Raw genomic sequence first — 121,896 nt, 5'->3', positions numbered from 1 at the left:
GCTTGTTTGGACAGGAAAGCTCCATCTATAGAGCTCTCTCTGTTTCTCTGCACATTGTGACGCTGCCCAAGAGTGTGGAGGTTGCTTTTCTGGCTTTTGTGCTTTCTGCTCCATTGTGTATTTAAAAGAAAATGGTGTAATATACAGTATGTCCCGAATATTTCAAAAACACGCCGACTGCCGTTTTTATGCAGAAGTTCCAGATGCTCATTGTTCAAAGATGAGAAGGTCGCCATGCTGAACATGAGTGAAATTAATTGCAATGTTCCTCTGGACATTTAAATGTTATCATATATATCGGAGGAATGTTTTATTCTGAAATTATGCCAATTGAACTTCAACCATCTGGAATAATAAAGAAAAACTGTTGTCATACAAATTATTACCATTCGGCTTCAAATAAAATGCTTTGTGTAACATGTTTATTCGGAGAATTCGGCACATATTGTTCAAATCTGTTTGTGTTGCTTGGGTTAAATAGGTATTTGTAACTTATAGATAATTTACAAATATTTACATTAATTGTTGGTTTAAAAATTAGTAAGATACAAAAAAAAATGATGGCTTTCATTTTTAAAAATGATCAGATCGAGGTTGATTAGGACACAATGGTTCATTGGGGGAAAACATCTGTTAATCCAGATGTGGCCATCTACTTTAATTCAGCTGTTAGATTCTGTTTGTTCTGTTGAGGATTTCCTCCTGTGTGTTTTTTTTTAATAGTTTTTTTTCTGAAGAAAAAACACCATCAGCTCATTAGCAGCAATAAAGGTTACAGATGTAGAAGCTTTCTGTATGCCGTGCAATCTAAAACGTATATGTTTGACCAAAATTTCAGCTCCCTTCACTTGCAAGGCAACTGTAGCACAGTAAAAGGCAGGGTGCAACTTGGAGGTGTGTGCGCTTCTTCCCAGCTGGGGAGCCTGCTTTTTAAATTTCAGGGATGACATGTGATACAGGTGCGTGTGAACCAAGGATCCGAGGTCTCCAATTCATTTTTGGGCCAAATTTGATGTGAGTGGGCCATAATTGTTTTCTCTTCAACTGGAAGCTGTTTGATTCCATTACTTTAGTCTTTCTGGGACTGTTGGTGTTTACTTAGTATTTTGTGTAGACCTTGTACGGCAAGATAAACGAGTTGGTTATTACTGCTTTTAATTGGAAAAAGCAACCGTTTTCAAGTACACAGTTGAGTTAAATATAAATACTTAACTGGATCACCTGTTCTAAAAAAAAGACTAATTTGATTAAATCGAATCAGGTGATGTTGTTTATTCTCCAGTGTTCTCAAACAAACCTTAGACGTTCACTAATTAAGTGACTTCTTGAAAGTTTTATTCAGGAGAATGATAAATGAGGGCTCAATACAAATTCACGTCACTTTAAAATTTTTGATTTAGGATAAAACTTGGAAGCAGACATCTTTTTCCCTTCTACTTCACAATTATATTCTAAATACTCAGTCACATACAATCCATTAAGAGTATGACCACTTTTTTTCAAATGTTACATAATCAGTACTTGAGAATTGTTGTACACCAGCTGTTTGTAGGTCATAACCTGTCCCATTTCACCCCCCCTCCCCCAAGTGTTGTGTGAAAGGTGTGGTTGGCAGAATTACATAAAAACCTGCCATACATTAGATCCATCTAGTTCTTTATAGCAGGCTGGGAAACCCCTACAAGACACAATGGCCGTCAGATTTTCTGGACCGCGTTTATGGCGTTTGTGCCCGTTGGTTTCTGGTTCTGGTCCTTTGTGTTTTATTTGTTCCCCCCCTTTTTTTGCCCCCATTCTACATCACCCAGATCCCCAAACAGAGAGCAAGGGGGCCCCTTCTCCCATTGGTCCGTTTCCACTTTCCCTCAAAACTCGGGATCGGCGCACAAAGAGCGCGCAGCCAATCGCAGAGAGCTTCTGGGGAAAGCCCGGCCAATGCCCGCCGCCCTGTTATTTACACAGAGACCGACCCGGCCAATCAGGAGTCGTCACAGCGCAAGGATTCTGACCCCTCCAGCCAATGGGATCGGGGAGGCACATAGTTTTGTGGGAGTGCATATAATCAACATATTATCCAAGGTGGCTCAGATATTGATCCGGTATTCCTAGGTAGTTCAAATTCACCTCCCGCTGCCCTTCGGCTTTGACCTCATTTGTCTCCCTCCCCTCGCCCTCCTCCTTCTTCGAGCTTGGTTGGAGAATTATTCACGCGCAGAAATGCCGAAGAGAAAGGTGAGTTCCGGCCGGCGCACTTCACTGTAGTTCTTTTCCCCCTCTCTCTCCCCCTCACCACCACCACCACCGCCTCTCGCTTTGGACGAAAATAGCGGTGCGCGATTAATGTGGCGACGTCGAGGCAGGCAGGTGAGGCGAGGCGAGGCGAGGCGAGGTGATGGCAAAGTTTCAGAAAAACCGTCTTGCCACTACGCTTCTTGTTTTTAGTGTTGTGTATTTTTTACGACGTGTTTTCTTTTTCTATTTTTATTTTATTTTATTTTTATTTTCGCATCATACATATTTCTGTCCTCACGTCAGCGTTTGTATGTTGGTCATTTTATTTTTGCCACTTCCCTGTCCGAGACGGTGCGGACTGGCGAGAATGTCAGACGGATTCGCAAGATGGATGGATGGATGGATGGATAGATGGGCGCGTGAATCTAACTATAAATGCTGAAGACTTTTCATTTCAGAATATTTTTCAGAAGCAAAAGGAAGGAGAAAAAAAACATATCGCACCCCCCTTGGTCTAAATTTAGTTTGGAGAAATGGTAGGCGCCAACCCGAATGAGCAATCCCATATTCAGGAAGAGAGCAGGCAAAAAAAGACAAGGAAGGAAGAATTAGGGAATTGCTGTTGCCTCTTTACTGTCTAAACAGCAGCACGCGTCGAGTGCCATTGGGTTGTGTTAGTGCGTACGTGGAATTTGGCGTTTGCATCACCTGAAATCTGCTATTGTCTGCGCAGAATCTCCTCTGAGGACAGAGAATGGGGTGGAGAGGGAGAGCGATGGGGGGTATTTAGGGGCGGAGGGGTCGCCCACATGCAAATATGCGATTGTCAAACTGCATGTAAAACTGACCTCCCCCCCCCCTACACACACACCCTCCCGTGCTATGTACCTACACCTGCATCCAAAAGGTGTAGACCTGTGCTGTTCAATGCACATCCTAGTGAAATTGTTTTGTTTGTTTGTTTGTTTTTTGTCACACTTAAATGTCTCAGGTCATCAATTTGAATTTCAAAAAGATAAAGATTAGCAACGTCAACAGAATAATCGTCAGAAGTTTACCGACAAGTGACTCAGAAAACCAACATAAAGGTTTTTGGAGCGGCCTAGACAAAGTCTGGACGTTTTTGCATGACCTTAATAGAACGAAAACAAATTCTGCAAAGAGGAGTGGGCCAACACTCTTTCCTGTTTTGTTGGATTGTTGTTTTTTTTGTAATTAATTAAATCATCATTCTAATTTTCTACTTGTTTCTTATATGCTCAGGTTATCTTTGGTTGATATTCAAGTTAGTTTTTTTGATTGGAAATATTTATTGCGACAAAATGCAAAACAGGAGAATATGTAAGGGGGCTAAGAAGTTTCCCTCTATGCGACTAACTATATCCACAAAGCCTCTAACTCGTTTTACTGTGTTTAATAAGCTAAGAATAAAATTCCTTTAAAAAATTTGGTTTTTCTTTCTTTCTAGTCAGTTATGGCGACACAAGAAATTGCAAATGTTTTGTTTCAGTATCAGTTTGCACAACATTGCAAAATGACTGGACGGCTGGAACTCCTGACTAATATTCTGTAAGAAGGAGGAAAACATGGATTCATCTCAACTGATTTTACCAGTGTAATGTTTATAATATACCAGGGGTGCACCAATTTATCAGTCAGCCGATTTATCTGTGCCAATTTCCTTAATTTTGGGAGGTTGGCCGACTTTTACCTGTGAAGCCGAGCTTATTCACCGATGTTATCAACCTCGGCAAAGGTCTGACAATCAACCACTGTGCTTTTCTTTTCTCCCTGGAGAGACGTTTGACTGACAAACCGGCCGACCAGGTCATGTCTGCACATTTACAGTTAACAACAGTCACCCCATTCTTACTAATTCAGCAATTTTCTTGATATTTGAGCAACATTTCAGACAAACAAAATGGTATGGGCTAAAATTGAAATTGTTAAGTTATTCTTTTTAAAAGCTCTGTAATCAGTGATCGACCAGAAAACTGCAATTGGTGCAGCCCTATTATATCTGGTGCATTGCTTTGATTCCTTCATGCATGTTTGAGGAATCCTTGAATCTTCCTTGTTGGGTCTGCTGTATCGTTCTCTTGATAGTATTCCTTTATGTTCATCTCCAACTCTTCCTCCAGACTCTGGAATCTTGATTTAAAAATGAAACACAAATTTTACTTTTATCTAAAGTCCAGTTTTTTTTTTCTTTCAGTTCCAGATGAACTGGTACAAGAAATGTGACAGTTGTAGGCCATGTCTTGCTTGGATGTGTTTGTGCTTGGTGGCACGTGAACCACTGACTTCATCTGCAGTTCATGTCTTATAAATTTATCATAAACTCCTCCATTTTTTAAGCTTCACAATCCTGTCAATGCTGTGGTTATCCCTCAAACTTGTCCCCCCCCCCCTTTTTTTTTTTACGTTTACCTTCCACTGAACTTTTGATGAATATGAAAAGCTGTCACTTCAGCAGTCTTAACTATGATTATGTAAGCTGTCACACGTCTTTTATTTTGTCGTTTGTGATATTCGTCCATTTTAAGTGAATAACTAACCAATTAACATTTGAAAATTTGTGGTTTATCCAGATGTACCTGTATGAACAGGGATACAAAGGTTCTGACTGGAACCTTTGTATTTGTGCGTTTCTGGTACGCTCGTAAATCTGACGCTCAAGCAACAGCAGCAGATGACAGTAGCGCTTTTTGGGTCCACTGTGGGTTTAATTTAACCTTTAAAAGACGATCTGATTGGACGCTGGAGAAGATTATCGTTGTGTTCCACTTGTGCTAAAAGAAGTTAGCATAAGTAGCATCTCAATGCTAACCATGCAACCGCACAGATAAATGTCAGCATCTCAGCAGCTCACATTTCAAGAAGTATTTAAAAAAAAAAAACCCACATTACATTAATGAAACATTTGAAAGCCAATTGTGTATAACATCACTTTAATCCATTCTTATGGTTGAATTACCTAAATAACAGATTAAAAACAATATGGATCATTGTTGTTGAGCACATATGTCAATTTATCCAATAATTCAGCATTGTCATTGTTTATTTGAATCGGAAATAAGCGGAAATTACATATCTGCTTATTTTGCAGATATGTAATTTTAGATTACGATCCATTTAATTGCGATTAATTAATTAAAGACCCTGCAATTAACTCGATTCAAAATTATAATCTAGTCCTGCCATAAATTTGAATATACTCTTGCAAATATTACACTTGTCAGCCGGTCCCATGTGATCTTAAGTGATCTTGGGGGGTGGGAGGGGTGCGCATTCAGCAGCTGAATGTTTCACTTATGCCTTGGGCCGGCACTATTTACAGCCCATTACTCCACGAAGGAACTCTGTTGTCGGCCAGAGGCCTCTTTTATTAAAATGGAAATCACCGGAGAGCTTCCAGCATCATCACGGCGCATATCATTTGCACAACATGAACCTGTAGTGCATCTCTAAGCAGTTTTCAACCCATAAAAAGAAGAGAAATGTGGTAATTAAATCACTCAGGTGGAACTTTACCAAACACCAGGCTCTATTAGATATGCAAAAATTACAGATTGATAAATCCTAATTAGTTTTGCAAACCTTTAGAGTTGAAGTTATTTCCCCCAGGGGTCGACAAAGAAGGCCTGTAATTTATTTTAACTCAACAATAAGCAAAAGATTATAAATCCTACAACTGTTTTCACTGGTTATAATTTCCTAGTAATGTAAGAATTCCTAGGGGCGAAGTAACCCCTAAAAACGGCACATTTTAAATTTATTAAAATACAAAAATCGGAATTAAAAGGATGTTTTAATTTTTGACTTCAGTTTTATAAAATTAAGAATAACATCTCTATTAGGAGTATCCAAGTCCAAAGGAGCATCGCAAAAATAAAGAGCAGTAGACCCTTTCTTTTTATTGTTCATTTGTGGGAAAAAAAAAAAAAAACATTTATGAACCGAATCATCTTAATCATTCAAGGCAATCAATGTAAATCACTTAAATCTTTAGTTTTTAACCCTCTTATTTTCTTTTCTTTCAGTCCCCAGAGGGTGCTGAGGGTAAGGAAGCCTCTAAAGTCACAAAGCAAGAGGTAAATATTTGACATGAAGGTTGTTTTGTTTTTTTGTGCTGTGTTTGTTACGACATGCTGTGGATTTGTATTGACTGTACTGACGGTGTATCTATATGTATGTGAAAACAGGGCAGGTTAATAATTAGGGCATTTGTAGCTGCCCACAGAGTGTATTTGATATGTCTCTCTCTCTTTTTCTTTCTCTCTGTCTCTCTCTCTCTTGCTCTTTTCTCATCCCTTGCTCCTTCAAGCCCACCAGAAGGTCAGAGAGATTGTCGGCGGTAAGTTTCCCCTCTCCCCCTGCCTGTCTTCACCTCTGTAGCTGTCCTATCTCCACTCTCTTCGAAACTCCCCTCGATACAGCACTGCTGTTGTTAAAGTCCCAAATCCAGTTTGCGGTTTTGATCGACGGAGTCGGTGTTTATAAATTTCATGATCGTTCTCCCCCCACCCCCCTCAGGGCCGAGTTCTGGTTTGGTATGCATGTGTTGTTGTTTTTTTCTGTTGTTTCTGTCCGCTGTGGTCCGGGTCTGCTGCATGGCTGGTTTTAATCAGGCCAAATTACTAAAACCAGTTTCATTTAGATGAATAATCAGAGTGCTCGAGGTTACATTAGACATTGATAATCAAATCAAAACGATCTGACAAATGATGATATTCTACATTACGCCAGTGACTCTGGTCATTCAGCTGTACCCTACAAATGACTTCTCTCTCTGTGTTTTGTACTTTGCATGTTTTATCCATCCGTTGAGTCTTTGCATGTTTTTGCATGTTTGCATGATTACTTTAAAGGGGCAGTGTTATGTAAAATTGACTTCTTTTAAGCTTTACATCATGTTACAATGTTATTCTCTCATCAAAAACATGCCTAGAGTGGTGCTTTGATTCTTTCATGCATGTTTGAGAAATCATTTAATTTCCATGGCAACCATTAAGCCGTCTCTAAGGTGGAGACTTAGCTCCACCTTAGAGACGCAGCTCCTCCTTGAAGCTTCAGTTTCCAAGCTACTGAGTTTCTCCCTCCCAGAGTCACTTCCCCACTCAGCTCCTTCAGACTAGCCAGCAGCAATTAGCAAACACCTGGTGTAACTGCACATCTGCTGAGATCATAATAGAAGCTACTTCTCAGTGAAACATTGGTAAAAATGTTGTTAAAAGGTCAATAGAGGAGATTGTGACGACATTTTCAAGGTGGAGTTTCAGAAAGAACAGGAGTTTCTTAAAGCGACAGTGGCCAAATTTCAAGACGTTAAATTGCAAAGTAAATGTAGCATATTTTTTTTTTACAACTGAAGTTAACATAGTTACTTGACTGTGCTATAAAATGTTACTATGTTCCTAGAAAAGAGATAATATTGATCCTTTAAATGAATAATACTTGAATATTTTTGGGATAACTAGATTTTCTCTTTTTCACCAAGAGTTTATAGAAAAGGATCACCACCGCAAAGTCACTTTCAACATGACTTTAAAAACATTGTTTTTGCTTGTCACGGTTGAAAGTTAAAAAGTATACACACAAAAAGAAATATGTATACTCTTCCAAAGCTGCTTTTTGACACAAAACAGGATGGGATGGTAATGATATACCATGATTTTTTTATTATTTTATTTTATTTTTTAAATACAATCATAATCATTAGAATTGTCACAGTTAACAGGTGAACATCTTTGTAATTTTGCCAGGTTGTGTCTGGCATAAGCGACATTTTACAAAGTAAACAAAATATTTCACATAAAAATATGTGTAATAAATGTATTCAGTTTCAACAGTATATAGCAGAGCGTATTCAAGGTGTATGTAGACGTCAGTTTTCAACTGTAGGTTGTTTATGAAGCATTTTTGCATCAACATCAACTCTGTTTGATAAGTTTGGTGTTGTTTTTTTGGCAAATAGAAGCTCACCAGCTAGCTACATTCCTAGTCCAGACTTTTCTGTTACAAGGACATTTTTTTTGTTAACATCAACAACATTTGAATAGGATTTCTTTTATTGAAACATTTATCAGGGTCAAATTTGGACGGTAGTAGATTAATTGATTCACACATTTACTACCTACATATTTTGACTAGTATATATGTATATACCTTTTGAAAAATTATAGAAATGTATACTGCAGAAAATATATTTCCCACGTTAAATTTTATGCTATTATAGAAAACACAATACGAAAACGGCGCCATTCATTGTTTTTTGCCCAATTCCCGACTTGGTGGTATCTTCATTTCAACTCTTAAAAGAGTTAACCTCACAGTGAACCATTGTTGAAGCTCTACAAGGCTCATCTTCTGTCCTGGAAGGATATTCTTAGGAGAAAAAAATCACATGATTTAACTTTTTTTGACTGCAGTGTTACCAAAGCTCATGGCTTCGGGGTGCACTAGTCCACACTCGGTACTGTAGGAAAATCTGCTATAAATTTGCTCCTTTTCCAGTGCGATCGTGTCACTGATCTGTCATTTGAGGTCAAGATGCAGAGGAATGTCATAAATTTGTAACATAGCAAAATCCAAGTATATTAGCTTTTAATCAAGATTCTCGTCAGACATGAGTTTCATTACCATCTGCTATATTAAGGGTACTATAACTATCATAAAATGGTTCAGATTGAAGAGACTGAATCAAATCATTCTTACAAAATGTGAAAATAGTCAATTCTCACTTTTGTTGCTGTTGTTTTTAGAAACCTGCTCCGCCCAAAGCTGAGGTGAAGCCCAAGAAGACCGTTGTCAAGGTGAGGAGCCCACTCAGCCGCGCTTTAAAAAGCCTGAAGTACTTGGTTCCCTCAGCGACCCTGCTGGATGCTCCCTCCACATTTACTGACATCCCTGGTAAAAAATGTGTAGAGGCATTAAAATACATTCTTCTTTTATTGCTGGTGCATAAACTAACTGGAAAATTTGAGAGTAATCCAACTTTTATTTTAGGCATATTGACTCAGTTGGGGAGTGGGAGGGGGGAGGGGGGGGGAGTCGTTTAACAAAATCACAGGCGCTACATTTCCAATAAAAACAAAAATCCCAGTAAAAAACTAACTAGTCCTAGTTTATGTTGTTTTGACTTTATGATGATCAGAGAGTTGAATAACTTTTAATTAGTAATCCATGGTTTTCTATTTCCCTGGGATGTAAGTACGATGAGATACATAGAATCCCACTTCAAAGGTAAGGCAAACAGGTTCTGGTCTTGAAAGTCTGGAAATGGCTACAAATAATAAGCTTCTAATCATGTCCATGTCAATGAAAGGTTTAAAAGTCTCCATATCAAGCATTAAATGCTGTCTCCATGCCAACAAGCTATTTACAAGGCATGCCAGATTTAGTTATTTGGGTCATATGAGACCAAAGTTAAGCTTTCTAACAACAAACACTCCAAGTGCGTTTGGTGTGAAACAAATGGTGGAAAAGTGCCTCTTGTCCGTTGCTAACAATACAAAGTAGGTAAAGAACCTGTGATGCTGCGGGCTTGCTTCTCTGACAAATGAATTTGGAGTCTTCTTAGAGTCTATGATAACTATTTGAGATGCCAGGGGGCCTTTAAAATGAAACCTTGCCGCTTTCGTGAAAATGGAATTAGCCCCTCATTAGCTCCTTAAACCTGGAGATCTTGTCTTTTGTCTCTTGGCAGAAGGATGAAAAAGGAGCAAAGGCCAAGAAGGGTGGCGCTAAGGGGAAGAAGGAAGATGGTCCGGCCCAGAACGGGGAGACCAAGGCCAACGAGGTATGAAGGGAGGAAAATAAAGCAGACTTTATTCCCTAAGGGATAGAAAGAAAAACCAAACACAGATTTTTATGTTGACAATGTATGCAAACATCATCCTTTCAATGAATTACTTAACATGTGTTTTCCTCCGTAACTCACACCACGATCATATTATGTATCTCCTCCTTACACACAAACACAAACATAGATCTATGTGTCTCGTCCATCTGTGAGTGTGTCCTCCATCAGAAGCATGGCTCCCTCCTTGATGTCAGTGAAAGGGCAGAGCGAGACAGTCAGAGTTAAGGGTATGCTGCAGTGATCCTAATTCACCTCTCTGTGTGATTTTGTTTTTTTTGTTTTTTTTTTGTCACTAACCACTTTATCATTTCTATGTAGCTAACGTTTAGCCAGTGTGCCATGGAGTGCTGTGTTTGTTGGTTTGTTTGGAAATGTGACTTCAGCCGGCGGGGGTGGGGTCGGACGGGGAGGACGTGTTGCTTGTTCTGCAGTGAAGTGAGCCAAGGACAGAGTTTTTACTGCTGCTGCACAAAGCTGTGAAGTGAAATGTGATTGGGTCACTGTGTTCTTAGACAGCCGGTCCCTCCAGTAGTCACTCAGAGGAAGCAGACACATTGGATCCCCCTTTTCAAGTTAAGGCTGACTGCCGGAGATATTTTAGTGCTGGTTAGAAAACAATGAGGAGGAGTAAATCACATAGCCGGGAGAAGCTTTAAATATATTACAGATTGTTCAATCGATACACACTTTTCCGGATCAAAATTTATTACTTGCTCAGCAGGAAGGTGGCAAATTTGAGGTTTTAAATTATATATGTTTGATCTGACATTTGCCTTTTGATTAGAAATGTGGCAGGTGGCCAGGCAGCTGACAGCTGGGAAAATTATGGTCACTTCAGCACATTGTATTACCTCTGTAGAAGTATCTGGTTCATACTTACTATAGAAACATTGCATGCTATTGTTTACATATGGAAATTTTGCGTATGCGCACAATGTTGTAAGGCAAAAAGATGATCCTTTTACCTGTCATGCATAGCTGCGCTGCCACAGTAGAACAATTTTGTTAGCAAAATGAAACCTAGAGATGTAGATATTATTAACACAGTATGGTTCGCCACAGCAAATAAAGGAATAACGCAGAAAAAAACGCTGAAGAACAGCTAAAAACCACTCAAATTCTTCTTTTTTCTTGCTCCGTGCGTCGGCCACCCGGAGACCCGTCGCCAAAGCAACCGACTGACAACAGCTCCGTCAGTGTATCAGAATTCAGCACCAAAAAACACACAACAAAAACAACTTTCCCACACAAAGGACAGAACAGGACATCATGTTGCAAACAAATTTCCATTTTCTTCAACAAATACTAATTCCACGCGATTTCAAGGAAGTATCCTGTTATTAGCAATGCGCCTTATGTCTCGATTCCACTGAAAACTACTGCACAGGTCGATTTGCTCATTTGTCTGTTTCCATTGTAAAAGCAAATCATACAACCAAACCCGTATTGCACCTTTCAAGGGCCGCCTTTAATTGTACGTCCTTAAGGCAATGGTATGGTACAGTGAAGAGTGATACTACTGGTATCACACAACACAGTCCAATATTTAGGGAACACAAAACATCCCTACTTGTGATAAGCACAAGACATATTCACTTACCACGTTTGTCGAGGACAGAAACCAAATATGTCATCTTTTGGTTTGTATGTAATGCATCAGCCTGTATCTATTTAGGACAGGAAAACAACTATGTCCCGCTATAGACTAACCTACTTTTCATTATATTTGATTTGAGCACTTGTGACCTCAATGTCAAATTTATTTATAAGGCACTTTTAAAGCTGTTTGAGACTTCACTAAAGTTACTCCTTTGATTTATGATTCTTTTAATAAATGAAGGAATAACCAGCTAACTCATATTCTCATTGATTAAAACGAATGCGCAAACTTTATTAAAACTCTACAGTCTGCAAGATTTCTCTCTTTTTTCCTCCAAATGAAAGAAAAAAAAAGTGTTGCAAACACTTCGATTTTAGTTTCGTCAGACCACAGATAAGTCTACAAAATTAAGCTTTCTGTCCATGCGTTTGCAATCTATAACCCAGCTTTCTGTGTTGCTCTTTGGACTAACGGCTTTGTCCTCGCTGAATTGCCTTTCTGGCCATGTTGGTACAAGACACGCTACACTGTGGATCATCACATTCTCTTACCAGTTTCACCAAACTGTCACACATTTCACACCAGTGTGTGTTGCGTTCGTCCCTGCGACACAGGACCTGAACGGTGGCATGGCGGGACGTTCCCACCTCGTTTACGCTACAGAATTATTGTTTGAACTTTGAACGCATCCCCAGGCATTCATATGGAAGGATGGTCCAGATTTTCCATGATGCTGCACAATGAAGCAGTGTGTTTGTGTCCTGTAACAAAAAAAACAACAAAAAAACAAAAAAAAAACATCTACAGGCGTTCCTCTATTTAACTCAGATGTTGTAAATTAACGTAATCGGAGAGCTTCCAACAGCAGTGACATCATCATCATGTAGTGTAGCCATATTATTCCCAAAAGGAACTAATTATTCTGGTTTAAAGTCTTAACAGTGAGAAAAGGAGTAGTTTTGTCTTTTTATGCGCTGTATGTAAACATTTAGCTTCAACTGTAAGTCCTGTAGCAGTTACAGAGGTTAGTCTTGGTTGTAGAGGGTTTTTTTTTTGTTTTTTGATGAATTCAGAAACACCCCACATGTTACCCAGGGGGCGTCTTGTGCAGCTCAGTGTTTCCATGACACTTTAGATGAGGTATTGCCAGCAGAATGCAGTAACTATGCTGCATGCAGGCAGAAAAATCTCCAATTACCATCTATGTTTCAACCCAATTGAGTTCTAAAATTTAATTTTAAGCATTTTTTTAAAATCTTGTACAAAAAACCCCAGCAAGTTAGGTGTGTTTACATGTACTGGTTTGGAGCGAATCAATCAGGCGACGCAAAGCATATCTTCATTAAATGTTGACGTACTCATGGCTGTAGTAAATAAAATTAAAATTAAAATTCAAGAGTACTTTATTGATCCCACAGAGAAATTAAATGTTGTTGTAACTCATATTAATTCAAATTCTTCAAAGAGTTATCATAAATATAGGGGTTGCAAACCAGCCCTGATCACACATTTCAGAAAAATGGAGAGTTCTCCTCTCCGAGCCGGAGGTTTGGACTTCCACCACCACCAGTGGATCCACCACTCCCATCCCAGTGCTGGATGATTGGAATTTGAAATTTTTAATTTTTCAGAGTTTTGCGCCTCTTGTAAGACACAGAGCCACCAGTGGATGGGAAAGTTTGCTACGTCAAATGTGTTCCCATTCTATTGTGTGTTGCGCATTAATTATCATCCAGCGAGCTCCATCATGACAAGCATCGCTCTGACACATTATCTGATTTAAACCTCAACATTATGTGGTACCAATAAACCTCCCACACATACATTTGAGTCTGAGCAAACCAGAATAAGCCAATAAAAACATCCTGGTTTAGGTTTAGCGTTTGGATAGCTTCCTCTGAAATCCACCTCAACTGTATCGTCTAAAACTCGCTGCCTTCTTCCCGGCAGGTCTCTGAAGCAGCAGAAGAGGCGACCGACGAGAAGGCATAAGGATTCCAACTCGTCCACTGACTCGTCCGCTCCAACTCCATGGCAGCAAAGCATCTTTTTTTACCGATGATTTTTTGTACCATGCCATCTTTTTTTTCTCTCTCTCTCTTTGATTAGCGATAGCGATGGACAACCAGCAGAACCCTCATCCTCCCGCTCCCTCTCGCATCCCGTGTTGCTTTAGAATACAGCGTCCATCTTAGATGTTCAAAGGCACATTGAAGTGGTTTTATCAGACAGCTGCAGATGTTATTTGTGATGTCTGGGGAAAAAAAACACACCAGGGGATTTGGGGGCATAAATGTGACTGTTATGATCTCTAAACCAGCTTGGCCTTTTATTTGTAGTTATTCCTCTGCGAAGAAGGTCACCATTATCGCCCTGTCATGAGGAGATGCCCTGATCCCTACCCCTCTCCCTCGCCGTCCCCCAGCCTCTTTGGGGTAAGGTGAAAGGTTAAAAATGCAGAGCAGTGGGAGATCAGACAACATGAGGAACATCTGCAGCTTTAAAAAAAAGGAAAAAAAAAATTCTAGTTTTTAGAATCCATGACGCTGTTTCACATAGCTCCTTTTGTATGTGTGTGTTGGAGTGGAAGTGTTTGTGGGTATTTTTTCTTTCTTTCTTTCTTTTTTTTGAACACCTTGTCCTGAAGCAGAGAGTGACATAGCAATAAACGAGTGGTGCTCCTGTTCTGGGCGGCTCTGTCGGCGTCGGACCCTCTGGGCTTTGGCGGAGTTTCATCCTGTTAGGAGAGAATATTTTGAAATAAAAGAAAAAGTCCATCACACATACTTGCCTCTCCCCCCCCCCCGTCTTTCTTTCTTTTAGTGTAAATAGAACAAATGTGGGGTTTTCTGGGTCAAAGTTCAACGTGGTTATATTTGGGGTTTTACGTAACGAAATGAAACGAAGCATGATTGTGATGTTGAAAAGATTCTTTGGTTTCTAAAGTTTTTATAACCCCAAAAAATCTGAGGAAACATGGCATGCACAAGGTCAATATACATTCACAGTTTATTTAGGTGTGGACTTTGACTGGTCCGTCCTAACCAAGTACATTGGTGTGTTAGGCTAAACTATGGACATCCTGGTGGCATCTGTCCATAGACAGATTTTTCTTTGTAATCGGGGTAAAATTATTACCGACATCAGTGGAAAATGTAAAGTCGAATACAAATTATTCGTGTTTTTATAACTAAGCCTTTTATATCCGACACTTTCACTGAAATGTCGACTTTGCTGCACCTAAGTCGGCTTTCACTGAATTTACTAAACTTGGCTAAACATGGCAAGTAGTTTAGAATACTACTTTAATAATTGAGCCCCCCAAAAATTGAAAACTTTGAATCCAGCAAACGCTCAGAATCCCTTTCAAGTTTCAGATCTGTAATGAATAACATCCGTTTTATGCAAAAAAGTTGAAATACTTTTATTTGCTTAATGTTTTTCTTTTTTTTAGCTTCTCCATTTAAGCCGAAGAAACCCTCCCACAGCATGATGCTACCACCACCATGTTTTGCTATTGTGATGTATATGGCAGGCCTAGGCGTCAGTAACCAATCTACGCATAACATTTACACAGAGAACGACACTAAGTGTATAGAAAAAACACTCTTCTTTTATCAGTCTGTTGCAAATTGCATTTTTTTCTATAAAATTTGAAAGAAATGTATTAACTCTGAAACAAAATATATATTTTTTGTTCTATAATTTAAAGATACAAACACATCTCATATTGTAGGTATTACAAAGTCAAGCTATCTTGTTTTGAAGAGTCATGTTGCTTTTGTGACTCTAAAATAAGTTTTGTTGGGCAGAAATGGCTCTTAGGGTTGCAGACCAGTGGTTTAGGGAAATGTGCTGCAGTTTTCCAATGTGGCTTTTTTACATTTTACCCCCCAAAAAAGTTCCATTTTTTTGGTGTCACCTTAAACAGAACACCTTCTGTTACAAGTCTCCCTTAGTAAACTGCAGCTTCTTATTTTTGGCTTTATTTTGACAAACGGTTAGCATTCCGGAGCGCCGCTTTAATGCGTCCAGGTTTAGAAGTACTTTTTAAAGCGCTGCATGTGTGTGTGTGTCCATCTTTACACCTTTGCGTGTGTGTGTGTGTGTGTGTGTGTGTGTGTGTGGGAGGTCGCCACGGGCACGTGGCAGTGTTAAATACAACTGCTGTGTCAGGAAGTGAAAGGTCAGCATTTGTTGGAGTGGTGGGACCAGTGAAACCGTACGGCCTATTCATTTGACCCGTCTTTCTAAACCATAAACCAGGAGGGTCCAAACGTTTCCTCGCATGGGTCAAAATCGTCAAGTCAAAAGGAGTTGAGAGCCAAAAAAAACATTTTCTGTTACCAACTAGCCATCCAACACCTTAGTTAAATAAAGTAGTAAGAGTTGTTGCTAGAAATGGACGTCCACAACTTGAAAGATGTGCCTAATTGAAAGTAATTTTAGACATTTTCTGTGTATCAGTTTGAAAAAGTGCAATTTAGTCAATTCTGGTCAGTAAAAATCAGGACTCTTTTTCTTTGAATATGCATGCCGTATTCAGCCGAGTTTGTTAAATTAGTTAAAATTAGATTTTCGGTGCAGCAAAGTTTGCTTTTGGGTAGAAGTCACCGGTCCTCGCAAGAAAGTGGCTACTCAAAGACGAGTACTTTGTGTTGAAGCCGATGTTTTCTACTGTAAGAAGATTTCACTTTGTCTGTGATCATTTTGTTCCAATTAAAAATAACAAGTCTCCATCTACATCAAACACCTGTAGTGATCGACCAAATTCAAGGTTTTCCATTGTAGCATCTACATGAAGACAGAATACAAACATTTTTATTTGTGTTGTGTTTATGAATCCTCATCACAAAGGGACGAACTGATGGAATTTAAACCCCCTGCAGCATTTTGTACACTCTAGTAAGCTGTAGTAAAAACTGTGGAAACTACAGAATTGCTAAAACAATGAACATTAGAAACAAATACAGCAGTTTTAGTGTCTTAACAAGGTCTTTCGATATACGGTAACAACAGCGCATTCAGTTTCTATTTGCTCCTAAGATGTCTGCCTGTTTGTAAAATAAATAATACCCTCGGATTCCTCTGTGACATGCTGGGTGGATCAGGGTGAGGTTGCCTCCTTGTGGCCGTGTCACTCCATAGGTCAGCAACTTAACTGGTATTCTTTTCTTTCTTACTTTTTTTCTTATTTTAGCTCGCTCTTGTTAAATAAAATGTATCTAGATTTGAAAAATCTCAATGAGACAACTTTTTAGTTCTACTAATCTGTGTAAAACTGCTTTGCTGTGTGGTTACATGTTTACAAATTGTATTTGATTCCTCTTTAGATGAGAGAAAATTAAGTAATTGACCTGAATGGAATGTTCTGTATTTATGGAGAGAAAAGAAACAATAATTTTGATTTTAAAATGCACATCATTTGCAGCCCAATGCTCCCCCCTCCAAATAAAAGAAAAAAACAAACCAAAAAGAACCCCCAAAAAACCCAGCAAGACATAATACAGACAAAATTGCGAGCACATCTGTTAATGTTGTAAAAAATAAAAAATCTAATGAAGTAATAATTTATTGCAAAAACATAATTTCATGCTTTATTTCAAATATAACTTTGTTTGAATAAGAGTTTTGGAAAACTGTCCTGCTAATAGAGATATTAAGAAGACATTTTCAGTTAGGTGGTAAAGATTACTAATTAGAAATGACAAATTAAGTTAGAAATGGATTAAAAATGCTTCAGCGGCATGTATGTGAAAGGGATTCATAAGGCTTCAAGAAAAAGTACCATTTGTGACTTTGTACAATGCAATTATTTATTAACAGAGTTTTTTTTTCCTCTATTGATTAAATGTATTTGAATTAATGGCAGATTATTCCCCCCCCCCTTCTATTTTTCAAAGTTGATAAAATGCTACGGCAGTAAAATAGTTATTTATTTCAACAACACGTTTCTTCTGATTTGAAGTCATATGATAGAGTTCTACCTTGATAGAGAATCTGTGAAGAGAAATAAAGATTAGGGTGATGGAAAGTCGGCATTCCAACCTCAGAGACTTGGAGCTCCTCACCAAAGTTCAATTATCAAAATCCATGTGGAAAAATGCAGAAACCTTTCAGTTCTGCTGGAAAGAGTATGAAAGGTATTTTTATTTTTTAAAAGATGGATTTTCTTTATTAGTAGCATTTAAAGGACACTGCTTGTTTCATTTTATTTTGAGCGATGCCCGTCTCGTTTGCTATGACGAGCAAATATTTTGGTTAAAAGAAAATATCTTTAAATCTGCCGGGGGTAATTTTGGGTTTATCTGTGCTGGTGAGAACTGACATCAGGAGTTTTGGATAACAATCATTTGTTCTGTTCTTGGTTTACTTTCAATCGTAATGCGATGTTTTTGTTTTTGCCATATTTTAGCCCACTTCATGATGTCAAACAAGGTGTGTTTTGTGTGTGTGTGTGTGTGTGTGTGTGTGTGCGTGTGTGTGTGTGTGTAATTTCTTGATTCTTCAAATGCTACTCTAATCAGGTTTGGGTGAAATAAAAAAAAAAGTAAAAAAAAATGTGGTTTAAAAACAAGAGTTAATTATATTTTCAACTGTTGGTTTGGATTGCTTTACCCCTCCGTAAAAGAGAAAATTATTTCAAATCTGCATTTTGCATTTATTTAGGTAATCTTGGTTTGTTTTTAAAATTAGCTGAATGAGCTAAAACATGTAGGTGTAAAAACAGAACAAAACAAACCTGTAAGGGTTTTCTGTTTTCCAAATCATGTTTGAATAAAGCCTTGCGTTAGTAAATATAAAATTGTTATGTTGGGAGCTATTATCAAGGGGTTGAACACTGAAGACTAAAAAGCTATTCATTGCAGGAAATCTAGTCTGTTGAATAAAAATTGCTTTTTTTTTTAAACTTTTCTACAATATGAAAAAAAACAACTATTTAAATGGTCGCAACAAACGGGCAAAAGGAGCAACAAATATTTTCTGGTTTGCTTACTTTCTTATCTTAAAAACATAAAAAGATTATTTGTTTTTGTTGTGTTTTCACATTGGGAGAACATTAACTCCTGGCTGGTTTTGCTCTAAGTAAACACATGAATATAACTACAATTATTATTTTTTAATCAAAATATTATACATTTTATGGATGCAGTTAAGTTTAAGTGTTGTTCGTAATAAGACAAAGTTAAGGAAGATTTACCTTGTAGCGTGTGCACTAAGCGTTAGTCTTTGTGTGCGTACATGACGCGGAGGTCGCCTGAGAAGAATTACTCATCCTCTCCACTAATGTGGCCTTTATGAAAGAACGACAAGACGAAAGTCATGACAAGTTGTGTTGGTCGTTTGCCACAAGCCGTGTGAGGGACGCAGCAAAAAGGGTGGAAGAAAATGCTCCAGATAGACAAGGCCGAAAATGAAACAGACACTCAACACTTCACATAACCCTAGAAACGCACCACTGTCACTTTGACACACGGTGATGGAAGCATGCTGCTCTGGGGATGATTTTCTTCAACTACAGGGATTGAGGAGAAGATAAATGAAGCTAAATACAGGGCGAAAGTGGAATAGTGGAATGGTTTCAAAGCATACTCGTGTGTGAGACTGGCCCAGTCAAAGTCCGTTCAAAGCTAAGTCTTTTTCGTTCTGTCAAAAAGCACTTTCAAATGTGTGATACGACTAAAATCAACCCTTTTAACTTTTGTGAGACATGCTTTTACTTCCACGTTGTGTGCTGATCTTTTTGGTTATTACATTCCCAAGTTTGCAAAATCACACACAAAACATTAGTATGGACACTGAAAAAAAATTAGTTGCTTGTTTTAGCATTATTCCTAAATAAAACTTTGGGGTAAATGATGCAAAAAGTAGCTTAAACTAACTGTTGTTTCTTTTTCTTATCTGTAAGTCATCCTGCGGCGTGTTTTCTTGTGAATCTTCCTTGATGGTCAGCCTTCAGTCTCTATTGTTATTAAATTGCTGTAACTCACGGGGTTTCATTCATTAAGCTGCATTCCCCTTTTCCATCCCTTCCCCCCATTTTACTGCCTAGCAATATTTGGAAGAGAAATGGACGACTTCCCCACCAAACGGCACAGAGTGGGTGTGTTACAACGTCGTGTTATACAAGACGGCAACAACGAGCGAAGTAAAAACACACGCATATTCACACGTTTGCAGAGCTAAAACAATGTACACAGTTAGATACAACGGTTGTAAATCCTTCACGGACACGGGAGCCGTGATATTCAACAAATTCTGTTAAACAATGTCGTATAAATTATGCAACGCTCCCTGCGTCCTCTGTTAAATTACAACTGTGTAATACGTTTTTTGTCGTAAAATGTGGTAAATACAGGCTAATTTCGTCGTAACAACTAAGCTACAGCAATGTGTCCTCTGCTTTAGCAGGCTGCCATTTCTAGCTCCACTCTACAGAGACCGAGTGAGACGCACTTGTTTGTGTGGTTCCGCCATTTTCGTTGAGGGGGAGGGGGGATTAATACAAATAAACAAAACAATGCAAACCAACGGAAAATAAAATTTAGCAGAAGCATCTGTTAACATAATGATATTTTAGCCACTCGTCGCCAACATCTGAAGAACGTTATCCTGCGCAGCGAGTCGTACGGCGCGCACTAGCTGACGCTCGGCGGATGAATATTAACGCAGACGGGACTATGTTCGAGCGAGGCTGAATGGAGGCAGCCTCTTCCTGGTGGATAAACAGTGACAGCTACAGGGCAGCCACCTAGACCCAGCACACAAGCTCTGGCGCTGCCCTGGCAAACAACACCCAAAATGGCTTCAGACAGTACACACATCGCGCAGTTGACTTCTGGTGAGTAAAGTGAGATCGAAGAGTGTGTCACGGCTGTTTTAATAGCCCCCCAAATTTTCCTCGGTACCCTCTTCTAACGCAGCTCCCGTCCTCTTCTCCCCTCCAACCGTACCAGAACTGTACTTCCTAATAGCCCGGTTTCTAGAGGCTGGACCGTGCCAGAAAGCCGCCGAGGTTGGTGTTTTTGCATTTTAGGTTAATTTAGAACATGTCCAAAATTGTCATGAGGTGTAATTTTGCGTTTTTATCCTATTTTCAGACCCTGATAAGGGAGGTGGAGGAGAAGGAGGTAAGCAGTCAGCACTACGAGAGAGATGCTTCTCTCTGCACTGTACTGTGTGATGTTGCCTTTTCTCTCTGAATTATCATTTAGCGTTTTAAAACATCACTCCACACATTTATGAACTGGGTGATCACACTCTACATTATTTCTCTGTTTTAGCTGCTACCCAGAAGGCTGGACTGGACAGGGCAGGAGCACCCCGGGACGTACAAAAATTTGGTAAGGCTGCTCTATAACCGAGGGAAAAAGTTTTTAGAGAGCAAAATAAAAATTGAATTTCCCGCAATTTTTAAATCAGGTGGCAAAGAAAGAACCCTAAAGCACTCTCGGGGCGAGCTGGCTCCTGGTTGGGGGGTTGTTTTGCAGCACCGACCGGGTCGAATGCCGACCCCATGTGCAGCCCGGTGTGCGGGTTCGGTGTCACGCAGGTCCAAAAGGTTTAAATAGTTGTTGGAAAATAGTGTGCGAAATGTTGATACGTCACGAGGGCTGTGTGGTGTGGGAGCGCCAGGATCAGGAGGAGGGACTCCCTGCGCCACAAGCCTGGGAGAGATGGAGGCGCTCTTGTCCTACAAAGAACCAACATTTGTGTGCATGGGGCAAGAGTTGGAAAAGATGACTTTTTTTTTGTAAGAGAGAGGAGATATAAACAGCAGAATTTAGTAAAGCTGCTCTGTTGAAGCTCCCTGCTCGGCGTGGAGGCATTCTGGGAGAAGGAGTTGTTTATAGGGGAACTTGGATGCAAGTTGGAGCTCAAGAAAGGAAGCTGATCAGCTCATGTGAAGATGAGAGGTAACTTTTTTGCTGATATGTTCTATTAGACCTATTAATTTAAAGGCTAATTGTCATGTAAACAAACGGTTATAAGCGCTTATTTACGCACGGGGGCGTGGAGACCATTTGTTATCGCGTGCATATTTACGTCTTAGCTCGCCCGCGTGAAGTGAAGTAGTCGACTCATTTTTGTTGTTGCCATTTTAATTGTTTTTATTTTAATATTGATATTTTGTAATTGAATGTGACACATTTAAAGGAAATAAATATACACACGGGTTTGCAGGTGTCTTTCCTCGCATTTACGAAAACGTGCGTGTAGAGATCGACAGGCGAAACGCTGCGAATTACGACAGAAACGAATCTTAGATGTTTAAAGAAAATAATTGACGGCGCGCTTCTTCTGCCTGGCTGCGTTTCTTTTTCTCGCTCTTCCTGCTTGTCTCTCCGTTCCTCCCCCTCCTCCACCTCCTCCTCCTCTTCCTCCCTTCTTCAGCCAACCTCACCGGTCTATTGTGTGTAACATCTACTGTTGTGTGTAGAGTATTTAAGAACAAAAATCCTGCGGACGCGGTTTTAATTATTCGACCAAAAAACGGAAAGCGGATCGTGGGGCGTTTCAAATCTCGGTGTTCTGCCTCTTTATCAAAGAAAGGGGGGGGGGGGGTTGGGCAGCGATGAAAAGCACACGCATACCCCTCATTGATATTGTTGTAATTAACAATATTAATTATGGCTAATTAATTGAAGGGGGGGGGGATTAATTAGATTTTTGATTATTTCCATCCTCTATGTAAATTAAACGGATTCATAGCGTTTTTGAAACGTTGCGTTTTTGAAAAAATTGAAATATTTTGTTACCTTATTAGTAGCTGATCAATTGAATTATTGATTTATTTAAAAATGTAATCCTTTAATGTTCGCTTAATTTTAGACCAAGTAATTTAAACTGGAATTAGAAGCTACATATGTATGTTTTTGTTGCTAATTTCACATTTTCATTGTTACGCAAGGAAGTGTAAGATATAAAGAATAAAAAAAATAGATAAGTTGCAGTGGGTGTGAGGGACCATGTGTTCAGCGTTGGCGCAGTCGTGGCCGGGGGTGTGTTCTGAAGGAAAATGGAGCCAGTTGTTTTTGCACATCTTTCACTTATGTATATGAGGACGTGTGTGTGTTTTTACGTGCCGTTATTAGATCAGCCTGAGTCGGGCTCTGATATGTGCTTGGCAACTCTGATCACGTCTCAGCGCCATCAAGGATGTTGAAAGCAATTAAAGGGTATCTGTGTGTGTGTGTGTCATGGGGAATAAGTTATGGTTGCGGATTAGATAAAGAAATTAAGCAAACGAGTGCGTTTTCTAGGAGTAAATGTGTAACAGTGAGCTTATTTAACCAGCTGAGACGTGCAGTGTAAATTAATTGTTTTTAGATGTTTTATCACAGAATCTTGTCTCCTTAAACGAACACCAGGCTTTTATTTTCCTCCCTTTAATCCCGCCGTGTGTTGCATGCTCTTTGAGTCATCCAGGCATGTGTGTTTCTTCAGAAGTAGGCCATGCAAGAGAGTCCCCCATGTGTCAGTGGAATCAGTGACACTCTGTGTTTATAGGCTGGGTTTTTTTTCTGTTTCCTACCTCATGGTTATGTTGTGTGCCACTCCCCCCCCAAGCACCAACCCCTTACTCTCTGCTGCTGAGCATTAGCTATGTGACATTTTAGGCTGTGTGCTTCTCCTATTGAGCATTTTGAGAGAGAATGTAGTATTAGGAATATGGTCAACGGTTAGCTGTCTTTGTTAGCCTCGTCCTGTTTGTTTCTGGGGAAAGCCATAGAGATGGTAAGTCATTTTGAAAAAGGACTTACCTTATGTTGCTGGATGTTTCTTATAAGTTATTGTTAGATATACATTTCCAGCTATCAGTACAAACTCTAAACATGTCAATTTGGCTTCCAGTTTTGTCGTTTTTGGTTTAAGTTCATACTCACGACTGGTCAAAATATTGTTTCAGCGTTTTTGATATGTGCAGGCACATTATGAATGACCTGCTTACACACAGTGAGATTCTCGGTATTAAAATCTTGAGTTAAAATACCTGAGTTTTAACACAAAAACTTGTAACGTGATCCAATTACCTTTGATTTATGAGAAAAGAGCAACAGTTATTTTTTTGTGCCAGAAAGCAATACAAGATTGTATTAAGATGTATCTATAACATTTATTTATTTATTTTTTAATGTATGAGGTTAAGCTGCAGCATAAATTTAATTCCCAATAAGTAGAGTTATGTCTGTTTTTCAAAAATATGTCATGTTTATCTTCTGCACAAGCAACACTTATATAACAACCTTGTACTAACAGGTTTGCTGCTTTACAGACCTTCAACTGTGGCCTGTCTGCTGTGCCTCCGTGGGTAGAGTAGTTGAGTTGCAATCGGGATGTTGCAGGTTCGATTCCAGCCTGCATATGTGATTTCTATATATAAATATGAATCTAGTGTACTTCATGGTCTAGTAACAGAGTATTTCTCGTTGAGGTGACTGCTGTCTTGTTATAGAAGATTTGGCATCATTCTGGGTTTCCATAATGATAAATGGTGACAGATAAGATCAAAACAGCATGTAAGCACTGCAAGTTGTTCAGACGCTGAAGGAGACAGAAAACATCACTATAACAACCAATGGCTGGATGTCTAAATGTAGCATAGATTGGGAAAAGAAAGAGTAAAGGCCTTGTTCTCATAAACTCAATATTGTGTCTTGTTTCATCTTGAGTTTTAGCTGTCTGGACTTAAAACTATACAAATAGATGATAAATGTTTTAGAGTCTTAACTAGTTGAAAGCTTGATGTGCTTTGATGCCACTAACTTACCAATGCCTTATGTCATAAAATGTGGCAATTCACATCCACTGATGCTCACTTTTTTCAAAAACATTATTTGCAAACATCATACATGGAAATACGAAACAAGGATAGAAATGCTGAATAAAGAGTTTCACAAAATAAGTCGACAGCTTCATCATTTAAGCCGGAAGTGTAAAATGGCGCGATGAACTTAAAGCTGAATGTCATCCAGTAGAAACCAGCTGTAATGAGGTTCTCACTCACTGACTATTTTAGCCTGGATTTACGGAACAGTATTTTTTCTACGAAATGCTACTAAAGTGAGTTTGCCAGAATATAAACGACCCAATTACATCTCAGCAATTGCTCAGTATGTTTAAAATTAGCTGAACGGTGTGAGAGTTATGGAAAAGTACAGACGCGGGTCGGATAATCATACCTGCCTGCACGCACACTTTCTTCTTTATGCAGCTGCTCTCTATTAAAAAAAGCTGAAATCTCAAACTTGAGTTTTTTTCCCCTTGGGTAAACCAGTCACATCAATTTTTCATATAACACAGACTGCATGAAGTTAAAACAACTCGAATCCAGTTTTATTGACTGAATATTTGTATTTTAAGGCTTGTTCTAATGAGAGGAACTGTATCAAATGTAGCTTTCTGTATCGTTAGCACAAAGCTAACGATGCTTTAGCAGGGTGAGAGAGTTCTGTTTTTTTTTTCTCTGCTGTCCTGCTCGCGGTGGTCGCTGATTGAACGCTTGTGTTCAGGTGAAGCTGTGCAGACACGTCGCTCCAGACCACCTGCTGCAGGTTTGCTCCAGAGTTTGTCCGCTGCTGGAGAGGGAGGTCCCCGCCAGCGTGCCGGGACTCACCAGCCTGCTGGGGGCCGGCAGGCAGAACCTCCTGCGCACCAGCAACAGTAAGTGGATGAACAATGCATGAGCTGCTTTTAACATCGACACAAGCCGGTGGATATACATTATACATGTGCAGGCTGTCATGGAAACCTTTGGGAACGAAATCTGAAAGTGTTAAAAGATGGAGGGCTTAAATACATCCAGACCAAGCCAAAGGTGTGCTGCACAGCGATCTTTAAAACATGACTGTTTCTGCTTCCTATTTTCTTCCAGGCTGCAAACATGTTGTGTGGAAAGGTTCGGCGTTGGCAGCACTACACTGTGGAAGACCCCCGGAGCCACCTATTATTTATGGGAGTCCACCCAATATTGGTATGAATTATCATTATGTGTTTTATCTTGAACATGCACGAGCTTGGATGGGTTCGTCACAGTATGATAACCTTAAGTAAAACTACACTGCGTCGCTGTATGTACACCAACATTTGATCCATTTATTAAATTTAAAACAGAAAAAAACAGCTATTATTTTTACTGCTGCAAAAGTACAATTGTGTATCGTAGTTTTAATAATTTGTTTGTTGTTATTTTTCATAAGGACACACTAATCAAATATAGGCTTTGACAGGGTAATCAAAGCCTATATTTTGTGCTTAGCACTACAATATAGGCTAAGCACATTTTACCTAAAACTCCTCCAGTTGCATAGTTTAGCTTCGCCTGTTTCAGTTTATTTAAAGGAAATAAACTGATAAATAAACTCCATTCAAGCTACTGAGATGTTTATTTTCTTATTTTAAAAAGGAATTGTATTCTTTGTTTATTTGCATCTTTAATGTATTTCTAAGTGTAAAAAGGCTTAAGTGGTTTAAGAAAAATCTGTAGAATGTGTCAATTTTTTTCCTGATTAATAGTCAGAATAATCAATGACTAAAATAATCGATAGTCACAGCTCTGCTGTTGAGTTTGTATTCTTTGTAAAATGAAGAAAAGTCGAGCTGATTTCTTTCAGGCCCCTTCTGTCGCCTGTCACCAGTCGGCTTTAGGAAACCTTATTTTGTGGTTTTGAAATCCAAACTTTTTAAAACCGTGACGTACCTTGACACTAATAGCTGCACCAATCAATCTGTCACATATCAGGCAATTTTTCCCTGAACTTACTGAAAACAATTGTATTTTTTCCATATTCCTTAAATTTCTAACCAACAGCATTCACTTTGACACACTTGTTTTACTACAATAAAAATCAGATGACTGTGAATTGGGATCTTCTCGTAAACGCTCCACTTTACTTTGGGTTCATTTGCCACTCAGACCTCAAAGAACCCAGAACTTGTTATCGATCAGGTCAAACCTGACCGGTCCCTCTCTAGCACACTCCTCAACTCTTTTCTCTTCGAGTTTTGTACTGATTCTCTTGATTTTTCTCTGCCCATAAAGTGGAGACGAGCTACAGCCGTCGACTGAACGGCTCCTACCGCCTCCGTCAACTGGTGCCCACAGCCGTCTACCAACACATGAAGATGCACAAGAGGATCCTGGGACATCTGTCGTCAGTGTACTGCGTGACCTTCGACAGGACGGGTCGCCGCATCTTCACAGTAAGAAGGCCGTTTTCTTTCTTTTCTTTTTTTTTTGCATTTGGTGTTGCTGGTATATGTTTAGATGTTTAGTTGAGCTCAGTTGGGACTAAAGCTGAACAGATTAATCAGATTAATTGATTATTTAAATACTTTTCAACTAATTTAGTAAACAATTAATTGTTAATTGGAGTAGACAGTTTAAAAAAAAGGCCATTTCCAGAAAGGTGAACATACTCAGAGCAGTAATTTAGCCAAAACTGTATAAAGTATAAAAACATTTTGTATTTAAGAAAAATCCTTTGCATGGTAAAATGTTCCACCCAAAACTCCTCAAGTGGAATAGTTTTAGGTTCAAATTCTTCACAACAAATTCTCCAAAAAGCACCTTTTTAACAGGTTAATCAAAAAAAAAAAAAAAAAAAAAGTCAGCATGATCCCTACTCTGTATTAATATTAGATCCAGTTTTTCACATTTTGCAGATGCATCCTTTGCTCCAAATTGAATTATGTTCCAGTTTAGGCTGTATAATGTTAAAAAAGGAATTGAATTATTAGTTTATTTTTACCTTTAGATGTATTTCTAATATAGCGCAAAAATGGTTTAAATAAAAAATCTGCAAAATGTGCCACTTTTTCAAACCGATTAATCGTCAAGTCAGGATAATCTATAGATTAATCGATAACTAAGATAATCGTTTGGGAGACACCTGTTTGTTCTTGTGTTTAAAGGAGCCTGTTGAGCTCTGAACGAGTCGGTAGCTTTGCGTTTACCTAATTAGACCTTTAAGCGTCTGTTTTTCTTGCTGTTCGGGTCATTTCTCCTACGTCACAGAAGTTGCACTCAGTCACTCACAGCTACGGGATATGGAAGAAACAAATCCAACAAATTTTGATCTAACAGCCACGTCTCGTGCCGAGTCCAACACGGGTCCAACAATTTGATGTTGTTGATTTAAACACCGCTTGCTGCAGTACACCATTTCCAGCGTCTGCTCCTGAAATCTCTAAAAATGGCTGGCTGCTGCGAAGGAGGGTGGGAGGAAGGGAGCTCAGATTGTCTCTCTGTGTCTGTTATCCGTCCCTCGTTTTCTCCAACCCATCTTCATCCTGGCCTGTCCCCTCTTTGTTCCCTTCCCCTCCGCAGTCCCCTTCCTGCTATTCCTCTTCTTAACTGGGGAAAATGTTTCCTCTGAGGGGCTGGCTAAGTGCCAGAGTTAAAATTCATTTTCGCTCTGTCACTTTCTCATTCTCTCTTTTTTTTCCCTCTCTCTTTCTCTCCTGCTGTCTCCTCTCATCACTTTTATTTATTTATTTGCTTATTTTTGGATCTCTTCGCTCTTTCAGCTGCAACCTTATATTAATTAATTATTAGATTGTTGTGTGTGTGTGTGTGTGTGTGTGTGTGTGAGGCCTAAACACACTCTCTGATTATTCCATGAACAAGTGTGAGCCGTTTTGCTTAAGCCATAGATTCTCAGGCATCCATATTGATTTGTGTAATATAGCTCAGAAATCGGTCGGAGCTCATTATCAGGGTCATTGGAGATGACAAATCGAGACGTCTTGGTTTGGATGAAAAGTCTCTGTAATTGTAGTTTTCCTTGTTTCGATGTTATATTTCTCTTTCCAAACTTTGACGCTTTTATTCTGGTGAATCAGAGTTTGTGCGTAGTCGAAAAATGTTTGGAAAAATACAGAAAATGTCCTTCACAGATTCAAATCTCCCTCAGATCAAACATCTATTACCTTTTCATAAACTACACTCAATATCTGGGCTCTTCTAGTCGAATGTTCTTGAGATAAAAATTAAGAACACAACATTACCCACCAACTCATGTATGAAGTGAAAATCACCCTCCGAAGTCCTACCTTCTTGGTTTTAATTGGAGAGATTTGATGTGTGTTTTTGCATCACAATGACGGTGACCTGTTGTGTTTCTAAATGAAGTCGAGATCTTAATCAAGACACAGATGGATGTGGCAGCACGTTGAATTGCAAAACATTTTAACCCCCGACAGGCTGGATCACAGACAGGAATGCTCAGCCGAGTTTCTCCCCCTACTCAACCCCCGAAGGCGGGTTTCATGCCTGAGTTGTGCTCTTGATCTTCTGCTCAAACTAAGGAATGTTAATGTAACGACCTTTAATCGGACAGGTTTCTTCTGCACTCTTGCTGTTTATTAAGCTTCTTTGGACCTTATTTGATGTGGAGCTCAAACATTCTGTGATTTCTGTTGCTACTTAAGATTTTGATAAAAATCAGAACAGTGTTTATTGTCAACGTTCTTCACCATCAGTTGCAACTGAATGCGATAAAAGACAAAAATCAGACATAAATAATATTATTTCAGCCACATTCTGCTTTGCAAGTTTTCTCAAATTTTTTATTTTATTTTATCTTGATTGCAGCTAATAATTGAGGAACCTTGCTCTACTTTCTTTAGCTCTGTGCAGGTCAGCCTTTCTGGGCACTTAGTCAGTAGCTCTGCCTTTCTTCCTGTTCATGATCAAATGTTTTCCTGCACTCTATTGCATGTTAGTGTGAGAGTGTTTAAGTGCAATTTAGTCATACTTCAATGTATCCAGTTTTTAAATAGAAGACAAAAATGTTGCTGCAATAAAAGTACACTTGTTGTTTTTGCTTTTTGTTTGTAAATACAGAGCATATTTCTCATATTGCAGTAAACACATGCATAGTTCTGGTTAAAGGTTTACATACGTTCTCCAATGGCGTTGCATATTATATTCTGTTTGGATCTTTAGTGATTTATCTGAACAGTTTCAGTTCAGGGTGGTATTATTATGTAGCACACAGTCTCAAAGTTACCTCTTAAAAAAAAAGATTTTTGAATTTATTGTGAATTTTCAGTCAGATGAAGTCTGTACATTTCTTTCGAGATGTAGGTGTTAAATTCCATTCATAGAGGTCTTATAAAGTCTTAGATTTGCCTTGGTGAAACCTGCAGATGTCTTGTGTGGCGCTGAGGTTCTAGAACGTCTTATCTGAATGCATGTTTGGGCTCATTGCCCAATTGGGCCACATAGATCAATTTTACTGTTGATCTGCAGTGAAGAGGAAGAATGTGTGGAGTTAGTCCTCCACCAGATTTGTGGAATGCGCCAGTACAACTGGTAGCTAAACTGGCCTCGCCTTGACTCCTCCAAACATGATTCTTGTGGTCTTGGCCAAATAGCTTAGTCATTGTCTTGTCTGATCATAAAACTTTTCTCCAGAAGGCAGTTGTCCAAGTGGACAGCTGCAGATTTCAGTCAAGGCAGAGGTTTCCACTGGCACTTCCTGAGACTTTACTGGTGTCCCATCATCTTCTAATTCAATATTCCCATGTTTCATTGTTTTTAAGCCATTTTAAGATGTTTTTTTCACATGTGACAGTCATGCCGTTGCATTCTTTTTCCGTTTTCTTTCCCAGGGCTCAGACGACTGCCTGGTGAAGATCTGGGGAACCGACGACGGGCGTCTGCTGGCGACCCTGCGCGGTCACGCTGCTGAGATCTCCGACATGGCCGTGAGCTACGAGAACACCATGATCGCTGCCGGGTCCTGCGACAAGACCATCAGAGTGTGGTGCTTACAAACATGCGCACCGTTGGCCGTCCTGGAGGGGCACGCGGCCTCCATCACTTCCCTACAGGTAGGGGGAGTCAAGGTTTGCCAGTGGCATGATGTAAACCATTTTTTCCCCTACAAAACAAGACATTTTTTCCAAGTTATAAATGAAATAATCTGCCAAAAAAAAGTACTTTCTTAGAAAAGCCCTTTTTTTTTTAAAGAAATTATTGATTTAAAACACTATTTCTTGCTGAAAGTCACTAAGTTAGTTTTGTCTTAGTTCAAGTGTACTATGACATTTTCTCTAGAAACTAGGTCAAAAATACTTGGTAAGATTTTGTGTTTTTACAAATGAGCTTATACTCTCATGTCTTTTTTAATAACTGGCCATATTTTGGCTCTTCTTTGTGGCCAGAACTCGTCTTTTTTTATCTGTGCAGCAGTTTATTTTAATCCTACTATCATAATAGCTCAAACATGCAACTTTACCACTACATTCTGCACACATTATAGATGCAGCAGGCGTACTAAAGTATTCACACTTATTAAACTCGTGGTAAATACCTAACTTTGGTGCATTTCAGTGGGATCTTATGGGATAGACCAACACAATGCAGTGCATAGATAGGAAGTCGAAGGAAAATGACACAGTTTAATATTTCTTGGGGGGAGCAGGAGGATTTGGTCTTTACTCCTTTACTCAGAGTCCATTAACCAGTATTTTTAGCAGACTTATAATTGAAACCCATGTATTATTTTGTGCACTAATTTATATTAGTTTACCACATAAATTCCCTATAAATGCACCTGAGTTTAGTGATTATTACAAAAAATTTTTTTTAAAAAGCTTAAGAGTTATATATTTTTTCTTTTTGGTCACTTGAGTTTTATATATGCTCATCAGTAATCGATTTTCTTTGCAGTTTTCGCCTCTCTGTAGCGGCTCGAAGCGCTACCTGTCCTCCACTGGAGCTGACGGAACCATCTGCTTCTGGCAGTGGGACGCTCGCACGCTCAAATTCGGGTGAGGGGAAAACAATTGGAAGTGTGCATGTCCTTCCTGCCGAAGTGCCGTTCGTGCCCTTCGAGTGAAGCATTTGTTTGATATTATTTTGCACATTCTAAGTCATTCTCTTGATGCCTGTGCAGCCAGAGACCCAGTAAATTCACGGAGCGCTCCAGACCTGGCGTCCAGATGATCTGCTCCTCCTTCAGCGCAGGTGAACTCTCCTCGCTTTGATTACGAACACAACAAGCCGTCAGAGGCGACGTAATTAAATAACGAGACTGGCTTTACAGCAGCTGTGTGCTGCGGTGTGAAATTAAACCTTCACTTAATCTATTTGTCATCCATCTCAAGTGTTCCTAGTTTGAAAACTGAACCTGCACATAGAAATATGGAATCATCATACTTTACGACCAATGAAACAGCCGTATTTAATCCTTTTCAGAGTAAAACATCTTCAGGTTTCATCATGTTACAACTGTAAATTGTTTGCACATTTATACTCTGTCCCTTTACTCTGATAAATAAATAAAATATAATTCAACCAATTTAGCTTCTCAAACAACAATTTCCGAATGAAAGCTGTAATAAGTGCTACATGAATAATGACTAAACCGATTTTCAACACTGAAGTGTGAATCTATAACTTCCACCTCCGATACCGATACAAATACCTGATGTTTAGTATCGGTCGATAAAGAAAACCAACGCTGAATTGACTAAAAATGTTTCTTTGTTTAAACACAGATGTGAACGTACCAAATTACTGGTTTATTTGATAACTCTGCACCAGTACAGCTAATACACCAGTAGCTTCACAAGCTTGGTAAAACATGTAAAAACAACACAACTTTAATTTGTTCAGTCAGTGCAGCTAGGAATAAAACAACCAATGTAAAATAAATAATAAAGAAACTGAAACTGACAAAAACAAACCTTCTTCTTCCAAATGGTTCAGAAATCACAAGTAGGAGTTCTCCTCTAATCTTTTCCCTCGGTGTCCAGGCGGGATGTTCCTCGCAACAGGAAGCACCGATCACATCATTAGGGTGTACTACTTTGGGTCGGGTCAACCAGAGAAGATCTCTGAGCTGGAGTCCCACACTGTGAGTCTGAATACTTCATTCTGTTGTTGAGAAACATGAATTTTTCTGTAGGTGGACACAGTTTTAACAGCTGTGGTAATTGATTTTGATTTTGAAACAACAAAAAAAACAAAAAACAATGTGCATTCTGACAGTTCTTTTATTATTATTATTATTTTTACATAGGATAAAGTTGACAGCATCCAGTTCTCCCACTGCAGTGACAGGTGAGTTGTCCGCCTCAGAGCCTCACAGTAAAAATATCAGGTTTTGATATGCAGCGCTGTTGAAGGGCTGTTTTTAAAGGAAGCTCTGGGTGCTGCGTCTTGATTGTGTCAGCAGAATACGCCACCTTTAGTTAATGCCTGATACTCGCTGTTACACACTCTCTGTGTCACACACAAGCCAACTCAGTTATTCTTTCACACCGTGTGCGCTCAGTGTTGAGCTGAACGTGGCCGCATGGGGTTCGCACAAACAACAAACGCTCAGCTGTTATTCCCACCCCTCCGAGTCGCCCTAATCTAAGCAGGGAGAAAGATGTATAAATATGCAAAGGTGCACAGAAAATAGATTTCAGGTTTTATTCGATTTCTGTGCATGAAGGAAAATGATTGGTGATGCAAAGCTGAACTAGTCCTCCTTCTCAGTGCTTTGTATGTATTTATGTGCTGTAGGTTTGTGAGTGGCAGTAGGGATGGTACGGCTCGGATCTGGCAGCTGCAGCCTCAGGGCTGGAAGAGCATTCTGCTGGATATGCAGACCAAACTGCCTGGGTAAGTGTGTGTGTGTGCGCGTGTGGGTGTGTGTGTGTGTGTGTGTGTGTGTGTGTGTGTGTGTGTGTGTGTGTGTGTGTGTGTGTGTGTGTGTGTGTGTGTGTGTGTGTGTGTGTGTGTGCAAGGCTGCCAAAAATGCTTCGAATAATTTTGGGGGCTTGAGCAAAACCCTGTTTGCTTCCTTGTTTATTTTTTAATTCAGTAAAAAAAAATTAATTAATAAAAATAAAAACATGACATTTCCTGGGAAATCGTTACGATCAGTTCCTTGAATTCATGAGGATGCAGTGTAGATCAACTCTGGAATGCAGAAGTGACGTTATAAAGGAGAAGTCTAAAACCAAAAATGACTTGTAGAAACATTCTTTGTTGTTTTATCTGATGCTTACGGTGAAGGTTTTTATTATTCTTGACCCAACTAATTTAAATGTGAAACGGACTGATGCAGTCCTTTAAAAAGACCGACTTACAATACAAGGCAATATTCCCCAAAGGTGTCTGAATCCTCATCTGAACCCTTTAGATTTCCATGACACTGAAAGCGCTCAGCCTTACTGTTACCTACTGGAACGTCCTGCTCTCTCTTGCTCCCTTGCAGCCTGAATGAACCGCAGATATGTCTAAGCATGTCACAAAAAATCTCAAATAGTTTTTACCTCATATAATTATAGGGCTCAAATGACTAATTGGGATAATCGTGATGAATCGATTTTTGAAATAATCGTCCACTAATTTGGTAATCGGCTAATCGTTAACTGGAGAGTCTTCTGCAGAAAGTGCCGATTTTTAAAAACGATTAATTGATTAATCATCAGAATACTTTTTTTCTTTTAAATATATTTTTATTCAAGAAAGCACAAAGCAAGGTACATCAAAATACAGTAACTCGAATTGAATTTATTTTTCCTTTTTAACAGTCGAACCCCACCCACCCACATACATAAAAAAAAGACAGAGAATGGGGGCATTACTTATTTAAGTACATGTCAATAATTAGACAAATCAGTGAAATACAAAATATCTGTGTCAGACCTTTCTTTTTATTTTATTTTTTTTAAAAAGAAGTGTTTGAAACACTTTTTAAAGAAGGACCAAACGGTTCAGTGCTGCCATTTTAAACTGTCAAGCATCTTTTTTTTTTTAAACAATTAGGGATGTTGCTGTCATTAAGTACAACCAGCAGCCTCTGTGTGGAGTCCTTAGGGAACATAGATCTTTCCTCTGAGATTTCTAAAAGGCTGCCAACACTTTCAAAGCTCACATCTTTTGTTTTAAGTAGTTTTTGTTTTTACATCTGTTTCCTTTCTTTTAAATACCACACTAAAAATAGCTAACTTTTAGTCTTCTTCTTGCAGTATTACCTTCCACGCCGAAGAGTGTTGTGGTTAGCATAACACTGTGGTGCTTAGCTTATGATTTATTTATTATTTTACTGATCAGAAAGGACGATTTCCTGGTTCATCTCTCTAGTATTTTAGAAGTGTTCGCTGAAGTTTTAAATTTCTTCAGTTTGAAAAATATTCCATAAAACGAGATACAACTTCAGTCTTGAGTAAAGTTAACTATTCTTTAATGGTATTGATTTAAAAAAATGACTAAATTTAAAAGTATATATCACTGATCAGCTGATAAAATAAGAAAAATGTGTCTTCATATGAAGTTTTTTTTTTTTTTTGTCATTTTGCGCTTTTTGTGTAAAAATTTAAAATCCTGCAGCCGGAAATATTCCTGATTGAAAAAATGGCATTTATTCTAAAAGTGAAAGAAATCGAACTTAAATAAAAATGGGTCAAGTGGATAACTTATAAAGCAGTTCTCTAGATTTAATTGCTTTTTGCATACATAAGAACTATTTGCTGTCAGCTTTAATGCTTCATTTCTTTTTTTTTTTTTGTATAAAAGAGTGGAAAAAATAAGACAGATGAAGTTATTAAAATATCCTGCTGTTAGTCTTATTGCATTTTTTTTAATCTTCCCATCAGGAAATACAACCCTCCTCCACTGGAAGACAAGGTCACTAAGCTTAAGGTTACCATGGTGGCGTGGGATCGCCATGACAGCACTGTGATCACCGCCGCCAATAATCTGACGCTGAAGGTGTGGAACTCCATCACCGGGAATCTGGTCCACGTCCTGATGGTAAGAGGCGTCTGAACGTTTAAACTTTGAAACTAATTGAATGTGTATTTAGTTTCTGGACGCTCACGTCGTTTTCAAATTGTTGTCCCAATTTTCTCTACGGCTTTCCGCCACTGCTTGCTTGGCATACTTTTGGTAAATCTGTAGCTGTTAGACAGATGACATTAAGTTTGACTCCTCAGACCTTTAAAATGCTGTAAAAGTACAGAATTAGTTTTTGTCTTCTTTTTTTTTTTGTGGAAATTGGGTGTCGAAAAAGTATTTTTAAAAATCCATACATTTTCCTATCTTCCTTTCTAAAGAGCAAAAGTCTAATAATTATTAATATATGCAACGTTTTTAACAGGGGTTTTTAAATTTGACATACTTTGAATTATGTAAAAATAATCGCATAACTTGCAAAATAAAGGGAGCGCTGAATGCAAACTTCTTTAAAAAACATAAACACCCCCCCCGCATTTCTCAAGATCACTGCAGCGTTAGATAAGTTTTACGTAATGAAATAAAGGTTATCTGACTTAGTTCAGAGGTACATCCCAGATACGCAGTCTGAAAACTGGAAGCCAATTTCATCATTATTTTCAAAAATAAGATCTGGTTATCAAAGTTCATGTAAGGTTAATATTTCATACATAGTTTCTGAGAATATTATAAAAATGAAGAAGAAAAAAAATAATCCCAAATCATCACTGTCCTTTGCAGCTGATTTGAAGTGTTGCACCTTTTTTATTCAGTTTAATGTAAAACCTTAGAACTAAAAGAGATTTGTTTTCGTTCTGTCACCACGGCTGTTAATATGCTGTAGTAGCTCAACACGGCCATCATTTCACCGTTGTCGGTGAATCCTCCAGGGCCTACTTTGTTCTCCAGCTCATAATTTCACAACACTGCCTGCCATAGACCTCCCCGTCTTGTTATTTTATTGTTGGTGACAACAGTCTCCCAGATGGCGTTTGATGGATGTGGCGCGTTGGACACTGACTAACAATAGTCCATATAAAAACAAAACTCTAATCTGTGTGCTTTAGATTCCAGTTAAACTGCTTTTAGTTTTATGGCAACAAGCTAAAACCTTGGATATTACTTCTCCCTGTAATTGGGTTTATAGCCAGCGTTTTGCATGCGTTCATTTCTCAGGTGTGCCTTAATGGAGCTGTTGCTGTTTTTTTTTTTGTTTTTTTTTTTGCAGGGTCATGAGGATGAGGTGTTTGTCCTTGAGCCTCATCCGTTTGATCCGAGGATCCTCTTCTCGGCCGGGCACGACGGGAACTGCATCGTTTGGGATCTGGCGAGAGGAGTCAAGATCCGCTCTTATTTCAACATGGTGGGTCTCGATTTTTCCTCGCTCGTTTTCTAATCTGTGTTGTTCTGCAACAAGTCGAGCGAAGATCCTGATATAGTTCACCTTAAATCACCTTGCTGTAATTTTCTATCGTCTTGTTATGTTTCCCTCTGCGAAATGTGCCACGGTCCTAACTCTTCCAACGTATTTATTACAGTTGCATCCTTTTGTCATCGTCTCTATGGCAACCAAGGACAATCCTAATCACAGTCTCAGAACATGAGTCACTAAGGAAGCTGGTCAGCTGGCCAAAAAGTCCTGGTCTCAGTTTTGGTGCTGAACTGCAACAAGAGTGTTTGTGATTGAGGCAAAGCTCAGATAATTACTGCAAGTAAAGTTCACTAACTTTGACTAAATTGTTGCTCCTGGGTCTGTATTAAGATGAGTAGCAGGTGGATGATGGGAAGAAAACTACACTGTTAAATTAATAGTGCTTGGCAGCCAGTGGTGGTGGCATTAACAGTATTAAGGCAAACGTTTAATAGTCTGAATGTGTCCACATTTTGTCATGTACAGTACAAATTGTACTGCTATCAGTAATACTATCTTTAACAGACTGAAAACACATGAAGGCTCTGAAGAGGCTAAATAATGCAAAGAGTCAAAATAAAACCTCTCAACATTGCCAAAAGATTCAAGTATAAAACTTAACATTCAAAGGCAAATACAAAATCCATTACAATAAACAATCCTGAGTTACTGAATGAAAACTTCCTGTTAGCATGGCGGCTAGCTGATTACTGCTAGCTCTGATTGGCTGTTTCTGACTGAGCGGAGTAATTATGCAGAACAGGGAGGAGATCGATTATTTTTTTTAGAGATTATCTGTCTCATATTAGGACAGCGAAAGTTTTAAAACGTAGGTAAAATGTATTTTTTTTTAAGTTAGATGCTGCAGCTTTAAGCAGAGGTTCGGTGTGAGAGTCACTACCAGGTGGAGCAGAAGCGAAGCTCCGTCTGTCAAATATTACTACCTGTAGCGTAGCAGCGGTTCAACAGTGAGAGCAGAACCAGCGTCTTACACCGCATCTCGAAGACTTAAATAATTTTGCGGGTTATTTGTTTAGCTTTCTGACCGTCATGCTAATCCGGGTGAGTGTTTGTAGCTGTGCGCTGCTTTACCTGCTATCTGATCCTCCGTATGTCTTTTTTACTGCAGTGAGCCTCGATGTAGCCAAACTCCATCAAGTATGGCATTGTTTTTATGCCATATTAGATTCGTCGTGTTGATGCATTTTGACTGCTTCAATTTTCCGCCACAACACGCAAACTTCCCCATTCACTCAGTGCGTTATAGTTTCACACGACGGATTTGTTGCTGCGCGTTTGCGCAGAGTGAAGGAAAGAGGAGACCAGCTGCACAGGCAGGCTGGGAAATGAGATGCAGGTGATCGGTTTGTGTGATCGGCAACAAGAGACTGTAAATTAAAACGCTCTCTTTTTTTCGTTCATTTGTATTGTTTTTCATCAACTGTGGTGCCGGAGACGTTTAAAAACTTACCTTGAAAGTTCTTGAAAAGTCTTTGAACGTTACTGTGGCTGCGAACCCTGCAGCCATTTCAGCCCTCAAACGTTCACCGTCTTCCTCGTCTCGCTCTTCTTCTGCAGATCGAAGGCCAGGGACACGGAGCGTTGTTCGACTGTAAGTGCAGTCCTGACGGGCAGCACTTCGCCGCCACCGACTCCCACGGTCACCTGCTCATCTTCGGCTTTGGCTCCAGCGGCAAATACGACAAGGTGCGCCGCCTTTAACATCCATAACCAGAATGTTGTTTGTAATCGTCGTTAATATTCAACGCAACTGCCTGCAGATTGCCGACCAGATGTTTTTCCACACCGACTACCGGCCTCTGATCCGGGACGCCAACAACTACGTCCTGGACGAGCAGACCCAGCAGGCGCCGCACCTGATGCCCCCGCCCTTCCTGGTGGACGTGGACGGGAACCCCCACCCGCCCAGGTACCAGCGGCTGGTGCCGGGCCGGGAGGGCTGCCGGGATGAGCAGCTCATCCCTCAGATGGGGGTCACTTCCTCCGGTATGTCGGCTTTGATCGTCTCCATTTGTTTTCTTTTGTTTTTATTAAACGCCTGTCTGAAGGAGCCAACGCGAGTCGTTCTCCTCTGCCTCGATCTGCTCATCAGGCAGCTAATCAAAAATGCCTTTCTCAGGATGAAGACTTTACATGTTAGTCTAATATTAATGTTCGGATTTCTTAAATGCGCATAATGAAAGGCTTTGAAAAACAAAAAAAAGCGATACTGGAATTAAAATCAGATTTAATGATGTTTTCTTTTTTAAATCTTGGCAGTAATCAGTAGTTAATGACATGGAAATCTATTTTAATGTATTGCCACTTTAAAGGCTAAAATTCTGCCAGTGGGACTTTGTTGCTGTATTTCCTACAAAAAAAAGCATGTTTTTCCTGCTGCTAGCTTTTTCTCTGTGGACTTGATTTCTCACTTCCTGTTTGTCTGTCCACTTCCTGTCAGGCCTGAACCAGGTGGTGAGCGAGCAGGCGGTGGACGGGCCCAGTCCGCTGGACACCATGATCCAGAGGCTGCAGCAGGAGCAGGACCAAAGGATGGGAGCCAACGACGCCGCGGCCGCCGGAGGGTCCGGAGCGAACGCCAGGGCCAGCAGAGGTGGGAGTGACGTCCATTTCAACCATGTTTCTGTTTTTGAAGATTTCACTTTTAGAAAATCTCACTTTCTTGGGTTTCCATAGTGATGTGAGCCCACCCAAGAACTACCATCTTGTTTGCTTTACAGCTTCTATTTATTTCGACTTTGAATTCAGGTCAACTCAAAAAAGAAATTATTGAAATAAAAACCTTTTCTTTTTTTTAGATAAATTCGGTCATTTGTACTTGATAAAATGAAATGTTTGCTACTGCTTATCAAATTGGTGACTATATGTTTGTTTTTATGACTTTTTATTTTTGTGTTTTTATGATGTAAAGCATTTTGAACTGTGCCGTACAAATAAACTTGACTCACTGATTGATTCAAGAGAAGAAAGTAAGAAAAGATATATTTCAAAATTGGAAATTGAATTTGATTTGAAAAAGTCTGAGATTTTATTTTTAAGCCACGTTGCAGAGCTATTTATTTCAGCTGTTTGGGGGGAAAATAGGCAGAAAGCTGGTGGAGACGTTCCCCAAAATACGTGCAGCTGTAGGTTCAGTCTGTTACAGCTGAATACAGAAACGTGCCAATATTATTATTAATATTTAGATATTTTAGTAGAGCTCAAACTCATTTATCCTCCAATTCACTTTGTTTTGATCTATCTCATAAAATCCCGTACAAGTACAAATGTGAAAACATTTTAATATATCCACTATAACTGCACCCTCATTAAACCCAGAAATCTTTTGGATGCTGTGGTTGTAAATAAAACCATTTTTGGCACCGTTTCCCTTTAGGTTCCGTTGGTTCTCCCACTGAGGTCCACTCCCCTCCCAACGTCGGTCTCCGGCGGAGCGGCCAGATCGAGGGCGTCCGCCAGATGCACAGCAACGCCCCGCGCAGCCAAATGGCCACGGAGGGCGACCTGGTGGCCTGGAGCCGCCGGGTGCTGGTTCCTGAGCTGGAGGACGCCTCCGTCAGGTAAAACTTTTAAAAGATCCCCATCTATGCTGCGAGGTTTCTAGAAGACCTTCCTCTCAAGAACACTTTGATTTGTGTACGTGCGCAGGAAGCAAGTGACGTGGCGCGAGGCTAAAGGTGACGAGGAGATCAATATTTATCAGTCGGAAAGGAGGAGACGCACGATCCACTCACTCCCCAAGGAGAGCAGGGTGCGGGAGTTATCTCCAAATGTTTTGGTTTTTTTTTCTTCTTTTTCTGCATCCTGTAACGCATCAAGTAAACGTTCCCCTTCGTTATCTGTCGCGAAGGTTCACCCGACGTCAGAGTGCGCAGTAGACGAGGGGAGGAAGAGTCAGGGTAACCACGGCTACCACACGCGCGCCGCCATGGAGGAGACGAGCCGGCAAAGCGCAGAGGCTGCTGACGACGACGACAGCGCCTCAGAGGTACAGATAACGCTCGTATGGATTTATTTATTTATTTATTTTTTTTTTTACATTTTTCAGTTCTATTATTATTGTTATATGTTGACATAATACAGTGTTTGAAATCCTTGAATTTCAAATACTTGATTTCTCTATAAACTCCTTAAATGTGCTTGATATTCAAACTGCACAGTGTTGTGATAAAGTGCAATTAAACGTGCAAAGCCTAAATTTGGAAAACGTCATTTACATTTGAAACCAGACATTTTCATATTTCTTATAGAAGGTCATTTTTTCTGACTGTCTGAAGTCATTTCACAACAAAATTTTCTTCTTTTTGGTTAGTTTGAATTATTAAAAATACCCAAAAACTTAGCAAGAACATTTTTTAGAATTTTTTTTTTGTAAATTTCTTTGTATGTTTTCTTTTAGGATTTAATTTGAGCAGATTTGGTCGCATTGTTTCAATTTAATGAATATTTATTATTCCTAATGGCTCAATGAATTATTGATCTGTTTAATTGAAATAAAAGTTGATTTGTATTTTATACATTAAATGTTGTTGAAATTGGGGGATTTAAGTTTTGTAATACTTTCACAAGACATTAATAATAATAATACATGTCATATAATTGTAAACTGTCTTTTTAAGTTGATTTTGGTTATTTTTTTTACGTTCAAATTTTGAAAACTAACCCTGAGAAGTGCTTCAATTTCACTGTGGGGAAAAAGTGTGTGAACCCTGATAATATGTAGTTTTGTTCATTGGTGTGTTTGACGATAAAATAATGTGTGTTTTCAGGCAGAGGTGGAGGTACGGCAAATTAATGGATACTCCTCAGAGGACGAAAAGAACGAAGAGGAGAAGGAGCCGTGGCCAGACGAGCACAGCAGCTCCAGGTAAATAATTTATTTAAAGGAAACATTATATATATTTATTTTTGATTTAATTTTTTTTTTAAACAGAAGGTTACAATAAATTTACATTCACTGGGAAACAGGAATTCAGAATTTCCAACGTCTGGATTGGGGAGAAAGAGCAAATGATGCTTCTGTCGCAAAATACAATTCAGAGTTTATCTTCTAAAATGAGTGACATACAAATCCAAGCGTGACAATATCTGTTATTAAAGCAACGCTAAGGGTTTGTAATTCAGAATCCCAGGGTACAGTGAAGGCAGCGTAGCTTTAATTCAGGATCAGTGGATTTCCTGTTCACTACATAGTGACTGTGTGTAACAGACAGGAAGTACAACAACATTTTATTAAGTTGCAACTTTTACAAGTAAACATTAAAAGAAGAGAGGCGTGCAAATGCACAGACCCTTTCAGAAAGTCAGAATATTATTGAAAACCCATTTATTGTAGAAACTTTGTCTCATTATACAGATTAATTACACAGATTGATGCTTGAAAACGTCAATTTCTAATTATGATGATTTTCTGCTGATAGCTAATGCTATATTACATTAGACGAAAAATCTTTTTAATAAAACATGTTTAATAACTGATAAAAGGTTGTTATCTTCAATACAGTTAAATTCAGAAATACTTTATTGAAGAAAAATTAAATAAAAAGTTACTTTTAAGCTGACAAACGTCACTCATTGAGGCACATTTTCTAATTTATTTAAAAATTTGTTGCAACTTGACAAAACTTCTGAACATTTTTTGCCAGGCTCTGTTACATTTTTTCTTGCATAAACAGCATTTTCAGAGACAATTTTCTTTGATTATTTTTTTCTTATGTCTTTTTTGTTGTTGTTGCTCTGTTGCAGCGATTACTCCAGCGATTACTCTGACTGGACGGCAGACGCTGGCATCAACCTGGAGCCGCCCAAGAAGAGCGTGAAAGTGAAGAAGAAAAACAGCGGCTCCGAGGAGGATAACGACAAGAAAAGGGAGGGGAAGAAGGAGAAGAAGAAAGAGAAAGCAGACAAAGACGGCACATTACCAAAGAAGAAGAAACCAAAGGAGAAGAGGAAGGTCTGTTGGAGTTTTTAACGCCGCTAAAGTCAGATTTTAGCTACTTTTTAGGGGCTTCAGCGTTACATGTTAGAGACATTTTATTTAGAACATTTTTGTACATCTATCCCGGCGTGTGACTTTCAGAGGAATGAATTTCAGGAGCAAGGCCTGACCTTGGAGGAATGGCTTCCCTCCGCCTGGATCACAGACACGGTTCCCCGCAGATGTCCTTACATTCCTCAGATGGGAGACGAGGTACGCAACGCTTCCTTTAAATGTCTCCAGCAAATCCAGGCGCTCGTCGAGGCTGCGACGCTAAACGCACCCGAAACATGACCTGTTGCATTTCCGCGCTCGCCTGCAGGTGTACTACTTCCAGCAGGGTCATGAAGCTTACGTCGAAATGGCCAAACAAAAGAAGATTTTCAGCATCAACCCTAAGAAACAGCCCTGGCACAAGATGGAGCTGCGGGTAAGAAACTGGCTAATTCAATTACTATAAAAAAGAAAAGTATTCACCCCCTGCATGTTTTAGATTTTTAAATTTGGCTTTGTTGACAAAAACAAAATGTACAAAAAAATCCTTTTTATTAACGTCAAAACTGATTTCTTCAAAACTATTGAACATAAAGTCGGTATTTGTATAAATATTCACCATATTTAGAAGGTGAATACTTTCTATAGGCACTGCTGGGTTTTGTACCTGTGGATCAACGTGAACATTTCATAACCCATCATGTTTCATAACAGACCAAGATGGAAAATGTTAAAGTTGTCGTGTTTTTGTTCAGCCTTCTTGTTATTCGCTCAAAGTCTTTTCTGTTGTTGCCGCCTGAATGAACAGCAAACCAAGTAGAAACTTTTTTTTTATATAGTTTTTTACATGTTTTTCAAACAGCTTCTTGCACCCTTTGTGTTTCTTGAAACACTTTCCTGTTGCTGAAAAGCCTTGGTGCACATATGGTGGGTTCACCGATTCGATTTTTGGGTTTCCGTCCATCTGTTTACAGTAGCAAAAACATCTTAATGTCCTCCTAAAGCCGCTTCTGCTTTATTAAATCACAATTATCACAAATAAACGGCAGCGACACCTGAACACATTGTGGGTGGCAAATGATTTAGTAGTCTTTGATTGATCTTAAATTTGAAACATTTGTGATTTTAACACTGACATCCAGTAATAACCATTGTTCAATGGGAGTCCTGTCACTAGTGGCTTCAAAAACAAGCAGCTCCAGAGGGAATAGCAAAATAAAGTTGTTTTTAAGATATCAGGACAAAGACACAGCAGTTTCTGAAAATTCATTACCTCCTGCAATCATTTCATTATTGGTTACTTTCTCATTGCTGTTTGCAATTAGTTTTTTTTTTTTCTTCTACCTCTGAACCTTAGTCTGAGAAACAGCGTGTCCGGGTTCACTTTCACATAGGAAGTCATTTTTCTCTCTTCTAAAAATAAGTCAGTGCTTAAAAGAAATGCTGAAAAGGCGCCATCCTTATGTAGAAAATACATCTGGGGGCATGAAGAGAACTGTTCGACTTCACTGTAACTCTTGATTTTATTTTCTGCAGCGTGTTAAGTCCCTTTTGAAATAACAGAGCGGAAATAGTTCCATTTTGTCCATGGATAACAGACGTTCTTGTGTTAGGGTTCTAGTGCGATTTTTTTTTTTTTGGAATTTTCCGATCGTAAGGCAAAAAATGGAGCAGAAAAATGAAAAGGTTAGGAGTACAGCGATGAATCGGCCCAGATTTCATTAATTTTGGGATAATGGAAGTCGGCCGATACTTGCATGAGAAGCTGATCTTATCCACCGATTTTATCTACGTCTGCAAAGGTAGAGATCGTGTTGACCCGCCCACCTGGTCATTTCTGTAACAACAGTCACTGCACTGTTATCAACTTGCCGCAATATTTATCGACTTTTCAGGCATAAAAATTGGTGTTGGCCACAATCCGAATCATCTTTTTCTTTTTCTCGCTCTCTTTGCTTTTATTTATTTCTAAGTGCGGTTTTGAAAAATCTAAGCATAAATAAGTTTTACAGTCATTCTTAGTTTACTTCCTAAAGACAATCCCACGGCTCCACACAAGTTGATTTGTTTCCCCAAATGGGTTTCTGACTAAAGAATTGCTGGTTCAGATAACCAAAGAACCATCTTTATATTTATTTTTTTCACTTCAAGCTTCTTAAAAATCGGTGATCAGCCAGAAAACCGCAACCAGAGCACCCACAGGAAGAAAATGTTGGTGGGGGGGATATAAATAAACGTCTGAACTATATCTAAAATAATTAATTGCATTTCAAGGTTAGCCGATTGATCTTTTTTTGAGACGATTTGCTTTGCAAATTTTTTGAGACGATCATTTGCGTTTCAGGAGCAGGAATTGATGAAGATAGTTGGCATCAAATATGAGGTGGGTCTGCCCACCCTCTGCTGCCTGAAGCTGGCCTTTCTGGACCCCGACACAGGGAAGCTGACAGGAGGCTCTTTCTCCATGAAGTAAGAGTTTGACTTAAGCAAATGCATAGAAATGCTGGGAATTTTCAGCTTTTTAAGTTTAATTGATAGTGTGTTTGTGTTTAAGTGGGTAATATCTCTGGCTGTTTTTGTTAGATTGCTCCTGCAGCATCTTTTCTCAGATTTTAACCGACACCTCGTCTGCAGGTACCACGACATGCCTGATGTTATTGACTTCCTGGTGTTGCGGCAGCAGTTCGACAACGCCAGGAGGAGACAGTGGACTATAGGTCAGATAAATTCACACTTCACTGTGCATAGAAGCACTCCGTGCAGGGTGCAGGATGTGGCTCATGAAGTGTGACTTTTATGCGGTAGAAACCTCTAAACGCTTCTTGTGTGTCGCGTGCTCAGGCGACAGGTTTCGGTCAGTGATCGACGACGCCTGGTGGTTCGGGACCATTGAGAGTCAGGAGCCCTACCAGCTCCAGTATCCCGACAGCTTGTTCCAGTGCTACAACGTCTGGTAAAACTCCTGTTCACGTCACAGTTGGGTTGCAGTTAAATGGGCATAACCATAAAAGTGCATAAGCAGGTGCATTGCATATTGTTAAATTATTATAACCCAAAAAAGGGGCACATATTTTTGTGCAGCAACCACTTTGTAACGGTCTTTTACTGGAGAACTGTCACATAAACTCCCAAAAAAAGTTTGTGGTTTTGTTGTAGAAAAAAGCCAAGGGATCTTTATCTGACCATCAGGTTTAAAAACATTGTACGCACGTAGTGGAGCCAGAGAACAAAATGAAATATGTTTCTAAGAAATAGAGAGAACTGAAGGTGAAAAGGAAAGAGTGGGAGGTCCGAAAGGATCTGCTTTTAGATTCAGAGGTGAGGATTGACAGTCGGTGGAACTTATATGTTAGTAGCATATCTAAAAAAAAAAGACTCAGATAGCAGTACGGTGGAACTAAAAGGGTTAAAAAGGTAACTTTTTTGTTGTTTAAACACAAGATGGCGTATTTCACTTATGCACAAAACAGTGATCTAAAAACACATCAGCAAATCCACTTCTGACTGATGAAAGAGAAAACCCTATACCTAAATCTGATTCGATATGTATTTATTACATTTAGAGGAGTTACTTTTCCCCACAGTTTTTTGTCCTAATTAAAGAAATCACCATTTAAAAACTGCTCTTTTTACTCTTGACCAGATGTTGATATTTGAAGACCTGAGGTATATAAGCGTGAAAGTAAAGCTCAAAAGGACGAAATCTCTAAGAAGAGAACGCTTTCCCAATGCGCCGTCGTCACTTATTTGAAAAAACAAAACAAAAACAAAAAAAAACAGCAATAATACAAATGAAATCAACAGGAATAGAAAGTGAGGGTACAGAGAACTGATCCCTGATGTTTTCCATGCAGCTGGGATAACGGTGACACAGAGAAGATGAGCCCGTGGGACATGGAGCCCATCCCCGACGACGGTAAGCATCTCCTACTTTTAATACTTTTTTCTCAGACTTTGTGGCACCTACTAGTGCCTTTCATTCACAGCTGTCAAACACAATAGCAAAGGGACAAGACATGCAGCAAAGATCGTAAAGTTGGGATATCAACTCTAGACAACCCTTGCATTTATCATTTTGAAAACTTTCCCTTCTGTTTCGCCCCTTCCTCGCACTGCAGCCACGTTTCCCGACGAGCTGGGCACGAGTGTCCCTCTGACAGAAGACGAGCAGAAAGATCTGCTGTACGTCCCGCAGGATGGTGAATGGGGCTGCCGCACGCGGGCCGAAGAGTGCGAACGCATCATCAAAGCCATCGACCAACTCTGCATGCTCGGTATGATGTCACCAGTTCCCTTTAAGAGAAAGTAAAATTGAGCCACACAGTCATTTCCAGCAGCTTTGAGTCACCATTCTGAGCTCATCAACACAGGAATAGACTGGTTGAATATTAACATAAAGCACCAAAGAGCTGGCTTTTATTACAGTTAACTGTTGTGATGTTATACCAAACATAAACTGTGAAGGAAATCTAGTCCGAGGGCTCCCCCTGGTGGAAGCTAGCACATTCTGTCGCAGCTGTCTCTTATTTATTCCACTGGTTTTCAGCCTCACAGGTTTGACCAGAGCTATCTCATCTGATAAATGTAAATTAGGGAAATGGTTTTGAAAAAAAAACAAAAAAAAACATGACTTTTATATTTTGGTTAAAGCAATACGTAATCTGACTAAACATACACCTTTATTTCCTGCATTTTGTTACTAATCAAAAGGTTGTTGTTTCCTTCACTCTTCCTATTTTCAGAGCTTCTTGCAGCGTAAAACACACCGGCACTAAACCGCTTTTTATTATTTCTCTGTCTACTGTCAAACATATCGGCCTCTCTCAGACGTGGCAGCACCGTTTGCCTTCCCGGTAGATCTACAGGCGTACCCCACGTACTGCACGGTCGTGGCCTACGTCACCGATCTCAGCACCATACGTGAAAGGCTGGTGAACCACTTCTACAGGTAACTCACCCGAGGCTGTGCCGGAAGCAGTGTGTATGAATGAGAGCAAGTCTGTAAAAAAAAAAAAAAGCATATTGTTGTTATTATTCCAGGCGCCTTTCCTCTTTAATGTGGGAGGTTCGTTATATAGAACACAACGCCCAGACGTTCAACGAGCCGGGATCGTTCATCGTCACGACCGCCAAGTTCGTCTCCGACCTCATGCTGGCGTTCATTAAGTATGTTGAGCTGAAATGTGGAGTCATCATGTTTAATATGTATTTCATATGTAAACTTGCATTTTCAATGAAATTCTTAATCCGTCCAGTCATTAGTTGCTGATCTGCTTTCTTTGATCTGTAGGGACCAAAGTCTCACAGATCTCAAGCCTCTGTACAAAACCATGAAGAAGGCCACCTTCTCTGACTCTGAAGACGAGGTGTGTTTACCTACACTGTGCCATACTGTCGTACACTATACTGTAATATACTATACATTCCTATGCTATGCTATACTGTAGTTTATTATGCTAGATCTATATTATACTGTGCCATAATATACTATATATTTCTATACAATGTGTAGCAATGTATAGTATATTACAGCACTAGTACTATGCTACTAGTATAGTATGGCATTGCTATGCTATTCTATACTGTACTACAATATAACTATCTTATACTGTGCTATAATATACTATACATTGCTATACAATGTATATACATCCCATACTACACTGTATAATACTATGTCATATTACACTTTGCCATACCACACTGTAAATTACAGTACTGTATGTCATATAGTAACTATATTACACAATACTACACATTGGAATGCTATACCATGCTATGCCACTATAGTATGGTAAAGGATACTGTGGTATACATTGTCACACTATACTACTCTACGTCGTTAGTAATTGTTCTATATAATTTAGTTTTGACTGTTGCTTCTCTGTTGTTTGCTTGAGTAAATTACAGTTATTTCATTTAAAAAACAAATATACTTGAAATATAGCTGTAGTTGACTGTGAGATCTTTTATAATGGGCCCTTTGTCATTTTTTTTCTTGTGCAGGATGATGAGGAGGATGATGAGGATAATAATGCTCCAGGAACATCAACCCGAAACCATAAGGTAACGTGACTAATTGCCATTATTGGGGTGTGCCATAGCAATGCATGGAAGGCAGCTATTGCTCTACACCTCAAAATAACTGCTGCTTCCTTTCGCCATTAAGATAAAAAGATAATAAATAAATAAATAAATAAATAAGCAGATAAACGGTATTTGAAAAGAGTTTATATTTTATAAATAATTAATTTGGTGTGAATAGATGAGTGTTTTTTCTAGTAACGAACTGCCACGAAATATAAATCTGATTTTTACTTTATTAAAATTTAATAACTGTAAATTTCTTGTGCCTAAGCAGATAGACAGTATTTCAAAAGAGCTTATGTTTTATAAACGCTAATTAATTTGATGTTAAGAGATGAGAGTTTTTTTTTTCCCCTGGTAACAAACTGCCTCGAAGTGTAAATCAGATTTTTACTTTATCAAAATTTAATAACTGTAAATTTCTTGTGTCTAAGCAGATGAGCGGTATTTCAAAATAGCTTATGTTTTAGAAACGATAATTAATTTGCTATGAAGAGATGAGCATTTTTTTCAGATTTTTAGTTTTGTGTTGAATGTCTGCTTTATAATATATTTATCACCCATGACAAAAATAAATAAATTTCACTTTTCTGAAAGACTCGCCAACTGCACAATTCTTGTTAAGTAGTATAATATAAGTAGTATTTCAAAAGAGCAGAAGAAATCTTATGTGTTTTTGAACAATAACTACATTTGTTGATAATCTGTTGCTAAGAGATGAGCGCGTTTTCTGGTAACCAAGGGCCACGAAGTAAACATTTGATTTTTACTTTTGCAAAAGTAAAATTCAGAAGACATTAACATTAGCACAAACATTAGCAGTGCACTGCCCCTCACTGGAACCAGGGCGGCTTATAGAGTGGCAGTGGCAGTTCTGCCCTGCCACTTTAAAATCAGATGAGCCTCCTGTTTGCACTCCTCCTTTGTAACAGTAACAGCACCGGATGTAAATAAAGTTGTGTACTTAATCATTTGTATACAGTATTTAAAACCAATATCTTTTTTTGTTAGACTTTTGAACATTACAGTACATTAGCCGTAGCTACTGCCCACATTAGCAGTAGGCTTTTCCCTAATATAAGCTTTTTAGCTATTGTTTTATTTATTAGCCACATTTAGCACTCTGAATGGAGGAAATCAAAGACAACATGCTAGTTATACCTCACATGCCACTGGCAGCATTTAGGCTAACATTAGCATTTTGGCTAAGTTTAGCTTCTACACTCATTTTAACATACTAAATGGAGTAGGTCCATGTTACTCAACATGCTTGTGACTCTCCACATGCTATTGAGTACAATGTAGCTTACTTTAGCATTGATGCTAATTTTTAGAATCAAAAAGTTGGGTTCCAACCGGCAGGCACACTTTGGCAGGCCCCGTTTAAATTTCTTCAGAAATTTTCTAGTGTTGCCATTTATCGGTGTCAGCTGCTCACGAGTGAAAACAAAACACCCGTACTGGTCACTTTCATGCATTTCAGAAGAGATATATTAGAAGAGAGAGCTTTCTGTAAGCCACTGCAGTGTGTGCCATTAACTTTGGATTTACTGTGTAGGGCCGTCAGCCCATGAAGCGCCAGCTACGGACCCGTCCTCGTTCTTACGATCCTCATGCTTGGAAAGGACGCTGCAAGGAGCTGCTGGACCTTATCTTTCAGTGTGAAGACTCTGAGCCCTTTAGAGAACCGGTGGACATACAGGAGTACCCGGTACGAATGATTCAAAACCCTATGTTACGGATACCATGTGCTGCTTCAGTTCTGTAGCTGATATTATTAATCATCTTTGTTCTTTCTCTCTTCCTTTTCTACTCCTGTCTGCATCTGTAGGACTACCTGCAAATAGTTGACTCTCCGATGGACTTTGGCACAGTTCTAAAAAAGCTGACTGAAGGAAATTATCCATCTCCCATTGAGCTCTCCAAGGATGTCAGACTAATTTTCAGCAATTCCAAAGCGTACACACCCAGTAAAAAGTCCCGGGTGAGAATCATTCGCAAAAAGACACTTCCAAGCCCTAACAGGTCTTTCTATAGTCAGCTCCTTCTTTTTTTATGATTGATTTTCAGTTGTGCCTTGTGTTTGCAGATATACAGCATGAGTCTTCGTCTTTCTGCGCTGTTTGAGGAGCATATCAGCCCCATCCTTTCTGATTACAAAGCAATCCACGGCATGACAGATAAATTGACCAGACGTGGGACAGACAGACAGACGCGACACGCCGCAGATAGACAGACAAGGCACACGACAAAGAGAAGGAGGAGCGAATCACCCACAAGTAGCAATGCATCCAGGTAAAAAAAAAAAAAGTAAAGCACTACTTTTTAATTGTTACTAATCAAACCTGAAGCTAAAGACGATCCCTCGGTTTCCTTTCTGACTGCTTGTAGCCCAGAGAGGAAAAGACGCGTATCATCCAGGGTGACTGCCAAGAAGGAGCCGTCACCAGCTCCGTCCCGGCTGCCTTCCCTCAGACAGCATGTCCCTCTGAAACAGACTCCACAGCTGGTCAACGGTAAAGCGGATACCCCAGCTCCGGGCCGGACGCGTAGTTCCGCACGCCACTTTGCACACTCCTCACCTCCTTCATCGAGTAATATCACTAACAGCACACCGAGCACTGGAGGTGAGATTAAATCAAATACTAATGACAGAGTAGTTTAGATCAAAGTCTGAACTTGTCTTAGACTGGCCTAGTCTATGTCTTCATATTCTTGGTGATGAAAGATAAAGGTGTAACATTTAAAACCCTAAGCTGTTTTATTATGTCACGAAATAACAGTGACCCATTTAGTAATTTGCCAAATTGCTGTATCTCTTGTCTATTGTCAGAATCTTCTCGCTCACTGCGGGCTCATAATTCTGTCCGAGCTTCAACGCCACCAGTTCCTGAAAAGGCCACGCCCCCTCCAGCAGCAGACAGTAGCGGTGGAAGCACTCGTCGGAAACTCAGGACCCCCGTGCGACACACACCCGGTTGGTGTTTCCAACATCAAACGAAATGACATAGCTTTGGTTTAAGAATGAACGATAAATCATATCTACATGTGTCTTCTCTTTTTGTCCATCTTTTTCCTTTTAAGGTTCTCCTTCCAGCCCCTCGACTCAAAGTACGGCCCATCTGAACGGACACAACGGTCACATGACCTTAGGCATGGGAAGAAGGGGGCGACGGTCCAGAATGGACTCACCGGTGAGTCCTCCAGAAGTTCCGACTCCAGCCAGCCCCTCAAGACCCCGAGGCCGACCGCCTGGCAAGAAGAAAGGCAGAAAGAGCAAGCAGGAACAGGACGAGTTGAGACAGAGTAGGAGTCGCCGGAGCTCCACTCCGGATGACGAGCTGGACCATTCCACAGGGGACGAAGGCGGCATGTCATCCGCCCCGGAAACGTCAGCACCATCAGACTCTGGTGCAGCAGTGACACCGAGGCGACGAGGCCGACCGCGGATAGTAAAAACGAAGGAATCGACTTCTCCTGCCGAGTCGCCTGAGCCCTCACCGCTGAGAAGGAGCAGCAGGAGAACCAATGAGGAGGCCACGCCTCATCCCCAGACTTCCTCCGAGCGATCCGGTCGGAAAGAGTCTCCAAAGGACGAGGCTGGAGAGGGGACGATAGGGTCGATGCGCACACGTAACCAAGGAAGGCGGTCTGCCTGGTACATGGAAGAGGACTCAGAGGAGGAACAGAGGCAGTTGCTGTTTGAGGACTCGTCGATCACCTTTGGAACGTCCTCAAAGGGGCGCGTCCGCAAACTGACAGAAAAGGCCAAAGCCAATCTCATAGGCTGGTAAAGAACATATGCACAAGCTCGAGTGCTCAGAGGGCCGAGAGATCCCGGCAGGATGTTCGGATCGGATGCTTTAGACCAAACGGAGGCTCAGTTGGCTGATGCTATGGAGAGCAAACTGTGCCGTTACCTGTTACCCTGCTCGTCATTGACCCCACCTTCCTCTCTGCCCACTAAGCACTTTAGCACTGCATGTTCATATGCTCCCACACCTCCTATTCTATTGATCCATGTTGGATCCCACAGGAGCACACAGAATCTCTCTCTGTGAAGGCGGTGTTTCTCACTTCGTCTGACGAACCTCTCCTCTGCCGGACCTTAAACACAGTTCAGAGTCAGATTGGGACGAAAAGTAAATCGGTCTGACCTACGCGAACAACTGGCCTAAGACTACATATTCTCCCCCTAACTTCATCCTTTCTGTTTTTTATACAACCTTTTCATTGCTCTTTCTAAAGTTTCATATGATCGTCCCTCTGATTTGGAAGTCTTACACATTGGCTGAGCTGAGCGTGTCTGTTTGTGCTAAAATACCAAATGGCGTACCTTTGTCGGTACTGTACATCTGTACATTTAGTGTACTGTTAATGTGTTTTTGTTCTTTTCTGCATGTCAATTAGAGAGAGGAAGCGTCTTCTTCCTGAAAGCTGGTTTTACTGTGAGGCGGAAAAATATGTTGCATGAGTGAAAGGAGTCATTGATGCGCTTGTATATCATTTCTGAATGCGTCCTCTGCATTAGCAATACCTTGTGCCTTTTACACGTAAGGTGTGTGGGTGTGCATGTGCCTGTTTGTCTACAAACTTGCATTTTGCAAGTACAGTTCCGGTCGCACATTTGCATCCTGTCATTATTGGCGTTAATGTCATCTTAATTTGAGGCAACTTATAATGTAGATGAACTAAGATGCAACTTGAATTAATTTTAAAAACAAGAATTTGGAGTAATTTTAGATTTTTTAATGTTTTTTTTTCTAATCCACACAGGTTTAAAGTTATACATACAGAATCAAATATGAAATACAACCAGATTAACGGTTGGGAGAAATTTCTGGTATGATTTTAGCGGAACGTTTGACCGGACTTTTTCGTAGAATTTGTAGTTTGGTTTCCTCCCATGAAACTTTGATACGGTATTCTTCGGGGACATTCCAGAAGATTAATTTTAGCGTGATTTATCAACTAAAAAACTATTCCTGATGTGTCTGGGATCATTGCTCCATTGTAACCTTCAACATGTTCTCAAGGTTCACTCATCTCACCCAAACTGTGATTGATTAAAAAGAAACATTTTAAACCTGAGAACTCTGTTCCATCTGTTAAGCTCGGTCGCAGCAGTAATAAACTGAGGGTCTGTTTCGCTGCCAGTCGTACTTCTGGGTTTAATAGTGAATTCTTCAACTTAACCTGAAATTAACAGCTACTGTTAAGCTCTAAAATATTCATACACCGGACAGGTTTAGATGTAAAATCATCTTATGTAACCAAGAAGGGTTAGTTGTTTCCAACAGGAAATGAGACAGCCATCTCTCAAAAGATAGAATCAGTTTTAGCCTGTTGGTTTCTTAGCAACTGAAAAAGGGGAATTTCACTAAATATTAGCGGAGCCGAACAGTACATATTTAACCTTAGGTATGTCATTTTCAAAATCTACAATAAATTTCAACTTGTGCACCAGCTCTTGTGTTTAGTTGCAGAAACAGTTCAACACCCCGTCATTTATGCCCATCGTGATTGGATGTAAACATCTGACCGGCAACGGTGTGCGTGTGTGTATCTGTGTGTCTGTGTGTGCTGGTTTTTAACACAACTGAGTGCAGGCTTTACCTGGAGCGTACATACAGTGGCATACAGTTCGATGGTTGAGGAACCGCTCAAAGAAACGACTTCAGAGCTGCTGAGAAGAATTAATCTGTCGACGAAACCGACCCTACGGTACAGAGAGTGGTCGCTAGCTTTGAGATGCATCTGCCATGTTTCTAGAACAAGTTTGAAAGAATGTTGAGATGCTTCTACGGTGACAGCATTCACTTTTCACATGCAAACCTGTCTCCTAAGTTCTTGCAACTTCCTCGTAATTTGGAAAGCAAAACAGCCGGGAGTGGAGGGAAACCGGATCGAGCTGCATTTTTCCAGAAAAACAGCTTCACGTTTCTGATAGTGTGCCTTTGCTACTCTGGCATATTGAGTCCTCTGTTTTTTGTTTTTTTTTTCCCCTTATGGGGCCTTGTTTTATCATTTTACATTTGGACTTCTTGTTTCTGCTCATTTCTATATTCTGAGAACTGGACTTTGAGTTTATGGGAAAAGAAAAAAAAGAACTTTGTAACTTTGGACTCTCTTTTTGCCACACGTAATGGGTACCGAGTTTATAAAGACGCATCTGTTCCCGGTATTTTGTTTGTCCTCCAGCACAGAGGAAGTGAATGCCAAAATCTGCGAGTTTCATCACGTGTTGTGGGACCGACTGGATGCTAGCGTCGACACACACCTGGTTCATCTCATAGCTCACATATTACCGAACATATATCCTGTTTGTCATTGTTTGTTTAAAAAAAAATAGGTTTGTCAATGCCAAATTCTGTCTGTGGGCACTGAAGTTTTAGAACATGGCTTTTGAATGTGTTTTCTAACTAACTTTTATTGTCTCCACTGTGGATGTTCATTTATATATGATGTGTGTTACGTGTCTTCTGTCTGTCTCCCTGCCATACAAGAGGATATATCAATGGATCGATCCATGGAGATAGAATGATGCTTTATGCTCTGCCACACATTTTAGGATTTTGTTGTTTTTTTTTCTTCTTTTTAGTTTTTATAATGTCCGTATAAAAAGTTTATTTTAAATCTGAAAGGGCCAAATACTAGCGATTGTTTTTCTCAACAGGGTGAGACAAAATATGTTTTCCGATTGAGGTTTAAATCTTTACCCATGGAAGTATTTATTTTGAGTGGAAGATTTAGTTGGCTTTAAGTGTTTATTCATGGCTTTTTAAAAAAAATAACATCACTTTATAACTACTTTATGTGCACATAAAGTTTTAATGTTATTTTCAATTCAAATGTATAGTAGTACAGTCGACAGACTTATAAAAATCTGTTGGTGCCACAGGGAAAGATATGTAAAAACCTTATAAATAAATAGATCTATTATTGCAGTGGTATAATCTCACACATTTAGCTGCTACTTTTCTATCGGATTTAGTCCTATGGGCTGAAATGTTCAATGAAGTATTGACTCTATGCTTTGTGAATCACTTCAGTGTTGACCTGGCAAAATGTTGAAGATCATTTTGCCAGCTCTTTTTTTTTTTAAGTTTACTGGGACATGTCAGCAGATTTTTATTTCAAATGTCCTGGTTTTGCACAAAAACAAGGCCCACAGCATAACAGCCCCTCTAGTGGTTCCCACATATTCGTCCTTTGGTCGAATTGAAGTATAATAGCAAGTTTTAAATCTTTATGTTTGTGATAGTTGGACTTGACAAACACATCACAATCATTTTTTTTTCCTGGTTCACTCTTGGTTGCATTATCAGATGTAGGGAACATCTGATAATGGTGTTCACTGATTTTCTTAATTACTTCTAATGGGATTGTTTTCCTACTAATTGAATGTACATTTTAAATTGTTCTGTGTGAGATTATATACCTGCAATAAAAGCTTGTTTTAGGTGTTTCATCCATCTTTACCTGGGGTATCAATAAATCTGTCTATCTGAATGCACAGATTAACTAATCTACTGACCCGGGATTCTTTACTTTGAGATATGGGGCTTACGTTTACAGCAGTCCCCTTAAAATATGTGTTTGTCGTTTTAAATCCCTGGTTCGGCAGTTCAGAGCTGCACTTGAGCATTTATGTTTTCATGAGAACATGGGATCTATTCAATGTGAGACTCTGTAGGTGTGTGGCAGAGTCATGCTGCTTGTGGCGCCTGCCTGAAGCATCAGTGTGTGTGAGTGAGTGAAGTGGGTGCATGTGAGCCACCTGGAAGCGTTTTGAGATGTTTAAAAATTTTAGGTTTTATGGAGCTGTCGGAGATAAAAGTGAGAAGAGGGGGGGGGAGGGGGTCTTTTATGTGAAATTATTGATGAAGCTGTCTTTGTTAGTTTGGATACTTTTTATATTTAAAGGAAGTGATGCAAAAAAAAAATAAAATAAAAGGCATAAAGCTAGAATGTATGTGTAGGGGAGTACTACTGTCCTGTTAGTTCATACCAATATTTTAAGTAAATAAACAGTTGTGTTTCCATATTCAGCTTACTTTTCGTTATTTGTGGCATAAGAAAATGTTATTTGTATCTTTGCTGCATTAATTCAGGAAGCAGAAAGATCTTCCTCCAGATTGTGAGACCTTGATTTCAAAATAAAACAAAATGTATTTCCATAACAATCTTGCTTTTGTTACAGTTTTCATCTAATTTTTCTGAGAAACTAAATTTTGGACCATTTTCAGTAGCAGTCATAGAAAAATATCAATACATTTGTAAACAAAAAAAGAAGATATCATCGTGTAATTAATTAATCTATATCATATCTGAGTTTCACTTCTGTAATTAAATTTGTGAAGTTCTCAGCGCTGTTCGGATTTATTTCCTATAAAGTGGGTTTTGCGGCAGTGGATGAACAACTCTGCCCCCTTGCGTCGCTAAAGCGCAGGTGTCACTTCTTCACTCACCCGGACCTCACGAGTTTCCTGACGTGGCGGGTCGCTAAAGGTCCGTCCGCTCCTCCGTGGGCTGCTATGATTGGGCAGAGCACCTGTTTCGGAAAGTTTTTCGAAATACTGTAAATACAAAGGTGGCGGCGGCATGGGTTGCCGTTTATGTAAATAAAACAGAAGTGAAACCTTGTCACTCTGCTCAGGTTTCCCAGGCGCAAACAACTCTCCGCAGCACAATGTTGAGCAGATAGAAAGGAAAGTTTGGACTTCAGAAAGAGGTAAGAGAGCTACTGTTACAGAAATAGGCTGTTACTACGTTAAAGTTTTTTTTTTAAATTGTAATAAGTAAATGTCAGTAAAGCTTTTTCCTTATGGAGGCTAAAAAAAAAACTATATAGACTTTGGCTTCAATAGTTCCGCACTCCCCGCATGCACCTGACGCGCCTGTTTGCCTTCAGGTGCCAGCTGCGCAGTCATGCCTCAGCTCGGCCCCGCCGCCGCGCTGCAGATCGCGCTCCTGCTCTCCGCTGTGCCCGCGCAGTACTACATCTCCCGGTGGAGCGGCTCTACGGCGGCGCAGCGCTACCACGCAACCACGCGGTAAGGGGTAGCGCTATAAAAGTGCTTTAAATACTGTAATTACATTGAGATAATATAGGGCAATATTATTAAATGCTTTTCAGGTTGCTCCGCATATGGAAACAGTGGAGAACGTCATACCTTAACGCTACTGCATGGAGTGACTGGACAAACCAGCAGTTGTCCAAAGTCAAGTGAGTAGACTTTTAAGTTTTGAAATAAACTCTTTTCTTTCCATTTAGGTTTAGTAAGCAAACCCAACTCAGCTTCTTCTCGTAAACAAATATTCTGACTTCCTGCAGGTCTCTGGTTGGGTTGGGACAAGAAGAGGAACAAATGTCTCCACCAATAGAAACCATGATATTTGATAATGATCATGGATTCTTTGGAGGTTTGTGAAATTCCAGTATATGTACGTCTCTTGACTTTAGATACGGTGTTATTTCCATGCTGCTGCCAGTTTCACCCAGTGTTATTTCTGAATCTTTAGTGTTTGATCATCCTCTAATGTATTATAATCACCACTAATGACACTAGCATCTTATCTGGATATTATCTAGTAGACTTAAATAAGGCCCTGAGGCAGCTGTCTTCCCTGTGATTGATTTCCCTTTCAGTACTTGCTTTAAATACTTGCACACCTTTTGTCCCTGCAGCCTCCAAGGCAGTGCGTAGCCCTCGCCCCCCGTTTGTGTTCCTGCGGGTCGGAGAGGTGGTGATGGAGAGGAAGGGCCACATGATCGGAGTGGTGGTGAGCTGGGACGAAGAACTCCGAGCTCCTCAGGAGTGGGTGGACAAAATGTATTCGAACTCTGAGGTTGGTGAGCAGAACTCGTTCATATCTTTAAGGTCGTTCTGCTTCAATAACTCACTGGACTGGCCACATTTCTAAGCACTCATGGAGGATTCAGATATGGAGAACTGTTCATTTCTCTTTACACAATCTTAGACATAATCTAGGATCCTTGGTTTGCTCTTATGCTTTATCCAGTGCGCCCTACAGGGCTTCTACAAGATTTAGGTTGGGAGACTAAGAATGCCATAGGATAAGAACTTAGTGTCTGGTGAGCCAATGTGGCAACCCATTTCAGTTTATTGGAGAATATAGCAGATTTTTTTTCAATGTTACTCTAACAAAGAACTTGATCCTCCATATACTCACGAGTAAGGACTAGGTACTTTTTTACACATATTTTGTTTAAGGGCTGGGCAATACAGCTGAAAAAGTATTGCAATATAAGCATTTCAGTATCAGTTGATCATTTTAATTATTGGTCGTTTTTGGTTTTAAATTATTCAAAGTACTGCCAACCTTGAGACGTGGCCTTTCCTCCTTTATGTACAATTTCCTCTAGAGCGGTTGTACTCATTTTCTCCTTCCTTTATAAGTGGTGACAGCATTGTCTGCGGATGGTCAAGATTTTATAGTCAAGCGTACTTATTACCTACATTTCTTGTGACAAACTCCTTCGCCTCCCATAATCCGAATGGATGCTAGCACGTTTGAAGAGCTAGTTGGGCACCTAGCCCTGTTTAGTCTCCACCACATAACTGTCAGCTGCACAAAGAGTGGCAGTCACACAATGTGTCCTTGCAACTGGTTGCGCTGACTCTCTACATTATCAGTTCGATGTGAACATTGTTTCCTTGCCAAGCAGTTTCCTGTTCAACTCAGCACATCAACGAGTACACATCCGATACCTTTGTGTGAATGTCTCCAGCAGACGTTCACTTCGAGTCCTCTTCGACTACATACAGACCTCTGAGGAGTGAACTGTTCCAGAATACGTTAGAGGCAACATGAAACTGCTACTGTGCAAGTTACATAAGTTGTTGCTAGCTTATCAAGAGTGAGTTAGCTGATGCTACCAACATTTCTTAGCCGAGTCGGTGAGACGTTTAGCGGTAAAAGCCTTTCCTCTGCCTACATCCCCCCAGAATGCCCTGCGACTCTGGATTGGAGTTAGATGAAATTATCAAAATTCTTTCGGACAAATCTTTTATTGATATTGATCACATGTCTATCCCAACAGATATTATTTTATTGCCCAGCCCTGTTTTGTTTCACACCAAGCCAAACTGTTGATGAAAAAATATAGCAACATCCAACCAAAGAATACAGTGACATTAAACATCCTATTGATATAGAGAAGTAGACTTCCCTTGTTTGCATTTGTGATGGTAGGACAAGACTACTAAACAACCGGTTGACTTTTAGTTAACCAATAGGAAACAATTTTCATTTTATAGAGAAAACTGATTTTTATGTGAAAATCTCCTAGTATTCCAAAGAGTTCCTGATGCCATGCACTGTCACAAGGTTCTTTTAATAAGAATATGATCTTCTACTATTCCCAATCGTGGGCATGTGATACTTTTACGTATATCCTTATTTCGTTTAATATCAGACCCATTTTGAGTGCTTGTTGATGTCAAGTCCAATTAGACTCTATAGAGACCTTGTTGATTAAAAAATGAAAAAGAAGTGGTACGTTGTTTTGTGTGAAAACAGGACACAAAGGCGGAGAAAACGCCACATTACAAGGTGCTGTTCGGCGGGCCTGGACCCTCTTCTCTGATGGTTGCATACTTGCCTCAAACACAGCTGGAGCGCATCACAGGGATGAGGGTAAGGACGTACTGCCGCAGAACTTAAGGTTTCTTTTATGCTCACACACTCCTCGCATCTTGAACTGACGGTTGGATGTTTGTAGCCGGACATTCCCACCCTGGAGAACTACTTCACGCATTTTGACGGGACGCGATTCGTCATGCAGGATTGGCTCAGGGAGCTGTTCCCAGAGGACGAGACCGAGGACGACTGACTGGGACGGTTTTCACGATTGCACTCCTGAGCTTGGTCTCAGTTTGTCGTGACGTTTCTTCGAAGACAGGTATTGAACTTAAACACCAACAGGTGTGTAAATCAGAGACACACACCGAATCTCTCCTCACTGGGACTCACTTTTGCCTTTTTGGAATATGGAGACAAATATTGGTATTAGAAGTAACAAATATAAGAAAGTCAAACTTCTTTTTTTTTATTATATATATATATATATATATATATATATATATATATATTTATAATTTACAGTATTTTAGCTTAAAGTGTGCAGACGATTTTAATGAAAGCCACCGGGACTGCTTCGACTTTGGCAAAGACTATGAAATTTGAACATCTGTTCAAGCGTGAAAACCGTGCAATAAAGTGTTTCTAGACTCTCCAAAATGTGTGTTTAGAGTTTTTTCCTGCTTTTGTCTTTGAAGCTGAAGGAAACAGACACTTGCGAGGTGACGGTGGCTGTAGGTAGGAGAGGAGGAACGTGCGTCAAGCTGCGTTCTCCATCTGTAGCCTCCTCTTCATTCCTCCACTCCTTGGTCTCCTCCTCTCTGACCAGCAATGTGGCCCCCAAACTTTCCCCCAGCATCTCAGCGATCTGACTGGCCTTTTGTTGAGCATTTTCAACTGCTGACACAGACGCGCGAAGCCTTAAAAAAAAAAAAAAGAAACACCACCCAACACAAACACACTGGTTACAACTCCTGCATTTGATTTAAATGAGACGATACCCGTTTGGAGCTGTAAGCACCTCAGCTCACTCAGGCATGCAGCGCTGTGGAAGAACCGAGGCGTTCCCACTTGGACACTCTTATCCAGCTTTTCCAGTAGGACGCAACACATATGCTCCATCTTCTTGAATTCTGAAAAGGTCACCACGATCTGGGGGAGCATTTGGCAACGCTGTCATGTCAGGCAACTCTACTCTTGCAAAACCAATTAGCTGTCCAAACACCTCACCTCTGCATCCATGGTGTAGGTCTCAGCATGTCGGCGAAGAGTCCGTCTCACTGTTGTGTCTTCCTCGCTGACGCCATGTTGTCTAAGGAGAAAGAAAGACAACTATATTACAGACTAAATATAAGTGACCTTTTTTTGTAAATAGCAGAATGGATTCATAGCATCCTGAGCAAATAAAATTTTAGTACTGAAAGATTGTAACATTTGTCAAATTAATTTTTTTAACAAGGTTATTGCTAGTAACAATATACATTTCATTAAATTGGAATATGCTTTCCAATGAGGTTCTTTTGTCAGATTAAAAGTACCTTTTGAAAATAACCTAGAAGCAGGGATTAAACGTCCTTTTTGTTTATCCCAAATTTTTATGTAAATTTTTTTTTATTGGTCTGATGTAATATTGCATTCTGAGGAACTACATGATTTAAAGAATGCAAGCCACGCAGTTTTATTTATGAAAAACATTGAGAACAATTTACTTCTCATTATTGTTGTGCTATATTATAGCACAATAATATTGAATTTCATGGGTGCAATGTGTCGAAAGTGTGGATAGGTTAAAGGAGTACGAATACTTTAACCGGCACTGCATGCCGGTTACCGCTAGGAACAAAAGCCAGTTACGATACGAATTTGTCATTTTCTAAGCTCGGTTGTTTTTACCTGATCGTCTGGGAAATGTATTCCAGTCGCCGTGAAATACTGTTTGTCACCTCGTTTATCGAGTCCTTCGTGCTGGTCACACTGACCAGCAACCACGCTCGGTCGGCCGGGCAGGAAACCTCCGCCACCCCGGTCACCTGAACCTCCCTCACCGGCTTATTGAGACATGTTAACTCTAGACCCTGCTGTTTGTCTTTATCGTCGGTTTCTGCCGCTGGCAAAGCGGCGAAGATGCGAACCGGGGCGTTCATAGTGGAACTGGAAATAAGCTCAAGAAATGAACTTCCCGCTTCTATGGCGACGGACGAAAGGCTTCCTGGGACTTGTAGTGCTAGGAGTAACGGTGGGTACATTAAGTAGTAGGTCGGTATGTTTTTATTCAAGTAAAAAATAAAAGTAGCTATCCAAGAACTTACTCAAGCAAGAGTAAGAAAGTATTACGTAAAATGGCTACCTGAATACTGTGTATATCGAATGATTTGATATTTTACAATAATTTCATAACAGACAAAAAATAGTTATGTGCAAATTCTGGTATTTTTAGTAAAAAAGAAATGTTTTTTATTTACTAACACTGCAAAGTGGATAGAGTACCCAGAAATTTCACTCAAGTAAGAATAGTGGTATATCATAATTTTACTCAACTTAAAAAAACAACAATGTAGTAAAATTATTTCCTAAAGGTACTTTTTTTGCAACAGGTTTATAAATTTAAGCAAGTAAAATGTAAGTAAATGTCCCACATATGTAAATGAATCATTAACCATGGACAAATTTTACATAAAATTTACCAACTACAAATTACAGCTTTTGTGTTTTTCTAAAAAAGGATGTTTATCCTGCAGTAAAATGGGAAAAATGTCAGAGTTAATACTTTTGAAGGTACAGTGTACAAATAATAATGAAAGTATTAAACTATAATATATTAGCTGCTGCAGTGTTTGATTATGACAGTACACTAATGAAAGCATTTGAATGTTTCATACGTATTTTTCAGTACCTCTGATTTCTCAGTAGATGGCAGCAAAGTGCAACAGTTAGCAAACAGATGGGGCGTATATATCGCAATCTATATCACCTTAAGTCTAAATGTGCTAACTTTTGATGTTACCTTTTGATGTTTTAAGAACATTTAAGATAAAGACTACAGAAATATTCATAGTCAAAACAAATTGGCATTTAGAGAGGTAGCAAGTTCACATTTGGTTTAATGTAAGCCGGCTTACTAGCAGATAAAGTAGGTTAATTATGACATAAACATAAAAAGAAAGGTGTCTCAAATAGTAAGGATTAATAAATGTCCCACAAAATGGGATTGTCAGAAGTTTTCTGTGTGCTTTGTTTTGTTTTGGGGTTTTTTTTAAACCCATTTGGAAGCAGTAGAGATTTGATCTCGATTTTGCCGGTTCCTCTCTGTACAGCAAAGTTTATATGGTTTCCTTAGAGCATTAAACTGTGAAATGAGCATTATAATCACAACCTAAAAATACAAGGACGTATTTGTTGTTGTTGTCTCTGGTTTCGCCGGTCCCCTGGTACGCTCTGTGAAAAGCCCCACATCTGATGCGTCGCCCCAGCCAAGAGGGATAAAGCACAGTATGATGGGATGTTTTCATAGGACGGAGAAAAGGAGACTCATACTGTTAAAAGCTCCGCTGAAGTTCAGAGGATTCTTCTTATATTTTTTAATGAGGAATCGCTCTAAAAAGAAGAAAGAAAGAAAAGTCTACCTCCGCTCTCTCCGGTGTCAAAGCCGAATGGTGGATCACTCACTGTGCTTTTTAAAATAACTCTGGCATTCATCATAGGGCTAAGGTGCTTTCAGATGTCAGCATGATGACCATAAGTTTAACTTCATATGATGACTACCATAAAACAAGGCTGTAAAGATTTATCGTAAAGAGCACAGTAAACAGGATCGGGGAGGTTCTGTCCCTCTCATCTGTGGATATGAAAGGAGCCGAGGTCCGTATAGATTTGAGACTGTGGTCACATTTGAAGAACAGCTCCGACTGTGACGATCTCTAAATCTGTTGATATGTCTCCCCTTCCGTCTCGTTCGGTCCAAGCTGGCTGCGTTGGCCTCCCTCCATGTCTCTCCATAGACCACAATCAAGGCCCCGTGCAGTTTTATGGCAGTTTTATTTTCATATTGTGCAAGAAAATCTCCAGACTCCGCTCGGTGCGCGTTGCCATATTTTATATAGTTTACGCTGCATTTCTTCCCCCTCTAGTGTTTTTTATTATTATTTTATTTATTTTTTACTTTGGGGATGATAAAACCCGCAGCTCTCTCTCTGCTGTGTCTGCAGCTGTCGTCTGTCTTCGACTTTGCTGTGTAACCGCTCTGGGTTTTTCTCTTTTCAGGATTTCCTCTTTGGATCTCTGATAGCAGACGATAAATGTTAGACTCTTAAGCGTTTGCGTCTACAGTCATCCCGTCAGGACTCTGAACTGTAAACCCAGGACTTATTAGTTAGTTTTTTAACAACAGCTTCAGGTGGTGATCGTTGCTCAGCCAGCAGGAGGTACCAAGCGACTGCGGGTTTAATTTGTCCTGCCTCCTAAAATGTTTTTTTTTTATATATATAGGAACTTTAATCATTTAAACTTTTATGTATTGCTATTACTTTGTTGTTAGCTGGGAGGCAATGAGAGCTGTTATGAGGGAAAACAAGGGGCGAATTAAAGTTAAGGTGTAACATTAAAACAGCTATTTTTTTTTGTTTGTGAAGAGAAGCCGTGGTATAAATAAAGCTGCTCTGCGAAGACATAAGAGGTTTGTGAGAGAACAGTAGGAGAAATTTAACAAGAGGTCCATGGTTTCTCTGGAGGAGCTGCAGAGGTCAATAGCTGTGCACAAATCTACTGTAGTTTTAAGACAAGAAAAAAAAGCCATTGTTAAAACAAGGACATAACAACCCTATTGGCAAACAAGAGAAACCACACTTAACGCTGAAAACACCACCCTGAAGGTTAAACATAGTGTTGGCTGTATCATGCTGCGGGGATTGCGTTGGAAACTGGGATGAAATATCTTAATTTCCTTTTATATTATTGTTCTCCTATACAATGGTTTGTTTAATATTGTCTCGTTTTATTCCAGCATGTCCAAGAAAATCGTCATTGTTGTAATCGTGCTGGGAAAAATAAACAAGACTGGGAATCTTTGTATTTATTTGCCACACAGATTAAATGGTGATACTTTTACCACAGTATTATAATGACAAAAACACCTTGAGATGAACAGACAGTAATATTTATAGACTAAGAACACCATCGCAACTTTTATCTTTTCAGTTGCTGTTAGAAACTGGAAAGATTTGTAGTTTGTTGTGATGATAATTTAGTCATTAATTTGGTCGACTTCCTAAAATAATTCCATAAGTCATTTTTTTCCCCAAATATAATTGTTTTTCTTTCTTGTTTCTTTTTTTTAAACATAAATCATCTTTTGCCATAAAAAACCCTTACAGACCATTATTTTAGGAAGGTGACGATGACCATAAGTTAGAAGACTCTGATCTTTTTACACTTTCCGCAAAGTCAGAGTTTTAACAGACGGGTTTTCATAAAACATCCCGTGTTTTCAGTTCATTTTGGAGAGCCAAGCTCCCCGCTGGATTCTCAGCATGTCAGTATATTATCAGAAGAATTTCCTCTTGCTGTCACTCAGCTCCACAGCTCCCATCTCTGTAAACAGCACCCAGCCAAATAAACAGTCCGGCTCGCAGCCCCTCTCCATTCCCATCGCCAAGCAAATCCTTGCATCGGCACAGAGTCTCGGAAAATAAACCGATAATCCAAGCAATGATGAAAATTCTAATTTATGCTCACTTCTCGCACTGTTTGCTCTTCGCCCAGCATCAGATGCGCACAGCTGGCCTGGGATTTACCTCCTTCCTGTACGTCCAAACCTGTAAAACGATGGCTGTTGGAGCAAAAAGTTGAATTTCCTGCTCATTTCCATTTCTGCTGTTTTTTACGGTTTACGGATGAGAGGTTTCCATCTTGGGTCTAACCCAGAAACCTGTGTACACCAGCACATACACATGGGCGTGCACTCACACACACACACACACACGCACGCATGCACGCACGCATACGCACACGCACACACACTTGCCGAACCTGTTGTAAAGACCTCATAAAGACTAAACATCTGTTTGTTGCAGATGGTTTTGCAGCAGAAACCCTCACTCTGGTAAAATGCCCACAAGTCCAACTGCCCCACAGAACAAGCTGCATGTTTTAATTGCATCCAACTGCATCAAGGTGTAGACACACACACACACACACACACACACACACACACACACACACAGACACACACACACACACGCAGGTGCAGGCGCAACATGGCGCCTCCATCGTGTGACCATGCCGGGAGTGGTTTTGACCCGTTATTCAGATATTATTTAAAATAATCAATTATCGCTCTGTCGCTCGGCGGTTTAACTCCTGCAGCGGGTCTTCGTCTCACGCTCTCGTGAGTTGCTATTTCTGCCCCTTTCTCTCCTGCAGATTTGTATTTTTTAAGGCCTAGTTGGGTTTCAGGGCTCTATTAAAAGTTCAAAGGCAGCATTTACTGCTGCAACTGGAGCTAGTCTACACTGAGGCTTTGCACTAATGAGTGCAGGATTCTCTGCACATAGTTTTAGGGCAAAACACACACACACACACACACACACATCCACACAGATTTCAAGTCAGACAGCACATGTTTCACTTGTGGAGGCTGCAGCAAGGCATATAGTTGGTTTTTATTACAGTTATTGTCATTTTTGAAAAGGCGGCTATTTATCAGAAAGCTAACTGACTGAAGTCTTTCAAGTGTTCATTTCCTTTGTTTTTTTTCGCTCTTTATACTTTCTGTCAAGCATTTCTCCTGCTGTTGTTGTTAGAAACCACAGTGCTGTGCAGTCTCGTGAAGAAATCTGATTTTTAGAAATCATTTTCAATGAAAATGACTGAAAACTCAGTTTCTAGTCTGGCTGTGCAGATTCAGGAAAATTAGATTCTGCAAAACAATGACTCAGCTGCCTACTTTGCTTTTAGTGCAAGGTAACACAATAGTTCTTAGATTTCCTGGTATTGCATATTAACGAGCTTAAACGTTTCATAACATGGAGGAAGTTATAAACAGTTAAGTTTATATTATGAAAGCTTTCTGATTGTACTCAGTAGTTGTAATGTGGGAGTTCCAAGTTTGAAGAAATCAACCTTTATCACCGACGAAGAAAACATTTGGACTATCACAGGTTCAAAAAAATCCTTGAGTTAAAATCTCAACCTTCACAGTGCTTTTGATTTGTGCCTATAAATCGGAATTCCTAAGTTAAAATCAGATAAAATCCATTTGAAAAAGTGGGAATTCTGACATGACATAATCTGCATCGATAGTTGCTCCAGTTATAAAATGTTCCCAGAGTTGCAGAAGAAATATTTTTGTTGCACTTCTGACTGTTTGCATCATATAGTGCTTGGGCTAGACAATAAATCAATAACAATATGTATTGCAATAGACACATGAGTAATATTAATAGATAATACAGAATATTCAATAAAGAACTGCACAGCATTCTGGGGGATGTAGGCTGAGGAAAGGCTTTTAGCTGCCCAACTACTCATGAAAAACAAGGTTGGTGGCATCAACTAACTCACTTATTCTTTAGTTACCTAGCAACTCACTCACTCTTTGGTTACCTAGCAACAACATGTTCCGCCATCATATAGCTCCTTAAACATAAACAACGGCATGAAGCAAAAACAGGGAAGATCATGCCATCAGTTTGGCAGTATTTCAGATATTTTAAATGAAAAACCGATCAATAATTATCGATATCAACTGACATTGCATTGTGATAGGTCATCCAACCCTTTGCAACCTAACTTCAGGTTGGTCATTTTAAACAATCAAACCTCAAACTTGAACAAACTGGATTTCTCGCCCCGTAGAAAAATTAGAACATTAAGTTCCTCTTTTATCTGAAGTTCACCACAGCTCCATGTAAAGCTACCAAGTCTATGTGTACTTTAGATTTAAAGTTGACTTGCTCCCCGTGTGCAAAAAGACCTCTTGTTATACGCAAATAACTAGAGAAGTGGCTAATGGTTTCACAACGCTGCTCCCTGAAAGTCTTTTATAACAAATTAGAATTTAATAATGTTTGTTGGGCCTTTAGAGCTTTGCAATTTTGACCTTCCTGTCTGCTGTGTCCTCAGATGTCAGACATTCCACAGTAAACACAAAAATAAACAAACCGGACAGCGTGGCTAGAGATGGGACCCTCACATGCAGTTATTGGTCTCCCAAAATGGTTGGGAGAGAGAGCCAGTGATATCATCAATGATTTAGCAAATAGGGGAGTGGTGATACAATAATCTCATGATACAATACGCTATCCTGATAATGATACAATATATATCACAATATTTGGCAAATGATACAATTCTATATTATTCAATGCACCTTTACAATTTTCTGAAAGATTTTAGAGGGACAGAGTGATTTTGGTGGCATTTTGTGTTCCATAGACTTTGATTTAATTAGCTGAAAACTGATTAAAAGCACCAACTACACAATACCTGGCTGATTGGACAGTTACTTAGAGTCTTCAGCTGGACAAAATTAATCAAAGATGCGGTGAGAAAATTAGTTTCTGTCATTTAATTCATGTGGATTTGACATAAAACTCAAAGTTTCAACAGCGATCCGAGAGCTGAGTAGGGAGATTATCAGCCTCTGTAGACTCTCAATATGCAAATGATTGCACTTATTTATTTCTTTTAGATATACTGTGGCTGCATTTTGGACCTTGAGTCACAGAAAAACAAAACCCGATTTGGAAAAATGTTAATTTTTTCCACTGTGAAACGCTCAAATATTCATAACAAATGGTTTTTATAATTTAGAATGACGATATATACCGTACATTTCTTAAACTGTGGCAAAAATATTGCAAGTAACACAATTTTATAACAATAGCATGAAAATGAAGGCAATTCCTCATTCGTTTGTATGTAATTTTTGACAAAAAAATCATAGGTCAAAACAAGATGCCAAAAAGTTTATAATTGTGTGTTGGGGCGGGAGGGAGTAAAAAAAAAGGTCTTTTGGACTATGGGAAAAATGCTTTTCCACCTCCCGGAATTAGCCGTGGCTGTAAGCTGTTTACTGCTAGCTGTTTGGGGAGTGGCCACTCAAACAATCAGAAAAATGTATTTTTTTCAAAAAGATTTCATGCTTGTGCAAAAGAAAAGGTCAGGAACTGTTTGTCGGTGTGTGTCTTTACATTGATGAAACCAAGCAAATCATTGAAAATAATGGCATCCTGACCAAGCAAATGGACATGATCAATATTAAGCTGAAAGACTGCAGTTCTTGTGAAGATGATCACGACAAAGACTGGCAATGAACTCAGAGAAAAGAGAGTCCTAAAGCAAAACGGTAGTGAAACGTGCCAGCTGAATGTGACAAGAATGTGATTCCTTGCTTAAAAAAACAGGATTTAAGGAAGGCCCAGCAAGATTTAAATAACATTCGAAATCACAAAACAAGCAAAATGCAAAGTGATGCACTACAAGAAATGTCTGGCAAAGCAAAAATCAGTGATGGATAAGCTTGGTAATACAGCTAAAAAATTTGTATGACAGCAAATCCAGGACATTCTAGAGATGGAGGGAGAAGTGAGATGTCAAGCTGAATCTATCCAACCAGCACCAGATAAATTAAGCAGTTTCAGAGGCCCTGACAATGGGCCAAAGGGGCCGGGTGCCATGTGTGATGGGTGGTGGCCGAGAGCGAGGACCTTGGTGATCTGATCCTGTAGCTGAGGATGAGAGCTGACATTCCTCTTAGGACTAGAAATGGTGAGAATCACCTCAACAAACTCACAGCACTGGCTCTGGAACCAGTCTCCTTGAGAGGGGTTGGATACTTTTCCACTTTGGCGTTGCCCCTGCGGTGCCACCTGTGAAAGTAAATCCAGTTGACCAATGCGCCTCTTCAAAGCTGGTCTGTAACCTAATATTGCTTCTATGTAGTTGATTTCACATTAAAAATGGTCATAGGAAGCTGCGCAGTCAGCTGCTCAGACAGACAAGGATGCAAACCAAACTTGTCATTTTATTTTATAACTTTTAATGAGGAAATTTTAATGACTGTCAGCCCTAGGCAAGGACATAAGTCCCATCTCATCATCGGGGTGGACGATACACAGGCAAATTTCTTAACAGCAATTTTGGAGGGGGTCAGCAAAGTTACAGTGAAATGTAACATAAAATCTGGTTTAAAACGTTTTTAAACCACATTCAAGCTGCAGGACCAAAATGACTAATGCACATCAAACTTGTTTTTCTCACTAAACAAACTGTTGAGAAGTAAAACTAAAATTCAAATGTTGCTTAAATGAGAGTTTTGTTCAGTCTGACTGATCTAATCTCTGCTACACCTTTACAAATATTTAAGGTTCTAAATAAAAAGTTTTAATGAGTAACTGCTCTTAAAAAATTTCTCATAAACATTGATTCATTGAAATGGCTCCCAATACAAGTTATGGGCAATTTAAATTATAACTTGTTAAGTTGCTATATTTTAAGGCCTTTTTTAGTTTTGTCATGGCCTGGATGACTGAGAACAAATAAGTAGATAGAAATGAATATCTGGGGAGTATCATAACTTAAACGTAACACTGAAAGCACTAGGGTTTACATAGAAAAATATTCAGATTTTATTTTGTGGTTTTAAAGGCTCTACGACGTTGAAGACCGTGAGAAATAAAGGTATAGCTTTCTTTTTTTTCTATCTGTTCTCGGCTCTCACACACAGAGCTGGGTCCACTTGCTCAGCCCCTCCCTCCCGTTTCAAACTCTTCTAATTAACTAAAACTTAAAGAGCTAAATATGTATGAGATGTTTGCTACCTTTAACAAAAAATGCTTAAGTCTATGAAAGCAGTGTAGCAGTTTTGCTAATAAGGCAGCTTATCATGATTCAAAGTCATGAAATAACAAACTGCAGTCTGATTTTTATTGTTAATGTGTTTCTTCTTATTGAGCAGTGAAAGTAAATAAAATGTTTACATGTCTTGCTGTAAGTATTTACTTACTAGAGGGTTCTTTTATGTGTGCTGCAGAGCTACAGCTAACAGCTACCTCCTCTCTTAACCCTCTGATGCGTAACTGGGTCCTTTTTGACCCAGTGAGGTCATCTTTTTGCAATATCTTTGTAATGAAAAGTTTTCATCACTTCATATTCCAGGTATTCCTCAAGAAACATGTTACTGATATCATGCAATTCAAATTTTTAATTTACCTTTTATACTTTTTAAGAAATAGCATGTTTTATGTTACTACCCCATTCTTCCGTGAGTGGGTCCAAAATGACCCGCATTCATTTCCTATGGAATTTAATGGGAATCTTTGTTTCTTACCAATTGTTACTGTCAGGAAAACATTTTTTTGTGAACCAAACATACTGAGACCTAAGTATCACCCTGAGTAATATTATTTTACATAGCAAAAACTCTTGCATATAAGTATTATCTTTATTTTTTATCTCACAAATGTGTTTGTCAATTATGAGTACTGTGACAGCGTTATTGTCACAAATCAACATATTAGCCTTCTTCAAAGTTAGCTAACACTAGTTATCTAACCAACTAGCTAACATTACCACCTATACTTTATTGTGCATGTGTATTATTTGTGTGTGCATGTCTGAAACGCTGGATGAGAAAACCAAGAGAGAGAGAATGTGTTGAATGACATGCAAAACCTGTTGATCAATGTGTTCAAGGTTCTTTCTTTTATCATCTCAATAAATAAAATAAAAATTCATAGCTATAGGAATAAATGCATAAATAAATGAGCTAGAAAAGTATAGAGTGTCTTCTCTGGGTTGGGGAGGATGTCCTGCCCCAAGTGGAGGAGTTCAAGTATCTCAGGATCTTGTTCACCAATGAGGGAAAAATGGAGAAGATCAACAGGCAGATTGGTGCAGCATCTGCAGTGCAGCAGGCGCTGTACCGGTCCGTCGTGGTGAAGAGAGAGCTGAGCCAAAAAGCAAAGCTCCTGATTTACCGGTTGATCTAAGTGCCTACCCTCATCTATGGTCACGGATACAAGCGGCCAAAATTAGTTTTTCCTGTAGGGTGTCTGGGCTCTCCCTTAGAGATAGTGTGAGAAGGTCAGATATCCAGGAGGGACTCAGAGTAGAGCCGCTGCTCCTTCATGTCGAGAGGAGCCAGTTGAGGATGCCTCCTGGACGCCTCTCTGGTGAGGTGTTCTGGGCATGTCCCACCGGGAGGAGGCCCCGAGGAAGACCCAGGACACGCTGACGATGTTTCTCAGCTGGTCTGGGAACTCCATGGGTTCCCCCAGAGGAGCTGGAACAAGTGGCTGGGGAGAGCGAACTCTGAGCCTCCTTACTTAGGCTGCTGACCCCGCAACCCAACCCCGGACAAACGGAAGATGGATGGATGGATCATACACATACACACACTCACATGTGTGATACACACAGCATAATAGAATAGAAACAGTAATGTTAGCTAGCTAGTTTCACGAAACATGCTCTTTTGCAGCCCCCCCACATGCCCACACACATAATGGATGTTAACATTGTCCATTATTGATATTTCATCATTGTTGTTGTAAAATTGCTGCTGCTGTCATTTTGTTTTAAAAATATTCCACAAATTGTCAGAAATGTTCTACAAATTCTAATAAAAACATTTAAAAAAGTGAAAAATGAAAATATTTCAAACATGAAATAATTCTTGTATGAAATAAAACACAGTATAAAGTATTATACAAAACATTATTTTGAATCAAAATGACAAAAGTAGTATAAAAACACACTGATTGGAACCCGGGTCAAAAAGGACCCACTCACGGAAGACTGCATAGTCAGTCACTCTCTCATCAGAGGGTTAAGCGGCTCTGTGCCGTTTGGAGCGCTGCATTTGCTCCTCCTTCACTTTGGACTGAACCATTGTTCTAAGAATGGTAGTGGGGGGACCTAAAAATTCATTCTTACTTTTTTGTTGTGAGATAAATGGCAGATTTATTTCGTTCTTAGTTTCTTTTGCCTTTTCATATTGATATTATTTAAATGCAAACGTTTTTTTCAGTCTTTTTTGGGGGGAGGAGGGAGGAGGTGTTACGTCCTTCCCGCCCCTCCTAGATTTACCCCTATGGCCCTCGGCATAATGACGGATTTGCAGGGAACCTTTTTTACAAGGTAAGAAGATTAACGTTCATATGCTTTAGAAGTAAAAATGATTAGAAAGACATCAAATACCCATTATGGTAAGGGTAGGCATCTAACCATGGAGACATCATCATGTAATGGTGCGTTCACACCAAACGCGCGTTGAACTTGAAGCATTAGGCGCGTTTTTGACTTGCATAACGCGTTTGGTGTGAACGTACCATAACATGTATGGAAAAAACTGGTTAGCATCTCGTCTTTTGTACTTTTTTAAGACTACACCGATGTAGCGTCAACACCGTCGCTTTGATCAAGACCTCAGGAAGGAGACGGTATGGGTCGTTTTCTAAGCTAGCTATTTCCAACTTTCATGCCGCCGTCTTTGAGCCCCAACTAGGTGTGTTACGTTCACAAACAAATTAGTTTGATTTAAACAAGTAGAAGCCATAAATAAACTGGCAAAAACAACTTCAGTCTCTCTTTTTAATACTCCCTCACTTCCGACATCCATCATGGCGCTTTGCATGATTAAGTGACGTAGTTGCAAAAGGGTCAGTACCTTTACATGGACTTCGTAGTTGCCATAGGTTATAAGGTGCAGTTGCCATGTTGGAATCATCCAATTATGGAGACTCCATTGCCCTCAGCTATTGATGAAGATCTCTGTTGACAATCATGCAATGGCGTCTACAGTGAAAACATTCGCAAAAATAGCCCTGCATATTTAAAGGTTCTGTAAAAACATTTTAAGAAAAAACACATTTTGGGTTTCACAAGCCAAACCTGAAACCTGAATTCCCACAAAGGCATATTTTGTACAGATGCTGAAGTAAATACGTAAATGCAGGACAGAATGACTGATTTTTGTGGCGAATGCTTATTATTACCCATGTTTGACCTGTCTTCAACTCATTTTTTTTCTTATAGCCCCTTTGTTATCCTCTTCGTCTCAGATTTACAGTCTGAGATGTTGAAAGAAGAATAAAGAAGTACAGTGAAACACTATCTGAGGTCATCCAAGCTGACGCTGCCATAACTGGAACAGCGGACTTTGCTGAGATGATAGTTCTTTTTTTTATTGTTTAAATATGGCAAGGAATGAAAGAAAAGTGAAAAACATACTTCACAGCTTTTTATATCTGTAGGCAGATCTAGGGTGATAAAAGTGGACGTTGCTCCAAAGTTTTACAGCTTACCACGTTTTCTTCTTTTCTTAGTCATTCCATCCCTCTCTTCTTTCTCTGTCTGATGCTCTTAACTCTTGGGAGCGACAGAAATCTGCTCCCTATTGGCGCTGCACATGATCAACACCCCTCCGCTCTCCCCCCTCCTTTTTACCTTGAGGCATAAAACCCCATTCATACGCACCTGCATTGGGCTGCCACGGCGATGAGGACCATCTGTCCTTAAGACCGATGTCTGAAGGAACCTGTTCTGAGGCATATGGAGGAGGATAAACACACACACACACACACCCACAGACCGATAGTGGACTAGGGTCAAAGGTGAAAGTACCCCCTTTCCTGTCCAGACAGAGAAGGCTTCCTCTCAGTTCCACTTAGTTCCTTTCGTATTCCCCTCCTCTGCATGCTTTACGTGTACTGCCTACAACACAAACCCTCCTTGTTTTGTGATGGTCTTTTTTTAAGTTCTACCAAATCCTGACTCATTATTAGGAAATAATTAGCATGTTAGCAAGACGTTCATTGCTATCGCATAATCTTATGTTACACTAATTTGAGATTAAAGAGGACCTTTCAAAATAAGGAATCTATAAACATGTTAGAATGGCCAAGTTAAAGTCCAGGCTTAAATCAAGGTCCGAACATTTCTGTTTGCAGATGCTCCCCAGTGACCAAGACACCTGACTTCAGTTTGTAGACCTCGTTTAGACAAGTCAAAAATTCATATTATGTCACTTCCTGCCTCTGAGCAGACTCGTAATTTTCCAGATAAGCTGGTGTCATCTGCAAACTTCAGCAATTTTTACAGATGCTGCAGTATATTATAATAATAATAATGACAACACTGAAGATGAGGAATCCCCTGGTTAAAATTTATACTCTTAATTTCTAAAAGAATATGTCACCTTTTTGGACTATATATATATATATATATATATATATATATATATATATATATATATATATATATATATATATATATGTGTGTGTGTATATAAATAAAACCACAACAAGTGTTTCTGAATCCTTATCAAAGCACAGTATAACATAAAACGTTTTTATGATTTCATATGTTGAACATTTGGCAGTGGATGTAATCGTCTGGTGTTTCAAAAGGCAAGCCATGCAAATTGAGATGAGCCAAGTGTATGAAGAAGTTAAAGACTTGGTAGGAATGTTTCTGTCTCTCAAGTTTACAGAATAAATCTGACTACCATGTTGCTTGTGTCTGAGTCTGCGGCCCTGCTGCTGGTCTGCTAATAGGCTGTGTGCTCTGCTTTGCTGAGATTAATGTGAAGACTTATTGATATAATGATGGAGCCATGAAAGAGCCCTCTGGGCTGCGGTTTTGGCCAAACACATGATCCTAATGGACTCTGTATGTATGTTTCCATGCCCGAATCGCGCTTGTACGTATGTGTTCCGTGTGCGTGGATCTGTTTTAGGACAGGAATAGACGAAATGAATTGGGAGGGTTTTTTTGCATTCAAAAAGCCAATATTTCAGAGCTCGTTTAGCTTATAGAAAGTACCTGACTTTAGGTGTACGCTGACATATTAGCGCGGCAAACTGTTTGACCTCAGACTTTCCACGACGTCTGCATGACTGCCCGTTTGTGCCTCCGTGTCGGTTCTTGCACGTGTGCCTTGCGCCGTGGTTCTCGGCTGCCGCCAAATGGCTTCTCCAGTTTGGGAGGAAGAGCAGCTCATGCTGACACGGCAGGAGAGCATGGTTGGAGGCGACGTGGAGGGAGGCAGAGTAAATATGGCCGAAATTAAAGTGGTACCTACACAACTGGTGCCCTGCAGTGTGAATGCGTCTGTGTCTCCGCAGATTCTCCAGCGAGACCCAGCAGGTGCTGACAAGACCCCCCTCTCTTCATCTTTCCAGTTCCCCCTCCCAACCTCTTTTTTTTTTTTTTTTTTTAATGCGTGTGTTTGTGTGCCAGCAGGCTCGATCTGCCTAGTGAGGGTCTGATGTGGACGTGATTGACAGTCAAGTAGTCACAGGGGTGATTGAGAGCAGTTGTGGGAAGAGAAGGACCTTACAGCCCTGGCTGCTTTCAGCCCTGAGGGGGGACAAGGAGACAAAGACGGACAGAAGGGGGAAGAGACAGTCTAAACAGATTAATATGAGAGATGGAGACTGCTCAAAGCCACCATGGAGCAGTTGCAAAACAAATAAAACCCTGAATAGCTGAAACATTGGTTAGACGAAGGGGGAAAATAAAAACGCTGAACGAGATAAAGTTCATTTTATTTTTGATAAAAACGCAGCCTGGCTTCTGTACTATCACCCTTTATTGGTATTCCCTGATCTCATGGGTGGGAAACCCCAGGGGACCGTGGAGGTTTATGGGAAACGTACTCATACTCATGAGGTGATGTCATGCGTCAGAGACAGACCCAACTCCCCCTGACTGATACAGTGATGGGAGGACAAGTACAACAGGATCTGCAGCAATAATGACTTCTCAATTAGGTGGAGTTGTCCTTCAAAGCCTCACCCCGAGAGCTTCGGTCCTGATTGTTAGCTCACGGTTAGACACAAGTTCCCATGAAGAAAGCAATATGGTACAGAGAACACATAATAGGCTTGATTTCTGCTAATGGTGAACGAGGAAGCATATTGTTAAACATAAAATATACATAGATTATACTTTCATGGATGATTTCTAATGTCTTTTTGTAAAGCTTAGAACTCTGATTTGTCTTTAGGAGCTTTAGCATAATTTAAAATGTTTATTTTTTTAGCTCTAATGTCATGAGCAGTCATTAGTTATTTATATTAGAAGCAGAGCTAATGTCAGTTTTTTTTCAGATGAAAGTTACTTTAGAGTTTTGCAAGTATTTTAAACAGAAGTATCGCATAGTTAACATGTTATCTTTAACATTGCATAATTAGCGTGGCTAGTATTGATAGATGGTAAAAATTGTTCGCTGACAATTACTTACTAGAGCATGTCAACCTTTACCTTAAGTAGAATATTCATGAAAGAGCAACACTCATTTCTAAACCAAGGTGGGGGCTAAAAGATCAGAAGTATGAAACAGAGCACATTTGCAGTTATGATTAGCACTACTGCTGTTCTTTTTAAAAATAGCAGCCTTAGTGAACAGCAGACTTCCTCTGTAGGAAACAGTTTCCTTTAAAATAGCTCTTAAACACCTTTCCTACTCTCTGACTCCATTCTTAAATACCTAACAGATGCCGAAAGTAGCTAACTTTGAGTTTTCTTTCCCCAGTAACAAGCTAACACCAGAGAGTGTTAGCTCAACCTGTTAGCATTCCGGTCTGTTAACTGTCCAGAAAAAAAGAGTTTGAGTTTCTTACAGGTCTGAACATTGTGGCCCAGATTTTATTTGTTGGTGCATCTCTACCTATAATCATAAGAAATTAATTTTCACAATGTAACATAATAACCAAAAAGATCCTGTTGGAGCAAGCTAACACTAAGAAGTGTTAGCTCAGCCTGTTAGCATTCAGGTTAACTGACCAGAAAAAGTAGTTTGAGTTTCTTACTGGTCTGAAAAGTAGCACAGGGTTTATTTTTCTGTGTACCTCTATCTATAATCACGAGAAATTAATTTCCACAATTTAACATAATCATAATAACTGAATAATTTTTAAATCCTCTTATTAGAGGTGACAACGCCCCAATGTTACCACCTGCTTCAGCCTGGGGATCCATGTTGTTAGCATTCTTCAGGGTTTATGGATTATCAGAAACATCTGAAAAGCTCCTTCTTTCTCTGTCAGCTGACCCTATCTAACAAAAAAGTGTCATGATTTAACAAGACCAACAAATCACTGAAATTCTTACAATCTAGCATCAAAACTCCTCTTTTCCACAGTTTTAGCTGCTCTATATTTTTGTTGCAAAAGGGGAAAGTTATTAATTTTGCTACAGTTTTTTTTTCATGTAATAAATTGACCAGTTATTGAAAAGGAAAGGCACCGTTAGGCTGACCGCGCAAGTGTTTGTGTCAGAGAAACAGCATCCCATCTAGGGGAGGCAAGGAGAACGGTACGGTGACCATCTGGGCTTGGAGGCGTCTTTAAATGCAAAGGTGTAAATCTACTGCCCATGTGCTGGAGGGGATGTCCGCCTCTCTCTAGGCCCCAGACCCTCTCTCACAGATCAATAAAGTTAACTCAAAACATTCACACTCTGCCATCTGAAATCAACCATTTAACGAGTTGCTGTTCCTGTAAAAATGGAAAAGGCCCCTCCAGATTTATTAGAAAAGAGAGTAGAATTCCAGAGAGGAGGACGAAGACGACGAAGAGGACAAAAACAGCTATGGTGGTTTTGTTTGAATTGAGTTTCTGAGAACCCCGAAGGTGTGTGTGTATGCGTGTGTGTGTGTGTACGTCAAGCACACAAGTGATGAAACTGTCTTCTTCATTTATAACTTATTCACTTGAATAAGATCTGAGGCTTTTACAACAACAGCAAGAATGGAAACTCCTCACAGTGAAACAGACTAAAACACCAGGGATAATCAACATGTCGTTCTGCTTCGAGGAGAAGAAAAAAAAGAAAAGAAAAACTGGAATCCCTTGAGCAAAACGGCTCTTCAACACCATTCAGCAAATGATCATAAACTTTTTTACAAACAAGACTGAGGAAGTTGTGTTGCTTCGATTTCCGCAGGCCTCCACAATAACTCCCACTCCTGATGATGTGTGAAGGAAATACTGGCAAACCGTTAATACATTCACAAAGAGCCCACGGCGTGGCCTTCCTGCATCAGCTCTGTCAAGGGGGAAATGAGAAAAGCACCTACCCCTGATGTGCAAATCATTTCATGGTGGTAATATCCAATGGTTATGAGGAAGTGTTTGCGGTATTTTTTTAATAAAACGCCGACAGTCGCTTACAGGAACTCTTGCTCTCTTTTAGATTTCCCCGAGACCTGGCGGCTGTTTCGGTGCCGCCTCCAAACCTCTCTTTTTTATCCGTTCCCTAGGATGTGCCGCCTTAAATCTGTGCGCATGTAAACACTGGCGTCTACCTGAAAATCATCTGCTGATTGGTTTATGCTGATGGAGTGCACGCTAAGTATTCCATTTACTCCCCACTTCCCTCAATCTGACCGTTAACTACCGCACTACCGGCCAGGAACCCTCCAGGGGCCACATGGGAGAAGGAAGAACGCATTAAAACGTCCAGTTTATATTGATGTTTTACTTTTGGGCTCTACATTACTACACCAAGAGGTAAATCCCTTAAGAAACTGCCAGACGGAGCACAGAGACCGAGATTGTGTTACCTGCACCCTCTGCTTTATGGCGGCTGCAAAGAAAATCTTACAAGTTAACAAGTGCTCATGGAAAGAATTACTGTGGACTCCACGCTGCGTGCCGCGTCTCGTCAGGTGGGATGTTATGGGGCTAAAGTCTGCGGCGGCTCCAGATGCACAGGGGTGACAGGCGCTGACAGTTGAAGGTGCAGGTCAGGAGCACCAGCGGTACGGGGCCACCGCGTGACACGCAGTGCTGTTTACCTCAGCGCGGAGATATGTCCAGATTGGCGTGCGGGACTATTTGAAGAGGCCGTGATAGGCCGGGCAGTTAAACACGCATGAGGCAGAGAGCGTGTTTGCGCCGGTAATAGGGCTGTTTGCACGAGTGTGCGTGTGTGTGTGTGTGTGTGAGAGAGAGAGCCTGTGTGTTTATGCAGCTAATGGGGGTTTAATTTGATAAGCGGCTGGCGGATTTGTCAGCACTCAGCTGGGATGGAGGAAACCGGGTCTGTATATTTTGAATAAACAAGAATAAATTCACTCCAGGTTTCCTTTGCTCTCCTTCTTTTGCTGCTTGGATGTGTGGATCTTATTAGTGCCACAGGAAAGACACGTCACTCTGTATCTAAAATTCTTTTGCAAAATTTTTGAGGAATGACTAATCAAGCGTGGAATAGGATGATTAGTACAACTCATTTATGTCCAAGAGTTACGAAGTTTAAATAATCTGTTTTAATTTTCTTGCTCTCTTGGAAATCCCAAAGAGAGAAGTTTATGGTGTAGGACAAGATGTGGACTTCCTACATGTTTTTCTTGTTCTTTAATTGCAGTAGTTCAGACGAGTGAACAATAAAGGCCATAAAGTAACAACAAAAGTCATAGTAAAACAGGACGTTATGCTAAAATGGAGGTTATCTAGCGAGTTTATCACAACAGTGAGTTTTCTCATCCTTCCGTTGTGGCTCTTGTTGTGTTGCTGTTTTTTGCTGCTGTGGCTTTTGCTTTTTGTTGACCTTTCCGTGCCATTGCATCATTAGTAGCCATAATGTGAGGTATGGATCACCCTGTGTCTTCAAAGACAGCTCTCCACATTTCTCCAGATAACTTTTTCTAGGGTCAACCCAGTGTTTTTTAGGGGGTTTTTTTTGCCTCAAAAACATTTTAAGAAATGTCAAATTGCCGTCATACTCCATCCTGCCTTGGCTGCAGTGAAACATCTCAACAAACCAGCCATGTTGAAAGACGCAAAGACTTCTGACCTTCTCCCACATCGGCTCACGGCAGTGTTAATACCTGACCGCAAAACGACGCAAAAACCAGACTTCTGAGCAGATTTTGACTTTTCAAGGCTGTGACTATGACGAACAGCTTGTTTGCGTTAAAACTCAGCCTTTATCACCTTTTCAACTCTGTTTTGTTTCTCGCTCTTGCTCCTTCTGCACTCATGACCTAGTTTTGATCCACCAGCACAAAATTGTGCCCAGAGATTTAGATCAGGAGGGGGGGAAAAAAACAAAACAAAAACAACATTTACCTTGGCATATGAACTGACTAAAAACCAACACTGTTTCTCGAGCTTACATGTAAAGAGTTTAACCCTCCCGGTGTTCTCCTCGGCTGGGCCTGTGCGGAGCGTTTGACGTGGGAGACGTGGAGCCGGGGGTGGCGATGAAGCCGTAATGTAGTCACAACAGAAGGCTCAGAGCCAGAGGAAATGGGGGTCTCTCTCCTTTCTAAACAGGATGAGAGGACAAGACCACACGCATGGCACACTGTACGCTGTGTACGTATCAACGTACAGATCAAGCAGAATCATATGTATCTAATAAACTGTGTTTAGTTTTTTTTTGTCCACATACAGCTATTCTGGTTGGTCCTGAAACTTCCTCTTGTTTCAGAAACACACACTAACAGCCTTCTTTAGGGTTAGATGCTCCATGAATGGCCCTACTGTTTTCTTTTCCTCTTATCTCCTGCGGTACTCCAACTCCTCTTCCTTCTCATTCTCCTCCTCCTGACCAGGATGAACTTTATCTTCGCAGATATAGCATGGCTCTGCTCCCTCCTGTAGTTTGTCAGCTTCGTGTCACGGTCAACCCAAAGCGTCCGCATTTACGCAGCTTTTCCCCAACGTTGTGCTTTTGACCTTGATTCACTTGTTCTTATCCACGCAGCCCGACTCCTGAAAGCTGCTACTTGACACTGGGGGAAATTAAGTGTGACACATTGTAGACTTTCTCCCAAATCCTGAGCTGATTTTCAGGGGGTTTTGGTTTAAAAGTCTGCAAACTAGCAGAAACAAAGATGATTACCTCCTTCTTAAAAAAAAAAAAAAAAAAATCCATAATCATCTTAAGTACAGCTAACTTACTGATTTTGGTTTCATCTTGGCACTGCAACTGTGGGTTCTTTGTGTGTGTGTGTATGTGTGTGTGTTTGAAGTGTTATTCCAGGTGCTTTGTCAAAGACGGTGTGTGTAAATCAGCTGGAGACCGGAGAGAAGAGAGTTACCATCCTTCATCACCATGCGTGGTGTGTGTGCGTGTGCGCGCGTGTGTGTTTCTGAGGGAAAGAGCGCGAAGGAGAGATAAAGAGAGTGTATGTTGGTTCAGGAAGTGAAGGCGGATTTTGAGACCCGCAGACACCCAGAGATGCTTTGATATATTATATGAAGGGGCAGAGGGAGACGGGAGCTTGCACCAGTAGTGTTTGGTGTGTGCGTGTGTGTGTGTGTGTGTGTGTGTGTGCGTGTGTGTGTGTGTGTATGGAGGATAAAATTTGCAAAGAGGTGCTTCCAATTCCTGCATAAACATTTCCAATCTGTGATTTTGTGTTCCTGTTACCGTTTTACGGTATATTGTAAGTCCTCTTTAGATCAAGTCAGCAGATCTTCATTCTCTATAAATTGTTGAAATGTGCAGTCCTATTAAACAAATTAGAACATTATCGAAAAGTTCTTAGTAACCAAATTTACAAAGTTAAGTACAAAATAAAGATTAATTACGCGCAGGCCGATGTTTTTAAGGCTTTATTTCTGTTCATTATTCTGATATTCTGCTTGCAATTGCTGAAAACCTGACCTTTACGGTTTGAATATTTATAGTAAAAAAGAAAACGTTTTTACTACAAAAATGTGGGCTTAATGAAAAATGTTTTTAATGCTTAAAGGTTGGATGTTGTTTTCAAAAGAGCCTCACATTGCAATTTTTGTAAAATTTGACAGCATGACGTTCTTCATACCGACTTGATAACCCAAAGATGGCACCAACAACAGGAAACAACAACAAAACTTCAGAGAAGAAGAAAAACATAGAAAATGCTTGTTTTTAAGAAACATTGTGGGGTGGATTGTGCTACTTTCCCTATTTTTGATAGTTTATCTCTTAGGAATGTTTGATATACGACTCAGAAATCACATTACTGTTTCTTCTCTTCTTCCTACCTTCTATGTAGTGAAATGCTTTGGTTCCTCTGATCTAAACCCGTTCAAATGATTATTTAAGTTCTCTTCAGTCTGATGGTTGATTGAAATAGACTTTCCCTAAAAATGCAGATTAGTTTTTGTCTGAGCTTGTGCGTTAATATCGCGAAGCTAAGACCTGACGTAGCTTAAAATATGAGGTAGCTTACAAGCAGGGCTTCGGCCTGTTTGTGCAAAAACGAAAGTGCTGATGCAGCTTCTCTGCCTGCCTTAATTCAAAGGTCAATTAAATGTTCCAAAGGTCATTAAGACGTCAATTAAATGTTTAGTTATCTAATTATGCACTCTGAGGCAGTTCTGCTGAGACATGCTTTATCCATCAAGTGCATTTGTTGCCTGTTTTTCTCCTTTTTTCGCCAGCTTTATTTGTGGCCTCATGAAAAATAGCTGAATTAGTTCTCTTCTAATACTGACTGCTTGAAAACTGTTACCATATCCGCTCCACTGTTAAATGTACATATTGAGCTAAAGGGAAAAAAAAAATTACACCCGTCTCCTTCTCGAACAGGATCGGTGTTGCAACGTGCCACGTTGCGGGGGAACAGCGAGATGTTAAGTGTGCATGTGTAGCCGTACGCTGTGGCTTTTTATGTATAATGGTCCACCGCACGCACAAAATCACAACAGTCAGCAAGTCTGCTCACAGATTGCAGTGCAGATTGGTTTGAGTCGCAGGGATGAAAGACAGGCGTTTGCTAGAATATAAACGACACAGTGAGAGAGAGAGAGAGAGAGAGAGAGAGAGAGAGAGAGAGAGAGAGAGCGCTGTGTGGCAGAATCAACGCCAAGGAGAAATAAAAAAAAACACTCACGGAAGATGAAAGGAAATGATTTGACTCCAGTTGCGTTATTGAACTTCACTGAGGAAATGTAAGAGTTGGGAAAACATGTGGAAGTAAAGTGTTTCTATTGCTTGGAGAAAAGAGGTTTGTTTCTGATTCTAGCTACTCATTTCGATTCAGGTTTGTACCTTTTTTTACGGCGAGTGACATAAAAATGTTTGTTGGTGAATGTTTGGTAATGACGGAAACCAAACGAGATTACCAGGCAGAATGCTGCAGATTAGGGTTGGGAGATAAATCGATTTTATCCATTTAATTGAATTTTTGGCTTTTGGAAGATTTTGTTTTTTGGAAAATCTGGATTTTTTTTTATTTTTTATTTTTTCATCAATACCCTCCTTGGGTTTCCAAGATGGCGGCCCTGGGTGCACTAACACCTAGGGCCGCCATCTTGATTGAAAAGCAGGTTTAGATCTTTGAATTCAGGGCAACTTCATGACAAAATATAACAGTCAAGTTCCAGTTCCTTTATTTAATTTCAGAAATAAAGTCGTAATATTACAAGAATACAGTCAGAGAAATACAGGAATAAAGTCAGTGACAATAAGGTCAAAATAATACGAGAATAAAGTGATAATGCAACCAGAATAAAGTCCTAATATGAAGAGAATTAAGTAGTAATTTTATGTGAACCCTTAGAAATGATTTATTCTGCTAATATTATGAATATGTTCTCATAACTAAACAAAAATTCAAATCAAATAAAAGCCACTTCTTGAAAGTGTTTTGTCATTTGTAATTTTATTTGTTTAGAAAGTAAAGTGAGAAAATTCAAATCTGACATGACAAAATGGAGATTTAATTTTAAGCCATATTGCAGGTATGTTGGCCTTGTTTCGTTCAGCAGTCCGCTGCGTTTCCCCTTTGACCTCAGAGCTACCTTTCAAGTGACGTAGCACCATTTGCTGTTCATCCTTTTGTGTGTTGTGCAACACCGCAGCCACTGCCTCACATGGCAGTTCGACAATGCGCTGACGTTTTAACCAGAAACGGCTAAAGTCTCCAAAATTCTTGTTGACGATACGGCAAAGTAAATCTGGCTGCAGTAAAAGCGCTCTGTGATAACGCAGCAATTCAAATGTGCTACACTTATATTCCCAGAGATGACACAGTGATAACTCACCTCAACACTGTGCCTTTGAACTGAGTGGACACACACACACACACACACACACACACACACACACACACACACACACACACACACACACACGCACACACACACACTGGTAGTTTTAGAGGAAACTGTAAGCTGTACCTCACTGTGACTCCAGGAAACCCAGCACTCACTTCCACCTTCAGCAGGATTAAAGGAGTTCAGGGAGCTAAAGTTCCACCCGGCCTGCATGAGTGTGTGTGTGCGAGCCTCTGACTGAGTGTGTGGGAGTCCATAACACAAGCTTTGGAGCCCCTATCTCCTGTCTTTTGCGGTTCCAGCATAAGCACATTACAAATTCACACATGCACGCTTCCAGCACCTCCATTCTTCAGACTTCTATCGCTCCACATCTGATACAGTCACAACACAGCTACAAAGAGGGTGCCGTGCCAGACAGGAGGTAGCACTGTGTGTGAAAAGTGTGTGTCTCAGCTTTTTTTTTTTTTTTCGTCCCTGTGTCTGTTCAGGAAGCAGGATGCAGGAGTTTTTTTTATTCTGTGTGGCTTTTTGGTGTGAAACGGTAAGAATTTCTCTTAACCTCAAAGAGTTACAGACACCCTCGCACAACGGGAGCCGTTTTTCACCTCTTTCTATTCTTGGCCATTTGAAAACCATAAGCCATAAGCAGCACATAAAAATAGATTATATTATCTTAAAAGTTTTCTTAATTTGAAAGAGAGTGACAGCTCTGGTGAGAGGTTAAAAATTACTTCACTTGGAAGAGCAATAACTCAATAAAGACATTAATTCTATGCATTCAATTCAAGGACAGTTTCAGCTTTGATATGATTGGGTTTTGAAATAACCATTAAAAACGGTTTTGTAAAACCATTTACAAACCGTTTAAAATTTTGTAAAATTATAATTTAGACTTTGTTTTCTCTCATTACTATGACTATCATGCAGTTATACTAAATAATTTTATTTATTCATTAATACTGAGATGCAAATAATAGTAGAAAATAAATTTAATGTGACTGCGTAGCAAGTTAGCAGAGCAGCGTTCAAGGCATAAGTAAACAAATCTGCTGCTATGTGCCTCCACACCAGCAGGGGGGCCCGAAGTGCACTTTGATTCTTACACAAAATGTAGCACAGAGAGTTGAATTGTTGGTGTCTTCAGGTAAATTGTGACTATTTTTTTTCCTTCTTTCTCTGTTTTGTTGTTTCAGCCTAATAGATGTGGAAATGTGGTCGCTTTGGTCTGAAAATAGTCCCATACAGGAGCAAATACAAACCACAGTTAATAGTGTATAAACTCTCTTTAGCCTGTGTCATATTAGTAATTTAGTGTTTTAACTTCATTTCTGAAATCTGTGGAAAGGTTACCTGCAGCAAAATTCAGCCAATCTACCAGCAACACCGAACACAAAGTAAAAATATCAGACATTAAGGTGTAGACTGAATCAAAAAGTCTTGATTTTGACTTCAGATTGTCTCTGCACTGACCCACTTGACTTGAGGCTTGACTGACACATGGTTAGCACAACAAGAAGTTTGTACCACACCAGCCACCCACACCCATACTGTGCTTCTGCGATTGTGTGAGATTGACACAGTAAAGTTTTACAGGTGCGCTGAAGCGGGTAATTTGCCTGTTAGCTGTGACTAATGAAATCTCCACTGCTGTGCCCTCAACTGCTGCAGGGGCAGAGGCCACTTTCCTGTTTGGATAGGCAACGCTTTAAAGCAGAGCGAAGGGGAGCCTGCTTTTACGTGGGTGTGCGACAGGGAGCCTATAGCAGGGCTTCAACCAGACAGGACAGAAGAAGGGAGAGTGAGCAAAGTGGAGTTAACCACAGTAAAACGTTGGGGCGCAGGTCTGTGACTTAATGGCTTTAGTTTTTACTGAAGTCACTGAATGATAAATGTGCTTATTAATGCCAAAGAATATTAGTAATTTAGATCAAAATTAAGAAATAGTAGCCGAAATAGTCAGAAATAAACACAACCAAAAGCATACAAATAAGAAAAAAACAAACAAATGACTGGACCACTTCAGTATTTCTTACGTTTTACAGTGTTTTAATGTGGATTGACAAAGTTTCCGATACCCAGAGGTAAATTATTTAATTATTTCTGTCTCTTGGTTTTGATTGATTTTTACACCACCTGTTTTATATATATGAGACGGTTAATCTGGCCAGAAAAATCTTTTCATGTTTTGTTCCCAGTTACTGTTTCACGCAGGACGATTATTGGCGGTGCACTGCCTCCTACCACCACTTACCGCGCAAACAATCATCAGTTTCCATTTAAATAATCATCTTGCTACAGTTTACAGGTTTGCAAAATAGTGTGTGGATAAAAAACCGGGTCAGACTTGTTTGGTGTTTGGGCCCATTAGCTTCAGGCTTCAACAGGAGCTAATCTGGATTATAAATGTTTTCTTTCTGTACTCAGAAACCTGATATTCCAGGACCAGCCGGAAACACAGCAGTGATGATCTTTGAGTTCTGACTGAAAAAGTTGGAGGTTTCCAAGCAGCCTTGAGATGAGTATCAAAATGGGTGCAACACATGATAAGCTTAATGGAAGTTGGCGGAAAAGCTAAACGTACATCCCTTGTAGAGTTTGGAAGTCTAAAATGTAGGTCAATACATTGTTTATTTTGCTAAGAAACAAGGCAAAGCATGTTTATTTGTACAGTAGTATAGCACATTTGAGCAACAACACAATTCATTGTGCTTCCCATGATAAAACATAAAAAAAAGAATAAATGACAAGAAAAACTGAATCAGAAAAGCAAATCCCACTGATTTTCCTGGAATCTAGAACAGCTTGACTCGGGTGTAGCGTCATTTTGTTTCAGACAAATTAAATATGGCCCTTCTACTAAATGAAGACACCAAGACGGCTCTGTGCTGCAGCTGATATATAAAGGTCGCCTCAAAAACGCTGAACTATCCCTTTAAAATAGTTCACAGTGCTAAACACAGTGGTGATTGCTGTCAACACGGGCCACCGTGTCACCGCGTCCGGGTGGATTCATGTTACCGCTCCGTCCGCACACTCACTCGTGTCTTTTAAACATAGCAAGTGGCCGACAAGTGAGTCCGTGAGTGTGTGTGTGTGCGTGTGTGTGTGCACTGGTGGGGACGACGAGCCCCCCCAAGGAGAGCTGACGAAGACCTGCACATGTGCATGCGTGTCACCTCTGACCCTCGCGCCACTTCGGGGCCTGGAATGCGCTCGCGCGGTGGCACCCACAACCGCACACTAAGTGCTGTTGCCTCTGCTGCTGATGGAGCTGCAGCTCAGCCCCGCTGTAGAAACTGATTGATGATTGGCTGAAAGAGCAATCAGCAGAATGCAGAATGTATTGGGGAGGGCAGAGGCAAGGGCTGACACCGACCTGCAACCCCTGACCCCTGACGTCGGATGGTGGCACTGTCATGCTGATACATTTGTTGCACAGAAGATTTTTAAATGAAAGGGGGCCTATTATGTAGGAATTATATTTATAATTCCTACATAATAGGCCCCCTTTCATTTTTTAAGCTTCCAAAATAGAAGTTTTTATACTTTTATACTTCCATTTTGGTCTCAGCTAACACCGCCCAAGTGCTAAAGAAAACCCACACAGCCATTTTTTGGTAATAAGTTAATGTCTTTTGGTGTTTGGAAAACGAGCCGTTTCTAAACCTCCTGATTGTTCAGTCACAATCGATGGAGACTGTGCTGTTACCTAGCAACCCAAGCGGAGCTCCAGCACATTTGGTCAGCTGGTTTTACCGCTGTGTGTCCTCTACAATGGCTGCTGGTGTTTTGTTGTTGACTTACCATCCAGAAACCGTTTCCTGCAACCTTGTTGGTTGTGCACTTCTGCTTTTCAAATATGTACCGTTGTTTAGCTGCGTGTCTGTTTGCAACCATTTTCATTTCATTTGAGCATGCTGTACTGCTTCATTATTAGGATCAAATGAAATTATTACTTTTTGTAAACATGAACAAGTCTTCTGTAGCCCGTAGATTCGTGCTAACATGTTCAAGGAAGGATCACCTTTAAGAAAGTTTTATAGAGTTTAGGCTCACACGTATTCACTACAAATTCTGCTTTGTATTTAAATCATCAGAAAACAAAATCAGCAGATCCTTCTAAGTTGCAAAACATCCTACCGACTTGATCACTTTTTTTTTGTTGTTGTTTTCTGTGGTGTGTGTGAGGCGATACGGCATGGTGGGGGGCCGCGCCGTCCCTCTAAGTGGTGTTAGGTGTTAAAGGCCACGTCCAAGTGAATGTAATGCGTTGGCAAGATGTTGGCTCCGGGGTGGTTCATTTCGTACGTGTGTGTGTGTGTGTCCCTCGTGTCACCAACCTTTGTGACTTCTGCTTTAGTCATCACTAAAGAGATGCCACCTCCTTGAGACTAATTTGTTGCACCCTTTAGCAACCATGTGCAAAGGAAGATCTTCTCCTACTGTACATTTCCATATGTTCTCTAAACCACGTCTGCAGTCGGTTTTCATTGCTGAAGATGAGAACTCAGCCTTTCTTTGCTTTTTTTCCCCTTCTTCTTAGATGGAATCCTAACTAACACTCATTTACCCCCTAAAGGAATCTGCTGAAAACCAATAACGAGTTGGCTTAGAAGTCTCGGCATGAAAAGCCGACGTAAACACCATTCTTCTCCGTTTAATGAATACTGTAAGAGAATATTGTGTGACCTGTGAACGGAGGAACAGAGAGAGAAAGGCATAAGAACAAAGAAGGAAACCAACGAGAGGCAACGACGATGACGATGGAGCTTTACGATGTAAAAGTTCTGATGGGAAATTCAGATGGTAGATCTGAGGAACAAAGCAGATGTGTGTGTGTGTGTGTGTGTGTGTGTGTGTGTGTGTGTGTGTGTGTGTGTGTGTGTGTGTGTGTGTGTGTGCGCGCGTGTGTGTGTAAGAGATCGAGAGACGTTTCAGATCTCTTTTTTTGCCGTTCTTCCCCTTAGGAACAGTAATTGTGATCCATGCTCTGTTAAAAACTACAGTCTACCGGGACCAACATGAAGACATCTAACACACACACACACACACATGCACGCATGTCTTTCTGCATTTATAAGGACTTTGCATTGACTTCCATTCATTTTTTAAATTCATTTCTGTAGTCCAACCCTGACTCTAACCCTAAACTTAACTTACATTTAGTCCTAAACCCAAACTCTGAAAAGAAAAAACCCTACGAACAAAAACGGATTTCTTCTTATGGAGCTTCGTGCCCCATAAGGAGCAGTGGGTCCTCACAATGTCGTATTTGTTGAAAAAGTGGGCCTCACAAGACGCACACACACACACACAGAGTGGGCCAATGGAGACATCACAATGCCGCTGTCACTCTACCTGCCCTCACAACCTTTCTGTTCTGCTCCTCCAACATCTGGATCATTTCCCGCCCTTTGTTTTCCTCCCCACTTAAACTCCGTGCAGTACTTCGGCTGTCCTCCGGGTGGAGCTCTTTCTAAAGTTGACAGACGCAGTAATGTTGCACTTTTCACTTCGCTCTGACTTAACAGCCACTTAGAACTCTGTGAAATTTGTGGGAAAACAAGATAAAAATGTTTCTGTTTGAGGCTGATAATCTGCAGCTGTTGGAAAGTTTTATGAAATCCTTTGAAAAATAAATAAATAAATAAAAACAAACCTTGGCTCATAGGTAAAAAGAATGTTCTTTTATACACTTCATAAAAGTAAATGTTTTGGATATCAAAGCTACTAAAATACTTGCAGAAACACTTCTGTGTGTTCCTTTAAAAAAAAATTGTTATTTAACATACCCACATTTGCGGGGGGAAGGTTTTCAGCATCTTTAGACATATCCTGAAAATGAACTCAGGAGAGCAGCTGTTATTCAGTGGAGAAAAGCAAGCATGATTTGATTACAGAAGTTGTTTTATTACTAAAATATCAACTCAGTAAAAAAACAATAAACTTGCCTAAGTCTCCTATTTAAGGAAAGTTTCTTTATTGGAGCTTAAATCGAAGCTTGTATCAAAGTACCTTGACTGTGAAATCCCAACATTGCTGAAACAAAATTTCAGTAACTAATCAATGCATGCACTTTATGTAGGCAGATTGCTGCTCCTTTTATTCAGCAGGAACGTCTTGTTCATTACTGTGGAATATGTTTTTATGATGCGATTATAAAAACAAGTGCTCACAAATCAAAACTGTTTGTTTTTGATGTGTAGCTACTTGAAAATGTTACCTAGAAGACTTTTAGGTAGTTTCCAAAATTTACCTTCAATATATCAACGATAAGTCCGTGTTATGTTGTTTAACAAGAATGAAGAAATTATATATGTGTTATATTATTTTTGAAAATTCTCAATTCTACATCATGCAGTAGTAGCATTAAAAAAACATCCTTAGCAACCATCCGCTTAAAAACCAATAAAGTGTGACGTAAGCCTAAAATGTTGAATGAAATAGAAATAAACTTTTTAAATCTGTGTGAACACAGCATCTCATAAACAGTTTTCCTGACAATTTTATCTCATGTTGCTCATTGATAAAAAAAAATCTTCCAGAAACTTCTCAAGCAACTTTGACATTAGCACTTTCCTTGAGCTATATGCTAACATCTTTAGGCTGTTTTTGTTGTAAATAAGGCTACATGCTCATTCATTGTGCAACTCAGTATGTTCTGTTAAATTGCAAACAAATGCCTAAGTAGAATTAAACTAAACTAGCAAACTAACAGTTTGATCAGAGCTTTAATCAAGTTGAATTTGAAAGCCTTCAAAATGTCGTTTTTGCAGTGCACTGACGAGCTAGGCCTCTCCTAGGAACATCTAACTTTGTAATTATTTCCCCCATTTTAGCCTAATTTTGCACTTAAATAAACCAGGGTGGTTATCCGTGGACTTGATGACTGCTAAATGTGGTTTTATGTTTTAGTTTTGAGAAGCACAGTAAAAAGCCGACCTATTTAAGGCCAATCTCGGTTCTGTCTGTTCATTAAACTCCAACAGAAAGTCGACTTGCTTTGAAGAGGAGGCCGTTAAAATGTTTGGGATATTTCCTCCGCATTTGCTTGCGAAAATAACCGAACCCCAAAACCACAGTCGGCATAAAGCTTCGCCCTCGAGAAAACATGAAAACTTTTTGAAGTGACGTGGAAGGAAACAATCAAGATAAATCCGAAGCCCACTGGGCTGAAGGCACTCACACTTGCACTCGATGCCGTTTGACGGGGTTTTATAATGAGCTGCATTTTGCGTTTTATGTCCATGTATACAGGGTAACCACAAAGAGGGGAGGGGGGAAAAAAAATAAGAAAAAATAAATAAATAAACCCAATGCTATTTTGATTGTCAGCACATTTCGGCGTGTTTCTACCCAATAAGGAAATGGTCATCACACTCAACATGTTATGGATTTTAAGAGGCCAGGGGAATGATTTAATTGTTTTTGCTTTCATGTGGTTCCTCTGTGATGATTTGGACTTTGTAGATTTGTGGACTTTAAATTTGTTTATTTTGTTAAATAAATAAGAGGAAAAAAAAAACATGTTGTCCTCTGCATGCAGCATCACTTTGTGCGCAAACAGATACATTCATCCGTGTCAGTGAAGGGAGAAGAATAGGTCGGCTGTTTGACAACTATATATATATTTTTGAATTGGACATGGTGACAGATGTCTGTTTGTAGCAGGCTGAACAGTTTCACAGAAACCACCTTTTAACATACAATCATATTAAATAGATTAAAATAAAAGTACCTTTTAAAACCAGCAGCGTTTAGGCAAGTATTAAGCAACTTCTTGACAAATTTTACTGCGTTAAAACTGCTTCTTAATTCTTAATTAAGTAATATTCTAATCTAAAATGTTGTGTTTTCATTGGCCTAAAGTGGAAAATGATAAAAGTCTGAAAACATCCATCTGTTTATGTCATGTGTTTCTCTTAGTGAATTGAGTTACTGAGATGAATAAACATTTCAATATTCTCCTAATTTATTGCATATGTCTGTGTATGTTGGCACCATTTGTCGGAACATAAATAAATACATCCAGAAATATTCAGGATGTCATTAAGCAATTTTATCATGTAAGGATTTTCCTCCTAATTAATAAAAAAATATTGTGTATATTTAAAAGACAAAAAGTAATAATAATAATAAATGGGAGTGCTCTCTAAAAGTACACACTAGTTTAGAATTCATTTTCTAATTCCATTAAAAGTTGAACAAACTATTAAAAATAGAGGCGTGAATATGGAGGGTTTGAGAAATTATATTAATGACGGCACAATTAGAAAACAGTCAACAAGGGCAGCTTGTTTGATTTGGCTGGTCAGCAGAAAGTTTGTTAATATTTCAGCATGACTTTCCATCTGAATACATTGTGACCTTTGGAAAAATGTCTTTTTGACAGACTGGACCAGAGTGCAGGTCCAGAACGCAACACAGCAGGTTTTACAAACCGAAACCCAGCAGGTAAGCACAAACACAGCCGAGAAGCACGGAGGCGGAGGGATGGTGATGTGGGTTCGGTTTGCCTCAGAGAACCTCAGCTCCTCGTCCTCACCAAGACTTTTATAATAGAAGAAAATCTTTTTCCCCCCTCACCTTAACTGTACACTATATGCATATTTTCAGTTCCATTTATGTTACATTGTTTTTATGATCTCATTTTCTTTTTTCATTTGTGCTGTTCTTAACAGCATTTTGGCGATTGATTCAAATATTCTTTCTTTTTTATGATTGGTGAATTATAGCAGGTGTAATATGGAAATATAATGTTTCTATCTGACAATGTCACAGATTAAACTGTAAAGTCACTTATAAACCTAAAGGAAATTTGATTATTTACAAAAAAAAGTCTGTGAAATCAAAGAAACATTCGAAATCCTGCTCTTCCTTTTTCGTCCAGAGCTCGGTGTTTCTTCCATGCATTTTTGCTTCATGGTATTTTTACTAAGTATTAAGTGTTAATTTGTTCATGTAGATGTGTAGTTTTACTCTTGTTCCTTTAGGGCTACTGCCTTCCTCTTGATAGAACTTTAAATATTAACAGGAATTTTACAAATAGTTGGTTAATTTATACCCAAACTTCATTCAGAATATGTTTCTTTTTGTGGATAAGATCCATTTACTTTTCCAGCTGAGAACTGAATCGTTTGAGGAACTATACACTGAAAAACGAGAATGGAGCTCCAACTTGATTTAAGTTCATTTGTTACATATAATCAAAATTAAGTTTGTCAAACTTACTTTACCCGTGTTTAACGTGACAACTTATCATATTTACTTGGATGAACTTAATTAGTTTAAAGTAACTCAGTTTTTTCTTAAAGTTTGATGTTTTCTGTTGTTTTTTTCAGGGTAACCAGCATCTGTCCCCCTGCAACAGTTTTTCCTCTCAACAGCTCTGCTTCTCAAAAACCTGCCTCTGTTGCAGCTTCAAATGACTGATACTATGACCTCCACAAAACTGAGCCGTAAAGCCGTTTCCCTCCCATAGGTGCCGTTTCAACGCTTTTCAGTGCCGGTGGCAGTATGTGCCTCAGTTTTTTTTTCTTTTTTTCCCTCCTGTCGGTAGATTTACAGCTGCAGGATTTCTTTGCAATTCATTAGTTGTCATTCTGCTGGCTGCATCAAGCCTCGTTGGAGCAAAGCGTCGTGATTGCTTGGTTGTGTCGATGGCGGTGACGGTCAAGCGTCGGGTTGTGATTGACCAGTTGTTGATAAGTTGGCTAACATCAGACTATGACATAATCTGTTGGCGCAGCGAAGCGCTGACGACGAAACCAGCCGTACAGAGAAGGACCCGACATGCCTCCTACAGTCTGTAAAGGTTCTTGTCTTTCGAAACAAAAAATATTTCTTTGACGTGTGTAAAAGACAAAAACAGAAGGAAGACATAAGAGCACTAAAAAAACAACAACAATGTAACAATTGAAGTTTGGTAAAGGATGGAACACCATGTAACTTTAGGTAACATGGCAGTTTGTAACGGATATGAAAGGTTCTCACTTTACTCTAAAGCAGCCGCATCCAAACGTTGCGAAAGTACAAAGAAATATATATAATCTTTTCCTTTTTGATTTTCTTTTTAACCTACGCAACAATAATCTCAGCAGGAACTATTTTAATTACTCAATTTTTTATTTTTATTTTTTTGTTGTAGGAACTGGATCACAGATCTAACGTATCAAATGGTTTTTGCAGGCTTTCCCCACTAAATAACAAGCTTCCGGGCTTCACTGAAGAAAACTGAAAAAAAATATTTGTCTATTCTCAGCCAAAAATAAAACATAATAATAATAATAATAATAATAATAATAGAATATAAGGCCATTTATCCATATCAACTGGAACCTTCAATATCTAGCAAGTTATTTTTGCAATTTACTATCTATTAAAAGCGTGTCCTTCAGATTAATTTCACTCCCTGCTACAGCGGCAGTGAAATTACTGTAAAAACCCGATATTGGCTGGAAAGTGCAACGTCTCCCCTTTCAGAAACCGTTGAATTTTTTCAGATAGCGCAAAGTGTGGTGGAATTACGGTACTGCAAATTTGTCTGGATCGTCGGCGCTACGTTTCGGATCTAAGGGTTTAAAGTCAGTCAGCAGTTGTGGTTCTCTTATTTATCATGAATACAGAAGGAAAGCGGAAAGCTTGGAAAAGATGATCATTTTGTGTCACATCTAACATTTTTGTGAGTAAATTTTGACTTAAAAGTTGTAATTTTGTCCTAATTTATTCTTGAATTGTGGCCGCAAAACGTTACTACAGGGGACGCGAACGGCTCGCAGGCCCCGCTTTGAACATCCTTGATCCTGAAATGTTTTACTGAAACAGTAAAAAGTAGAAGTAGCATATTAAATAGCTTGACCCGTCATTAAAAGTTCTGCACTCTAAAACGTTTGGATGCATCTTTAGCTTATGACTATTTTCCTGGCCACAGCTCTGCAGCTGAAAATAGGGCAGCGAAGACTTGAGATACACAGTTTGAATACTGACCAACATGCTGGTTGAGTTAGCCATAAACCGTTTTTATGCGTCGCTTTCCCTCTATGTAGTCAGCGTTTGGACTGTATGTCATCTGCTCATTCAGATGAGAGACTCTCTGAGTTGAGACTCAAAGGAATATTCATTCATAAATGCAGAAGAAAGCGGAGGAACCAATCGTTTTTCTTTAGTGTCAGTAAAAGTCTCGGCCAGACGCGGGACACGAGTTTGTGGAACTACTTGGTTCATACAGTAAAGATTTTGTATATCATTGCTATAATGAAACACGGCGCTGGCAGCATCATTCATTTCAGTTCAGTTGGAACAATATTTTATACATCCCAAAGGGAAATTAAAGGTTGCTGCAGCTCATATCCAACCGTCTTCAAAGAGTCGTTGCGGATGATAATGCTGTGGACTGGAAGGATCTCTGGTAGCAGTCAGTCTTCCAAAGCACCTGAAAAGCCCTCTGACCGAACACTGTCACTGTACGACAGACTGGAATGAGATGCTAGCAGCTCAACTTCAGGGAAGCAGACATGATATTCCACATTAACATGTTCTGGAAGCGCTGCTAATCCACCTCCTTTGCTTTTGCCGATCCACCTGTTTGTTAGAAAAAGCCAGTCAGAGAGACATTGGAGTCAGGGGATGTGATTTTTATTTCAGTTTTTTCTGTGGCCAAATTTCTCTTTATCATGGATCAGAGAAAATGAATGGAGGTGAGAAAAGAAATGGTCAGAAAAGTTGCTGCTGGCTGAAAAGACTTCCAGTACATCAATCCTCAACGTTCAAACAGGGCAAACATTTTAGAAAACACAGAACCTACAAGCCTTTAAAATTTGGAGACGTGTTCAGATTTGCTCCAATCAGATTGAGCTTCTAGATCTAGAGGTGTGAAGCTGGTCCGAACCGCAAAATCTCCTTAGTTTAGTCAGGGGGAGGATAATTGATGGAAGCATAATGGGGTTATTGTAGACAGAATAAGAAAGGAGGAATACATTTTTGCCAAAAAAAAACAAAAACTGAAATTTTCTAGAAAAAACGTGGACATTTGTGAGCTTCAAAAGCCAAAAATGTTTGTTTTTCGAAACTCAGAAATTTCCAAGTTTTTTCTAGAGAATATTTTAGCTTACTCTCAAAATTCCTTAGTTTTTTCTAGCAGATTTTCGACTTCTGAAATGTAAAAATTTCCAAGTTTTTTTTCTAGAGAATTTCTGAGCTTAATCTCTAAATTTTATCCACAATCTCCCTATTACATCACCACAGTTGTTGTCTCTTATAAGGAGATTTAAGATTATTTTTTGAAGTATTATGCATTTGCTGGTTTATTTATTGCTCACCTTTATAGTCCTTTTTTGAAGTTATATATATATTTAACCTTCTTTGGTTGAAGAAGAGGGATTTAGTGCCACTGATTCAAGCTAAATATTAATTGTTGATGTATTGTTATTTTTGTTGTGACCTGCTGTAAAATTGGGACATCTGAATTATCTGAATTACTGCATAAAGAAGGTGGTTATGCATCCTGCTCACACACTTTGGCTGCACTTCACACTTTGCAAATGTTAATTATTAAAGTTATATATATATATATATATATATATATATATATATATATAACTTTTTCTTCAACTCTACAAATGTATGTTGACCTTTCATTTAAAATCCTCCTTAAAACACATTGAAGGTACTGGTTACAATGTGACCAAATGTGAGGGAGTTCAATAAGAGACAAAGAGATATTTTGAGAAAAAGGAAGATGATGTGATTTAAAGCATCGCATTAGTGTTGTTTTTTACCCCCCTATAATCTTCTCTCTGTGGATGTAATTCACACACATGCAGTCATGAGCAACAACAACACAGAAGGCATGTCTCCTCCTGGTGTTGCTGAGAACAACCAGATTATTTTATCAGGAGATGCCAGCGCCGAGTGTGACCTCCAAATGTCTCTGTCTCCAAGAGGGCCGTCTCCTGAAAACCTCCCAGGATGCTGTCTTTCTCTGTCTTCCTCTCGCTTTCTATAAAAAAAAAAAAAAAGCACATTACAAGACATCCAATGGTTAGTAAAACCCAGGCACACATGGGCAGCATGTGTTGGCATACAGACGTGTGTGTCTGTTAGCCGACTCTGGGAGCAACATGCGGCCCTACACTATCGTGATCGGCGGACTCGCATGCTTTGCGTCAACGTTCCTACGGACGATCTTTTGAAATGACGTCAAGATTGCGGGATCAGGGGTGAGCAGAGCCGTGTCCATATGGGGAGATAATATCGGGTGAAAAAGCCAGATTCCGGCGCTGAAAAGTGAAAAGTTGAGGCAAAATGTCAAATTTTGATCTTGAAATGTTAAAATGTTATGTAGGCTAAAGCCATAAACTCAACTCATATTTCCTCTTGCAACCCAGTTGGTGACAAAAAAAACAGTCTGGATCCTCTTGGTTACTTTCAACTAAAAATAAAAACTACACAGACGTAAATCAATATGATGTCTGTTATGTTGAGAATATATATATATATACACACACACACACACACACACACACACACACACACACATATATATAAATATATATATGTATATATATATATATATATATCCTTAGGTTTATTTTTTGTTTTGCTTGTGAAGTGGACGGAGGTGGAGGCGCTTGGTGACTCGTTATCAAATTTATGGAAACTGGAGCTGCCAGGCCCCATCTTTCTGCTGCTATGAGACAAGCAGTGAAAGAAACGCTGACAGCGAGATGGAGAGAGGCAGGGGATGGATGAAGGGAGGATGAGGAGAGGATGAAGGCAAACAGGGACCTCTGTGATAAAGACATTATTAATGATTTCGTCTTCCCACCCTGCTTTGTTTTTCCTCTTCCTTCTTCCTCTCGCTCGCCAACGTGGCCCGTTTGCCCTTTCCTCGCCGTGTTTTCTTAAGACACTGATACTCCCTGCTTCAAAGGCTACATGTGAACTCTTGCCATGTAAATACACAGAGCTCGTATTTACATGCCCGTGGGCATTCAAACACACACTGTACCCTTTCGCTTTTCCTCTCCTAATACTTTTGGGGTTCCCTCAAAAACAACCGATTGTAACGCCCACCTGCGATTTAAAGACTCATCACATGCATCCTCACAGACATTCAAGCAACATTTGATTTGCTCAAGAACACATTTATGTGCTGCTTTTTGAAGAAAAGATAAAACAATGGCTAAAGATAACATTGCAGCCCTGTATAAGGGACACTGACCTGTTTAGAGGTTTGAAGTTGGCTGAAAACGGGTTTTGCACCCGTAAAGATGGTCTGACATCAACGAAATTGCTCAGTCTGAAACATTCACTGACAGGGATTAGATTTATATTCATTTTATGACTTAAAACAAGAACTGAAATGCTCTTACAGCCTTCCAGGTACTTCTTGACATTTTATAGGCCAATTCTTGGCAGTACCCAGTACTTAACTTTTCTGAAACTTACCAGATTTTAATTTGAAGGTGGCAGGAATTGTTTTCAGAACTAACCCAATGGTCCAAATTGGACAATTTTGCGCTAATCAGCTCTGAGGAGGTCAAAAACGTAAATATAAAATCAATCAGAATTATTTATGGAGTGATTTACAACATCCAAAAGATGACCAAAGTGTTTTAGACCAAAATGAAAACAAAAATAATAAAACGGAACAAAATGCCTCTAAAATCTTTTTTTATATGTCAAAAAAGAGACATAAAAAAGAAACATAAAGAGTAAATAAAATGCTTGACAGATCATCAGAGTTTGAAGAATTTATTCTTTATTACTCTCAATCAGAGGGAGGCTTGTTTTGCATCCTGGGAGCAGCAATGGCAAACAAATTGATCCCCTCACTACTTGTACTTTGACTTTGGTGCTTCTTCAGTCCAAAGTTGGTTTTGTTTGGTAAGAGTTTGATCGACCAGTAAATGCAACAAAACCACCATCTACTTTGGTTTGCATTTCTACATTTTATCAGAAAAGCTTCTGATAAAATGTTTTTGCATGAAAATTGAAACGCGTGTCCATAAATATACAACTCTATCTCTGCGTGGGACGACAGTAACACATGTTGTGAGTGATAATCGATGCTCTTGGCAGCAGTCGGAGCAGATTTTGAGCCCAGAGCTTGTGACAGAGACACGGGACAGAGACGCCGCTGGTCTCTTCTCGCCCACTCTCACACCCTGAGTCCTGATAAGAGCCTGCAGGCCTCCTGTTTGGAAACACAAGATATGACATGCAGGCGTTTAAATTTGACACTTGCGCAGTAGCTGAGGCTATTAGGTGTGACACTCAACAAATATTACCACTGCAGGAACATTATTTGGAAGAAAAGGCTTGTGAAAAATACCTTCGGTAAGAATGAAAAATAGACTTTGTGTGGTATATAGTTTACATATAAATATAATTGTATTCTATATTTTCATTCATAAAAAGCTGAGACAAGTAGGTAGATGAACCCCAAAGTACTTTAACTTACATAAAAAATACAGTTTACACTGATTGTCTGCTAGCATTTGCTAAACAAAATTATTATTATGTTGATATTAACAAAACGTAGTTATGGGAGATCTAAAAGATCAGTCTTTTATTAATTTGTCTTTTATGTTTCAATAGATCATGCCAACATGTTTAGTGCTGTTTTCATTCAGTACACATTTTCCAATTCAATATAGATATTGTACCATGCGAGCACACCTCCAAATTGCACTCAGACTTGGTTGTGCTGCTTGCTAGGAGACTGAAAGTAGCTCTGATCTTTTTAGGTAGCATTTTGAATGTATCACACACCTCTGAGACGGCTAAAAATAAAGCTTCAGCATTGCTATTAACCCTATGGGTGCAAGTGTGCCACAGGGCCGATAATACGTGACATTGATAAGTGAAAGGCAAAGCCTGCCATACGGATCAAAAACTTCTGCAAATTGCATGAAGGTTCAGGAAAGATCCTAGTTCGGACACAATAACAACAGTGGTAGCACCTACCTGGACGGTACCTGGGATGTAGCAGGACCACGATGCCCTTTGACACTGAGAGACATTCAAATGCTTGCAGAGTGTGAGGTAGGCATAGTCGTGTATGAATAAGCTTCCTCACATGCGCTCAACTCTGTCTCCATGCTTGTTTGACCTGTGGTCTGCTTCAAAGAATCAGTGCACACTGGCATAAATGTTAGGAAGTCATGAAGTGAATGTAATCTCCACAAAAATGTGGACCCCCACCTATTTGCAGTTTAGTATTCACAGAGTCACCTAGTAATGGAATCTTTTGTAGAACGTGACTCTAAGTACGGATTTTTTCGTAGCTCGTATCTAAGATATTTTGAAAGAAATTTCTGCTTGGGAAGCTGAAATGGTTAGGCGCAACGCTACTTAGCATGCTATTTATTTTCTTTGCCTATACCCACAAGAGCAAAGACAAGCAAGACTGTAAATGTTAGCTTCTGCGCCAATGCAGAAATGGTTTCCACAATCCGTACTAGAACATATTAAGGTATTTTATGTGTCTGAACTATTGAAACAGGCAGTCATGAGTGTTTACGGAAGGGGTCTAAAGTATTCGCGTATTTTAGCTGGTCATGGGTAGCTGTAGTGCCTAATCCCCACCAATACCAGGGTGTACACTGTATGTAGAGAATATCTTTAAAATGTCATAAAAGAGTTCTTTTAAAGTAAAATATAGCATTAAGGTAAAATAGACATTTTTTTTGTTTCAGTAATATTTCAGTACAGTAAGAGTATTGAAAAAGAAACTGCATTTCCTGTACGTTTTAGGCTGTGTGTTGGGGCACCTGGGCCTTAACCTTCTGCTGGTCAAACCATGTGGGTGTTACCTGATGACCAGCTGAAGGTGGTTATGTTAAAGTTCCTCCCTCAGAGAGTGCTTCCTGCACACTGTAAATCTCTCTAATAAGGGCCAGGCCTCTGGCAAAAGGCCTTTGTTTTGCCATTAACCGATAAATAACCACAGCCTCACTCGTCGGACAGAGTCTGGGATGAAACGCAATCGCAGGAGTTGGAGCTGGTAATGTACCGTATTCCTGGACTTGGAATGCCTTATTTGATATCAGAGGGCAGCTCTGAGGAAGATTAATGTGTGTATTTGTCTCCGTAATTTGGTGTAATTAAAAGGTCATAGATAGGATAAATATTAGACTAAGGAGGGTGGCAGCTCTGTGTCTGGTTCTTTTCTCCGTTTCTGAGGTAATGACTGATTGCCGCTGGAGACGGGCCGTCTGACCGAATGTCCTCACCCCGGCTAGCTCATTAATTACTCACGTAAACAAACGAGCTTCCTTATCGCTTATCTTTCCTGCGTATGAAGTTTGAAGTAGTTCACAGCTCTCGTTGGAGAGGGAGGACGAGAAAGAGGTAAGAGGGAGCTGGAGTGGAAGAGATTGAGATAGGGAGAGGGAGGACAGAGAGAGAGAGAGGGAGCTGTTGAGTTGCTGTAGCAAATTACTTTCAGGGTGAGAAGAAGTGGCAGGGGGTCTAAGATCTGAGATCCCAACCTGTAGACTGTTTTCAGAAACCACGTGAAAGTCCGTCCTGTTGTAAGTTTTCCTCCATTTGAGGCGCTTTGAGACGCAAGGTTAACGCTCCGACTCTGCTTGGGGAAACAAAAGGCTGCATGCTGCGTGGTACAAATCCACGCGGGCAGGGTGTTGATCCGCTCCACCAGCACAGGAAGTCTTGGAGAGGAAGGTGAGCTTATGGTCCATCTCCAACTTCCTGCTTGGCTCAGAGGCGTTGTGCCCCATAAAGTTCGCCAAAGCCCCTCTTGTGTGCGCCTACGTACCAATGGCTTTTATTAAATTAAGTACAGTTCCTGTGTTTTTGTTATCGTGCACCATAAAGCCGGCGCTCAATGGTATAACATCATGCGTGTTGTGAATGAACCAAAGTGTTGACAAAGCTTGTGGGCTGTTTGGATAAGCTGAAAATTGACTGAACGAAAACAAAAGAACCCAACAATTTGGCAAAGCTGGCGGCAGTTTCTTCAGAAAAACCTGAACATTATAAACTTGATATGCTGGTGCAGGTTCTCAGGAGGTGCGATGTGTTTTTCCTGAAAAGAGGGAGATTCACGTTTTATCACAATTTAGGCGCATGTGTGCTCAGTGCTGATGGGAGTAATTAAACTACAGTTAAACAAAACACGATCAATCAATCAATCCCCACTACTATATCGTGGATAAACAAGTAAATTTTAGCAAGTCAGTCTCAGAGGAATACATAAAATGATGCCCACATGTGGTGATGAAGGCAACAACTATTTTGACCTCCATTTTGACCAACGGCTGTAATGTGTTTTGCATGTCGTGTCGTTAATTTAATCGGTCCAATCCAGCATTTCTCCCTGAAAAAGGACAATGGAGTACAATGGAATATAGTTTACTTTATTTACGTTTGTTTAACAACTTCATGAACTTAATATATTTTCTTGGATAAACTTAATTTGATCACATGCAACAAATTAACACCATTTTTTTTGTTTAGTTGGAACTCCTTTCTCTTGTTGAAAACGGTAAACCTAATTGTAAAAGCGAGTAATTTCCAACCATCCAGGTGCAGATTCTTGATTCATATTCACAGTCAAGTTTTCTCAACTTTTAAAAACAAACAAACACACAAAAATCCACAAGTCTGTGAGACGAGGACATATCAAATTAAAGACTCTCTTGGAGTCGCTCAAGCTGAATCTCCCACCTTTAACCGAACTCCAGGTATTTAATTAGGTCATTTACAGCATAAAAGCCAATGACCCGTTACGAACATCAGCCGGTTCTAACTTTGTGGAACTAATTCAGCTCATATATCTCCATTGTGGATAAGTCTTCTGATCTGATTATCTCTTAAAAGCTAAATTTTCTCTTCATTGAAGACATTTTCTAGAAGCTCTGATGCAGAACCAGGAATGTTTTTAGACCTTCCTAAAAGAATAATGACCCCAGTTTTACATGCATAAATCCTCCCCCCTTTTCTCTTCTCACAACCTCATAACCTCGCATTTCAGGGCTTACACACGCGCACACACACACACACACGCACACACACACACACACACACACAGATGTACTTTCTAATAGAAAGGTAATATTTTTTTATTTTTTGCCCATATTGCAGCCAGTTCCAATATATTGATTTCTTGTTATCTTTCTCTTCTTGTCCCTTTCAAAATCATTGAGTTTTTTGTTTTCTGGCAAGGAACTGATATTTTGTACGATTCTTTTGTATGACTCGAAAATGGATTTATTAATCAGTTTTATTTTCTGCTGTTTTAGTTTAATATCAAACGGGGACCACAATCACACAGTGACTTAAACACCACTAAACATAGTAATTATTTTCAAGTAAATAATAACCCATGTCTAATTGGTTTTACTGAAAAGACGGAAAAATCTAATCCATTCCAGATAAAAAAATAAAAAGTATATTAATCAGAAAATAGTCCGAAAATTGTTCTTTTATGAAGGCAAATGAATCAGTTTTCCACAGAAATCTCAGTGTGTCTCATGACTGCTTTCTTTAAAATATTTAATGTGTAGTTTATTCTTAATAATAAAATTAGTTTAGCATTTGTATCAATACACAAAAGTTAAAGCAGGTTTTATGGTTCACAGCCAAGCAATCCGTAAAAGTTTATTTATTTAGCCCATTTCAGCCACAAGGCAGTTCTAAAAAGTTTTACATCATAAACACACACACACACACACACACACACACACACACACACACACACACACACACACACACACAAATACAAAGTTATAGAATACACAGTCAACAATTGCCAATTGCCGTTGTTACACATCAAAATGTTGATTGATGTTTCTTACAAGCACTTTCTACTTGAAGATTTTCATGACAAGTTTGAGGTGTTGTTTGACCTCACCCAGTTTCAGGCTGATGTACAACTTTCTTTTTCATGATGCTGTTTGTTTCACTGGATTTTATTTAGGGGCATCAAAGTAACAGGGACTGAATGTAAATAAACCATGCTATTTAAAAAAAAAAAAGACATTTAGAACATTTTGACCTCTTTCTTGTGTAAAGCACTGTAGATTGCGGATCTCCCCTCCGTCAGCCTAGCAAAGTCACTTCTGATTGGCTCAGGAATGCAAGACGGCACGCTTGAATGTTTTTAAGCCTCTTATCAAGTCTGCTTCGTCACCTCTGCACCTCCATACAACAGCCTCACGGCATCTGCCCCAACTTGTTATTACCCGAAGTGATATTTGGAGTCTTAATTCAACCAGCGGTTACATGGTGTCAACGAGCGGTTTCCTGCTCTTTCAGGTATACAGATGTTTGGGATTTGGCGCTTTCTCCTGTCAACACCTGATGATGAACACAGATAAGGCCGTTATGTTATTTATTTATTTATTTTCTCCCAGCCCCGCACACATCCCTCCACTTCCACGTGTCTTATCGGCGATAAGAGACATGTCGGTGTTTACCCCCTGAACGACTTTATTATGACTGTGCCCCTACTACTCCAGCGGCGCTGCCGTGTTTTGTCGGCGCGGCTGCTGACAGACACGGACAGCAGGGCAGCAAGAAGCGGGGCCGACCGGGTCGAGGGGCGCTCGAGCATGTGTGAGAGCGCGCGGGCGCGCGCCCTGCAATGTGGGATTGTTTACAGGAGTAATGGCGTTGCTCTGACTACGCTTCCTTTGATCCTCTCGCGCCACCTCAGTTAGCACCTCTGCATGGTTGGAAATGTTACGGAACGAAAATCTGCTCTCTGAACTTGATAATGAGACACCTCGGACCTCCATTTTTTTTTAACCTTGGCTCCTGCAGAGACGCAACAAAAAAGAGAAAATAGCACGTTTTGCACATGTTGGTATTTTTGGGCCGCCTCGTTAAAAATTTCCGAACATTACAGGAAACGCATATAGCACGGCTAAAAATGCAACCGCTCCACGAGTTTGCCTCGTTTGAGTGTGCGGACGCCACTCCACATCAATGCACATTTTGTGTACTAACTTAGCAGAGGAGGCTTTACATTTTATTAGTTTCTGTTTTGGCATCTGTCTGATGTTTGCTTCGCGTTATATTTAGCCTGTATATCCCTTCGTCTGAAATTAGTCTGGCTGTGGTTGAGCTAATTCTGGGAAGTATAAGCTAAAATAAGGAGTACATAAAACACGTTCTCTGGTTTCCGCTTGCCTGGCGCTCTCTGATCGCCCCCTCTAACCTGCTAATCACTTGCAGCATGGCGGAGTGCTGGTACCAGCCCACTATGTTTAGTGTTTACAAGGCTTAAACACGGCCCTCTTTAGACATCCCATGCTCGTATAGGCAAAGGCGAAACAGATGCATGCACACGCAAATTTATTCTATTTATAGAGAATGCATCCACCCACACACACCCTGCAAGCACTTGAACACCCTGTCGTAGCTTTGGTACAGGTTAGCATGTTCACATACCCATAACATTACTGGAAAAGGTTGGAGTATTAATTAGTAGTAATGGGTCTTATTTTCACCATGTATTGGTATAAAACCAGAAACCTCACACAACAAATAATTGAAAACAATTTAGTCCACAAATAAAGCTATGGGTAAAAAAAAACCCACCAATCCTTTCATGGAATGACACAGAAAATGTGTTAAACATAAGAAGAAAAAAGATTTTCTGGTTTCAGATATGAATAAGAACTGATAAATATGGAAATTGGCTGATTTGCAGCTCTTCTTAAAAAACTAGAAAAGTCTGTACCTGACCTAAAACTGAAGGCCAATTGGAAATGCCAGACAAACGATGCTGTAGAGTTATGGGAATAGAAGTTGTCTTGCTGTCAGAAAGTTGTTGGTTCAACACCATTTTCACTCCCTGCTAGTTGTTGATTGCCTTTTATCAACATCCCATATTTCTTACTGATCCATATGTTAGTAATTGAGTGAGCATAACACCTTGACAGGTCAGCATGAAAAACACTAAATGAGTTTTTTACATCTTTATTAAGGTTATCTCTTTCTTCCTGTGGCTTGTTGAGCCCATGGGATAAAATGTTGTTTCCAACCACATTTAGATCTATTTGAATGCCTTTATCAACATTTTTTAGCATCATATTTAGTCTTTTTAGCTTAATTTTGCCGGGATCAGTTTTAGTGAAACCAACTTGAACCAACTTCAAATGACATGAAAAGACTGTTGGATGCTGACGTTTAAATTATTGTTTTCATTTTTGATATTACATGTGGAAATGATTGAGGTCATTTTCTTACCAGCTCTCACAAAAACAACAAACAAAACAAAAAAAAAGAAAGATCGGACCCTAACAAATGTCTGCAGGTTCTTTTCTCGCCTCCTTCTCTCTGTGAACCCCGGTGGCGCAGCGGAGCGTGACACCTACGACAGCCAAGGGAGTCGTAGCCATGGCCCTAAATTAAATACAACCCTCCGAGGGAAGAGGGTTCCTGGCCACACGCAAACGCACTCACATTTTGTTCTACCACAATAAGACGCTCCGCTTTCTGTGTGGGACACGCTGAAAGCCAGAGCAGACGCTGTGCTCGTTCACATGCGGCCTGCTGCTGCCGATGTCGGTGAAAGTCCGTCGGATTTATCTGTTATCACTCGGGAGGCCAGTTCGCGGGAGATCAAAACACAAGCGGAATTATGGGGGACGGGGTCAGAGGTCAAGGCAAGCAACGTAATCTAGTGCGCATCGTGCGGCCCGGATGATGAAGCGGTCTCGTCAGGGAGGGTGCGTTACATGGATCATCAGCGCTGTGATGGAAGGTGTTCATGAGGAATTTTGATTAGTACTTAGAGAAAACAAATGGAGGGAGGGAGGAAGAGCGAGGAGGGGAGCGTGTCAGACAGCCAGGGGACATCACCTCTTGATTCACGAACTCGAGTTCAAGGAAGCGGGTCGTCATGATGGGAAACCGAGACAGAGGAGATAGCAAGTGGATTCTTAATTGTTCGTGTGCTAAATTAGAGTAATTACATCTGCTGGCTCTAAGGTGTGCACGCCCCCGATGACACAATTTACTATTTGTAGGCATTTCTGCTGGAATAAAACTGAAAATACATAAAAAATCCACCTGAACGTATAAAAATAAGGATTCCTCAGTGAATTCCTTTTGAATTATGAACATCTACATGCAATATTTGTTGATGTAGTTTTTTAACACCCTTCCAATCTACACTAGAGAATTAAAATTGAATAAAGAAGTTGAAACGTGCTCTGAATCCTGACCCCTGTCAACAGTACAATCCTCCATGGCAGTAAGAGTCCTAGATATTAGCAAAGCTACATTATTGAACTATTAGAACTACACTAATATAATCCCCAAGTCTAAATCACTGGATTTTAAATGGCTAAACTCTCCTAACCAGAGAGCAGCTGAAATGTAAGTCATTAAACTGTATGATGTTCAAAACTAATTTCCAAGTTTAGGAGGCATCCGACCAACTTTCTCCAGCAACCATTCAAGCTGTAACTTTTATAAAGACTATGTTTTATTTATTTAATTTTTACATATTTATTAAAACTGTCAGCGTGTTGTGACAGATAATCTGTGAAAGAATCAATCTCCTCCGCTTCTTCTCTGAGCTACTATTGCTGTCTGACGAATAGCACCACTCCCAACCAAAAACAACCAATCAGAACCAGGAGGAGGGTCTTATCACTGTCAGTCATCCTCGTGTGCTTGCTGCTGTATATGCTAATTTATCTGCTGTCATCGGCGGCCATGCTAACAGGCCTGAGCATTCATAACAGGCTAGGCTAGCTGCAGCAGCGGGAGGACAGCTCTAAGACTAAAATTTGTTTCTAGTTAGCAGAGGAGCTCTTACCATATCTGCCTTATACTGTACTGTCACTACTAATATAGTTTGAATAAATATGTTTATAAAAATATATTTTTTTAGAAAAGTTACATGAATGTTAATAAAAAAAATTAAATTTTTATAACTCATTTTACTGTTGATATATTTGGCTGTGAGTAGCCAAATCATTAACAAGCCATAATAAATATTAAAAACATGCTAGCTTTAGCCTAGCTGTATATGTTGACAAAGATACATTTAGAAACAAAAGGCCACACAAACTCAAATAATGTTGATGTCAAGAAAACAGGGTTATTGATTGATTGATTGATTGATTAGGATAGCCCCAAATAACATTGCGAAGGATGAAAAAAGCCTTTAGCACTTAAAAAAAAGAAAAAAGAAAAATAAAGAAATCCAAAACAAAGCACAGGGAGGAAAAGGAAACTTTTAGGGTTCACAAGAAGCCATGCAACGCACCGAGATATTTTCATTGGATGTAACGTCTGAACTTAAGAAAATCCATGGATATGACCTCATGCATGAAAAGATGGTGGGAATGTGAGAAAGTGAGACTGAGAAAAACCATATTTCTTTTGGGTAAGCAGTTAATAGCACATCACCAGAACCAGCAGGTCATAACCTTTTACTTTCTTTCCATTTTATTTCAATTACAGACACCAAACTGAGTGAATGTGTGTGTGTTGGGGTTGGTGTGTAGGCTCAGATGGAGTGTGAATGGTGTTTATTTAGTCATGGGTCTAAACCGGATGGAAAGGTGTGGGTAACAGTGGCACAGGGAAATTATATTTTAAATATACACCCTCGTGTGTGTGTCAGAAGTATGTTCTTACCGGGGGTCGGGCTCATGCTACATTGGTGTCCGAACTCCGTGTCCTTCTTCCCAGCAGAGTCTCCTGCAGTGGGCTGGTCATGGGAATGAGGCAGCTAACAGGGAAGTGTTAATAGGAGACATTTTGTCCACTTTCATGCTGCCTAACTACTGAAAGGAGTTGAAAAATTTGAGATATCAAAGTGCTAGTATTGATACCACTTGAATCTTTTCGCATTTCATCCCATTAGGACCACAAACTTACATTTTCGTCGAGGTTTCCTGCGGTAGACCAACACAAAAGCGGCTGCATAGTTGTGACGTTTCTAAGACATTTCTAAGTATGTTATCCGCTTTTGACTCCCGGTTTTTGTGGTGGTTAGGGACCACCACCATAAAACCAGAACAATAGTGGTCACATAGACCGAGGAACACCCCAAACATGCCCAGATGATAACATTGTGGGGGAAGTTTTAAGCAGTATTAAGTTATGAAACAATACCCGAAGCTTTGAATATTTTCAATCCGTCATCTGAAAAGCGGCGAGAGCGCGGAACAACTCCAAACCTACCAAGACCTGACCAAATCAGCAAAGGAGAGCATTCATCAGGGAAGAAGACAAACACAACCATTAGTCATTCACCCACGCATGCAGGCTTAAGGGAGGAGTAGCAATGTGGATGGCCATTGTTGGAATAAAACAAAACTGTCTGATTTAAAGCGTACCATGAGTCATAATGTAGGAGAGAAAAAGATAAGTCAGATGTCTCCTCAATTGAGCTTCTTGGCTAACAAATTAAATGCTAATTGTGTCCGAAAACAAAAAATCTCCATGTTGAAACATGGAAGTGGCAGTACCATGCAGTAGGATTGTTTTTTTTTTAAGATTTGGAACTGGGGTCAGAGGTTCAGCTAGAGCTACAATAGAGCTGGATCAGTTCATGTGTTGGACTGTCCCAATCAAAGTCCAGGATTAAATTGGACTTGAAAATTGACAGTCACAAAAGCTCTCCATCCATCCAGCGGAATAGCAATGAAAAATGGATCAAAAATGGCCGGTGCGGAAATGTAGAAAAACCTCAAGGGGAATGGATGCTTTTGCTCTTATTTCCATTTTGCAACTCTGAATTTTTCCACGACGTAAAAGAAAAAGCGTGTTAACTCGACCTCTGCTGACCAGATTACAGATTAAACTCGTATTCATTCTGAGCAAGAAAGCTTTCAGTGTTACTTGGCGCAGCTTGCGATGCCCTGATGGTGACACAACTGGCACCACTGGGGGAAAAGTAAAACAAAATCACATCTGTAAACAAGCAAACACAATCCCTGAGCGTGTCTAAGCCAGTATCCCAGCAGCGATCGTCACACAGGAACTGGTTACAGATGAAAGAGATGGAGCTTCCTCCAGCAGCCCGCCTCATCTGCTCGTCTGTGAAGATGCCTGCTCGGATCGTCTCGCCTTGCTGAAGGTGTAAGTGTAAGCTTTAGAGTGACTAAAGACAATCTGGGGGCAAAAAAAAAAAGTCTGAGAGGAAGATCTTGGAAGATGTGGAGATCAAAGCGGAGGGAAAAGAAGAAGAGATGTTTGAGCAGATTACACTTGGCCTTGGCGCCTGTCTGTGGTTCCAGGGAACTGATGTGTCACCCGGATCCTAAGGGTGCTGACAGCAGAGCGCAGGAAAAGATCGTGTTGATTGTACTTCAACCTATTTTCCTTTTTTTTTGTTTTGTCTGTTTTTTATTCTCAAACCGGACAAAGGAAGGACAAAAGTGATCCCGTCAGAGTATATTTACAAAGCGTGGATGCTTGTTTTGTTAGCAATAAAGTCTAACTGGTTTTTCCTTTCAGATTTTGTTTGACTTAATGATTCTGCTGTCTGTCAGGTTGTTTTGCTCCTTGAATTTCAACTTTTTTCTCCTGTTTTTGCTACATTTCTGTTTTTGTAGACTATCTGGTTTCAGCTCCACTTGACCGTCTTTTCGTTTTCTGATCTCCTTCCTGAATGCAGATTCTCCATTTGATTTAGGTTTGTTTTCCTGCTCCAAATAAAGATGAAAAGCAACATGATTTGGATGTGGATATTTTTCATTTAATTGATTTTGAAACTAGAAGTTATCTCAATGCCAAAACAGCAGGCAGAAGCAAATGTATGGAGCTAAATTGGGGCCATAAAGTTTTTTTTAAAGGAAAACAAAAAAGAATTTGAAATGAAAAAAACTGTTTAAAACAGAAAAAAAAATTTAATTTAAAAATTATGTTGAAACTGAGAAAAAGTTTAAAATAGAAAAAAATGCTTTGAAATTGCAAAAAACATTACACTGAAAATAAAGATTTGAGATTAAAAAAAATGACAGGAAACTGAAAAAAAGCTCAGAAATACTTTTCAGATTAATGTTTTTTTTTTCAAACTATTTGTCAGTTTTAAATTAATATTTCAGTTTAAAATGTTTTTTTCTGAACTTCAAGACCCCAATTTAGCTCCATATAAATGTTTAATTAAAATTTGTTGCAGAGACAGAAATGTAATTTTTTTGGTAGCTGGATAGACTTCTCATCGGCAAAAAGACATCAGTATTAGTTTATTTATTTATTTACATTTGTTTGTTTGTCCATATCTTTTTAAAATTTGTACTTTATGCATCAACGTTTCCTCATGATGTGACGATGAGTCATAATAGTGCAATGAAACGGATCACACAAAACTGCAAACACACTAACATTTCTGCTGGATCAAAAAAAATTAATTTAGAGCAACTAATTTTCCCCTTTTGTGTGTCAGTAACGCAACACAAATATCACATCGACTGTATTTCAACTTCACTTTCACATTTTCCCCGTGTGATTTTCATCCAAACGCTCATCTCGCGTTGAAAAGATTTCCCATCAGCCCTGACAGAACATGTGGTTCTGTAAATGTCTGCTTTTCTTATTACCTGCCAGCGTTCCCCTGCTATCACACTCAGCAAATGTGCAATGAGTGAGTGAGTGTAATATGTGTGCGTTTGTGGGGAGCGTATGCATTCCGAGGCTCCTCACACATGGTTTCCTCATATCTGTTTTACAGCCTTTTGCTGTGTAACCCTGACCAGTGTCTAACCATCTGTCCTTCTCTCTGGTCGCCTGTAATAACTGGTCACCCTTCCCTGCCCTCTTATTGGACTTTTCTCTCTCTCTCTCTCTCCCTCTCTCTCTCTCTCAACATCACGTCCTGATAAAAACTTCAAATCCAGCTTTGAAATTTTGCGAGGATGTTTTTGGCAAGCGGAAAATCCGATCGAAACAGGGATTCGACGTTCACGTGAGACAGACCGCAGTCCTCCGTATGGCGGCAAGCAAGGTCGCACACCATACTCCTTACCCTTCACACTTTCAACACCGACCTTTGCCCCGGTGGTCGGCAAACATATGCGTGTGCTTTTCTGTATGATGTGCAGAGCAGCCTTCACCATTTTGTAATTAAAATGATACTGTGTTTTTTTTTTTTTTAGAAAGTTTCCAGCTGGAAGGAAGCCGAACGTCCACGACAGACATGTTCAGAGGATGGAAGTCTGGCTTCTATTAAAAGCCTGAAAATGTTGTTTTTTTGCTTCTTTTTTAAGTTTTTATATCTTAATCCATGGATCTAATGGTTTTGTCATTGAATTGAATATTTGCTTTATCCGACTTGTTGAACAGTCAAAAACAAAATATGTTTTTAATCAGAATTTTTACAACTTTTCAGATGTGAGGCTCATGACACTTCTATTCATTTTTCATCCTCAAAGTCGTTAAAAATATGAAAAAGCGTTAAAGAAAAAAAAATGTGCGCACAAACCAGATGAGAGGATTTTAAAGGAGAATGTTGGACGATTTTATCAATGGATCTGAAAGCAAACTCTGTCGGGTTTAAGTGAAATTAATTTGTGAAATTAAAGGCTGTTTGTGGTTTTCTCTGCATGAGATTTTACATAACAAATTCATAACTTATATTGAGAATTTTAAGTACCAAACAAGTGTTTTTCTTTTATTAGCTGTGTTTTTTTATTGCTCACTGTCATTTTAATGTCATAGTAAATAAATAAAGCCACAAATCTCCAGTGAACTAAAAAACGGACTCAGTCAAACCCAATAAATAAACTAAGTGTTTTCAAAGACAGTTTTTGATGCTGGGAATAAACTAAAATGATTAAAATGATATTTCTGATCAAGTTTGAAAACTACAGCTTTGAGACCCTTTTTTGGAAATTTTTTTGTTAAAATATTAATTTGTTGCTAAGTCGGCAAAAAATACAAAAAGACCCCCATCACAATAAAATTAGTTTTTTATTTTTAATGGAAGTAAATAAAAATAAATTTGTGACCCTGTGTGCTTTCAACTTGCCGATTTTTTTGAATTTATTTGTTTCTTGCTCCAGGTGCGACTGGCTTGGGCTGTCCTTAGAGATGCCTGAAATAAAATGTCGTGTGTCTGAATCTGGTAAGAACTTTTAGCATTCAACCTTATAGCTCAGGCTTCATGCTTCCGAAAACTAACCTGGTTCCTTAAAGGCTTCCTGAGAATTAAAACACACCTTGTACAAGGCAGCAAAGCAGGAAGTACTACCTTTCTAACTACAAAATAAGAGTCTCAAACAGACGCAGCAGAATTTCAAACTAAAATCACCCTCCTGCATATAATTATCACTTTGACTTACATCTGACGGAAGAAGCTGATCAGAAATGTTTTCTTTAGTTGCCACAGCAACTCTTTGCTTTGACAAGAGATATCAACTCGTAATCTCCTATATGTGTGTGGTTTGTAGCTAGCTGGTGCTTTTTTTTGCGTTTCGGGGGTCAGTGTGGGTCCGCACGTCTCTGTATGTTATGCTAACTTTCTCATTTCCGCTGGTTTCACTCTGAATGTTTTTGTCGGTTTGAAAATCCTGCGAAAGTCCAACCTCTGCTTCCTTTTCTGCTAACCCTGCAGTCAAAATACACTTGTTCAGGCTTCAAAGGGATCACAAAGGGGAGAGGAAGGGGGGGAACCAGAGGAATACCGGCGGATTGGTATGGAAAACTTTTTTTTTTTAAGGCATAATTTAGAAATACCCTTAGAAAAAAAATAGAAGTTGTGTGAACGATGATTCATTCAGGAGACACGGTTGTTGTTATTAAAGTCTTTTCATTTCCGTTTTATTTATTTATTTATTTGTTTTATTGGATATTTAAGAAGACTCCAAAGCAAAACTAACCTGAGGAAGAAAAGAGAGGAAGAAGTTGTGAATAGTTTCGGCTGCTGTCCCGATCTGGGCTGTGCGTTGCCAGGTTAATTAGGCATATCAGACACTAATCCCTCTCCGGGGTCATCTGCTGGGGTCAGCCTTAAAAAGGAGAGAGGTCACAGCAACATCCGCCTCCGTGTATTAATGACGGCGTCATGCCTGCGAGGGGGTCGACTGTTTATATGTTTTAGTGTTTATTAAAAAAAGAAAAGCACGGCCCTGAGCAGCTAGAGGTTTTCAGTTTGCAGTGTCTGTTTGCTCACTGTGGTGGCAGATGGGGGACGGTATAGATGATTAGCCACTGATCACTATTATTGATCTGAGATTACAGTGCAAAAGGGCTTTACTGTATTCAGCCGGTCAGGCACACAGACTGCAGACTACTGTAGCCCACAGGGAACAAAAGTCTTCTTGTGTGCAGTGTGTGACTGCTCAGCAAGGACAGGGATTAACGCAGAACACACACACACACCTGTCACAGCAAATTTTGTACAACAGGAAAACACAGTAATTAGGTTTATTCAGTAAAATAAATTTATCAAGCTTTGAAGGTGCATTCAGTGATTCATTTATTCCACTACAGCTGAAATAAAAACAGACCTGGTTACTAAAGTCTGGATTTCAACGACATGATATCCCAGAAATACAGAATTAAAAAAAATACACAATTATAAGATTTGCCTATTTTCTTTTGAGCAGATAAGAGGCTCTGAAATTGATCTGATCAGAAAACAAGAGACTTTTGACTTATTTTGAAGCATTTCAGTTGTAGGAGACTCAAACTAACTTGTTTGAGACAAAGATTTGCTCTGATGAAGTCTGCTGGGGACGCGAAAGGAAACGGTGGTAGTAACAGGGATCGTCAGGCCATTCTCTGGCGGTTGCTGCGGATACACATTTACAAAAACATAAATACATAAAAATATGGTACAATTTTCACTGATGTGAAGAACAAGAACTGACACTTTGAATGGTGTCTTAGCTGGGATTACTGGACCTCAATGAAAACAATGAATGGAGCTATAAAAAAAATTGAATTCGTTATATGTAAATGAATTAAACTTATTCATTTATTTGCGTTTCTTTAACACAAAAACTTAAACTTAATACATTTACTTTGATGAATTTAATTTGATTCCTTGCAACATATTAACAGATTTTTTTAAGTTGAAATTTGTTTTTCAGTGCTGGATGGGATTTGGTTTATCAACAATAATGACCATATAAAGAGAATCTAATCAGATTAGAGGATTACCACAATTCAAAAGTAACTTGTAACATCTGCTTACATTATCTACACATTAAGCACATAACATTCTTTTGCAATTTATTGTGTACTTCCTTACATTCAGGTGATTAGTTTGTATCCTTTTCTACTGTTTATCATCTGAAATGTGGTAATTTACTATCAGTGTCAAACGTCACATCTGGTTACAGTGGAGCCCGAGTATCAGTCACCTGCAGGCTGTAACTTGTGTGGCTACATGCTAACCCTTTTGAAACACATGTTATTATATGTACTGGAATCAAGCAGGATTCTGCCACTGATATCAAACACAGACTTTTTCTCTGTCTGTTGAAACGCTGGCATCCGTCCCCCTGCCTCTGTTGTTTCTCCTCTTTTCCGTCTCCGAATGCCATGTATTTGCTTGTCTATTTTTGTAGCCACATGACAGCCCGGGGGTTATTTGACATCGCTATGCAACACCTTGACTTCTGTATTGTGTTACATCTGCGTTTTATCGCCTCGGCTCAGAAATAGAACACAGTTTTATGGCCCTTGCTAATATTTTTGGCCTGTGCTGCTCCTGGTTTTTGTAAGGACCTGAAATTGATGTGTTTTATAACGGCGGGATTATTTGTGAACGTTATGACCTGCGAGTTGCAAAGCCCCTACCCTTTTACAGTCGCATTCGATAAATTTGATAATTTATCGTTTGTTGGGCTCAAAGTACATTTTGAAAATCCTTATTTTTGCATTATAAAATGTCTTTTTTATTGGTCTTATGTAATATTCTAATTTCAAATGCCATGTTTCGTTAACGGTAATCAAAAAACACACACAAAAAAACATAATATTTAAGAAAAATAAATCACCAGTCTGTGTTTATACAGTATATCTATATAATGTGTTTCATTTAGAGATGGAGTTTCTGAAATAAACAGACTTTTTAATAATATTCTAATTTATAGAATGGGTCTGTAGAAGAAGAAATCTTGCCAAACGATGGTAAAAAATAAGTAGCAATTCATATCTTTTAAAGCCATATTGTGTAAAAAAAAAAAAGAGAATACAATAAAACAAAATCAAATTTCCCTTGTCTGGAGGATATCAGTGAGCTAGTGTCTCACGTCAGACATGAGATCCACCAGTTGAAAGCGTGAGCTTTACCTGTCACATCAATTACTGCTCTTACTTCTTCCTCTAACTTGCGTTCAGTCTCCATGGAAACCAATTGTTGTACTGGCTGCTGTCCTCCACCTCATGGGGATCAACTCAGATAGGATGCAGCCTCGGCAGCAGAACCACTGCTTTGACATCTTGGTGGAAGGATGTTAGCTAACAGCATTAAACTACATCTAGCTGGTCAGAGACGTCGCTACGGAGACAGGCGAAAACGAAAGCACCGCAGTCTCGTACTTGCAGCTGTAAATGACACGTTCAAGTTTCCACACGTGGGCTGCAATGTGGGACTGTTGGTAGCGTAAGGCCAGCATTGTTATCCTGGAGCAAGAAGTCCCTGAGTTTGAATCACGGCCACGGTCTTTCTGCTTTTGTTCTGCCTGTTTTTTCTCTAAACATGTTGGGTTATCCATCAGGTAATTGGTCTCAAAGCTGTCCTTGAAGAAGCTTTGTTCTTATTGATGCAAAGATTGAAATAGATAAACATTTTGATGGAAGTTGCCATCTTTATTCGGTAGGGCGAAATAATCCAAATCGCCAACCATATCTTCTTCCTGTTTATGCTCTTTTGGACAGAGATACATCACCGACCTCAGAGTCTGTGATCATCTCCCACTGGTTTTCTCGATAGATGGAGCTGGCTGTGATTGGTCGCAGCACGGCCTGCGTGTGGTTGGCTGCGAGCCAGTGTGATTGACAGCGCTACCTGGGTGGCGCTTGACAGCGACGGCTTTGTCACTATGGAAACAAACGCGGCGGGCCCCTTCAGTCAATCCCGGCTGAGCACGAGCCCCGGGGATTCTTGAAACACATGCTGAAGATTTCCTCGGCTCCAAAACACACATAAACACACACACGTACATATATATACACACACATACACACTCCGTCCTACGGCTTTGCTTTGTTGGACATGAGTGTATATGCGCATGAGGTTTATTTGTGCGCATGTGTCCTGGGCTGGCGTGAGCTGTCTCCCTCGTTGCGGTGTGGTCTTCTTTCGACACCATCTCCGGGTCGCTGACGTAGTTGTCATGGGAGAGTGCTCTCTGGGCTTGCACGCACCCGCGCTCACATGTATGCACACGCACACACACATCGAGGGGTGCTGGGGGGGGACGGGCAGGGGTCAGCTTGTATTAAAAGAGCAAATAAACCAAGTGTTCACACCACTAACCCACCGCAGACAGCACAGGCAGACGGAAAACAAGAATGCGACAGGAGGGAACGTGGAAACGAGGGGGTGTAGGTAGCTACACGGGAGTAGATCTTTAAATTCTTCAGACGACCCGTATTTAGATAATTTCTCACCCATAAGACCTGGATATTAACCACATCCTCAAGGCAAGGGGCTTTTAGAAGATGACCCTATGGATAGGGAAGTGGTCTATTTTTAAGAGTTGTAGTCAAACCGTACTGGAAGCTCCGGATACCTCGAAGCGACTGATACTATCATCAGGCGGGCCGCCATGTTTTTTTTGGCACGAACCTCCAATGTTCTGCTGCTCGTCCTTGATTCTGATGGGTCTTTTTGTGTCTGCGGATTTCACGTTTGTGACATATCACTCCATGCGCCTTGGTGTCCTGTTAAACTCCGACTTTATTGTAAAGAATGTACGATACGATCTGAAACTTCGACACTGAAATCTCCGAGATTTTAATCTCGATCTTTTGGCTCCTTCCAGCTCCTTTCTCAGCCGTCTCAACCAGCACTTAATCTGTCACTCGGCTCCCTTCGCTCCATCCATCTCTCCCTCTCCTTTAATTTTTCCTCCTTTATCACATTTCTGCCTTCAACTCCTCATATTATTCCCCGTGTTTATTTAATTCTTTGTCCCTAGTCCGGTCTGTTTATGTCTCCTTGTCCCTCTCCCTCTCCGGTCGTCATAAATCGCTCTCTTGTTGCCTGTTGAAGTGTGAGGAATGGCAGATCCGATGGTTTCTCACAGCTGTTGCAGGCGTTCCCATGTTCACTTCTCCACACACCACCTCCTGTGCTCCGGCCTCTCGGACCTGAAGGCAAAATATACAAGACATGAATAGGATCTTAAATATTTGCCCAGCTTTGATGTGCGCTTCATTTGTCTTGCCAAATAGTACAAGACAAATCTCAGTGTAGAATGAGATAAGTCGGACATTTTGGCCAATGGGATTCATGAATCCCATGTAAGTTGTCTTATTTGTGTCATCACTGAAACACATGTTATTTGCGTGAATATCAACTTATGGAGTTGACAACAGGATGAAAAAGCAAAGACTGGAAACTTGTGAAAAGAATAAAGTGTGTAAATGCATGCAGCTCTGTACAAAAGCACTTATGTCCATTGAACTTTTTCATACATTCTGTCAAATTGACACTGCAAATGATGTAGTTTGCATGCCAGGCCTGCAGGAGGCGGTGAAACTTTGTGAACTGTCTTCTGCAGAGGCGTGTTTTCGTAACCCTTCCCTTATATAGAGATGAAAACAAAAGGGAATTCTTGTGTCTTTAAAAAATGTTTCACTCTATAGCTTTTTGTCCAACCTTTGTGTGTTTTTTCTGGCCAAAACGCAACAAAGGCATTTGCGTTTCACCGTCCTGGCGTTCTCGTGTAAACAAGGCCTCTATTTTTGGACATGAGCCAACAAGTTCAACATTGGTCTGATCTGAACAGACTGCTTTCAGCAGTGGCTTTGTTCTTGCTGCTCTTTATTAAGGAAAAATTTGTGGAAAGCATGACTAATAGTTGTCTTTGTCAACAGATTCCACCTCTGTAGCTGGTTTTGCTTTTCCCGTTCCCAGATCGTGAACTAAACAGTTTTCTGTAAGATCTTTAAACCTGGGTACATTTTTATGACCTAACTATGCTTTATCTTTTTTACAACTTTCTCCCTGACCTGTCTACTGTCTTTGATCTTCATGATGCTTTTTGTTCACTAATGTTCTCTAACAAATATCTGAATCCTTCACAGTATAGTTGGATTTATACTACACATGTGAACTCCTTACCATCCATCCATCCAGTTTTGCAGTAAGGCGGCAAAACTGGAAGTTGCTCAGTCAGTTTAAAGAAATAAAATCCGATAGTGTCTGTGTCCTTTCGTTGAATTGGACACGTTTCCGATTATTTTCATGCTGCAAAAATAGATTCCTTTTATTGTATTTAAATGATATCCCAGGGTAGAGTTATGTAACTCCATAATGCCGTGTATAGCATATTGCCAACTAATTGCATGCAGTGTTTCTCTTCCATCAGCAAACTGTAAAAATACTGTAAGCACTATTGTCAGTGTGAGTCTTGGTACGGCCCCTCCAGGTTGGGCCTCAGAGTGACTGCTCTGTGGCTGCATGGAGGCCCTGTGTGTCCTGTGTCAGCACAGCATAGCAGCCCACTGCCAAATAATCCCTCCCCACTCCCCGCCTCTCAGCAGTTCTCTCTCTCTCTCTCAAACACACCCACAAGCTCTTTCCAGGACGATCTCAAGTCCATCATGTGACCTCCTTCTTCTCTTTGGTGATAGATTTTGAGCAAATTTACATTTCTACTATAAATAATAATAATAGCAAGAGGAAGGCATCTACAAAGCAATAAATGTTTGCCTGCCTGTTCACCAGTTGTCACGCCGCCATCTAGACATGGATCAGATCATTATTATCACCGACAGGGATAAACAAATTTCGACCTCTGTCTTTCTCACCTCATCCTTCTTCTCCTCTCCCCCTCCCACTCCTCCTTCTCTCCTTGCCCTCGTTGACTGAATAGTGATCATGTTTGGCGTTTCATCGGCTCTTTGCGCTCGTCTCCTCTATTAAGATTGATGGGCCACTCGACTATAAATGTAAGCGGTAAGTCTCAGACGGGGCTGCGTCCACGCAAAAACACACGCGCGCGCACACGCACACATACGTAGAGATACGGGGGTCCGCGCGCAGCATCCCAGTTAGCAACAGGATGCCAGAGCCGAGGGGTGCCGAGAGAGCATGTGAGAATATCGCTTTCTCTTTTTATGCGTTTGTATCTAAATTGCCTTCATTGACAGCAACGTGGAACCGAAGTCAAATTCCTTGCTTGTCTGCGCAAACGTGGCTGATTTTGATTCTTCTGACCCCTTCCAATGTTTACAGGACCCCGTCTGTAAGTTACAAT

General features: G+C 39.8%; 4 protein-coding genes across 7 annotated transcripts; 3 read left to right on the top strand and 1 right to left on the bottom strand.

The window, feature by feature from the left end:
- Window positions 1–1,829: 1,829 nt before the first annotated feature.
- On the top strand, window positions 1,830–14,482 carry hmgn3 (high mobility group nucleosomal binding domain 3). 3 transcript variants are annotated; one of them, XM_015002440.2, is made up of 7 exons: window positions 1,856–2,232; window positions 6,276–6,326; window positions 6,560–6,589; window positions 8,997–9,047; window positions 9,941–10,033; window positions 10,224–10,323; window positions 13,647–14,482. In XM_015002440.2, exons 1-7 carry the CDS (start codon window positions 2,218–2,220, stop codon window positions 13,652–13,654), a joined length of 348 nt encoding a protein of 115 aa, XP_014857926.1. In that variant the 5' UTR covers window positions 1,856–2,217; the 3' UTR covers window positions 13,655–14,482. The 3 variants fall into 3 exon arrangements, with proteins under 3 accessions (XP_014857929.1, XP_014857926.1, XP_087858102.1); XM_015002443.2 differs by lacking the exon at window positions 6,560–6,589 and having other exon boundaries at window positions 1,830–2,232; XM_088001976.1 differs by lacking the exon at window positions 10,224–10,323 and having other exon boundaries at window positions 1,927–2,232.
- Window positions 14,483–20,387: 5,905 nt separating this feature from the next.
- phip (PHIP subunit of CUL4-Ring ligase complex) lies at window positions 20,388–57,097 on the top strand. Of its 2 annotated transcripts, none has more exons than XM_088002163.1 (40): window positions 20,388–20,538; window positions 20,654–20,712; window positions 20,798–20,827; window positions 20,981–21,040; window positions 25,211–25,361; window positions 25,573–25,671; window positions 26,740–26,900; window positions 30,315–30,536; window positions 31,378–31,478; window positions 31,604–31,674; window positions 32,466–32,566; window positions 32,732–32,772; window positions 33,223–33,321; window positions 35,304–35,460; window positions 36,650–36,784; window positions 38,411–38,539; window positions 38,614–38,839; window positions 39,294–39,446; window positions 40,230–40,413; window positions 40,502–40,604; window positions 40,704–40,841; window positions 41,623–41,720; window positions 42,599–42,806; window positions 42,948–43,043; window positions 43,153–43,260; window positions 45,169–45,293; window positions 45,459–45,541; window positions 45,666–45,777; window positions 46,679–46,740; window positions 46,943–47,098; window positions 47,652–47,772; window positions 47,865–47,990; window positions 48,115–48,190; window positions 48,831–48,890; window positions 50,470–50,622; window positions 50,743–50,895; window positions 51,001–51,206; window positions 51,303–51,538; window positions 51,745–51,888; window positions 51,996–57,097. In XM_088002163.1, the coding sequence occupies exons 1-40, from the start codon at window positions 20,499–20,501 to the stop codon at window positions 52,703–52,705; spliced, it is 5,493 nt and encodes a 1,830-aa protein (XP_087858289.1). In that variant the 5' UTR covers window positions 20,388–20,498; the 3' UTR covers window positions 52,706–57,097. The 2 variants fall into 2 exon arrangements, with proteins under 2 accessions (XP_087858289.1, XP_014857910.2); XM_015002424.2 differs by having other exon boundaries at window positions 42,933–43,043.
- A 306-nt stretch (window positions 57,098–57,403) lies between these two features.
- On the top strand, window positions 57,404–61,178 carry LOC106927103 (uncharacterized). Its single transcript, XM_015002427.2, has 7 exons — window positions 57,404–57,645; window positions 57,826–57,967; window positions 58,051–58,140; window positions 58,249–58,337; window positions 58,603–58,763; window positions 60,459–60,575; window positions 60,661–61,178. Exons 2-7 carry the CDS (start codon window positions 57,843–57,845, stop codon window positions 60,769–60,771), a joined length of 693 nt encoding a protein of 230 aa, XP_014857913.1. The 5' UTR covers window positions 57,404–57,645; window positions 57,826–57,842; the 3' UTR covers window positions 60,772–61,178.
- On the bottom strand, window positions 61,020–62,762 carry irak1bp1 (interleukin-1 receptor-associated kinase 1 binding protein 1). The gene is made up of 4 exons (XM_015002425.2): window positions 62,412–62,762; window positions 61,749–61,830; window positions 61,540–61,670; window positions 61,020–61,438 (listed from the first exon to the last, which is right to left on the bottom strand). Exons 1-4 carry the CDS (start codon window positions 62,660–62,662, stop codon window positions 61,186–61,188), a joined length of 717 nt encoding a protein of 238 aa, XP_014857911.2. The 5' UTR covers window positions 62,663–62,762; the 3' UTR covers window positions 61,020–61,185.
- Window positions 62,763–121,896: the final 59,134 nt, after the last annotated feature.

The sequence above is a fragment of the Poecilia mexicana genome, unplaced genomic scaffold, assembly GCF_051168715.1.
Source record: "Poecilia mexicana isolate PSO_F unplaced genomic scaffold, ASM5116871v1 scaffold_21, whole genome shotgun sequence".
Classification (NCBI taxonomy): domain Eukaryota; kingdom Metazoa; phylum Chordata; class Actinopteri; order Cyprinodontiformes; family Poeciliidae; genus Poecilia; species Poecilia mexicana.
The sequence above is the reverse complement of the archived record's forward strand: the minus strand, read 5'-3'. Positions and strand labels throughout refer to the sequence as shown.

Excerpts from the sequence above, each read along its gene's own strand:
- hmgn3 (XM_015002440.2), top strand. Across the intron at positions 6,327-6,559 it reads CTAAAGTCACAAAGCAAGAG|CCCACCAGAAGGTCAGAGAG; the intron begins GTAAATATTTGA and ends TGCTCCTTCAAG. Across the intron at positions 10,034-10,223 it reads GGGAGACCAAGGCCAACGAG|ATCTATGTGTCTCGTCCATC; the intron begins GTATGAAGGGAG and ends ACACAAACATAG.
- phip (XM_015002424.2), top strand. The coding sequence starts at position 20,499 with ATGGCTTCAGACAGTACACACATCGCGCAGTTGACTTCTG. Across the intron at positions 33,322-35,303 it reads ATGCAGACCAAACTGCCTGG|GAAATACAACCCTCCTCCAC; the intron begins GTAAGTGTGTGT and ends TCTTCCCATCAG. Across the intron at positions 51,207-51,302 it reads ACAAGTAGCAATGCATCCAG|CCCAGAGAGGAAAAGACGCG; the intron begins GTAAAAAAAAAA and ends GACTGCTTGTAG.
- LOC106927103 (XM_015002427.2), top strand. The coding sequence starts at position 57,843 with ATGCCTCAGCTCGGCCCCGCCGCCGCGCTGCAGATCGCGCTCCTGCTC. Across the intron at positions 58,141-58,248 it reads CAGCAGTTGTCCAAAGTCAA|GTCTCTGGTTGGGTTGGGAC; the intron begins GTGAGTAGACTT and ends GACTTCCTGCAG. Across the intron at positions 58,338-58,602 it reads TGATCATGGATTCTTTGGAG|CCTCCAAGGCAGTGCGTAGC; the intron begins GTTTGTGAAATT and ends TTGTCCCTGCAG.
- irak1bp1 (XM_015002425.2), bottom strand. The coding sequence starts at position 62,662 with ATGAACGCCCCGGTTCGCATCTTCGCCGCTTTGCCAGCGGCAGAAACC. Across the intron at positions 61,831-62,411 it reads TACATTTCCCAGACGATCAG|ACAACATGGCGTCAGCGAGG; the intron begins GTAAAAACAACC and ends CTTTCTCCTTAG. Across the intron at positions 61,671-61,748 it reads CCTACACCATGGATGCAGAG|ATCGTGGTGACCTTTTCAGA; the intron begins GTGAGGTGTTTG and ends ATGCTCCCCCAG.